Raw genomic sequence first — 143,648 nt, forward strand, 5'->3', positions numbered from 1 at the left:
GGCGCGGGAGGCGGCGGCGGCGGCGGCGGCGGCGGCGGAGGTGGAGGCGTGTGGAGGAGGCCGCCGCCGCCGCGGGGTTCGGACTGAGCTGGGGCGGGCGCGGCTCCGGACCGCGCGCCGCTTTGCCTGCGGCCCCCGCGAGCGCGCCCCGCGCGCCCCCCTGGACCCGCTGGGGTCTTGTGGCCCCGCCCCCGCCCCGCCCCCGGCGCTCTCCGAAGTGCTGACGCTTTGGTCCGGTGGCCCTGGGTCCACTCGGCCTCCCTTCACATCCCACAGACTCTCCAGGCACTGGCAAAGCTTTGCTCTCCCAAAAGCTGGAACTAGAACCAGGGCATCAGGTAAGTGATGGCAAGGTTCTGGTCCTCAAGTCCGTCTTTGGTCCTCCACGGCAGTGGGGGTGGGAAGCAGGGTTGCCGAAGATGGCTGAGAAAGGAAAGCTGGTGGGGGAGTGGGGTCTAAGAGCAGTTAGCTATGGAGCCAGTTGGCCTGGTTCTACAAGTAAAGGTGGTGGAGACTTGCATTGGTGACCTCATAGCTCCAGGGTTTGTCTTTCCCACGTGTGAAATGGAAGATGATCCCTCCATGACTGTGGGGAGGAACTAACATAATAGAAATGCTTGCTCCTGGAAGCTGGGAACACCCACCTGTGCACTAGGATCTAGTCCTCACCTCCCGCAGAACACTCTGAAGGGGCAGCTCTGTCAAGACCCTCTTGATCCCTGGCTACCTCTGATAACCCGAGCCAAGCTTTTGGCTTCTTAGCCCTGTGAAGCCTCTGTATGACAGGACTATCCCAACATTTATTTTTAATTTCCAGGTTCGTCCTGGAAGTTACTATGTAGCCTAGGCGGACAAAGAACTGATGACAACCTTCTTGAGTCTCCTGCTAAACTGGAGGATTAGTGTGAGCTATGCCCAGTTAGTTCTTGTCTTCCCACGGCATTTTCTATATTGCATTCCTTTTGCACCCACACAGTTCTGAACTGGCTTCTCCCACCCTAAGGCCTAGGACCTTCCTCTTGTCCTCAGAGCTGGATTCTTGAAAGCTTTTTGGTTGCTTCTCTTCCTTCCACTCACTTTGGGTCTAGCCGTGCTTTCTTCCTGGTTCTGTATTAGGTTTTCTCACACAACATGGACTATCAAGGCTGGGCCCCCAGCTTTGGTGGCTCAGAGTGCCTCCCTGCCCTTCACGTAAGTTGAACAGGACAAATGCTCTACAGTTTGTGGAGTTCCATTTGCAAATGCTGTCTCATTTCTCTTCCCAGCAAGAAGCTATAGACGCCTACCGTACAGTACTGAATCTCACTGCTTTGGGCCTGAGAACATTCTAGGACCTAAAACCAGAGGCCTTGGTTGCCTCTCCCTTCCCTGTCACTGATACTTTGGTTACTTAAATTTTCTGTTCTGGTTGGGGCCTCTTACACTAGGCCCTGCCCAAACCGTCTGCTATTATGGCACCTCCCTCCCTCCCAGGAGAGTGGCCTTGCCTAATTATCATGGTTAATGTGTGCTTGTCTCAGTGGGCAGCATCCCCAGGAGGACAGAAGTGTGTATGTAGGACAGTTCCCTCTCATAGACCCTCTGCCCAAGAACAAAGGCACCTCAGCTTCTCCAGCCAAGTCAAAGCTACGTGAGAAGCCGAGAGGGAGGCCAGCCTTAGTAGAAAGTAGGCCAGCAGAAGTTTGGAGGCAGAGCCAGGAATGAGATGAGTCCTAGAGTAAAGCTCCCCTTCTGTTTATAGAGCAGACTGTGCCTTTCTTTGGCTTTGCCTGAGCCCTTCTCACACCAGGAACACCCATGTGCATGGCACTCTGGCCAGATGGTACAAGACGAGCCAGTATCCAGACTCAGGCTTGGCTGTAGCTTCCTTACCTGTGTGTAAAGGGCACACATACATTCTTAGCACATCATAAAGACTGGATACAGTACCCTGGATCTCAGTAGGCTGCCCGGTGCTACTGTGAGTGGCACCCAGGAACTGGTCCTGGTACCCTGTGTGGTTTGGGCTGACTGACTTTTGCTTGAATCTCACCAAATTCTAGGGCTAGCACACCAGATATACCAGTTCAACAGCCTCCTCTATCCAAGGGAGACTAAGACTCTTCACTGCAACAGACCCGACATGGCCTGTTCTACCCAGGTTCAGCCACAGGAGCCCAGGTCCCAGATCTCCCACAAGATAGACTACACAACACAGTTTTACTCAGACAGGATCAGACATTTATAAAACAGGTAAGTATTCACAAACTGTAGGAGAAACAACCTTCCCAGCAATGGGGAATGCTGTAAAGTGCTTCTTGCCTGCAACCATCTCTTCCCCATGCTAGGGCCCAGGAGCAGGACATGGGGCACTGTTCTGTGACAGTCCTCAGGGCCACTCAGGCTAGGCAAAAGGAGGCATGAAGTCATCCCAGGGCTCCAAGACACTCTATCCCACAGCTGTGGAATAGTCTGTTCCATTCATTGGAAGGCTGTCCTGGAAATGGGCCAACATGTCAAGGAGGTGGAAGGACAGATGACCTTGCCAACTTGTACCTTGAGGAGAGAGCCATCATCAAAAAAGCAGAGAAGGCCATTGTCCCCATAGCTGAAGATGTTGCAAAATAAATACTGGACCCAGAATAAGCCTTTGCTCCTCTGGGACCAGTTCTCCAGACGCATTCTACTGTCCCTCCAGCAAGAGCCTTTGGCCCTTTCCTCTTGGCCTGGGGCTAGGGACAGGGAGGCCACACCCCATGACTCTGAACATGGCATCACAGGTGCCGTTTCTTCACACAATCGTAGGATGCTTCTAGTCAGGATGATGAACATAAACAGTTGGACTAAAGGCAGCTCTCTGCTGAGAAAACCTGAGGCCATCTCAAAAAGAAGCCTGTCAGATGTGCTAGAGGGGGAGCCTGACCCCAGGGTTATGGTTTACACAAAAAAAGGCCAGGCCAAGGGCATTAACAACTCTGAGGCTAGGAAAGGTCACAGGGGAGGTAGAGAGGAAAAGGCCCAGAGGCCAGCTTAATGTTACATGTGAGAACAAAAATCCAAACAGAAACAAACATAAACACACACACACACACACACACACACACACACACACACACACACACACACACACACACACACACACACACACACACACACACACACACACACACACACACACAGTGGCTCAAATGCAGGCCACGGGGTAGAAGGAAGACTTGCTCAGGTGCCCCCAGATCCTTTCATAACTTCTTTCTCCATATGACCCAACAGTGGGAGGGAGAGTTGGCTCCCCTGGAAAGCAAGGCTTGACTTCTCTATGTCAATCCTTCACTGCTGCTCTGCGAAGATGTTGATGTGCCAGGCATGGTCTCTGACCTCTCGCCAACTGCCAGAGGCAGTGCTCCACCCCTCAGTCTGTCTGAGTCTCCGGAAGCTCAGTCCTGGGAAGCTGACACTGCAGGGCAGGTGCTGACCAGCCCAGGCTGTCCAGCTTGCCTGGCTGGGTATCAGCAGTACTGGCTGGAGCATGTGGTGTCAGGAGTACAGCCAGAGGAACCAGGGGCCCTGCAGCCGTGGGACCTGGGTTTCTTCCACCAGTTCAGACCCTAGCCTGTCCACAGCTTCTAGAAGGTCGAGACTGGACCTTAGCTGCTAGGGAAGGGACAGAAGACTGGGAATCTATTCCCCATGTGGTTTTTTTTAGAAGGTTCTACAAAGACTGATATTATGTCTGAGGCTGACATAAGCAGTACTGGGCACACAACACACTAGTCTGTAGCCTTAGACATCAGGGAAGCCTGTTAATGGCACAGGATTTTATAAGAAGACTGGCCAGGCTGTTTAAGATCAACAGGACACATCTACTCCAGCCTGCTCAGGTTCTAGTGTCAGAAAAGTGGGAACTAAGTCAGCAGGACTCTGACTGCCTCTGAAACTCCATGCTTTAGATGAGAGTCAAAAATGTGGCCCTCTAGCTCCTTGTTAAAAGGAGGGAGGAAGAAGAATCTGGGGAGGCAGAGACCAGAATTCAAGCTAGGGTCTTACCACCTACCCTATTGGGGCTCCCGGGGGCAGATTTGGGCTGACGGTTACTGCTGCGGGTTCTAGTCTTGTGTCTGGAAGTCAAGAAAGAGCCCTGGTAAGAAGGCATGATCTAGGGACTCCTCCAGCACAGGCAACATTCAGGATCATGAGAGTGTAAACAGATGCATGCACACGCAAACGGCACACCACACCTTCCTCTGCACACACACATCGCTCGCTCTGTCTGTTGGTGACTGTCTTCTGTGTCTTCTCTGTGGCCATGGCAGCTCAGGCACCTGGGCTTTGCTCACGGAGCAATGGCTCTCCAGCTGAAAGAGAAAAACATGTGCAAAGGGGGCACTCAGGAGGCTGCTTAGTTGCCAGGCACCAGTTCCTCTGGCTGCTTCCCTGGGGAGTCCCAGACTGGGAGTGGGACAGCCCAATGAACATACTGTTTGGGCCACAGTCCCCAGGGCAGAGTTGTTGCTGGGCAACCATGAGGATGGCTGAATATTGCATCTCTGAACCCAGGGTACGTGCTCCCTGAATACCTTCAACCCAGGGATAAGGACAGCAGAAGACGGGGCTACATGCCATCACTTGACACCTTGAAGAACATTTGTTCATCAATGACAAGAGCACAGCTTCCGAAGGAGGAGAATGGGGGAAAGTAGCTGTGTGAGACCTCGCCTGGTTCTAGTGATTCTACAGAGTGAGGCATGACTGGGTTTAGAACCAGGAGATAGGCAAACTTCCACACTCGGATCACAGAACCCTAGTACAGGGCTATGGGGTGGGGCAGAAAGGGGGATGGGGACATAAGGTGACTCATCTTAAAGATTTAGAACATCTTAGATCTGGGGCAGAGAAATGGCCTCATCAGATACCAGAAGAAAGGGTAAGGGTAGCAACAGGCTGATGGATGACTGCAGGACAGGCAGGCTCTTGTGTCCATAACGAAAGTCTTTGTTTTTGTACCTCAGGTCTTGACTCCCAGCACCTCAGGGTAGGACTCTCTTTAGGTAAAAATGAGATGACTGGGCTCACCTCAAATCCAAAATGGATAAAGAACTTTGACTTGGACAGAAAATGGGAAAAGACTCTACAAGCACAGACACCATGACCTTGAACTCCAGATACTAGAACTAAGGATTTGCTTCTGTGGTGCTTTGCTATGGTGGCCCTTACAGGCCCCAGACAACCTGCTATTCCTCCATTTTCATAAATGAGAAACTGAACTAACACAAGTGTCCATACAAAGAATGAGAAAGGAATTCCAAGGCCTTCAGGATTCAAAACCTGTGGGCTTAAGAAAAAATTAATTTTATGTATATGTTTTACCTGCATGCATGTCTGTGTACCACCTAAGTAACTGGTGCTCCCAGAAACCGGCCAGGATTCCCTGGAACTGGAGTCGCAGATGGTTTTGGGCTGCCACTGGGTGCTGAGAATCAAACCTTGGGACCTTTGCAAGAGCAGCCAGTGCTGCCTGAGGAGAAACTGTCTCCCCAGTGCTGTCTGAGCATTTCCCCAATCCCTGCTGTTTCTAACCAGTAAGGACTCTTTATATTACTCCTCACCAAGACTTTTACAAGATGTAAAAAGGAAGAAAGTCAAAATAGTAGCATAGATGGAAACTTGAATAAAATAAAGTGAAAGACTGTAGAAATGGGGACACTCTTAAAAGTCAGCCGGATGGGCAGTGGTGGGCACACCTCACTCATCCCAGCACTCAAGAGACAGAGGCAGGCAGTCTCTGACCTCAAGGACAGCCTGATCTATAGAGTGAATTCCAGGACAGCCAGGGCTACATAGAGAAACCCTGTCTCAAAAACAAAACAAAACCCAGACAAATTTGGAGAGCCTCTAGGCTCCTAGCACAATAGGGTGCTATTTCAGGTATCTTCTTATACAGTGGAGGCAGCCTCAGACTCCTGAACTAGCTCTTAGGTGTAGGACTAAAGGTGTTCAGAGCTCAAGCAATCCTTTTAAGGCCTCACCCTGAAGCTAAAGCCAACGGCACCAGGAGTGTGATACTCTCTAGATTTTAGATGCTGGACAGAACGCACAGCAGAAGTGGAAGCATGAGGGCAGTTCCTAGGTTCTTGTTCTTTAAACCAAGTATCATTTCAGTCATCTTCCCTTGAAAAAGGCCCTGCGGTGTCTATCATACCTTTTCCTTAGATGGACATACCTTTTTCTATTTTAAATTCATTTTAACTGACACATAAAATTGTACATAATGACATATGTGATTTTTAGAAAAATATTTACCCCGTCTCTCTTCTCTTCATACACAGGATCTCATATAATCCAGGTTGGCCTTGAATTTGCTATTTAACTAAGGATGACCTTGAACTCCTGATCCTCCTTCCTTAGTTTCCCTAGTGCTGGGATTTCAAGCAGGCATCACTATGCTTAACTTACCATGTGCAGTTCTAACACATGTACACGTTATATGTTTCTGAGATCAGTTTAAACACATCTCCACCAACATTTATCATTTATGGAAAGCACTGAGCCACCTTTCTTATGGCTTCAAGTCAGGAGCCGAGACTCAGCTGAGATACCCCTGGATATTCTGCAGCCAGGACCACAGGCCCAGAACGCAGCTCTTTGGGAGGGCTGGGCTGCTCCATCTCCACACCAGATAGGTTGTCAGCAATACACCTGTCGAGTGTCAGGGGAACAATGGGGATTCTGGAAGTCATGATGTAGGCAGGGAAACCTCTGCACTAACAGATCATGGACCAGTGAGGGAAGGGGCTCCTTGGCCATGGCCCTCTGTGCGTGGAGGGCTTCTCTTGAAAGACTGCAGTGCAGTGCTAGCTAGGCAGGGAGGTGAAGCACAAGTGCTGCCCGGTGGTCAGATCACTGGACCAATGAGAGGAGCCAGGGCATAACCGGATGTTGATGGAATCCTGTGTCAGCAGCCCTGGGGGTTACAGCAGCAGCTGACAGGATTGCTATTTGGAAGCTCACTGTTTTCTCTTTTCAGTTTAGTGAACATTGTGGAAACTAAATGTAGAACATTCGGTTGGCGTGGGTTTAAGGCAAGCATGGAAGCTAGAGATGTTTTTCTGGAGTACTGATTTAAAGTGTAATGACTGCTCATGAAACAGCAGGATCTTAGTGCTGTAGAGCAGAGCTAAGAGACTGAACTCGGGGAAGGATTACTCAGACCCTTGGCCTCAAGTCCAAGTCACATGACTAGAGATAGGCAGAAGGGGACACATCTTCCCATCCACACAACTCTGACTGGACCCACAGCCTCCTCTCTATGACCCACCAGTCATGTGATCAAAGTTGGAAGCACATGCAAGGCCTCTCTGAGTCTCCCTCTGCCTGTGTGCTTCTCTCAGTTAGACTTTGCAGATAAAAGTTCTGACTTTCTCCTTGACATCCTAGTATGTGTGCCCCAACAGTAGGACAGGTGACAAGAGCTACAAAGCATTTCACAGACATGAGGGTTAATATTAGTTGTCATCTTGATTGGATTTGGGAGCAAGGGACTTGTCTCCAAGTGGGTCTGTGTGGACATGCTCTAGAAGGACTAACTGAAGGGTAGGGGTCTCCCCAGGGCAGTGCTCATAGCAGTAGCCCAGATATGGAGATCCGAGGGGAAAGCAGGGCTGCTTCTGTCTGACTGAGCTCCTTGCTGCTAAGGGCATCTACTCTGCTGCTGCTGCTGCTGCTGCTGCTGCTGCCATTCTTCGCTGACATCAGAACCCAGCTTCTTTGACCAGTACATATGGAAGACCAGCAGCTCTGCAGGAATCCCTGTCCTTCAGCACCAGCCTGGCAGGAAGTTAACCAAGCAAATTCATTAGCTATCACACTCTGTGCTTAGCACCACAGAGAACATGGCATCTATGGTGGTGGCTCTTCCAGGGACAAGGCAGCACAACCTTGTCTTCCTGCTGGCAATGTCTAGAGGACAAAGCACTGAGTGCCTGCCACCTGGATAAGCACATAAACCAAGACACTGCAGAAGCCCCGCTGAGGGAGGCCCTGAGTGACCAGGACCAGAGAAGACCCAAGCAGTTCCGTGGTGGAAAGCACCTCCAATCTACTGATGCAGGTGTCGGGAACAGCCTGACTGGGAGGATGGCGACCTACACTTCTCCAGTGCTGGCCTAGAAACCTTCCTGCCTCGGGAAGGAGAACAGGGCGGAGGCTGACACTGACATGCTCTCCCTCTCTGTCTGCCTCTTTCCTCTGTGAATGACTGCGGATGCAGAAAGGATGAGCTCCAGTGAGGAGAAGAGACCCTGCAAGCAGAGGCAGAGACAACTGGGCCCTCTGATCCCCCCAAGGCTGGGCTGAGCCCTTTCCTGCCATCTGAAGCTCAGTGTCGCCCTCCTGTGGCCTGCCTACAGAACACAGCCTCCCACCACTGCTTCATAGCCTCACATCAGGACCTCATGTTTTGCTCATGTTAGGAGCCAGAAAGGTCAAGGAAACAAAAAGAACAAAACTACCCCCTCTCCCGCTTCACCCTTGCCATAAATCAAAGGGTTTCAACTTCTAAATTTATTTCTTCCAAAATAAACCCTTTGTCCTTAAAAACATTTTTTTTCTCCTTTTAAGTTTTAGAGGGTAAACTAGACATGGTGGCTCACATCTGAAATTCCAGCACTCAGGAGGATGAGGCAGGAGGATTGCTACAGGTCCAAAATTATCCTCAACTACCCAGTGATGCTCTGTCTTAAACAAATAAACAACCCCCACCCCCAATAAAGGTTTAGAGGAGTGGTTCTCAGCCTGTGGGCTGTGACCCCTTTGGGCACTGCATATTAGACTCTCAGATGCTTACATGATGAGTCACAAGGGGCAACCTTACAGTTCTGAAGTAGCAATGAGATTAACTCTATGGTCCGGGTCACCACGATGTGAGGAGCTGCATTTGAGGGCTGCAGCATTACGAGGTTGAGAACTACTGCTTTAGAGGGTATGGAAGCCAGAATGGTGAGATTTTGAGCTAAGATAGGACCCCCATAAGACTCTGATCTGGTTTGCTGTCTGAACCTCCATCTGGCAAGCGACAGCTTTTTAAACCACAGCCTGCCCCCTCTGCGCGGACTCACTCTCAGGAGTCCTTGCTTGGTGGCTCCTGGGCAGGCATCTCAGTCACTGTCACTCTAGCCCGCTTGCTCAGTTCTTCACCTGGAGGTTCCTCAGCTGCTTCCAGCTTGCGTTTGGGGGAGGCTGGGCCACTGGACAGCGGTCTGGGGCCTGTGGAGAGTGACCCACACAGAAACAAGTCATGGTTACACACCGCAATGGTCTCGTGCTGTGCAGTGACTGCTCTTGGGGAAGGGAGCCCTGCCCCGACCTCCTTTTCAGCGGTGACCTCACTTGGCTGCATGAGGAGGCCTGGCCCAGCCTGCTGGCAGTGGGCCAACTTCTGCTGTGCAGATCCCTGGCTCCGGGCCAGAGACTGATGTGGCACAGAGCAGTCCTCGCTCTGAGGGTAAGGCTTCCCTTTGCAGTCCTGGGAAAACCCCAGGGTTTTGGCAACTTTTATGTTGTGGAGCATCCCAAACTGACCAGCACCCTTGTTCTTTCCTGCCGCTTCTCCTGCCCACGCCCTGAGCCACCTTCCTCCGTCTCCCCATTGTTTACTGTTTCTGTGGCAGGCAGTGGGGTTTTGCCTCGCCCTGCTGACTACCTTCAGTGCAGGAAGGCAGGGCAGCCTGTGCCAAAGCTGCCCTGCTCCCCTCATCCCTGATTCTGATCCTTCTGCTCCTAGAGTGGGCTCTGTTCAAGCCTGCTTTTGGGGCCTTCTTGCTACTTCCTTTCATGGTTCTTATCAAGATGATGCTAAACAGTGCTTAAAGAGGTGCCCTCGGGCTGATCCTAAAGAAGCCCTGTCCCCAGTCCCACATTAAGTACTCAGTGCTACTTCCCTCTAAAATCCTTAGGTGGATGTTCTTATTTGATTGTCTGACTGTGCCTAGGTGGGATATCAACTTCCCCAGGGAAGTGTTCTCTGTGGCCTCAGCCCTGAATGACTAATGTGGTGGTGGCACAGGCCACAGACTGGTCACCTGTGTTGCTGATGCTCCCAGCCTGGCTAGAACCAGGCTCTGCCACAGGGTGACTGAGGTCTTCTACACAGGAAGGGACAGATGCCAACAGACCTGGGGGATTAAGTAAAGGATAGTCAGAACGCACACAAGATTAAGAGGGCTGCAAGTCATGGGAGACAAAGGAGCCAGGAGCGCAGGACCAGGACACAGTCTCCATCTTTTCCAACATCCCACAGTTGCTTCAGCAGCCCAACCTGGCCCAGCCTGCAGTGTCTACCACGGCCTGGGGGCAGCAAACACCTGCACAAGCTTTCAGGTCAAGCCCTCCCTGGTGAGTGACATGCCAGTGGGGGAGGGGTCCTTACAGAGTCCCCGGTATCGTGACAGCTGTTGGTAGATCTGCTTCATCCGCTCAATGTTGAGCCGACTAGTCTCCGCGTGGTTGACGATGGGCCGTGGGTAGTCCACGCCAATGATGCACTTAGCGGCCTTCTGAACCGACTCGGGAGCATTCCAGGGCTCATAGATGTATCGAGAGGGGAAGCCTTTCAGTTTGGGCAGGTATCGCCTGAAACGCACACCAGGTAATGTGTCAGCACACTGTGACTCTTCTTTAAAGGGTCTAGGGTACCCCAGTCCAGGAGGAGGCCACAGTGGTCCAGAGTCAGAGTCTGGTGTGCATCCTTACCGGATGTAGTCCCCACTGGGGTCCGTGCGTCGGCCAAAGCCCACAGGGCAGTAGCAGTGGAAGAACTGTTGGAAGAAAGCACTGCAGGACAGCCACATCCAGCTGCCTGCATTCACGCTGAAATCTGCATCCAGGAGCAACTCATCAAATACCTAGATGGGGGAAAACCAGCCTCCTTGGAAACCCGACGTCTCTGGTTCTTTCCAAATCTGTAATACCCTCAGGGCGCCAAAGCCCTTCTGTCGAGGGCCCAGAGGATGCAGAGGGATCTCCTGGACCCAGGAATCCCACCCCAGCCCCAGCCTACAAGGAGCTGCCCTTGGCTAGGCCTGGTCACAGGGTTCAGGCCAGTTTGCACTCACCCGGACCCCGCTCTCCCAGCTGACCCAGAGGTCCCCGCGGGTGAGGAAGCAGGCCACAGCGTGCCGGGCCAGGTGGTGGATCCAGCCCTCCTGCCTCAGTTGGGTCATGATGGCGTCAATCCAAGGGAAGCCTGTCTTGCCCTCGGCCCACTTGGCCAGGGCTTCGGGGTTGCGGTCCCAGGGGATCTGGATGCAGATGGGGTTCCCCTCCATTCGGTCAAACCTGGGGTTGTTGGTGGCCGCTGTATAGAAGAATTCTCGCCATAGGAGTTGTCCAAATAAGGAGAGGGGGGGTGTGCTGTTCCTCTTCACCTAAGAGGAGGGCACAGTACACAGAGATGAGTGCCTGCCTGGCTCTTAGCACTGTGTCTCCTGCACAGAGCAACCTGGAGTGTCTCCCAAGAGCCGTGGCTCCAAATCCCTGAGGTGCATAGAGGGACAAGACTTCAAAGATTCACAGTGTGCAACATGAAGCCCTGCCCTGGGCAACAGGAATGGCTTAAGAGGTGGGTTGGGGGAATGAGTGGTGCCATGGAACTGTCACGGGAACCAAATTCTTCAAGACTATTCTGAATCCTGTGGCTCTACCTTCTAGAAACCTGATGGGATGTTACACATCGTCAGCAACTAAAAACATGAAATCTGAACAGCTAAACAACTCACTGAACCTAGAGAGGGCGAGTGGTGTCTAGTTAGCACCTTCGCCTACTAATGAGAGCTCACAGTGCTCTGCACGCTACCAGTTGCAAACCCTCTGGTCTACAATGGTGGACTGCCTGTAACACACTGGTACAATGTGAATTCAAGACCCACTCCATGAGATGAGGCCATCCCTGACACTGCCCAGGGGCCACGAACCTATAGGAAAACCAAACACTACCATTCTGTTAAAGGAATGTAGCAATAAAATGACTCCCAGTGACATTCGGATAGTCATAGAGTGTCTTGCTCTGCCATCATTAGAAGTTTCCTTTTGCAGTAGATGGGAACAAATACAGGGACCCACAACTGGACAAAGTCAGAGAGTGAGACACTTCAGAATTCTCAGTCCTAAATAGGAATGTCTCCATCAAATCTCTCCCCTCGGCTCAGGGAGCTCTTTGTAAGAGGAGATGAAAAGATTGTAAGAGTCAGAGGGGATGGAAGACAGCGTAGAAACCAGGCCTGCTAGACAGCAGGACTGAAGTTCAGCGAGCTCACGCAGACTGGCTGCACGCACAGGGCCTGCACAGGTCTACGTCAGAAGAGATCCCAGATCAGAGGAAGTGGACACACACCCCATCCCTAACCCAGAAGCTACTTCCAATTGATAACTGCTCACAAAGGGAAATTCATTTTCTCCAATGGAGTCTTCTCAGGTATACACACTGACTTAGGTGGTGAACACAAGGAAACTCAATGTGCTTTTGGAGGATTTTTTTCTTGGGTGGTGGGGGGGTCTCATAATACTTTGGCTGGGCTCACCCTTCCTTTCACCCTTCCACCCTTCCACCCTTCCTTCCTTCCTTCATTTAAATCTTGCAGCATGCAGGTCTTTTGCATATATATTATAGTCTTGGTTCTGTGCTTTATGGGACTTCCATGTGTGTGAATGTATGTGCTTATATGTGTTTCTTGGGCTTTTTCCTCCTGTTCATTAGTTCTGTCCAGTTCAGGAATTTTTTCTTCCTCTTTTTTTGTAGATGTCTGTATTCTAGTGAGACAGAGAAAGAAAGGCTGTGGGCTTGACTGGGTGGAAAGTAGGGAGAATCTAGAAGGAATTGGGGAATGGAGAGCTGTGATCAGAATATACAGTATTAAAAATATTACAAAGTACTAAGTCTAGATTTTGGTTAAATAATGTATAAACAACAGTCCAAGACATGAGTGGATTAGGTTGGACACTGTACAATGATCTCCCCCTCCCCTGATGACCTAGCCACCAAACCTACCAAGCTACCCTATTCCATGAAGCTGATACTAGCTGGGTTGGGGAAAGCAACACTAAAAACCAAGGCACCATATGACCTAAGGAGCATCTCTGTGGAATGCTCTGACAGAGCCTGTGGGCTGCATGGCCCGGTCCTGTATGCAGCCTTTCCAGGCCAGCTCTGGACTTCCCTTTAAATTCCAGTCCCAGCTCCAGTGAGGGCAGCTGTGCCTTTGCTATGACTGCCTCTTGCCTCAACACTCACTTCCCACCCAGGTCCCAAGCCTTTCCTTATCAGCTGTTAGTGAGGACACCAGCTCTAAAGCCCCCAAGGCCAGCTTTTTGTCTCCAGAACACAGGAGAAGCTGGGTTCATTCACATTGGTGACTCAGTTGTGCCCAGCTGTCACCTCTAGGAAACCAACCATCTTTGGCTTCTCTGAGCTAAGTGTTTCCAGAACTCTCACAACCCAGTCCCAAAGCCAAAGAGAAGGGGCCTTTTCTGGGATGACTGGCACAGTGCATGTTCCCTGCACCTCACCTTTCTGTACAAGTCCCACAGGCGGTAGTAGAAGAGGCGGCAGGAGAGGCAGCCAAAGCGCAGGTAGGGGCTGAGGCCTGTGGGGCTGGCCAGCAAGGAATTGGCATTCATCCGAGGTCTCTCATAGTTGGCAACCCAGGCCTGCAGAAGAGAGGTAACACAAGGTCAGGCCTAGGTGTTGACCTTCATCTATGGTCAAAAAACAAAACCCAAAGAAAGGCCCTAAAGCCAGGCTGGGAGCACCGTGTGCATTCTCCTCTCCTGCCTGACTCTAGGAAGGAGAAATGGCCATGTTCTTGTCTTGACTTCGATGACTATGACTGACTTATTTAGTTCCCCAGCTACTTAGCTATTAAATAAGAGCATTCCCTGTCTCTGGAGAGTAACTGAAGTAGGAAAGAACACTGAGAACACAGAACAAACTCTGTACTAACCTAGGTGGGAAGACATATAACAGTATTCCCAGCTCAGGCACCAGAAGCCCGAGGCTGCCACTGCAACAGGGTCTCCGCATCACTGCTAAACAGCCAGGAACACAGCGAACTCTCAATCCATTTCCAAAGACCAACAGAGGTGCTCACTTCTGGGGCCTCTTGTCTTTCATTATTGGTCTTGTTTTCCTCTTCCACAGTTCTGGCACATTGTTCTGCTTCTCAGAGACATCACTCCGAGGAGGATGCTCACTAGACTATAACAATACTCTGAATATCAACTATGCTAACATCTACAAATAGGGTAACTAGGTTCAAAATACTCCTGTGACTCCCTTGGGGTCAGGGCCCTGGTGGGGGTCTCACTTTAGGCTCCAGGCTCCATGCTACCATTTCTGTCCTTGACGCCTTTCCTTCCTGCCCACCTCCCTATCTGACTTCAGTTGTCCTTCCTGTGGCAAGCAGGCAAGAGCAGTCTATGAAAAACCTTACCCTTCCTCAGCGGTTGGGGATAAGTCCTCAATATTCAGGCACTCAATATCATTGAGAAGCTTTCCCCTCCCCTTCTTCCTCTCTGAATGAACGTGAGGACACAGCCGAGCCAAAGTATGGTAGAGAAGGATTTTATTGTGGATATGAGAGAAAGTTCACCCAGAGGCATCTAGAAGAGTCCAGGCTGAACAGGGCCATGGGAGGAGAAGGGAGGGCAGGGGGAGAGCAAGAGAAGAGGAGAGGACAAGTGGACCAAGAAAGGAGCTGAAGACCAAGAGGCCAAGAGAGAACACAGCCGAAATGGCTAGACTATATTGACTATAGCTGAGGGCAGGGAAGCTCAGCCCTGGAGCTGGCAGGTTTAGGGTGGGGGCAGAGTGAAAAGTGCTGGGAGGAGCCACGGGTATTGAGTAAGTTGTCCCAGGTTTCTTTGGGGCCTGACACTCTCCTCTAACAAGTTCCATGCCAGGAATATGAAATAATGATCTCATTTCTTCTACACTACAAAACAAACAAATGACCAACAAGATGAAGGGCTTGTGATAGCCAGTGGGACTCTCACACTAGGTCCTCTCCTCCACAGCCAACCTGTCTACCCCATCCTCTCACCTCCTCCACTTTCCAGCCATCTGCCTAAGCCTTGCTTGCACTGCACTGACCCCAGGCACTGCTGTCCTTGGATGCTGGGTGCTCTCCCTAGCATCACAGCTGCTCACTCCCCAGGTCTGTCTCCAATCCACAGATCTCTCTGGACCACTCATGTGCTCCACCTGGCCAGCTGCTAGTCGCTCTAAGTCAATGGCTCTCACAACCTGTGGGACAACCTTCACAGGGCTCACATATCAGATATTTACATTATGATTCATAACAGTAGCAAAGTTACAGTTATAGAGAAACAAAATAATTTCACAGTTGGGGGTCAGCACAGCATGGGATTAAAGGGTCACAACAAGGTTGAGGCTGTCTGCCCTAGGTTCTCTGTAAGTTCCATCTCTTCTCCACCCCTCCAGGGTTCCAGCCCCGGGCTCTGTCCCTGCCCCTCGGCCATCTTTCTGCAGGCACTCTTCTAGTGCACAGCTGCAGCCCAGCTGGTTCCCCTGCACGTGGAACTTGCTCAGTTCCGTAAGATGACTCCTGTGCTGACTCTTCCCAGAGAAGGCAACTCTATCCACCTCACTGCCATCACCCTTCCCCTTCACCATGTCCTCAATGTTCCACAAAACATTCTCTGATGTCCTGTCCTTCCACGACTGCTAAGATAAAATCTAGACTGGACTGTGAAGACAGCCTCTTCAGTGCACTGTCTGCACAGGGAATGGGGTGCTTAGGCTGCTCAGAGGACTAAGAAGGACATACAACTCAGAAGCAGGACACCTCTCTCACCTTTCGGACCACAGTTCCTCAAACCAATAGCCGTTTCGAGCCTTGGCAGATGTGGTTCTCTCTGCTTCTCTCCCCTGTACTTTCTCTCGGCTGCTTAAGTGTCACTCAACAGACACTGGGTACTTCTGCCAGCACATCTCCTTGCTCCCCTGACTCCTACTCCTGCGGTTTCCACCTTTATAAAACATTTTCTTCTTTTTCACATGTGTGCAGGTGTGGAGTCCAGGGGAGACACTGGGTGTCCTCCTCTACTGTTTTCTCACTCATTTCCTTGAGCCAAACACCCAGAACTTGGAGCTCATTTGTGTGGTTTTTGGGGGAGGGGTAGGTTGGTGGTTAGACCGCCCGAGCAACCTTCCCTGTAACAAGTTGCAGGTGTGTGAGATCACAACTGGTGTTCTTTTTCCTTTTTTGGCAAAAGCTAATTTTCCATCTACATTAAACCACACAACTGTGTCTGTGGGCGCCAGGATCTGAACTCAGTCCTGCTTGTGAAATAAACAAATACTTCTACCCCTAAGCCGTCTCTCCAGGCCCCTTTTTTTTTTTTTTTTTTTTTAATCTTAAATGAAACGCAGACAGAGACTCACACAAATGTGTAGCTTCATAGATTCTTCAAATTCTGGAAACAGGACCTTGCTAGTCACCCGGTCTGTGCTCAATCTCCTCCCTCCCCTCCGGTGACAACAACCTCAGCTTTTATAGTTATTACTTCCTCCATTTTTGAGATGTTTACATTTTTCTGCTTTTGCAAAGTGTGTTTGGAGCAACTTTATTTTTCCACAACTATTCTTGGATTTCTACATACCTGCTTGTCCCCTCTACTACCCAAATGTGCACCCTCAGCTCTACAGCTGAGTCTTAGCAAAGTTTCTTCTAAGCATATAATATATATTTATACACACACACACACACACACACACACACACACACACACACACACACACACACCCTCTGGCACCTCTTCCTTTTCCTTTTGATTTTTCTGTGGAAGGACACAGGGACTGCACTTGTGTGGTGCCTGCATACTCATGTCCAGTTTGACACACCCCTGTCTTAAGCATTACCTGTAAGTTGGCTGGTACCAGAGACTGGCCTGAACCTGGGTGTGATCCTTTATGAATTCTACAGTAAGGGACATATGAGACTTGACTGTCTCTGAGGTGGCCACAGTCATTACACCTGTGTCATCCTTGAGTCTGCAAATCATGGTCGCTCCAATTCTACTATCCTTTTTTTTTTTTTTTCATTTAATAATCAGAATACTGGAGCTGGAGAGATGGCTCAGCATTAAACAGTCACTTAACTATTCTTTCATCCCACCCAGAATCTCTCTTCTGGATTCTGTAGGCTCCAGGCACACATGTGTTACATATATAGATGTTGGCAAACAGACATATAGAATTAAAATAAGTAAATCTTATTTGAAGACTCAGAATGTCAATACATGCCTAGCAGTGGTGGCAGATGCCTTTAATCCCAGCACTCTGGAGACAGAGGCAGGAGGATCTCTATGAGTTCAAAGCCAGCCTGGTCTACAGAGTGAGTTCCAGGACAGGTAGGAATAAACAGAGAAATCTTGTCTTGCAGGGATGGGGTGGTGGGGTGGGGTGGGGTGGGGTGGGATATCAGTACAGGATCCCAGAGGTAAAGGGCATATAATATAATCTGCCTCCCTTTTTGGTAAGAGCACCAAGTGTTTTAATGGAGCACCTTCTCTACTCTCAGTTCTAGTGGGCAAGGAAGATCCATGCCTACATTCTGACTCTAGAAGTGGGCTCAGATGCCAATGTGGTCATGGAAAACAGTCCATCCCTGGCCACAGTGACCCAGCCAGGGAAGGGCATAGGACTCAAGCCAAGCCAATGAAAACATTTCTTTGGACTTTTACTGACGCTTTTGAAAAAGAGGCATGCCCCTTGCTCTGGTTAGCTATACAGACAGAAGACAGATAGGCTATGCCGACTACTTCACCACTGCTAAGGGAAGCAGAGTCCCTTGAGAGTGGACTTGCAGAGTAGAGCGAAGTCAGGGCATGAGGGTACCTACTGCAACACTTTTGGGGCACTGGGATCTTGCTATGCCCCAAAGCCTTTAGACTTCTGGTTACATTGGTTTGAAAACCTCTCCCTTTCAAAGGGCAACTGAAGTACAACACTTGATTGATAATTAATCCTGATGCTCTCTGCTCCTGCAACCCTGACCTGCTGCTTTCCTAACCCTTAGGCTACCTGTAACTAAACAGAAAGTGCTTCTCCATGTCTGTCCTGACCATCAGTCTTTCTAGCTCCTACAACATTCTGATGATATAAACTGCTGCTCCCTTCAGGTTTGAAGAACCAAAGAAGGTTCATTTCTTCCATCCAAAACCTCTCGTTCAACCCCCAGTGAGTGGAGGATGGGGTGGCATCCAGGGGTGTGTGGAAAATGGGTTCCTGGTTTGGTGATTTGAGGGGCAGTCCCCTACAAATACTGTTAAGGTATCACTGAGAACTGGTGTAGCTCTATCTCCTCATGAGTCCTGCCCCTCCTATCACTGCCTTTGTCACTCCATCCCTACTTCTGACCAAACATCTCTCTCCAGCCTACAAATCATTGGGTGGTGACAGCGTTTTTTTTTTTTTTTCCTTTCATCTGGTGCTAGGATGCAATGATGGTTTTGAGCATGGCTGCAGAACAGTCTACCATCAAGCCTTGTGCAGAGCCCTTGGTGGACACATGAAGCTGTCCCTCATAGCTTTTGATGTGGTCACAGGAAGCTGGTCTCTCACAGCTACTGACTCTCGACCTTATCTTTTATTGGAGGAACTTGTTTTAGCCTCACCTGAGAGAACCATCTGGATGGGAATATTAAGTCTGCTGAGCTGAGGGAGGTTGAGGCTGTCACCATAGCCTCAAATGCTGGCTGGCCCCTCCTGAGGCTGGGAAAGCATTTTCCTTAGCAGGCTACCTTGGGCCCTTGATCTATTACTATTACCTAGCTGCAGGCAAAATACCTTGTCACTTGAGTGGGGACAGAAAAAGCTGTGCTTTTAAGGGACAGACTACAGAGAGACTACAGGGTCAGGGAGTTTGGAAGCAGGAGTCCTCAAGTCTGTGGAATCTGCTCTGATTCTCTGGTCATGAGGGGTCAGGACCACAGACATTGTGGAATAGTGCCTCTGGGCCTTAGCCTCTTTCTCCCTCTTGCTGACTCCCACTGCACAGAAGGTCGGCCATTTGCTCTCTGGGTCAAAGCAAATGGAAAATAAAGTCATGGAGGAAACAAAAAAAAAAAAAAAAAAAAAAAAAAAAGACAGGAGGGGCCATCTGACCCCAATAACTGACCCAATGGGTTTTACCAACTCAACAGTGGTATTGCTTCCTTTGAGACAGTTTCACTCTATAGCCCACTCTGGCCTGGAACTTAAAGCAATCCTTCTGCCTTAGCCCTCTTCAATGCTGGGATTACAGGCATCATCAAGTCTGGTTGGATGACTGTTTAGTAAGCAAAAGCTATCCACAGAAAAAAGTTAATCTGGTGCTAACTGTGTGATCACGTGGAACTGTGCCTCCCTACACTGCTAACCAATGGTGTGACCTCAGGCAGGTTACTCAACCTCTCTAAGCCTAGCTAGGTTTGTGATCTGTCAGATGGGGAGCCTAATACCTGCCTGCTGGACAGATGAAGGGAGGTAATACAATCAGGCACTGAAGCCAGCAGCCAGCACAGGGATAGACTCCTAACTGGGAGCTGCTGTTAGTCTTGCCATTAGGAAGTTTTTAGTTTTCAACCACTCAGAGATAAGAGACTCTAAGGGACATGAATCTGACCTACATCCCCTGCTGGGCACCTACAGTTCAGAAACAGGGCCATACCTTTCGTTCCAAGTGCTTATCCAGGCGGGCCAGAGCTTCTGTCTCTCCTCCTTGCCAAACAGCTGGGCCAAGTCCTTCTGTGGGGAATCCTACAAAGGAACAGTAGGCTGTAGCATTGTAGGTCAGGTCACCTCAGAAACAGCTCAGTAAACACAATTATAAAAATCATAATTTCCACTATTCAGACTGATCTGTTCTTTAAATGGAACCCCAGACCTTGGACTTGGTTCTATGAGGACTGAGAAAACCCTAAAAGTGAAGAAGGCTAGCTTTATTCAGACCAGAAGATGGTCTGAGCAAGAGGAGGGAGGCAGGAAGGTGGACTGGATACCCAAAGACAGGATTAGTTATCCTAGTGAAAAAGCCCACTGACCAGCACGGGACAGTGCCTCTACTGTTGGAGAGAGGGAACTACACAAAGAGGCTCCAGCTAGAAACAGCAGCCTGGCAGGGCACAGGCAGTTCACAGGTCATGGGGGTGGGTGGGTGGATAACAGCAATCTTTTCTGGTTTTTCTTTTCCCTTTTAAGACAAGGTCTCATGTAGTCCAGGCTGGCCTGTTTCTCCTGACTCTGTCTCCCAGTTCAGAGATTACAGGCATGTGCCACTAGGCCAGTATTTTCTAACTTTTGACAAGGAAACAGGAAGGCCACATTCCCCACAGGAAGCAGCTGCCTGTGTGGTGTGCTGCAGGACATACTCACCCAGTTCCTCTAAGGAAGGCACGCCATAGGTGTCATCATGGTTCTCCTGGATCTCAGCTCTGCAGTTCTCCATATGCTGGCTGCTCACAGCCCCCACTGGCTTCTTGGGCAGCTCCATACGGCTGATGAGAGCCTGAAAGCGCTTGTAGGTAAGGGGTGGTTTCTGCCCATTCAGTTCGATGATTCTGGGGAGCCCAAAGCACATCTGAAGTCATTCCTGAGGCCCTTTATTTTGGGGTCCCTGAGCACCCAAAAAAGAGCCCAAGTCTCAAGAAGCTCTGAGGGTCGCTTCTCCTCATCACCTCACTGTCCCACCCCTGAGTAGAAAGGGGGGCGCAGGGGAGGCTGCATCTCCATTTTACCGAGAGGGAAAATGAAGCCCAGAGAGCTGGAACAGGAGCCTCAGGTTATGGAGCAAGGCAGGGTCAGAGCTGGGACTCAATTCCAGGTTCCCTGGTGTCCACGTAGAGCCGCCTAGAGACAGAGACTGACCGTATCTCTCTAATCAGACAAAAAAATCCCCCATGGGCCTCTGGGCACCTATTTGACCACACAGGGCTTCTCTCTACCCCATTTCAAGCCTCTGAGGGATGTAACATACTCCTTTCTTGGAGGACCACTGTCCTGTTAGCCCTGTTCACCAGAGCAGAGAGGGCTAGTGCTCCCTAAGTCAGGATCTGGGGTTATGGTAAACAGCAACAGCATAAAAGTGCTGCAGTGTGCCAAGTACTGTTCACAAACGAGAAGGGAGGGCATGGGGGCCGAAGAGGAGGGCTCACGGCTCCCGCAAGGATAAATGAATGGTTTGTAGCCAGATTCCTGGGCTCTTGCTGGCCGAGAAGGAGCTTATGCAAGGCCTGCCTGTCCGGGTGAGTTCATTTCCCTCCCGGTTTGCTCTCCCTGTGCTGCCCCCATTAGCCCAGATAGGAGCTGGCTGCTGCCTCTGCAGTCCCTTCTCTCTTCTGGCACGTGGCAGGGGAAGGGCTCCACACCAAGCCTCTCCTCTTGAGGACTTGGCTCACGTGCATGGCTGTGTGACCCAGCCTCCTGGCAGCCAGCCCTTGGTTGGGGAGGAGGGCAGGGAGCAGCAGCAGCTACAGAAGGGTGACATCTCCAGTAGGGAAGGGAAAATAGAAGCACAGAGGCTTGCCATTGGGGAAGGAGGCTCTGCTGTAGTTGCCAGCACCCTGCAGGGGTCTCTAGAGCCCTCAAACAGTATCAGAATGCATGGCCCGGAAACCCAGATAGGCAGAGCAGACCCGGGAATCATTCTAGGAGTAGAAACTAGGTCTGAGAGAACAGAGGCCTGCTGGGAGGAGTGACAGATGGGGTCTGCCAAGGTTATGATTCTGTAGTTTGGGAGCACAATGGGGGTGGGGAGCTCAATGAGCCAATGACAGGTCTATGAAGACTTGTGTAGATACAGATCCTCCCTGCTTCCACAACTTGGGCCTATGCAAGCCTCTTTGTTATCTAAACTAGGTAACCTCTTGGTGATTTTTTTTAGCCCCCAACTCTGGCCCATGATTGTCCAGTTTTTAGAAAATACCAAACCTCATGAGCCAGTTAGCCCTCTTGCTGAACTGGTCCAAGTCACTTAGGAGGATCCCAATTCACCAATCCTCAGCAAGGGCAACCTTACCGAGAGCCCCCATGTCTTACCTGTCTAAGTCATAAAGGGTGTGAGAGTTCTCAGTCACCACCTCCACACCCGCCTCCTTGGCCATCTTCATAATGGCTGCATCCCGTTCTTTCCCAAAGGGTTCGGAGTCATATTCAAAGGTCAAGCGGGTCACCCCCCATTCCTGTGTGGAGATAATCTGTTATGCTTGGCTCAAGAAGAGAGACCCCGGCACTCAGCTTCTCTCTGAGAGTGAGCAGGGCTAATCTTGAGCTAGGTTAGAATAGCTACAGAACAAAGAAAGGGCCTTGGACAATAGTTTAAATTGGAAAGCAAAGAGCCCAAGGCTCAGGAAGTGTGGAGCTGGCAGCCAGGAGGGTGAGGCCATGGACCCTGCTGTGGTGGAGTCAAAAGAAAGGCCCTGTGCATTCACTGTGGCCTTGAGGTAGGAGAATGAGGCTATAAATACAATGTTCCAGGGGAGCCCCGAGCCCACAGAGAAGCACTGACTCACAGTCAAAATGGGGTACAGGGGGTGGGGGGGCAGTCTGACACACACACTCCCGCCTGCTCTGCAGCTTTTCCCAGGCCTCCTCAGACTCTACAAACTTGTGGCCTAGTTTTCCTGGCAGACTTGTGCTATGTAAAGTGTCTTAATGGTTTCCACAGCAACACTCCCTAGGCCAGAAGCAAACCGAGCTAATGGCTGTCAGAGCTGGAGAAGGAGGAGCTATTCTGAGTCCAGAGAAAACAAACTGGAGGGGCTGCAGGTTGTGAAAAGGGAATTTTTTTTTTTCTGAGCTTTTAGTCACTTCGGGTAGGAATAACCCAGTCTCCTAGCAACACTAGGAGAAAGTGGACCTGGTGAAAGCTATCTAGACAAGCCATAGAAAGCCCTATAGCATGGAACTAGCAAGAAGGAAACAATCTAACCAGCCTCTGGTCATAGTCCCTTAAAGCTTTGAGCCACTGGTCACTATCCTAACTCAGGCCTGCCCAGGGGAATGAGTCCTTACCAGGGTGAATATCCAGCTCATCTAAGTCTGAATATACTAAATATTTACTTAGCCCTTACGATGCTAAGTGGTTTACAGAGATGACATCACTACATACTCATAGAACCCTGTGAACAAGAAGATTCTCATTAACTGACAGTGCTCAGTCCTTCAGGATGATTCTCCTGTGCCTTGTCCTATTTCTACCACGGTGCTTGTCACAGGCAGTGAAGCTGCCCATTACTGCCTGTTTTGCCCATCATTGTGTGAACTCAGAGTAGAAATCATGCTGGATTGTACAGGTATCACTAGGTATCACTAGGCCTTATCAGTCAGCATGGGGCCTGACAGCTGGTAGAAGCTCAGTAAATACATAATGAGTGATTCAATGAACAACGAATGGATCTTTATTTCTGAGCTATAGACCATTTAGCCTCTGAGCTCCTGGGAGAGAGGAGCAATGTGGAGGGATAGAAAAGACAAAATATTTTCTTTTTTTTTCTACCACTGAGCTAAATCCCTAACCCCGACAAAATATTTTCTATTACCATTGTCTTGGTTTTATTGTGCTGGGGACGGGATCAGGGCCTCATACACATCAGGCAAGTGCTCTACCACTGAGCCATAGCCACAGCCTAACAAATGCATGTACAGGGTTTGCCAGGCAAACACAAAGCTCTATGTCAGAGAGCCCAAGACAACTTCCTGGCCAGGGGTGCATGCTAGCTTCTTTACCTATAAACCTGGGATGGCAGAACCAACCCACCACTCGGGGCTACTAGGGGTGGGTGTTAACATATGGTAGCAGTTGGACTATGACCCAGTCAGCTCTTGGAGAATGCTAATAACTAGTGTTCATAGGTGTGTACAGAATAATGGGGGTTGGGGTGGGAAGACACAATATGAAGCTATTTTCTTTGACATTAGATTTTTCATATAGAACTTGGAGTGCTACTGAGGATGAAGGAGAATGGTCTAGAATGTTCTATGCATGAGAACTTTTGCCTCTGCCTGGGCCTTAAAACATGCATTTTAAAGAGGCAGGAGAAAATGGGCTTGCGTCCAGTATGGCGCCAGAAAAAAGATTTTATTAATTGCTTACTGCAGGGAAACAGGGATGGCTCCCTCAAATGCCTGACTGACTTTTTCCCTAATAAGCAGAGCAAGTTGAGGTGGGCAGCACCCCTTGTTAGACAGGAAACCCCACCCTCAAAGTCTTGGCAGGAACAAGCTCTAATAAACATACTGGCTGGAACCACAGAAGCATAAGGAAGCCAGCGGCAGCAGGGTGGAAGGACTCACCACCCTTCGTGTCTGGGCTGAGTTGGGATCTTTCCAACACAACACTGATTTTACAGTTTTCCCTTAACAGTTTCCACCCTGCTGGCAAATTCACCAGCAGTCTCTGCTTCTGACCTCCCTAGCAGCCATTTTAGTGGCTAGACAGGCACCAGTATTTCCATTTTGCCAGCCAGAATAGCATTTCACTCCATGGGAAGAAGCCAAGCAACAGAAGCTCCCTCTCAGCCCTTCATGCTCACCTTGAAAAGCCTTGGGAACACATCAGCTGGCTGACCCCGGACTACAAACAGACGGGAATTCAGCTTTCTTAAGCTTGTGTCCAGATCTTCTAGAGACTGCAGTAGGAACCTGCGGATTCCACAAAGACCTTGTTATTAACATGGGTAGGGGCTAGGGTAGAGGTGGTAAGCAATCTCAATCTCTCTCTCTCTCTCTCTCTCTCTCTCTCTCTCTCTCTCTCTCTCTCACACACACACACACACACACACACACACACACACACACACAAATTCTTCCTTAACAAAGCCACTATTCATGCCAAACAAGTTGGTATGGTGTGCACAGAGCTGGAGGCCTAGCCTGAGCTCAGCCGAGGAGTGATGGGGTTAGCCTCCTGCTTATTAGCTAGCTGTGTGATATGAGGCAGTAACTTAACCTCTTTAATTGCTTTCTCATCTATGCCATGGAATTAACAGTAGAGCCTATAGACTTGCTAAGATGTTAGTTACCTCATGAAATTGCTAAGAAATCAAATCAGATAATGCAAGGAAAACCTCAGACACAGAGCATAGGCACAGAACTCGCATCCTCACTGTGAGCTGATCTTGGTGCTGTTTTATATGTCTGTTAAATATTAAAGCCACAACCACAGGCTGAGCCATCTCTGAAGGTTCACTTTCCATGCCTCTCTGTGTCCCACAGTCCCTTGGGCAGCAAGCACAGTGTTACTTGTATAGCTATTGATGTAGTTCAAAATCCCAGTGACAAATGGGTACAGAGTGAAATATCCTCTCTTGCCTTCCCAAGGCAACCATGGTCATCAGTTTGACTATGGATTTATTCTAATTCGTAAGTACTTTCATAATTTGACTCCCTCAACACATTTTGAAGGAAACGGAACTATCCCCTTTTTGCAGACAAAAAAATCTGACAAGAGAGGTTAGGGAATTTAGCAAAGCAGATAGCTATTAGGTGACTGAGCTGGCATAGTGGCCCAGGCAGACCAGACTCTAAAAGCCATGTTTTTGTTTTTGTTTTTGTTTTTCTAGTGATCCATTTCTAAACACTTTAGTCAAGGGCTGAGAGTCTCCTGAGCCTGGAACACAAGCCTCGTCCAGACAGTTCTTCCATATGCCTATCTTCCTCCTCAGGACCCCAGCCTGAACAGGCTGAGTTTCTCATGTCATGGTCCCTCTGCAGAACCTGCTGTAGATCCCTGACTACTGGAGGCTTACAGAAGCCTTGAGGGTGCCAACCAGAACTAGGCCCTGCCTACAGCCTCTGACGTACATGAAATGACATAATCCCATGTCCAAAGCTGCAGACCCACATTCCAGCAGGAGCCCAGCCCAGAGCATCACTGAGTTAAAGAACACATAGGCTTACCCAAGGGGTTGAGACAGGAGACTGACAGCCTAAAGGTTGCTTTGTGGCTCCTCAAGTTCCCCTGCAGTGAAATTTCCAATTTAGAAAACCTGACACCCTTTGAAGGCTAAACCTGTTTACATTTGAATTGCAAGCCTGTTTAAATTGGTCTTGGGCGGGGGCACTTTGCTGGCCGCCCCTAACACACATACAAAATAAAAATAAAGACTGAGGGGGCAGATAGCCTCAGCCACCTGAAACAGGAGGCTCCGCCAGGCACAATTCCACACCTCAGGGCAGAGGTCCTTCCCATCAGAAGATCCCAATGTGTCCAGCCATACACAACTCAACATACCTGAGAACTTCGATCTGCAGTTACCAAGGCTGAATGCACAGGAAATATAGATTCTAGAGTATGTTGCAAACTGTTTTCTATACAACTTTATTTTTAGAACTCATTTACTAAAAGGAGAGCTTTCAGCAGCATCTCTATAGCAAAGATGAATACCCTTGTCTTCTCTGGCAGGAAGCAGAAGGAAAAGTCTATAGCTAGAATAAAACAACGGTGCAATTCACAACAGCAACAGCTACATTTACCAAGCACTCTCTGAGCAAGGTTCTATCCCACTTGCTTTGCATATATTATTTATCAGACAACTCTGTCCCTGGATGTCCCCATTTTACAGATGAAGAAACTAGCATCAAAGATTAAGTAATTTCTCCAACATAACATACCTAGTAGCTGGCCAGAACTAGGAGTCTACAGCTCAGTGTTCGCTCTCAGCTACCAGGCTCCTGGGCCTCAGCAGTGAGCACACCCACCGCTCTGAGCAATACACACTTGAGGTAGGTGGTACTGCCTAGGGTTCAGCTCTTAGAGAGTACTTGAGCTTAATTAAAGGCTACCATCTTTTCTGTAGATCTGTGCTTCCCAAAGTGTGGTGAGACTCAGCAGCCCTAGCTGTGCATGACCAGGAACTTTCTAGAACACACATACTTTCTTGGGCTCCATCCTAGACTGCCACAATCAGAATTTGCCCAGGAATTCCCTTGTTCATGAAAACTGAAGAAGAACCACTGTGTCACACACTTCACCTTGACTTCAATATCGGTACACTGTACACTTTTGTTTCAACTTTGCTTCTACTAGGTTCTACTGAGCCCCATCAGACTCAGGCTGTTAAGAAATATTTACCTAGTTGGGTGGCGGTGGCCTTTAATCCCAGCCCTTAGGAGGCAGAGGCAGGCAGATCTCTATGAGTTGGAGGCCAGCATGGTCTACAGAGTGAGTTTCAGGACAGACTACAGTGAAACCCTCTCTCAAGCTCTAACCACCACCATCACCACCACCCCAAAAAAAAGGAAATGCTGAACTTTTTCCACCATCCATCCTCCCCAAGATGAACTCAGAACTGCTTCCCAGGAGGCAATAGGAAGGAGAGAGGGAGAGCCCTCGGTAGTTTCCAGCGCCCAGCCAGCCACAGACAGGGAAGCCACTGACAAGATATCGCCTCTTGTACCTGCCAGGTGATAGCTCTGCAAAGCACCAAGGAACTGGAGCAAGCTGCACCCTGAGAGTGCCCACCCGGCAGGCCGAGGCTGCCTTAACTGGGGAGAACCGGCCTTTCCCTCTGGGCTTTCTTTGAACCCTCCTCTGCACCTGCTCACTGCTCACGCACTGGAAGGCGTGATGCTGGGGCTGATCTTCACCCTTGCTCCAAGTGAAGATCACAGGGCTAAAATACAGAGCACACCCCTTGAAGGAGCAGTCACAGCCCCTACAGGTTCTGTCAGAGCTCCCCCTTTTGAATAGTCCTTCCGCCAGAATCACGTAAGTCCTCTGGGGCCAGAGCAGACAGAACTGGAGAAAACCAAATTGAGATTTCCAAAAAACACAGGGAAAATTATCATCAACAACTCCAGGAAGCGATCTCTTCAGAACAAGTGAGTTCCATATGTCCACTCAGAGAGATCTTCTCTGGGGATAGTAATGACTGTGTTAAGAAACACTTGGTTTATCTGTTAATAGAGTGGAAGGTGAGAGTGGGTGGGTAGGGTAGTGAATTCTTCCTGTCCAGACGTCCTTGACCAAATTCTTCTGCTTCAAGCAAGCTTATCTAACCATAACAATATTATAAGCTGGCAAACTGGTAACAAGATATTAATAGATAGAAATTCACTTCCAAGAAATTAAGAGTTTAAGCCCCACTAAAAGGAATAATCTAATCCCACAGTCTGTAGCAGAGGCTCATATAAATAAAAATGTTTTTTTTTTTCTTTTGCAGGGTGCTTAATTTTAAACAATTTGATCAAAGTTTTTACCCCTGTTGGGCAAATGGAAATGTGCTCTTGGCTTACAGAACAGTGAGGCCTCTTGCTGGAGTTACAGTGTGAATAGCTCAATAGCTCAAGGAACACAAATCTCTCCACTAGCAACTACAGATCCCACCTCCTCTTTGTGGCCTCCCGGTTCCCAGGCCACCCTCTTTGATGGTCCAGCTGTTCAGCTGCGTTCAGCTCCTAAATGACAAGAGTCCCCGTCCTATATCATTGGCTAATTTCTGAGAGAAATGACTAAGAGAGAAGACACATCTACTAAGTCCCTCTGCTCTGGAAGCTCCTGAAAGAGATGCAGCACAGAGCCAGGGACAAAATAATTTCAACAGAGTAGGAGGAGAATCCTGGCTGACATCTAAGCTGTGACAGAGAGAAGGTAATTAAAACTGGATGGAGTCTGACCCATTTTTAAAATCTAGAAGCCATTCACAGCTGCCTTTTGTTTTGGTTTGTGCCTGCAGAACCTCCTTTCTAGATACAGCATATTTGGGAAGGGAAGGACAGAGGAAAATGGCGAAGGATGCTAGGAAAACATCCCTGGGAGCCACAGAGCTAGTGGCGGTCCACAGACTTCCTATTATCACTAAGGCAATGAGTATGACAACCTTATCCGATGCCCACCCACACACACACACACACACACACTTCTTCTTGGTTGCCTTTCTCTTTAACTAACGCTGTGGCTATTTTAATCTGATTCCATCTTCAGGGAGGGAGTCAGTGTGACAGAGGTGACAGATTCAGATCTCCCACTTCTGCCAGATGGCCCCACCCTTCTAGAGAGACAGTTCAGTGTAGGCTGCTGAAGCAGTAGGGGGCAGGGCTGTTAATACTGCAGCCCCATTCCCTTAGACTACTCCCAAGTTCCAGAAGCAGCGCCGGAAGATAACACATACTGCAGTCATGCAGAAGGCAGCTGACAGGAGGGGTGGGGGCACGGGACTCCTCGATTCCAACCCTGTGCACCACATAGCATAGCATTGCTCTCAAACCCTCGGGAGCAAGGACAATGGCCAGGCTGCTGTGGCGTGCCTCCTGCCAGGCTCAGGAGCAGTCACCACATTCGATCTGTTTTGTGTTATTTCACCTTGTTCTCCTAAATGCCAAAGCTAATTAGACTTCCGGTCAATGCACTGAAGCAACACACACCCTGGGTTGCCTGGCTCTCTGTAGTTCATTAGTGCAGTACTCCTGAAGCTTGGCTGAAGTAACACCCCTCCCCCACCAAAAAAAGGCAACCCAGACCAGAGCAATTGGATCAGAAACGGGGGAGGGAGCCCAGGAAGCTTTCAAGGATCCTTAAGTGATTTCAATGTGAGGCAAATAATAAAAACACATCTGTAGTTTTTGCCTCCCTCCCCCCCAACACACACACATGCCCATCTTATTTGGTTCATGGTGTTTAGGCCTCCTCCATTTATTTTTACTTGTCTTCCTCTGCTCAGATGCAGTCTCTGGAGGCTGTGCGTGCATACCTGAGCCCCGATGGTTCAATGCCATGCCCAGCAGCAGCCTACCAGCTCCAACCCCCGAAATCACCTCTTGGCATCTGCATCCCCACATGATTTGAGATGTCTGTCGCCCAAGCATCTGAGCTGCCTTGTCCCTTTTCTGCTTCATTGTCTTGAAAAAGTGCAACTACAAAAGGGTGACCCACAAAACCCCATAAAACCAAGTTCTTAGTATAGTGGAGTTCAATCAACTTTGTGAAGGAAAAAAAAGGCTCTTTTATCTCCACTACCACAAAGGAGTAGGCAGTCATAGACAGCACTCCCCCAATCCCAGTAAAAAAAGAAACATCTTCATGACAACATAACAAATAAGACTGAGATTCTATTGACTTCGTCCACATTGGCACACTGCCAAAAGGAAGGGGAGGGCAAAGTCTGAGGCCTGGTTTAATGTCCACAGTAGAGATGGTCATTCCCTGGTGTTTGTCAAATCTAACCTCCTATCTATGGAAACTGGAGCGAGGCAGAGTAATAGCACAGCCTGAAAACAGTGTGGGCTGGCTCTCCACTGTGTAAATGGGGCAGGCAGGGGCATTTAATAGATGTTCTACTAGGAATACTTGCTCTCCTAGCAGGGCAAACCCCTCTTGGAGAGGAAAGAATGGATGCTGAAAGCCACTGTCTCCTGGGAGCTACTCTGCTCATCTGTGCAACAAGGCCATAAGCAAACATCTCTCTAACAATGCAAACAAACCAAGCTACTGTAGGAGGCATTTAAAGAGTGATGGGTACATGATGTATCAAAACTTTTTTGTTTCTGAATACTGGTTACAGAGAAAATACATCAGCTACCAATTTATTAATCGTGTCACAGAATGCTGGGAAAGGGCTCAACCTCCTGGGAGTTATAAGGGGTTCTTGATATTGTGGTTTTGTTGTTCCTTACCCTTACATCAGCTCCTAAAAGTCTCATCTGTAATGGTCCAATTGTTCTCAAAAAATTATTTCATGATAACAGGAGGAAAGGCTGACGAGTGGTGCAACCCTCTTTGAATATCTTTCTAGCAAAGTTACAATACAGAAGGGATCCTCTCAGATGGGTTAAGGGCACCTCCTAGATAAACCCACCTTCCAGCCTGGAACCGTATGGTGAAAGAGAACCTGCAAGTCGTCCTCTTAACTCTACACACTGCCATGTCATGTATGTCCTTTCCCAATAAATGTTTAAAAAAAAATTAATGAGTTAAGAACACAAAGTGCCACTACCCGATGATGCCCTTGCGGTCTTTTTAATACTGGCTAATGCTAAGCTAGATTCCCTAATCACCACCACCGCTGTCTGTGAAGAAAGGTTATCCGCGATGGGAAAAAGGGGGGTGGGGAGAGTCAAACCCGAGGCTTAGGGAAGCCCTTGGGGGTGGGGTTCGGCGAGGGGCTCCTGCTCTTGAACGCTTTTGTCCCCTCCTACAGCACACCCCTAAAAGCCCAGTCCCATTCTGCCAGGGACTGGCTGCAGGTCAACTTCGCGTTTCTGACGAGAGTCTCGTCAGCATAGAGGGGTCGTGACCTCTGTTCCCCAGGCCGCCCCGGAGTTCAGAGCGGGCCACACAGGGCAAAAATGCTGTGTCAGTAGCTGCAGGCTGGAGTTCCTGGGCCCGGGGGAGTCCGCTCAATGTTACCACCACGCAGGATAGGGTCCCCTTACCTCCATCGGTTGATGCCCACTGACGAGGAGGCCGCGAACCACGGGTCGAGGATGTAGACGCAGCGCACACAGCGCGCCCCGCGCACGGCAGCTAACAGCGCGGGGTTGTCGTGGAGCCGTAGTCCTTTGCGGAACCAGTGCACGGAGGACGCGCCGTCCGCGCCCATCGACTGCGCGGGGACCGTCGCTGCCACCACAGCAGCCGCCGCCATCGCCGCCCGGACTGGGTCTTGGTCTGCTGCTCCGCCCCTGGCCACACCGTCGGTCCCGCCCAGTGCCCGCCCAGCGGCCTATGATGCAGCCTCTCCCTGTCATAGCTCCACCCCAAGGAGCCTGAATCGTCTCTGTGATTGGGTGACACCGGGTGTGTCCCTCCCTCTGTTCCATTGGTCGGCAGCGCCGCCGCAGGCCCCGCCCCCTCACGTTCCCACCATGTGTGGTCCGGGCTTGGTAGCCACCGGTCGGTGACGCAGGATGGCGCTGTGCCCGCCCCGCGTGGGCTGAGTCTGGAGGGACCCCGGATCTCCTACGCATTTCGCGTCTCCTACGCAAATAGGGATTGCGGTGACTCCGGCCGGTGGCTGACAGATCTGTCACCAGGCCCTTTCTTGCAGTACGTTGTACTGTTCATATTCGAGGCTGGCTGAGCGGTGATTGCCTTACACAAACTGTCCTATTTTCTATTTTCATCCCGGTTACGTTCATTCCACAAACACGAATAAAACAGATGCTTGTTAGTCTTATTCTGCAGATGAAGTAAGCTTAGGGCACTCCAGTTTGAATGGCTTGCGCAATACCATGAACCCAGTAAGATTCCGCTCTGAATCTTCCATTTTCAAAGCTTCTGCTTTTAACCCACTTCCTCGAAAAGAATCTTGGCATTTGCATGCAGAAAGGCATAAGGATGAAGGAGAAGCCCTTGTATGCGGCAGAAGTGGGTTTGGGAGAAAGGGTAAAGGTTCCAGAGGATGTGGGTTGACACAGTCATTATGTCCTCAGATGAATTTATTTCTTTTACGTTCTGTTTAGTAGACAGTGCCGTTATTTTGCACAAAACTCTGAACTGGATTTCATGTGGGAATCAGAAATGTGCAGGGTAATATTCTCTTATGTCTCCATTGGAAACCCTTTGATTCTTTGGAGATTCTAGCACAGGGCTTGCCCACGCTGTACATGGGCTAAGATGGGCTAGTTGGGATGGAGGGCTGGCGCTATCAAGCAGAGAACTGTTTCAATTTGTCCTTGTGTTGATCCTATGTGTAGACCCTTCCCCATCTTGGGAATGAGCAATGAAAGAATCTCGAATTTAACCAGCAAGTTAATAGCATTAATTGGCACCACTCTCTGACTACAGAGTCATTACAATCCTCTCATTTCCAGGGCTTTGGACATGCTGTTCCCTCACATAAATCACATGCCCCAGCCCACACCCTTGAACCTCCTGTTTTCCCTTTGACAGCTATCATTTCCAGTTTCCTGGGCCCAAGCTACAGGGGCTCATTTCATTTGGTTCTCCTCCTCCCCTCCTCCCCTCCTCCCTCCTCCTCCCCCCTCCTCCTCCTCCTCCTCCCCTCCTCCCCTCCCTCCCTCCTCCTCTTCCTCCTCCCCTCCCCCTCCTCTTCTTCTTCTATCTCTGGTCTTAGCACACAGTACTGGGATTTCTTAGCTATTGTATGTCAGATCCATCAGATTCTAAGCCCTGGCATGCAGGGGCCTTGGCAACAGTCAGTTACATTTCCCAGGTCTAGCTCAGTACTTGGCACTGAAGGATCACATGAATCAAACATAAGAAGCTCAAACTGGCCAGAGCCTTAATGTCTATCACAGTCTCTGCCTGACTCTCTCCTTTGAGCCTCCTCTGCAAGTACTTGTTGAGTGAACCGATGTTTCCCTTTACTTTTCTTTAAACATTTTTTTTCATTATTTTTAATCTCATGTCTGGGTACAAGTGTGTGCCCATGAAGGCATGTGTCTAATGGACTCCAGCATAGTGTTTCCAGGGGCTGAGAACTACCCACAGGTCAGGTTCTCTGCAAGAAAAGTGCATACACACTGTTAACCTCTGAACCATCTCTCTAGGTCCCCCTTTCTTTTCCTTTGAGGTATTGTACGCCTTTCTCTTTCTTCTGTCTCCTTGGGTCCCCAAAACACTGAGGGTCTGCAAGGAAGAGAACAGGGAGGGTAAGGAGGTGGACCATTCACAAATGACTGTTCAGGGAGTAAATTCTTCTCTTCGCCTCTAAAACTCCCATTGTGCTGTGTCTGTTGTACTGTGAGCTCTCTGCAATCAGGGGCTGCCCTATCTTGTTTATGAAGAGGTTGAACTCAAATTCTGCTTGCTTCTGTGTGACCCTGGACAAGCTGGTCGAGTAGAATGGCAGCAGGCAGGCAGGTGCAGCTCTGGACTAATTGCAAGAACTTACGTCTGATCTACAGGTATGAGACAGAGAAGGCTAACTGACTGAGAATGGCTTTAGCTGAAACATCAAAGCCCAACCCCAGTGACACACTTCCTCCTACAGGGGCCACACCTCCTAATCCTTCCCAGACAGTTCCACCAACTGTGGACCAAGCATTCAAGTAATGGAGTCTATGGGGGCCACTCTCATTCAAACCACCACTAACAAGTAGTTCTTTTAACCTCTTAGTCACTCCAGGCTCCCTTTCTTAGTAGATACAGCAGGGGTGGCAATAGTTTCCTGGGCACAGTGAGAAGCTGTTATTCTGGAGACCAGGCCCTGCATCCAATTTTGCCTTCTTTGCAACTTCCAGGCCTTTTCTTACATATGACCTGTATTCCATAAATGACCCAGTGAATGAGACTTTTAATCATTAAAAAAAAAAAAACTCAAAAATTACAGCAATAATAGAAAACAAAGATAAGCCTAACAACTTAGCCATTTCTCATGGACACTATCCATAAACATCTGAGCCAGAGGGAGGGGCAGTGTGGCCTCAACTGCGTGTGAAGTGTTTCTATCTTGCTGTGTCACCGTGTTTGTTTTGTGTGGCTTGCGTATTCAAGTTGATAAGGATGATTCATCCCACAGAATGGATGCCCAGTACTTGGGTAAATTACCTGGGCAACACTCAAGGGCCAGAATGTCAGTTCTGGCACCTGAAAGGACACTGGAGGACAAAGTCCACTTTGTAATTTTGTGCGTTAAAATGAGTACGGAGATACCGGAGTGAGGGCACACAAACCTGCACATGACTAAAGACGCAGAAATTTGAATTCTATTTCGGTCACCTCGGAGCTCCTGGCCTCCCTCACTAAAAGGGCTGCTCCAGCTCTCACTAAAGGCAGAAAGAGAGGAGGACCCAAGCAGGGACCTGATAACTTTCAAGGATGTGATGGGACATCCAGAAAGTGAATGCTGTCTTCCCTGACGATCTTTAAGACAAATCATTCCTGTTTTGTTTGTTTCCTTTGGTCAAAATCCTCTATAGAGACCATACAGGGAAACTTTTCTGCTTTGGATCTGCCCTTCCAGTAAATATCTGATGATTGGTGAAAAGGTGACGACGCAGAGGGCGGGGACAAACGTGGCGAATTTAAGGCGCTCACGCCCTCTAGTGGTAGAACTTGGGAAGCACGAGTCCAGCAGCCTCCAAGAATACACTCCCCCAAAATAATATTTGTCCTTTCAATTATTCAGTTTGAGGAACTAAGCTTTCTCTTAGTTCGGTTTGCAGCTTTACCATTAACTAATGAATGGTGTATTTATTTACTCGGACGAGCTTTTTAATTTCTCCATGCTCCCTTCTTTGAAAAACAGAGAGAATAGCGGAGCAGACTTAGTGTCACATGCCTTTAATCCAGCTCCCTGGAGGCAGAGGCAAGTGGATCTCTGACTTTGGGGCCAGCCTAGTCTAGAGCAACTTCCAGGACAGCAAGGGCTACACAGAGAAACCCCGTCTCAAAAAAAAAAAAAAAACGAAACAAAACAAAAAAACCCCAAGTACAACAACAACAAAAGGAAAGGAAAGGAAAGGAAAACAGAGACAGGGGAACGACAGGTGCTGTGTAGGACGAGAGCACGGTAACTAGACAAATGGCTCATAATTGAGACTCCAGAAGCAGATAAGAATCAGTGGACACCGTTCTTTGTATGTCAGAGCCTTTGGAACTGCAGTTACAGGCAGTTGTGGGCAGCCATGTGGGTGTTGAGAACTGAGCCTGGGTCCCCTGCATGACCTAGGTAATTTTCCAGCTTCTAATCCTCCTGCCTCCACCTCTCAAATGCTGGAATTACAGATGTGTACCACAGCACCCAGGTTTTTATGTAATGGTGGGAGTAAAAGCCAGGGTTTTGTGCATGACAGGCAAACACTCTACCAACTGAGCTATGCCCCAGGCCCTTCCCATTTTTTGTGTATGAGTTATTGTCAAATATGCACAACACAAATTAACATTTTTAGCCGTGTTACATTGTCCCCCGTAGAAACCCTGTACCCATCAAACAGCAGGCCACCATTCCTTCCTGCCCAACACCTTAGTTACCTCTGCTCTGTTGCCAGTCCCCATCACGTATGTGGAGGCACACTTCTGTCCTTCTGGGTGTGAGTTTTCCCACTTTGCATGTTTCTGAGTCTCAGCCATTGCAGGGCTTTGGGGTCCGACTTGGGTTTTAATAACAAAGACATCTGTATTGTATAAGGCTGCTGGCCTTTCTCCTGGGGCAGTCTCTCAGCAAGCCGCCAACTGCCCGGCTTCTCCACCCTGGCAACCCTCAGCTTGGTTCTCACTGCTCTCCTTTCCTGCGCTGTCCCATGCTGCTTCTATCCAGCTTCTGCTCCCCCTCCCAGCTTCAGCCGCCAGCACTCTCTTGCTCAAATACCACACTTCTTTCTTACACAAGGGAGATATTAACATGGTGGGAGAGACTCCTCCCCAGGGTACCTTGCCTTTCTTTTGGGGCAGATGAGGCCCACAAACACTTACTTACACATCCTGCCAGCCTGGTGCCACTGGCCTAGCAATTAACATTTGAGAATGCAGGGACATACCTTACCATGTGTGTGGGGGTGGGTCACCCCAACATCTCTCCTTTTTAGTCCAAGAAAATAGCTTTATTTCTACCATCAGTAAACTAAAAACAATAAGAACAGATATGAGAACTATCAGTGTGAGACAATGTCCAGTCCATTTGTCCTATGTTGGGGAGTCCAAAGTTCTGTAGAGGGTTTGCGTCAAATGAGCACAAGGAACGGTCCTTTTAAGTTTATATTTAGAAGACAACCAAAGGAAATTTAAGATCTTGAGCTTGTGGCTATGATAATATTATCAGAACTCCATTGATCAATGTTAAAGCTTTGAACTTTTGAAGTCTATCACTAGTCTAATCTTCAAACCCATCAGAAACCTGAGAAGAATACATTTCACCTGTGTCAATAGAACGTGCAGGGTGAGCTGCTTCCAAATCTAACAAAAACGACAGAGACTTACTGGCTACCTGGCCAGTCATCCAAGCTCCTTTGTGTCTGCGGGGCATCCATCTTGTGGTTACCAGGCCAGACAATTTGATGAAGTTTCCTGTGAAGTGGGAGCTTAAGGGGCACTGTCCGTCCCATTTTGTCCACTTCCCCATGTCCTGCTTGCCCACAGTTTGGACAGTGTGCTGTCGGCAGTCGAGGTAAAGAGCAGTTTATAGCCCAGCGCCCAGCTTCGCCACATTTGAAGCAAGTTCCAGGCGGAGGTTCTGTGCCCATCATCTTCGCTGGAGGCGATCAGTGCTGCTGCCAGGAGCTGATGTGTCGCTCTGTCATGGAGAGCCTTTTTATTTTTACTGAAACATCTTAAATGCCATATTCTACAGAACTTTGGAGTGTTTGAGGACCACCTATCTATCTAAAGTACACCTAAATAGACAAATTTGTCTGTTTCTAGTTACTTTGTTTTTGCTTAATTTTGAAAACATATACAGGAAGCTAATAAGGCCTTCCCCCCAGAATAAACTACATTCGTACCTAGCATGACTACAAGTATAATTCCAAATGCATTAAAGGGTTTGATTACTTATAGGTGAATGACTACTAACTTGTACTTCTTTCTTTTCTTTTAAGATTTATTATTTCATACATGTGAGTACACTGTCACTGTCTTCAGACACACCAGAAGAGAGCATCAGATCCCATTACGGATGGCTGTGAGCCACCATACGGTTGCTGAGAATTGAACCCAGGACCTCTAGAAGAACAGCCAGTGCTCTTAACCACTAAGCCATCTCCCTAGCCTTAACTTGCATTTCTTAATTATTCTTAACAGTTTCATATGACTAGCACTTTACTTTGCATTTCTAAGTGAGTTGCACTCGAGTTACATGCCTTAAACAAGAGCTGGATCATGTGCACAGTATGTTGTGAATATAACCTCAAATTTCTATCCTCATGCACAAATCTATACCAGTCTAAAATATTTGAAACTCGTTGCTTTCTTAGTCTAAAAGGAGATACAATAATCCACCCTTCTTTTCCCTTCCCCATTCCCCCCAACCTGTTTCATCCACTGACACTTGTTAGGAGGGAAAGAAGGATGGGGGGGGGGAGAGAGAGAGAGAGAGAGAGAGAGAGAGAGAGAGAGAGATCGAGAGAGAGATCCCTGAATCCAACCTCGTTTTCCTTTGTTTCTTCCCTGACCACAACACTTAACAAACCACAACCAACCCCCTTCAATGACAACGACATCTATAACCCAGCGAACCACCATCCATCCTGGTGAATGAGGGTGCTTTGTTCTTTAGATTGCATCCTGCTGTCCTGGGGTGACGATATCTTTGGGAACCATAAGAAAATTGGGATGCTGGCCAAGTCCTGGGATTTGAACTATATCTTCTGGAAGAGTAGTCCATGCTCTTAACCATTGACTCCTCCCCCAGGGCAGTTTGCCTTTCTTTTTGGGCAAGTGAGGCCCCGACAAACATTCACACATCCTGCCAGCCTGGTGCCACCGACCCAGCAATTATCATCTGAGAATACGGGGACATACCTTACGGCATGTGGTGGGGGGCTACCCCAACACTCAGCCATGTGTTTTCTTCTGTAGATAGATAGACGTAGCCATGTGTCACACAAAGAGGACTGGGACAGCAGCAGACCTCACAGAGTACAGCGATCATCCCAGAAGATAATAATGGAGCTCTAGAAAGGAATGGGGACCCATTAATGGAGCTGAATAGCTCCTGACAGCCAGTGATGCTATGACCTGTGTAACATGGACACAGGCTTCCAAGGCACTTCTGGTGTAAGCAAACCACTGTGCCACAGTTACAAAAGTCTAGGGCATGACATGGCAGGATGAAGGACCATGGTGGTCTCTGTGTTTTCCATACTGTGCTTCGTACAATGGTTTTGGGGGCACACTCTCACCCTCCATACAGAAGGGGTCTTGGCCTCACTCTCCTGGTGTATCAGGAGGCCTTGGTGAGGAAGTGGCTTCAGCTGTGGGTAGGTGATGAGATCACCTAATGGGACAGACTCCTGTCATAAAGTACAGCATGTTCTGTTTCTCCAGCCATCTGCTGACAGGCACAGTGCCGTGTCGAGTTTGGGATTCTGTGTGTAGCACCACTGTACATATTGGCACCCTTCTTCCCATGCAGATCCGTTGAAACATAGCATCTATGTCAAAAAATGCTCCCATGTAAATGTACAAGCCAATGCTTTTATTATAGCCAGAGCTGCACAGCCGCCTCCGCCATCTAATTTTAGAGCATCTCCTCTCTCCTCCCACCTCAGAGGGAGTGAGTGACAGTCTGAGGCAGCCGCCCGTCTATTTCCTGTCTCTAGAGGTTTGCCAATTCTAGGCATTTCACACAAACACAGTCGCACAGCATGTCCGTGCTGTTTCTTAACTCTCTTTCTTTGGTTGGTTTTTGAGACAGGGTCTCATGTAGCCAGAACTGGCACTAAGCTTCCTATGTAGCTCAGGATGACCTTGAATTTCTGGTCCCCCTGCCTCTACTTTCTGAGGGTGACACATGCACATGTGCACAACACCATTTTATGCGATGCTGGGTATAGAACCCGGGGCTTCATACATATGAGGCAAGCATTTTACCAACTGAGCCACATACATAGCCCCCACCTTTATTTATATTTGAAGGCTGATCTATTGCTCCGTGTTCATGTCATGGCCAACTGGCTCAGTGTAGGGACAAGGGTTTCCCAAGGCTCTTGGCAATCTTCAGCAGGCCAGAGTGTTTGGTTTTATTCTTTAAAAACAAAACAAAACAAAACAAAACAACTTATTAGGAGCCTTGCATATGCCAACCACTTACCCAGCACTAAGTGATGAGTCGCACTGGATGTGGCGACTTATACTTGAATCTCAGTGGTCTGGAGGTGGACGGGTCAAGGTCATGCTCAGCTACATAGGAAATGGGAGGCCAGCCTCAGATCCATAAGACCCTGTTCCAAAAAACAAAGCACCAGAGGTCCCAGGAACTGTACAAGCTGTGGGAGCTGTCAGGTGGCAGAACTGAAGTGTGACACCAGGCAGTCTGGCTCCAGAGGTCAAGAAGCAGAGAGAAAGGAGGTTTTCTCTGAGGGCAAGCTGCCAACGGTGTGCCCAGCGTTCCCTTTTAGTCTTTGCTTTGTTGGAATAGACCTGGCTCTAGCTTCTGTCTCCCCTGGATTCACTTGCCCAATCCTGAGCAAGTGCAGGGGAGTAGAAGCTGCCTCCCTGTACAAGCTGCAGGGAGACCCTTAGTCAGACCCCGTGGGCATTTGCCTCTCCTCGGCCAGCACTTGGGGCAGACTCCACCCACTTCTGTGGACCTTTCTGTTGCCTGCCAAAGAAAACACTTCCTCATTTAAGGCCAGCAGAGCCTTCCTATTGTCCCTCCCTCCCTCCTCTCCTTTTGTGGCTTTATTGAGTTATAATTGATAAATAAAAATTTTATAGGTTGAAGGCATATAATGTAATATTCTAATTTGAATATGGTAGGACGTGATTGTTGTAATCCAACTAATTAACCTATTACCTCAGATATATAACCTTTTTATTAGTGGGAAGGACATGTGAGATTTATTCTTAGCAAATTACAAGTATGTAATGTCATATTATTTAATTATAATAGTTATTTCAGAGTCTTTCTTTCTAACCAAATTCCCTCTCTAAGTCTGTTTATCTGCGTTTGACAGTTTGAGCTGAGATCAGAAAGGACAGGAGGCACTAACTGGATGAAGAAAGGAGAAACACTCCACATGGAGGAAGCAGCACTGAGAAGGTCCTGAGGGTGCATGGGAGCACCGAGGATGGATGCGGACTAGCGTGCGTAAGGAAATAAGCGCCAATCAAGCATCCGGGTTCCTCCTGCCCTGTGCTCATCCTGACAGAGTATTTCTCTGTGGGTGAAATGAGCCAATTCGAGCCAAATTACAATATGTTAATGCAGGTTTATTGGGGAACCGCTTAAAGCCAGGGAAGACCCAGGCCAGGGAAGTCATCATAGGGGAGGGTGTCTGCAGAGAGAGAAGGGATGGAGGAGAGAGAAAGAGAGAGAGAATAAAATGTCTGGATTATATACGGGAAAAGGTTCTGGGGGGGAACAACCAGCCTCTGAATTGGAAATTTCACAGTTGGGGGCAGGGGATGCGAGGAAGGGACTGAGGGATGCTGGGAGAACCTAGAGGTCAGGTCTGCTTTGGTATGTAAGGTACGCACTTCAGTTGCTTGTCTTGGGGTCTGAAAGCACCCACATTCATTTTCTGGTGGAGCCACCTCCTTCACAGCAGCAAAACAACCAATCCAACCTTTCCTTCTACAGAGGAGCATCACCAGGAATGCCTGTCCACCATGGTCTCTCCCCTCAACTCGCACTGACCAGAGCTGCGTGCTTGCCATTACTCAGACCAAAATGAGGGCCCACTGATAAGAAACAAACCAAAAATTCACCGTAGGGGCTAGCTGTCAGGAGACACATAGGTGCTCTCTCAGAAAGAAGAGAGAATTGTGGGTAGACTGCAGTGCTGCTACCACCTTCCTTTTCTACCTATTAACATGATTATGAGGTACAAGGGGTTTGGGGAGCAAATCAATAGGCTAGAATTTGCCGTTTCAGCCTCTCTGAAAGGCCCCATCGCAAGCATTCTTCAGGGTAACAGCCAGCCTTGTGTGGTAGTTAGCTCCCAATTCACACCGTTAACACAGAAGCAGGCCAACCAGTCGGTCTCTCAGACTCCCTGTCAAGTAGCAAGACAGTTAAGAAAGCTATGGAACACCACTGCCCTGCCCACACACACACACACACACACACACACACACACACAGAGAGAGAGAGAGAGAGAGAGAGAGAGAGAGAGAGAGAGAGAAAAGAGAAGAGAGAGAGAGGAGAGAGACATAGACAGAGACAGAGAGACACACAAACACAGAGAGAGACACGCACACACACACACATACACACACACAGAGAGAGAGAGACAGAGAGAAAAGTAGAGGCATCCAGAGAGACCCCTAGCTTTCTGGAAGCTTGTCTCTTGTGGTGGTAAAGAAAGAAGGGCTTGTTAAGTAGGACAGACCATGATGGCCTCTGAGTCATAGACCTGCTGGCACCTTTGCCCTGGGGTCCTGTGTGTGCTCAACCTCTCACAGATGTGGCAAGCTTCCAAAGAATTTAAATGCCAAGAAAGCTGCACACAGTGCCCTGAGCTGCAGCCAGCCTGTAAGTTTTCCACACAGCCCATATAGTATCTTATAACTTGAGTTTCCTTTAAAGACCAGGAGACTGAATATAAAGTTACACATTGCAAAATGAGACTTTCTAGCGGTTTAGAAGTTTTAGCCATTGCTTGGAGATGCTGTGTTAATCTACAGGTCTCCAGGGGGAGGATGTGGACAATGGGGTGACATGTGTAAGAGGTAGGTAGGACCTAGGGGGAGGTGATTGGTCACGATGAACTGCACAGTAGGACTAATGCTGGTCTCAGGAGTGGATTAGCTCAATATCTGGCTGTTTCCAGAGTCTTGCTTCTTCCTGCACACCCATGACACCATGGAACACATGACACACTAGGAACACTCTTGCCAGATGTCACTTTTAAATCTTCTAATCATCAGAACAGGGAGCCCATGATCCTCTTGTCTTCATATATTGCCCAGCAGTAGGTACTCTGATACAGCAACACAAAGTGGACTGAGACAAGCCTACAATCTCAAATGATAAAAAAGGACAAGAGCTAGGTAGCTCCAGTCTGGAACTGTCCAGTTCCCTACCATCCCCACTCAGGTAACTGGCTGACCTTGATGGCATTTTCACTAGGATTTCACGACTGTGCCAATTACGTTCATCTCCCCAAGATGGTAGCAGGAGGAGTCTGGGGAGGTGAGGGCAGAGGGTCAGCTCTCTCCCAGTAGGCTAGGCACTGAGCTGGGAGGCTTCCCAGCTGAATCCCTAGGTCGAGGTGGCAGAGGGGACAACTCTGCAGCCACACCTCTCTTCTTCTATGAGCTAAATCACAAGTGCTACATGTGTCACCTCACTCTGCTGTTCCTTGCTTGGGGTCCTTAGTCTCGTTAATAAGGTGATTTTAAAGGTTGGAGAGATGGTGTCTTAGATTGAGTTTTATTGCTGTAAAGAGACAGGTGGCCAAGGCAACTCTTACAAAGGCAAACATTTCATTGGGGCAAGCTTACAGTTTTAGAGGTTTACTCCACTGTCATCATGGTGGAAGCTTGGCAGTGTGAAGGCAGACATGGTGCTGGAGGAGCCAAAAAGTTCTACATCTTGATCTGAAGGCAGCCAGGAGGAAATTGTCTTCTACATTGAGTGGAGCTTGAGCATAGGAAATTAAAAACCCACACCCACAGTGACACACTTTCTCCAACAAGGCCACACCTACTCCAACAAGGCCACACCTCCTAATAGTGCCACTTCTTATGACCAAGCATTCAAACAAATGCATTTATGGGAGCCATATCAAACTACCACAGATGGTTCAGTGGTTAAGAGCACTGGCTGTCGTACCAGGACATAATTCCCAACACTAGCATGGACGTTTATAACTCCAGTTCCAGGGAGTGAAGCACCCTCTTCTGACCTCCACTGGCACTGGACATGCACAGACATACATGCAAGCAAAACACCCATAAAATAAACACACAAATCTTATTTCTTTATAAAGAAAAGCTGGCAGACTCGTGGTGTTACTTGGTTATGGCCCTGTAACAGACTGCACCAGGAGGCAGGAATTTTGGGGAAGAAAAAGATGTCTCATTGAAGGAATAATGATTCCTCCTAGCTCTTTAGCATGGTGTAAGGTGGATCTGCTTTCCTGAGAGTGGGCCTTAGAGACTTACCTGCCCAGTCAGAATGCTAGGTCTCCATCTAGGCTGGAGATTCCATTTTCTTGATCTGAAGAAAATGCTTTTCCTTTAATGGGCTTTTCTGCTACTGTGACCCTGTCCTTGTCCCTTCACTGCCCTTCGGAAGACTCATCCTGCTCTACAAATTAGGCAGGCAAGGTTAGGAGCTATCAAGACATTTGCTTATAGTCACAGCTGAGACAGGGCCAGGGATCTGAGGCTTTGATCATGTGATGGTGTCAGGGGCCAGACCGGACAGTGTGGGTACTGAGGGGTTGTGTGGGGTCCATGATTAATCAGCAGACTTTTTTCTGATAGTGAAAAACTTAATTCTCTGGGGTCTGCAAAGAGGGTGAAAACATGCACATGTACACAACACACACACACACACACACACACACACACACACACACACAAACACACGGTGGATGAAGCAAGGCTTCAACAACTTAGTTTTTCTCCCACAGCTTATCCTTCAAGCAAAATCTCCTATCTCCCCAGCAAAATCCTTCAAGCAATACAAAAGTTATATCGTGCTTCCCTTCCATTTTCCTTCCAGATCATTCCCAAGGATCCATCACATTCATGGCTAAGCAACTTGTTACAACTAACAAAGTGTGAGCAAGCAACATATCTCTCAGTCAGTTCTTTACCAGCAGGCCGCACTTGCGATTACAAGAGAGGAGACAGATGTCCTGCTATTCTAACTTAACGATTCTTTGTCATCGAACACAGTCAGCCCTCTACCCATTCTTATGTCCTTTTCATAGTAAAGAAAATGTAGAGAACTGTAGGTCAGAGATCTTTTACCTTCTTAAGACAACAGAAAAACAAGAATTCACCCAGTCTGCTGCCGCACTGCACTAAGTCCTCAAGGCACACGCCAAAACCCATCAACCAATTTACAGTTATAAACCCAGGAAAACCCCATCTCATAATAAACAGAGCCACGCAGTCTCAACAGTGGGCACTGAGACGCCATTACTGTATTTGCTCATTAACCTGCGTCCTGTAGGCAAAGCTCTCGAGCCCTTAGCAACCGAGCTCACTTTGTTCTTGTCATGTTCTCTTTAATCATTGACTTGTCTCAAGCCTTTTTTTCTCTTCCACAAGTACAACTATGTGCCTGTAACCCGTGAGAGTTCACTGAGCTCCTCTTCTACTCCAGGCAGCCCCCACTACTCTACAAAGAGGGGACACACTTTTCTCTCAGTTCTATCTTTATTACATCTTCTTGGCCAAACATTCTCCCAAATTACAGCCCAAACCATCTCCCAAATCTTCCCTCTCGACTACCCTAACTTCCTAAACCCACTTAAATCAAGTCAGAAATTCTGTAAAATTAGCAATTCATTTAAACAGCTTTATTCTATGAAGGTTCGTCTTCATATCGATCTGCAGGAAAACTGTCCAATGGAGTGGGCTGTCTCCCAAGAGGCAATCACACCAGACTTTAGGCAGTGAGGCTTTCTCCGTGGCCATCCACACCATGCTAGATATAGGAGGAATACAGCAGTGACACACGGGAGAAGGAACCCCAGCAGCAAGAGGTGAGCCAGAGACAAAGTCCCTGGGGCTGTGCCTCTCCGAGGTACATCCATTGCAGCTGTGCAAAGCAGTGAACCATCTCCAGGAAGCTCACCTGCCCACCCCAGTTCCTCCCGCATGGCATCCACCAGTCAGGCACACAGATAGCAGAGTTGTGGTTCTGCTGTGGAACTTCAGTGTCTTCCCGAGGTCATCTATAACTTGGAGCTTTGGTTACCATGGAGGTAGAACATTTAAGGGATAGGGAGAAGTGCGTAAGGAGGAGTCTTTAGGGAGTCAGAGGGCCTCCTTTTCATTTGGCTCTCCAGCTATGAGGTGAGGGACTTGGATTTTGATTCAGATTTTGCTCCATGATGCAGGCAAGATGTGCTGCTCCACCACAGGCCTAAAGCTGGGCCACTAGTCATAGACTGAAAACTCAAAAATTGCCTTGAGTCTTGCTATATAAACCAAGCTATCCTCGAATTCTCACTCTTCTTGGCTCCTCCCCCAGAGTGCTAGGATCATAGGCAGAGGTATCCTGCCTAGCCACCATTTCTCTTCGTAAGTTGATGAACTCAGATATTCTGTGAGATCGTGACAGAACACTGCTCAGACAGATTTGCAACTTGGTCTCAGCTACCTTCAAAATTCAGAAGTACAGAGAGCTAGCCAGGGTGACAACTATTTAGACCAATGGTATTCTTTAAGATTTGGAATTTGGGATCTTTTACAGGGTTCTCTGGTCCTGGGTTTGTCACCCAGATGAGAGTGCATGGGGATGATTTGGTTACAGTTTGCTATGGCAAGGGATTTGGCCACATTTGTACAGTAGCAGAGGAGGGGAGAGGACTGAAGGTACCATCCTTGGACAAGTAGAGCAGGAGGCATTGGCAGCAAGCTGACTAGAGATGTGCAGGCTAGGAGGTTGCAGGTTTCCGCTTGTAAGTGTTGATGGTGGAGGTAGAGCTGGGGGGGCCGGGGGGGGGGGGAGAGGGTCCTAGGTCAACACTGCAAAGGTGGTTGGCTTTCAAGACCTGATGGCTGTCAAGGGTGTGGGTCATGAGGAGCCTCTAATCATTACCATTTGCATGTGTGTGTATCCATGTGTGTGTGTGGGAAGGTTAGGAGCCAACCTTAGAGATCATCCAATAGGGTTGTTGTTGTTGTTGTTGTTGTTGTTGTTGTTTGTTGGGTCTGGCATGCCAATAAGGCTAGGCTGGCTAGCCAGGGATCTACCTACCTCTGCCTCTCCTGTGCTAGGATTACAAGTGTGTGTGCCTCTAAGCATTTTTATTTTTGTTTTATTTTATTTTAAAGTGGTGTCTAATAGAAAAGTGATTGATTAAATAAATAAAAGATGAGGAGATAATTCAGTAATCAGAGTCCTTATGCAAGCATAGGACACAAATTCAATCCTCAGAACCAACACAAAAGCAGCCCAGTGGAAGGCACTTGGATCAGGATCAGGGCACACCAGTCTGCTTTGGGCAGACAGTAACTTGCTCTGTGCCCTCAGAAACTTCCTTTAAGCTTTCTATGTCTTACTTTCCTCAACTGCAGAGCAATGGGTCTGGTCAAGTTCAAGGGCAAAAAGCATCTTTGAAAAAGAAAGATCCAGACTGGAAAAAAAAATCAACCACTTTGGGGTCTCATTTTTCAGCCATCAGAGCCCACTACAGGCAGTATCTCAGGATGGAGTGATGGGCTGCTGCCCCAGCACCCTGTGAGACAAAAGGCCCATTGCATGGCCTGGGTGACATCTGAGCCAGTCATGCCCATCTACCAGGAGACACCCAGATGTGAGGATCAGGTACTCTCGTGGGGTGCTTTGGCCAGTGGGAGCACGCACTATTGCTGGCTACCACATTCTGGTTGCTGACTTTTTGTCAGCGGCTTTTGGAGCCTACAATTCTATGAGGACCCCCAGTTTTCTTCAAATAACCCAGCTCACATCCTAGTGTGTGAGGAATCTATTGATGTATGCTGTCTCCCCACAACTTACAGGCTTAGGATGGCCTGCAATTTCTCTAGATGTGCATTGGGTGGTTCTGCTGGAGGGGTACAAGGTGGCTGCACTCCCTCTGCCGTGACAGGGGGAAGGACTTGGGGCGGGTGACCCCCTCCATGGAACCTTCCTACCCAATGCTCACTGGTGAACACAGGACGCAGAAATTTGCATCTAACAAGACCCAGAAGGCCTCCTTTGCCTGTGGCATCACCCCTGTCCCCCAAGCACACTATATTTTTCTGGTAGGAGTCACTGGTACAGTGAGTGAGCAGGCTAACATAGCTTTAACCTTCTTCTTCTTCTGAAAGAAAAAGCATGCGCTCCAGGCTGAGGGAGCAGCCACTCTTCTGAGCATCGGCTGAATGACAGGCACTGTAGCAGGTAGTCTAGGCACTGCAGGAGGCTCTCCCTCTGAATTTTGCTGCTACTTCTTCCTCACAAGCCTCTCTGAACCTCAGTGTCCTCATCTGTAAGATGGGGGGGCGGTCAGTGATGCCTCCCATCCCACACAACAGGAATGGCTGTGAAGGTGAGGGACAGGTGGACAGCCTCAGTAAACAAAAGTCAGTGGCAGCAGTGGCAGCTGGTACTGATGGAAACTTGAATTCTGGACACCCACTTCCCAGAGTAGGTATTTGGAAAATCCTTGTCCTAAGAGATTCTTTCTAGGACCAGGAAGGAAGGCTGCTTATTGTAGCCGGGTCCCCACAGACTTGGGTTTTAGATCCCCACTGGGCCCTGTGTCTCTCAGTCCATACACACATGCTCTATCTTGCATTGTTTGTTTGTTTTATTAAATCACATACAACTCAGGCCAGCAGGCCCCACCAACTTCATTAGAACCTGTGGGAAGTAGAAATCAAAGGCAAACACAGTTTCCCCATCTTTTCATGAAAGGGACAAAGACATCAAACATTACCCCAAGGACATGGGGGTAAAAAAGGCCAAACAGAAGGGACTAGAACAGTGACAGCTACCCTGAGGTTAGGAGGGTGTGGTGCTGGGGTATCATGGTCCGGTACTTCTGTCCCCAAATTCATGTGGGAGTCCTTATGTTGAAGGCTTTGGGGGTGATTAGGTCATGGGGTGGAGCCCCATGAATGGGGCTAGTACTCCTGTACAAGAGGCCCGAGGGATTTTATCTGTGCCTGTACCACGTGAGGATGTGGACAGAGGGGTTTCCTCTGAAACACTGGGTCTATGTGGGCTTATAAACCAACCTCCACTGTTCTTAGCCACACGGGTGTAGGCTGTCTTGTGACAGGAGCCTGATGGGCTAACTCGGAGAATCAGTGGGCCCTTCCAGCTCCAGCCTCAGAGAACGTAAGTGTCTCTTACCGTCACAAAGGGCTCGGGGGTCCAAGCACATGGGAACAGAGGCTATGAGTGGACCCCACTTCCTGCCTGCAGATGGAGGCATTGGGGTAGGCTGATGGGGAAAAGGGAGTACAGAAAGAGGGGACAGCCATGTAGCTGGGCCAGGTGTTGGAGAACAGGATGGTGACCCCTCTGGACCAAGAGAGGTCAGGCAGGAAAAGCTGGGGTTAGGGGCTGTGGAGGCGTTCATCTCTCTACTTAATGTGTAAAACGCGTGGCTCCCTCTGTTTAAAGCTGCAAATATGGAGTACAAAGGTGAGTGTTCTCTCAGCCACCCTGGGTGCAGTTCCCATGGACAGTTGGCCTGTCATACCCATCCACACAGAAGAGAGAAGAATGGCCATTTCCTCTCTTGCTTGGTTCAGCTCCCAAGGGCCTCCAAAGCTAGTCTGGAGTGTTACTGATGTTAATAGCACCTGACCTATTATGCTACCTGCCCAGGGCCGCAGAGATGTGGGGGGTCACCCAGCTCCCTTCAACTAGTTATAGTAGGGTCACAACCCATCTCCCTTGTGTAGAAGGTAAGACATCACTTCATCAGTCCCGTCCCCAAAGACTGCAGCTGGACCCAACCCCAGAGGCGATATGGAGGTAGTCAGGCCCCAGGAGAAGGCAGGAAGGGTGCCACTCCCAGTAGGGCTTTCCCAAGACAAGAAGATGGGGGCAGATAAGAGATTTGGCAGCTTTCAGACATTACCAGGAAAGAACCTGGCTCCTCTTAGATCGTACTCTGAGGAGGATGTAAACAATGTTGCTCAGGGCCATACCCAGTTGGCTCTGTGGGAAGCCTGCAGTGCTGGGTAGGCCCCACCTGAGCTCAGCCCTGGGTCCCTGAAGGAGCTCACACCCCGATAGCACTCTTCTCACCCTCTTTGGAGCTGGGGTCCTCCTGGGTCTTCTGCATCTCCCAGCCCCTGACCCAGGTGTAGGCAGAGGAGCCACCCAGCACCATCAAGTTGCTTGTCCACCACAGGAAGCTCTTAATCTCTTCGTAGTAGAGCACGGCCAGCACTGTCTGCGCACAGGCCTTGGCTGTGCCCGACACATTATGGGTCAGGGGACTGGTGAATTTGATCTGCAGTCCTGTCACATAGCCAATGGCAAAGCCGAAGAGGCCACCCAGCGTCATCATGATCCAGAAGTGGGCGCTGTTCAGATGAGCGAAGGTCAGGAGAGCATGGAGCTCGCCCAGCACTACCATCAGGGGCAAGAAGAGCACACAGGCGTTGACGTTGTTATAGAAGGTTAGGCGCCAGATACTGTGGTCTACGGCAGGGAGCACCTTCTTGGTGTAGATGGCATTGAGTGAGACACAGAGGCTGGCCAGCACCCCGAAGATGGTGCCCGTCAGGGACAGGGTGCCCTCAGCTCCCTCTTGATCTATTCCCAGCCAGAAACCACCTGCAACAGAGACAGAGGAGTGACAAGGTAAAGAGGGAAGAGGACAGGAGGGAAAGGGGTGGGATTCTGACCTCATCATCAGCATATACAAAGTCTAACCTCTGCACGGGCCAAGGAGGTGGAACCCAGAATGAAAACCAGTCTTCCCCCTCTGTTGGGGGCCAGTCTTGTGTACCGTGCGTTCACCTGCTGATTTTTGTGCCCAGACATCTGGCTACAGTACAGACAACAGGTAAGCTCTTGAGTGTCAAGCATCTTCCGGTCTCAATGTTATGTAAAAACTGTTTCCCATAATCTCCGATTGGTTAATAAAGAGCCAATCAGCCTATGACTGGATGGGAGAGGACAGTAGAGCTGGGATGTCCGATCCCAGAGAGAGCATCTGGGGTAGAGAGAGGAGTAGAAAGGTGTGGAGAGACCACCAGGAGGATTCGCCATGAGGGCACACATGGGGCAGAGCAAGCCAGAGAAAGATTCAGAGGGCAAGTAACAGGGCATTTATCTTGGCATTAACAGCTTAGAGGGTTAGAATGGTTCAGAACCTGCCCTGCATAGTGCCAGCAGCATGCTAATAAAAATACCAGGTTTCTGTGCCTTTTATTTGGGAGTTGTATGGGTTAAAGTGGGCATAGAAATGGCCTGTAGATAAAGGGAGCCAAGAGGGCATAATCCCCATCCCCCCAAATTATACCAATACCCAGTGCAATGAGTAAAATAGCATAAGTGCCTGATGGCCTTGTAAAGTGACCTTGAGCACTAAAAAGGAAACGGGCTCTAAGCCCTGGCTTCTTGCAGTGTGAGCATTAGGTCAGAGCTGCTCATGGCCTGATGCTGCTTATAGTCACTCCAGGACTCTATTCCCTCAGGTCACTCTCCGCTGTAAGAACCTCCATGCCTCCCTAGGTCACAGCTCTGGGCTTCCTGATGTTTACACAATGCTCCTTGCCTGCCCCTGGCTGGCAGACGCTATAGTCTCTTTATTTAGACCCTGCATTCCCACAAGGCAGAGAATTATTGCTGCTGCAGGAAACAGCAGGACCAGCATAGGCATCAGAGCGATCAGGCCTCTGACTGCTCTGTGATTTTGAAGCTGAGCTGCTTGGGAGACCTCTCTGAGTTCCAATTTCCTTCATCTGTAAAAATTGGGACCATGCTCCTGCTCCCATGTTAACCAACCTACTCTCTGTCTTATGACTCCAACGATCTTCCTACAGTGGATATTTCCTCTGTGGTTCCCCACTGCCCTCAGGAAACACTGCACTCACTCAAATGTGTGTTCCTAGCCTGTACTACTTGGGCAGTCTCATTCCAGCAACACTTCTCAGCAAGGCCTAATCAGATTATCCCTCATGCTCCCTGCTCCCTCTCGATACCCACAGCCCTTACCATCTAGTGTAACTATTGTTTCTGCCATCAACATCAACATCTGCCATGCACCAGGAGTGAGGACCCCACCCTACCTTTCTCAAACTTGTACCCTAAAATTTGGTACAGAGCCTGGCAAATACTTGGACACAAGCTAATAGCTGATCAGCGGATGGAGGATGAGTGAATGGAGACTGCTAAGAGAAAGGTACAAGTCTTAGAGAAGCTGGAGAGAGGCAAGGTCGTGCTCCTGCAGACCCAGTTACCTCAGACCTGGGGGCAGGGCCAGCCTGGGCAACATAGCAAGATGCTATCTCAGAACAGGGGCACGAGGCCCTCCAGCACCAAGGGGCACTTGGCTCAGTAGAGCCCACTATGGGTTTCCCTGTGCAGCCAGAGCAACCCATGCCTCCTGTTGGTTACCACTTGAGTTCAGAAGTGACTCCATTCTCCATTCTCAAGGTCCTAGACCCTGCAGGGGCTGTGAGCCCGAGAGGCGTTGCAAAGTACTCTATGTGTAGGAGGCCATGGCTGCCAGAGATGGGCCTCCCTCAAAGGAGGAAGGGAGAGGAGAGGAAACAGATGGGCCAGTATTGGGGGCAGCAGAGAGCTCCACTTTCCAGTGCCACTTGGGCAGGCCGCCATGGCTCTCAGGTGCCTCACTCTCAGCTACTTGTTACTTTGGGGACCCAGGCTCAGGTTCTCCTGCGACTGTGCCTTCCTGCATGTGCGTTCTTCTACTAGGAGGCTCCTCCCCTCTAACGTTGGCAGGGCTGGTGGGCTGAAGCGGGACCCTAGGGTAGCTTGTAGGATGGTGAGGACTGAAGGCGTTCCAGCTCTCCTAGGCTACATATGTGGGGGCAGTGGGAGAGGTGCTGGCAGTGCTGACCTCTCTCCCCGTACCCCTGAATCCAGGAGCTGTCTAACCTGGGGAACATTTCTAGGGAAGATGGTACAGGTTGGCCTGGTCCCTACAACTAGAGCACCAAGCCTGGGCCTCAGAGACACCCAGGGACATCTAAGTAGGCCAAACAAGACAGACTAAAAACCAGAGCAGGTACAAATGAAGGTTGCTTTCCATTCATCCAGGACTCTGAGGGAAAAGATGCCCTGGTCTTTGTAACCCAGCAGCCACTAAATGAATTCAAAGTGGCAAACATGTTCCCTAGCACATGCTGTCCAAGCCAAGAGCCCCTAGCTACATGTGACTACCGGGCCCTGAAAAGATGGTTGCAGAATCAGGATACAGCGACTGAGGCTGAGGAACTGGATGTTTCAAACTTCCTGGGCTTTCATTTAAAAGCACACTTGGCCCGTAGTTCTAGTGCTGGTCTGTATCATGCTAACTCCCAATGGGCAGGAACCAAGCAGACTGGGTTGAAACACAGGCCAGGGAGTGTGGCCAGCATGGGACTGCATCCCAGACTGCCTCTTCTTAGTTGTGGGGCTGTGGCAAGGAGCACAACCTCTCCAGGCTGCAGTTTCGCAGAGATACCGCCACTCAGAGGGCTTGCGGGTACCTAAAGAGGATGGTAGTGTGTGACGATCACTCCAACATTCCTAAAAGTAATTCTTTATGGTCACATCCGAAGAGGCAGTTAGAGCCTCTTAAAGCACACACGCATATTGGACCAGTGAAATGGCTCAGCGGGTAGAGGTACCTGTGCCAGTCGTGATTGCCTGAGATCATCCTTGACTGGTAGAGAAGAACAGTGGTGTGGCAGCCAAGAGTGTGATCTACGGAGGTAGTTGCCCATGTTCAAATCCCAGCTCTGCCAGTGATTAGCTGTGTGATCCCAGATACTTAGCTTCTCTGTACCTCAGGCTTCTCTCTGTAAAACGCAGCTGCATCTCACCTCGTAATGGGGGTCAGTTAGGTTCATATGGATCAAGTGCTTAGATCTGAGTGCCTGGCTGGCTTTGCTGTAAGTGTCTGCTAACATTATTATTTTCACCCTGGCTGGATCCCTAACTCACGGAGACACAGTAAGGAAGTAATTTGTTCTCTACAGATCTCTTCCTATGACTGGTGATGGAGGAGATCTGAGACAGATACAGTGTCATGTGTTTATCTTCAGGACTCCTGCTCCCCCCAACATCCACCCCCCCAACCCCCAGCCCCACTCACCAATGATGATGGCACAGGTGAGCAGGGCATAAAAGGAAGTGGTCTGTTTGAGCAGCAGGTAGGAGAGAAGCACATTGAACACGGTAGTGAGCGAGCGTCCCACGTTGTAGAAGGCCACCCCCACGTACTTGAGGCAGAGGTTATTGAAGGTTATCATGCCGATAAAGACCACGGACAGCGGCAGCACACTTCGGGCTACCTTGAGGTCCAGGTTTAGGGTGGGGAAGTCTACCATGCCAGGGCAGCAGGTGGCCAGAGTGCTGAGGCCCTTGCACAGCAGTGAGGTCACCAGGCATTGGTAGAAGGTGACGAAGATGGGGGTATCCAGCTGCAGGGAGGGGCTGTCCAGCAGGTACTTGTTGAGGAATACCATGGAGATGGAGGTGACCCAGTAGAGAGAAACCACCAGCGCGATCTGCAGAGCCCGTAGCAGAAATGGCTTGTTCTCGCTGTCTGCCTCCTCAGAGACAGCAGAGGCTCCAGTCAGCGCCATGCGCAGGATCCTGGACCGCTTCAGAGGGACCCTGTTCATGGTGGCAGAAGAGCTGGGTCACCTCACTGCCAGAAGCATTCCCTGGACTACAGGGCTTCAAGCTGCTAGGGCCTGTGGCTGCAGGATTCAATTGTCACATGGGGTGACCTATCGGTCCCCTCCTTCTTGGATGAAGTTCTGCTTCCGGATTTGCCGAGGTGCACCGCTCCTCATCTTGTTCTCTCCCGGGGGTGGGGGGTCGGGGGTGGCACTCATGAAGCAAGACCCAGGGAAGGGAGAAGGGGCCTAACTAAGGATGTAGGCCCTGACAGCCATGGCCTGCTTGACAACAGGAGGCATGTGAGTCTCAGGGAGAAAAGAAGCGAGAGAACGGGAGAGGGAAGCATGAGCTGCGGGAGCCCCCGGAAGCACCCGCGGAGCCGAAGGGAGGGCGTGCGGCAGGGATCAGATCACCGAGGCTCCGGGAGGCGTCTCGAGGGACACAGACAGGGGCCTGGCCGGAGCAAGGCCCCGTGGCTGCCACGAACTGAATTCAAGTTCCGGCTCAGCGTCGCCAGTCCCGGGCCACTTACCGACCGGGGGCGGGCCCAGAAGCATTTCCTGACACGCCTACGAGCAGTCTTAAAGGGCCAGCTCACAGGGCCTTTCCCACTTCGCGGCCATCAGGAGCGCGCCGGCAGGTCTGCACCTGTACCCACAAACCTGCCCTCTTCTTCCGGGAATACCCGGAGGTCGGGGGAGAATTTTCAAGTGCTATGGCCTTTCCCATTTTCTGGGAGGTTCTGTCATTCTCCCCTCCACCCACACTGTTCCCCTGGCCTCTTCAGATCCACTAGACTTGGTCAGGTGCATCTTCACCATCTTCCCAGAAAATGGAATACCACCATTCTATTTCTGGAGACCCTCACACCAGCCCTTGGCGCCCGGCTCCCCACCGTTGCACCTCCCCCATCCTACGAGCTCAGGTCACTCGGGAAGACCTTGTTGCAGTCCTCTCCTTTCTTCCTACTTCCATTTTCACCGCTTCCAGACCTAGCCAGGAGGACCTGAAGTCCCGGAGATCCAAGCAGCACTTTCAAAAGCCACGTCACCTCCTCCAGATAAAGTCCATTCTGGATGCCCAGACCAAAGCCTCTGAGCTTCTCAATGCTGTATCCCCTTTCCCGGGCCGCTTACCTACCCCTTCCAGAACGTACCGTCCGTTCACCCGACTGGGCTCTAGTGTCCTGGCTGAGGCAGAGACCTGGTGTTCACCCCCGTCGGTGCCCTCAGGTACACCTGCTGCACCACCCTCCGCTGCACTTGCAACGCTGCCCAAGCCGCGCCCCCGGTACGACTTCCTGCTCGCTGTCCCCAGCGCGCGCCACGTCGGGCTCTGGGCGAGGTGGGGCGATTACCCCGGGAGCCCATCCAGAAGGCCCCTTTGCTTTATCTAAGGCCAACACCATCTCCTGCCTTCCGCCCCTGCCATCCTGGGACTCCTCCATTCTGTTACCGTTGCTGGCACGGTCCCTTGATCAAGATGCATCCTTGGTCCCTTGATCAGGATGCATCCTTGGCCCTACGATCCAAGCTGGTGCTTCCAGAAGGGTGTGGTTGGGAGAAACGCCGAATGCAGCCACTCCCTGATAAGGGTACCCTGGGGACCAGGCTTGAGTGGGGTCTTTTACACCAGGGCATCTGGCAGGACTGACTTTTCTCTTGTTTCTCCCTAGCACCATTGTTGGGCAGGCAAGTTTGCCCTAGGCCGAGCTGGTTTTATTGTGGAAATGGTTCCAGACTTATTGCTTGTGTGGTTGGCTATAAAGATGTCGGGTTTAGAGTATTTCAATTACTGTTTTATTAGTACATTAGTAGGGCCTGGTGGTAAAGGGCTGTAATCCCAATTGAGGTAGGAGGGTCAAAAGTTCAAGGCCTGTCTGGGCTAGAGTAAATTCAAGGCCAGCCTGGGCAACTTAGTGAGATTTGTCTCAAAAAAGTAGGCTTGGACAAGCATACCGAGACACAGATAAAGGGTTGTGTTAGAGTGCTTGCCTGACATGCACAAGGTCCCTGGTACAATTCCCAGCACAGCAAGGGAAAAGGGTGTGGGAATCAGTACTATTTGTTAAAAATAAAATTGAAACACATTTAACTATAGATTTGCTGGTTTTAATGGACAGCTCCACTCTCCACTAGGAAAGGAGTGACACTGGTTGCCCACCTCAGAGTACATGGAGGAGGGAGCACCCCATCTGTGCTTGACCAAGGGCTGCATGTGATGTAGCTAAGCAAAGGTATCAAAAGGTTTTTGAGAACACTGTCTTATCCACAGAATTCTTCCTTAGCAGCAAGTCCTCAGGAGAGGCTTTTAAGGTACTCTGTCAGGCCTGCCGCTGGAAGAGGGAGCCCTCACAGATAACACTGCTCAAGGACTTCTTGTGTTCAGGTCTCACGGAAGTTGGACTCCAGGCGTAATTCATCTGCCATCTTACCAATCTCATTTGGAACATCCAGAAAGGTGTTTGTTACAGGTAGCCTAGAGAATCATGTTGAAATCCCTGTGTGTTAGCCAGGGAGAGACCAAACCAGGAGACTGAGGGGGCTCTTTCACTGCTCATTAGTGTCCTGTCACCGTCCTTTCTCAGGAGCTCACATCCAAGCATGACAACAGGAGATTGAACAATAGGAAGAAATTGCTAACACCCATTTGCCTTTGTGTGTGTGTGTGTGTGTGTGTGTGTGTGTGTGTGTGTGTTTGTGTGTGTTTGTGTGTATAATATCCTGACTCAAGCAAGCTGGCATTGGTCTTCAAGAGAAACTGGTCTGTTTTGGGATTATTCCCTGAAGCTGCAGTTTGATGTGCATTCAGGCCAATTGACACTGTGATTGTTTAATTCTTGGTGAGTGCAAAGTCAGTGAGCTCAACCTGGAAATTAAAGTGTGAAGATAGAGGGCAGGTGGGCCATGGCTATCATGCCAGTGTAGGGAGGTTCAGATAGGAGGATGGTTAGTTTTAAGCCAGCCTGGGTTACATAGTGAGTCTCAGGGCAGCCTGAGCTACATAGTGAGAACCTGTCTTACTATGTTAGGAAGGTGGCTCAGGGGGTAAGGGTGCTTTCTCTGCAAGCGTGAGGGTGTGAGTGTGAATTCTCAGCATGTGCATTACACAACGGGGCAGACTGCCTTTAATCACAGCTTTGGGGGAAGGACACATACCAATGGGCCAACGGATGTCATGCATTAGTTCACGTGTCTTGGCATCCTCTGGATGAACTATCTGTCTGCAAAGCTCCACCTCGGCATGGTCCCCACTGCTTGAGTCAGCTCCCAAGTCAAATTGCCACAAGTCTGGATTCTGCGCATCGTCTCGCATAAACCAGCTTTAAAGTTGGGCATAAGGTATAGGGGTTCTTTATAAGGGTTTTCTAGGCCTGGGGAGAAGTCTGTCTTTTGCTGATACTTTGTCAGCCTCTACACCTTATCTGCTCCAGGAGGATTTGCAGGTTTTTCTGTAAAGGATCAGAGAGCAAACATTTTAAACTCTGGATACGAGATAGTTTCTTTACATGACTCAACATTGATATTTTAGTATTGTAAACAAATGGGCACAGCTGCATTTAATAAAACTTTATTTATAAAAACAGGTAGTAAGCCAGCTTTGGCTTTACAGGTCACAGCTTTCTTCCTATATTACTTTAGTTTTCCTCCTTGCTAATATCACCCATATACACCAGTGGGCTCGTCTGCACTGCTCACTCCTAGGTGACTGTGTGTTATGCTTTTGGACAACAAGTCGGACTGTTGTCTTTATCGCTTCCCCTTCCCCTTTCTGCCTGCAATGCAGAACTGAGGTCTGGAAGGGCAGCGGGTCCCTGTGACTACAAATTGTAGGACAGCTGGAGGAAAGCCAAGGATGACAGATCAGAGCATGGAGAAATCCTGGATCCTCAGAGTTTGCCTAAACTCTCTTCTTCGCTCTGAACTGCCTTCAGTTTATTAGAGATAAACAACTCTATCAGTTAAAGCCACCACGGGGCTGATAGTCTTTGCTTTTCTTTGACGAAACAGAGGCCTCATGGAAACAGTTCTGGGCAGCTCAGTGCTATTAACCCCTCGTGTTGAAGGCTCCAGGAAGGCTTCGGATTGGATGGTCACTGGGCCTGCACTGTACAGTTATCAAAGGGTGAACCAAATCCACAAACTGTGAGTGGGTGGAGGACACCAGGCAGAGCTGGTGGTGTTCAAGGTCAGGCAGGGCAGGAGAGCTGGGATTAGGAGTGCCTGTCAACGGAAGGTGGAGTGCCAGACAAAGGAACACATCTTTCAGGAAAAACTGAGAAAGACACAGAGATGAGAAGGGAGCCAGCCTCTCTTTTAGTCAAATTTATACGACATCATCTTTATTTCCTGGGCTGACCTCTCTTAAGCACTTGGGCCTTCTTGGGTGTTCTGCCTTGTGTCAGTGTATGCTGAAACTATCCATGTATCTACTTCATCTCTAAGCAAGGAGGCCATTTCAGATTAGCAGCTCAACTCTGAGGACCAACAAATGTCATTGCTCTTGGCAAGGGCACATCCCAACACTTAGGGTTTATGGAAGGCTGGAATCTTGCCAGGTGTTTAATCCACATCAGGCCAGTCCTCACAGCACCCTGTGGGGTGGAGCCATCACAGTCTCTTGTCTATAGACTAGAATATTGTAGCCCAGACATGCAAATTGATCTCAAGGGGCCCTGGAGGAGGAGGTTGAACAGTCTGGATTTTAAACCTGGCCATTTTGCCTCCTGAGCAGAAGTCAACTCACCCTTAGTTTTCTGTGGTTTGGATGTCCTTTGTCCCCCAAAGTCTATGCATCTGAGACTTGTTTCCTAGTGTGAAGATAAAAAGGTGGGGCCTCCTTGGAGAGTGGAGCCTGCTGGGACATTCTCGGGTCCTTAGAAGGGGTTAAGGTAGTTTTCAGGGATCCCCGCACCTCAGGCAGCTCCTCAGAGGGCTTTGTGAGAAAAGCTTGAGCCTAGCCCCACCCAGCTCTCTTTCTTCCTGTTCCACACTGGGAACAGAAAGTCTTTTTGCTGTGTGTGCGCTCTTGCGCTCTTGCTGTGGCTACTTTCACGAGGGACAGGTGCCACACCCTTGGGTCGCTAAGCTGGCGGCTGAAGAAACGTGTTAGGTGTATTAATAGCAGACAGTTAGTTGTCTCAGACTGTAGACATGACAGGCCTAGGGAATGCCCTGGTTTGGTGGTTTGACTAGGTGTGGGCCCCATAGACTCTTGTTTGAGTGCTTGACCCACAGGGAGTGGCACTATTAGGAGGAGTGGCCTTGTTGGAGGAAGTGTGTCACTGTGGGACTGGGCTTTGAGGTTTTCTATGTTTAGACTCTGCCCAGTGTAGAATGAGAGCCTCCTCCTGGGTGCCTTTGGGTCAGGGTGTAGAATTCTTGGCTCCTCCAGCACCATGTCTGCCTGCATGCTGCCATGCTTCCTGCTACGATGATAATGGGCTAAACCTCTGAAACTGTAAGCCAGGCCCAGTTAAATATGTAAGAGTTGCCTTGGTCATGGTGTCTCTTCACAGCAATGGAGACCCTAACTAAGACACCTGGCATTGCTGCTTCTTGGTCTACTGAAGGTTGTGCCTGGAACCAAGTTGTCCCAATTCCTAGGATATCTGCCACAGAAGCAACTTGGAGGGCCTACAGCTCATCCACTGTCTGGTCTTTTCCTCTAGCTCCGCCATTCATCGGTTTTATCTCCCACCTCAGCTGTGAGCTCCCTGGTGGTAGAGAGTGTGCTGGGCACAGTGGTGACCAGCAGTTACTGGCACTGACCGCCCTGTGGCCTCAGCATTATATACATACACAGAATAACTCACACTGCCTCACCTTCTGGGGGTGTGGCTCGGTTGGTAGAGTGCTTGCCTAGTATGTGTGAAGCCCCTGGGTTTGATCCCCAACTCGACATGAAACTGGGCACAATGGTATGCATCACTAACCTGAGCATTTGAGAAGTGGAGGCAATTTAAGGTCATCCTCAGCTGTATAGCAAGTTCAGGCCAGCCTGGGCTACACAAGACATTACGAAAAAGAAGATGAAGGAGCAGGAGGAAGAGGAGGAAAGGAAGGTAGGAAGAAAGAAAGACCAACTATATAAAGAGAAATAGATACAGAGAGGTAAAGTAACCTATGACCCTCCAAGGTTTCTGAAGGCTTGTAAAAGACAGGGCTGGGATTTGAACCTGGGCAATCATTCACTAATTAAACTGCTAAGGTTCGTCTCCCTTTCTTAGTGTATTGCACTGAGTACCTCAGGGCATCTCCTTCTTCCTCTTCCCTCCCACTTCTCCTTTTTCCCTCCCTCCCTAGCTCCCTACCCCTGCCTTCCTCTTTTCTTAACCTTCCCTCCCTTCCATCCTTCCTGTACTGGGGATTGAACTCTGGGCCTCACGCATGTTAGGCAGGTGCTCTGCCACTGAACTACATCTATAGCTCACCCCTCCCCCATTTCTTTCCTTTTAAAATTTTGAGACAGGGCTTTTTCTTTTAAATTTCCAATTTTTCTCTTATTGGATATTTTTATTTATATTTCAAATGCTATCCCCTTTTCCAGTTTCCCCTCCAGAAACCCCCTATCTCTCCCTGCTTCTATGAGGATGCTCCCCCCCCACTCCCTCCCACCTCCCTGCCCTGACATTCCCCCTACACTGGAGCATTCAAGCCTTGACAGGACAGAGGGCTTCTCTTCCCATTGATGCCCAACAAGGCCATCCTCTGCTACATATCTAGTTGGAGCCATAGGTCTGTTCGTGTGTACTCTTAGGATGGTAGTTTAGTCCCTGGGAGCTCTGGGGGGTGGTCTTGTTGGTTGATATTGTTGTTCTTATGGGGTTGCAAGCCCCTTCAGCTCCTACAGTCCTTTCTCTAACTCCTCCACTGGGGATCCCATTCTCAGTTCAATGGTTGGCTGTTAGCATCTGCCTCTGTATTTGTCAGGCTCTGGCAGAGCTTCTCGAGACAGGGTTTTATTGTTACCTAGGTTGGCTTTGAACTCACTCTGTAGCATAGATGGTCTTGAACTTGTGATCTTTCTGCCTCAGACTCCTAGTAGCCACAATTATACCTACATCACCAGGCCCAGGCAAAATCATTTTCACATGTTGGAAAACCACTTAGAACATCAAAGCTTCGCAGAACCTTAGGGACTGTTTGTGTTAACCCCTAACCTCCAGACATCACAGAGAAGGGCGTGGGTGCAGGAGTGAATTTCTCCAGAGTGATTTCTACCAAGACAGAACTCAGCTTGTCTAACTGCTCCCGGCACTGCCAACATGGTGACCTTTGCTCTAAGAGCATGAGTCTAAGTTCTAGGAGTCTGTTGTTCTTTGTGACTTACCATGTGGTCTGCACACAGTAGGCCCACAGAAAGTGTGCAGTGAATGAATATGAGACTGACACTAGGGTTATTAGATAGGTTTCAGCCCAAGCAAGGGAGCTTTGGTATCTCTTACAGCCTGTAGCTTGCTCAGCACATCATAGATATACAGGACTGAGTAACCTCTACCCTGGAATCCTCTGCACAGCCATAGAATGAGAGTAGGAAAAGACTTTCTGCAGCTGTTCTGGCTGAATTAAAATGAGCACATCCAGTTCAAAGCAAGCCCTAAACTTCATGACTGGTTGTAGAGGTGTGAATATACCACTACAGGGAATGACACTATTAGGAGGTGTGGCCTTGTTGGGGGAAATGTGTCACTATGGGGGTGGACTTTGAGAGGCCTTCCTCCTAGCTGCCCAGAAACCATTCTTCTCCTGTTTGCCTTCAGAACACGATGTAGAATTCTCAGCACCTCCTCCAGTACCCTGACTGCCTGGAAACTACCATGCTTCCTGCCTTGATGATAATGGACCAAACCTCTGAAACTATAAGCCAGCTCCAATTACATATTGTTGCCTTATAAGAGTGGCCTTGATCATGGTGTCTCTTTTCAGCAGTAAAACCCTAACTAAGTGTTGTCTTTATAAGGTGAAGCATGTTTGGAGGTTGTCTTAGTTAGGGTTTCTATTGATGTGAAGAGAGACTATGACAATGACAACTGTTTATTTTAAATGGTTTTTTGAGACAGGGTTTCTCTGTGTAACAGAGCCTTGGCTGTCCTGGACTCACTTTGTAGACCAGGTTGACCTAAATCTCAGAGAGATCTGCCTGCTTCTACATCCCAAGTACTGAGGCCCGGCTGACCGCGGCAACTCTTATAAGGGAAAACATTTAATTGGGGCTAGCTTACAGTTCAAAGGTTTAGTTCATTACCCCGGTGAGAAGCATGGTGGCAAGCAGGCAGACCTCCTCAGAAGGAGCTGAGAGTTCTACATCTTGATCCACAGCAGCAGAAAGAGACTGTGAGTCACATGGTATAGCTTGAATATAAGAGACCTCAAAGCCCATCCCCACAGTGACACACTTCCTCCAAAGGCCACACCTACTCCAACAAGGCCACACCTCCTGATAGTGCTCTGGGTCAAGCATTCAAATACTTGAGTCTATGGGGGCCATTCAATTCAAACTATCACAGAGACAAAGGCAAGAGGTGATATTCATGCCAGAGGACACACGATCTGCCTGCAAGTTAAACTGCAGGGGCTTAGCAGATGAGCACATATATGCTCTTATACAGGACCTGAGTTGGGTCCCAGCACCTATATCTGAAGGATGGCTTACAGTGGTCTATAATTCCAGCTCCTGGGAAGCTTCTGGTCTATGTGGGCACCTGCACTCACATATATGCCCTTCCTGCCCCCACTTAAAAATAAAAACCTTAAACAAACACCACTTAATAATAAACTGTCTCTATTTCTGTTTCCAATCTTTGGAAACTGCAACAGGTGTCCTGAGACTCATACTCACACCCTAATAATGTCTACGACAGCACTACCCACCAAGGCAATCTGCTGCTGTAACTGGGGTCCTGGGACTGACCTGCCGACTGACTCATCAGAGTGGGCCCTTCCGTCATCCTGGGTTCTGGACCTCCACTGGAGGTTTGTACAAAGTGTTGACAATGGCTTTCTTCCTGTAGCATCTGTGGAAAGAATGGAATCGGCCTCTAGGTTGTAGACATGCCCTCGTCTCTTTCCTTAAGGGTTAACCCAGGGACACAGGAACAACCCCAGGAAGGCAGGTTCACCTTAAGATCATGTGCTTTCCGTTTTCTGAAATCCTGCCCCTGAGTGCAGTGTCCGCTAGAAGTGTCACCATGAAGTTCCACTGGATCTACCCACTGCTCTGACCTGACTTAGAGTCAGACCTGCTCCTTTTTCTTCTGTCTTTTAAATTTTATTTATTTATTTGAAATTATAATGGAATTACACCATTTCCCCCTTCTCTTTTTTCCTTTCAAACCTCTCATCTACCCCTCATTCCTCTCAGATGCTGCCCTGAGCCCAAGTATGCTTTTAAACTCTCTGACACTTTGGGTCTTCTTACTCTGGCCAGAGCATTTCCTGAAGCTGAATGGGAGGACAGAACAGAGTTGTGAGGTGGAGCATGTGGGCGCAGGCTGGCTAATCATGCAGTCAAATGTGTCTCGTGTTCTACAGGAGAATAAAGCTGTCCTGTTCACCACAGGGTCCCTGGCACTTGTCCCACAGCCTGCCATAGGTGCTCCACAGAGGCTTGCTGGCCAAATGGACAAGTGGTGAGGTGAGGAGAATGCTAGGAGCAGCAGCCATCGAACTGGAGCAGAGAAATGGGGTGAGCAGGCTTGCTTATTTGCTTGACAAAGGGTCTCGCTATGTAATCCTGGTCTCTATGTAGACAAGGTTGACCTGAGTTCACAGTGACCCACTGGCCTCTGCTCTTCAGTGTTGGGATTAGAGGTGTGCACCAGCATGCCAGAACAATGCCACCTTTGTAAGAATTCTCTTACGAGAACTCAAGGCACTTCACAGAAACGGTGTCCAGCTTACAGTGCTCTAAAGACCTACTACCCCAAATCCACCACCTCCTATCAGCACCACCCTCAGGATCTGGGGTGTAATTCCAATGGACTCTGGGGACATGAGTCAAATTCAGATCACAGCTCCAGAGCTTCAGCCTTTGGAAGATCCATTGGTTGAATGTCACGGTGGTGTCCTTTGTGAAATATCTGTAACTGGGAAGTCAATAATCTTGTGACCATGAAAGGAACGTATCACATGCACATATACATACATATATATATACATACATACACAATCACATACACAAACTCAAATACATACATGTATACACACTCAGAAACACACACACACACACACACACACACACACACACACACACGCACACACTCTCTTTTTGATATGGGAGCTTTCTATAGCTCAGGCTTGCCCAGAGCTCAGTGTAGTCCAGGCTGTCTTCAAACTTCGATAATCACCCTGTGTGAGCCTCTTGAGGACTAGGATTACAGGTGTACATCATCACACTCAGCCTTGGTTTCCTTTTTTAAAAAATAGGTTTATTGTATGTAACTTACCGATTTTGTGTGCACATACATGGTGGGGGCAGCTCTGAAGAGTGGAGGACAGTTCTCAGGAGGGTGCTAGTCTGCCACTATATGGATCTTGGGGACAGAATTTAGCCAGGATTGATGGCATTCGTCTTTACTTACTGAGCCGTCTTGCTAGCCCTGGTTGGTTTGTTTAGATTGTCTTACTATGTAGCCCAGGTGGCCTCAAACTCACAGGGATTCTCCTGCCTCAGCCTTCGTAGGATAGGAGTGTACTACCATCCCCAACTAGGAGACATGTGAACAATCTAACTACACCAGGAATACAAACTGGTCATTTGAGGGTAATCTTAGTAGCTGGCCATTTGTTTCTAAACATAGAAAAATGTAGAAATCTTTCTCTGTGCTCCATATGAGGCAATTATGGGCACACTCATGCTTATTATGCTGGGGTAAAATGGTCCAATAATTAATGATAACAGAAAGCTGTTATTTTCCATGTGAAAATAATTGTTACCATTCAGCTATTTAGATAAACGGGAGAATGGATAGACAGTTCATGTGAATATTAAAAGCACGTGTTAGCCAGATAACTTTAGGAGGAACATTTCACTGGTTGAGAAGCAACAAATGTTTGTATAAATTTAAATAAGACAATTAGGTGGGATAATTGAGATTCAATTACTTTTTATATTTCTGTCTTTGTTTGACAAAATTCTACTTTAACATTAAACAAAAGAATTTAATTCCATTAGGTTTCTAATCACTCAAAACCATGTTATTTGAGAATTATTCATATTTTATGATATCAACTGAAAGAAAAATGTCTATTTTGCCACCTAAAAGTTTTACTGGAAGAAAAATTCTGATTATTAAAATACAATAGGATTCATTCCTATTAAATCCCAGGCAGCCACAATAAAAGATGTAAGAAAAAAGTCCTAGTTTTGTTTCTGGGAGAAAATACCCCAATAATGAAGCAGGGGAGTTGGGGAGAGGGAGTTTAATCTAGTTCATGATTCCAGGTTCTTCCGTCATTGTGGGGAAGCTGAGACAGGAACTTGAGTTAGCCGGTCACAGCCACCCTCCTGGGCAGAGAGAGAAATGACTGCAGGCATGCTCAGTGCTCAGCGAGCTTTCTCTGCTGTCCCACAGCGGGCAGATCAGGGACCCGCACCGGGAACGATGCTGCCACTCAGGTTACTTTGATCACAGCGACAGGAAAAGAAACCAAGACTGACTTCAGCACAGAGACTCAGTCTGTGGTGTTAAGTCCTACAGCGACGGCTGGAGACTTCAACTACCTCAGTATCTTACTTTCAGTAATGATAGAATATTAATAGAACGAGAAGTCACTGAGAACAAAGAAGACATTGAGACTATGGTAGAATTAGTAACTGTTCTATTCTATATAATAGATATGTAACTAAGTGTGTCTGACTTGTGGAGAAAACTTCGCCCAGCCACTCAAAAACAGACATGTTTCTCACACACATAGTGAACCTTAGGAAGGAACATGTGTTAGGACACGGAGTGTCATAACTTTTCTGTGGGGGTTTTTCTAGCGTTCCTTTTGAAATAACTGCAGGATGTTTCTGTGTCTGCCCTAGCCCATCTTAGCTCCGGAACAAAGACACAGAAACCTGCTATTTTTATTAACAAGCTGCAAGCCATTCTAACCTGCCTAGGCTGCTAGTGCCAGCCACAAGTCTCTGTGCGCCATCGCCATCCGAGCCTTGCTGTGGCTTGCTCTGTCCAGGTGTGTCCTCACGGCTGCTCTCTCATCGAGATCCCAGGGCAAATCCTCCTGGCTCATCCACATGGTCTCTCCTTTTCTCCTCCTTGTGGTCCTTCTCTCCTCCTCTTCTGTCTCTTCCTGGGACCCTGACTGGGATGCTGGTCAGTTGCAAGCCTCCATGCCAGTGCTGGAAATTGAACTCAGTACCGCTAGGAAATAGCTGAAGCATCTCTCCGGCCCTGGGATTGTTGTTCTTACAACAACCCATCCTCAAGGAAATTAAGCAGGGTCTCGTGACAGCATTGCTAATCTATTCTAAGGACAGTGTCACATCTCTAGGGACCAAATCCAGCTTATTCTACCATCTTGTCACTGAAAACCCTGGAAGGCAAACTCAAACAATATTCTACCACAGCATCTAGAATAGGACAATTTATAGGGACAGGAGGTACACAAGCTTTTGCCTAGGAACTAGGCTGGGAGAAATGAGAAACCATCTAAGGGACATAGATAAAGGTCCTTTGCTAGCTGGTGAATTATTTTAAAGTAGCTGATGTTTGCAGATGTCTGACAATATACCAAAAGCCATCAACTCGAATACTCTAAATGGGCGGATGGTGTATGAAGGCTTTTTGCGGGGCTGATGAAAACATTCTCCAACAATTGTAGTGATGGGCTTAGGGCCCTAAGTACACTAAAAATCACCGAACAGTGGATTTTAAGTGGGTAAGCTCTACGGCGTGTGATTTATGTCTTAATAATGCTGTTTTTAAAAGCTACGGAAATTTATAAGTGAGTTAAGCAAGGCTGCAGAATAGACGATCAATACAAAAATCAATTGTATTTTTTTTATAAGGAGAAATAAACAAGTGGGAATTGAGGTTTTTAAAACGCACCACTTAAAATAGCAAACAACAATAAAAGCAACAAAACACCAGGAAGAAAACCCCACCCTGAAATGCTATGGATAACTCTAACAAAACGTGCGCAGAGATCTACTGCTGAACTTGTCCTCTCTGGGTGAGACAAAGACCTAAGTGTGAGATACCCATAGTTAAAGTGGCTGTAAGAGGTGAGGTATTCAATCTCCCCAATTTAGTGCACGGATGATATAACCGACCGCTCTCATGTCTACGTTTGGGATCTTTCTATCTTTTAAGGCGTTGTCGTTTGGCACATTCATAGCTGTTTATCTTCATCTTTACACTGACCCATGGGCACAGGGTTCAGATTTCAGCCTGTGAACTTGGTGTGGGGAGGCACAATCTAATGATACTCCATTATTGCATAGGACACTCCACACCTCGTCTACCCACTCTTCCTCTGAACCCTGACTGCTTCCAGTTTGGAACAACTGAGAATAAAGCTATTGTGAACATTTCTAGAGAGGTTATTTGTCCTCCTGTGGTTGTGTTTTCAGGCCATTCGGGTAAACGCTGATGGTCTGTATGGCAATATCGCGTTTAGTTGTTTCTAAACAACCCTCATTTTGCCCGAGACAGTTCCTTCTGCTTCATGTTCCCATCAGCTTTTGGTGTTCTCAGGTTCTTGGGTTGACCCATTCTAACATGTCCTGGTGTCTTAGTTACTTTTCAATTGTAGTGACAAAACACTGTAACCAAGGTAATTATTAAAGAGAACATTTAATTGGTGGGTTCACAGTTTTGGAGGGTTAGAGCCCATGACCATGGCAGGGAACATGGTGGCAGGGAGTCATGGTGCTAGATAGTAGCTGAGAGCTGAGAGCTTACATCTAATCAACAGGCACAAAGTTGGAGGAGAGAGAGAGAGAGAGAGAGAGAGAGAGAGAGAGAGAGAGAGAGAGAGAGAGACTGATTAACAAATGGTATAGACTTTTGAAACCTCAAAGCCAAACTCCAACAAAGCCACACCTCCCAATCCTTCCCAGACAGTTCCACCAACTGGGATCAAGCATCCAAATATATGGGTATATGGGAGCCATTCTCATTCAAACCACCACACTTGTACTTTCTCTTTGCTATTCAATCCTGCACCTCTTTAATGATGCCAAGTGTTGTTTCTGGCCCAGCAAGACTCCATTCAAATCCATTTTGAGGATAAAGGCTGTGCACCTTGACGGGCATATGAACAGAAGCATTGGTCTGGCACCACCTTGTGGCACAGACTGATAAACAGCTTATCCCTCAAAGTAGAAGGGGATGATATACATCTATCAAGTAAATCAAAGCTAATGGGCATATTACAATCAATCATATCAGGAAAGTGAAGCCTGAGAACTTATCAGACACCAACTAAGGCAAGGGTGTAGCTCCTTCACCTGCATCCCATAAACCCCTAATCCTGCAGTGGTGACACCTTGTAGTGTTTGCATATGCCTGGCCCTAGGGAGTGGTACTGTTAGGTGTGCCCTTGTTGGAGGAAGTGCGTCACGGTGCAGTTGGGCTTTGCGGGTCTCCTCCTATGTTCAGGCTCTACCTGTTGCTTCCTTCTAGCTGCCTGAGGATGCCAGCTTCTCCTGTTGCCTTTGAATCAAGATGCAGAACTCTCTGGGCCAAGCATATTCAAACTACCACACAGCCCCTCAGACCCTGGTGTATTCATTAGCGACTGACAGGCAGGAAACTTCAGAATGTCCCGGGGACTTCCTTTCAGCTACACTGTCCCCTTGGTTGATGCTGCTACCAGCAGGCTTGGCTATCTCCTGGGGACACCCCTATACAGTCGGGCCTCTTTGAAACTCCTTGGACATTCTGAAACGTGTGTGTGTGTGTGTGTGTGTGTGTGTGTGTGTCTGTCTGTCTGTGTGTGTGTGTGTATGCACATTAAATTAGTATTTAGATGGGAATAAATGAAGCTGTGTTTGATTCAGTGGGTTGTCAAGGAAAGTGGGGGCTACTGGGCAAACCCCAGCCAGCAAACCTGACGTGGTCTGTGAATCAATCTATTGTTATTTGATCAATTGTGACAGTTTGGAAAGCCACAGTCTGTGCTTCTGCCTTGGTACAACGAGGATCTATTTCACTGTGCTTATTTTTCACCTGTGTATCAATTTGGGTGTGCTGCTTCAGATCTTGCACCATTTGAAATTGGATGTTTTAGTTTTATTGTGGGGTTCTAATAATTCTTTGTATAATTTGGATGACAGTCTTTTGCCAGAGACATTTTACAAATATTTTTCCTACTTGTTTTTTGTTTTGTTTTGTTTTGACAAGGTCTCACTTTACCCACTCTATAGCTCAGGCTGGCTTTGAACTCGCAGTAATCATCCTGGCTTAGCCTCCTGGGTGCTGGGATCCCAGGTATGAACAATTCTGTCTGGCTTGCTTTTTTTTCTGATTGTCTTAATGGTACCATTTTCAGGGAATACAATTAAAAATTTTAATTGAAATCTGAATTTTTAAATAAAATCCAAATTATCAATCTTTCTTTCTTTCTTTCTTTCTCTCTCTCTCTCTCTCTCTCTCTCTCTCTCTCCCTCCCTCCCTCCCTCCCTCCCTTCCTTCCTTCATTCATTCCTTCCTTCCTTCCTTTCTTTTCCTTCCTCTCTCTCTCTCTCTCTCTCTCTCTCTCTCTCTCTCTCTCTCTCTCTCTCTCCAGTCTCACTATGTAGTTCTGACCTGGAACTTGCTCTGTAGACCAGGCTGGCCTCACTTCACAGAGATCTGTCTGCTTCTGCCTCTCAGGGGCTGAGATTAAAAGCTACCACATCTGGCTCCCAATTTTTTTCTCATGGATCATGGAGAGTTGATGATTTGGTTTTCATGGGCATGGCTTAGGTTTGAATTGACCTGTGAGGGGTTGACAGTTCCTGTGCAAGAGTCGTCCACAACAGGTCAACTTAGGTGCCAGAGGAGCCCGTGAATGTTCTCACAGGAACGCCTTGGTGCATGCGTAAACACACATTGGAGTCACATGGTGTCCAGAAGCAAGCTGACTGCTAGTGCCAACGCAATCTGGATGGACAGTAAGATGCAGTGTCTTGCCTTTAGAGAAAGAGAAGCAAAAGGCTAAAGTTACAGCCTTCTTGGAGTGGGAGTGAGGTGGGGCCTCCCCACACACCCCTGGTGATGACAAAGTTGGCAGGTTTCCTGTTTGTGTCTCTCTATAGTTACCCACTTTGGGCACAACCCAGTACTCTTTTCAATGTTTATAGAAGGGGAAGGAAAATTACTTTCACCCTTAAACTCTTGAACCAAAACTAGAGCAGCTCCGTTACAAATAGAAAATATGGAGACAGTCCTCCAGGGGCCCTTCAGAAGGGGGTGGGTCAGTGCATTGTGGTGTGTTCCTATGATGAAAGGCCATTGGCTGCTGTGATCAGGATGTTTCTGAAGCTGAACACTAATGATAGTCTAATGAGCACACCAGTGAATACGGCAGAAATGCTGCTCCTTCAAACAGAAAGGTGGGTGGAACTCAAAAATAGCTCAGTAGGGCTAGAGAGATGGCCGAATCGTTAGGAGCACTGGCTGCTCTTCCTGAGGACAGAGGGCACAGCACACATGTGCTTTATAGACACAGATACAGGCAAAACATTCATACATGTAAAATACAGGAAGGCCTTTTACTGAGTGAAGGGAAACAAGATACCAAAGAGTGCATGTTTATACAAAGTTCTAGACTAGATAGATATACAACCTGGGTTGACTGGGGTGGCTGAGGCTGATTACCAAAGGAATCAGGGAACCTGCTGGAGTGATAAAATGTCTCCTGTTTCATCATTTTCCATGTCACTCACTGTCTTGGTTGAGCTGTTCTTGCACAGATAAATACAAATTTCAGAGCTTCAATTCTACAGTTATGAACCTGTATGTGGTTAGGTTTCAATAAGGCTGGCATTTAAGAAAGGGGATGGAGAAATAGCTCAGGGGTGAGGACCAATTCCTGTGCTTTCAGAGGACCAGAGTTTAGTTTCCAGCAATTAAGTTGGGTAGCTTAACCAGAACTCTAGCCCAGGGGAATTCAACTCTTATGTCCTCTTACGTCCTCCTTGGGCTTGGGCACCAGCACTCATTGTGTGCATAGCCTCACATACACACATACACTCATTTACACACACACTCGCACACACACTCACTCACACACATACACTCACTGACTCACACATACACACACTCACAGACTCACACACACACTTACACACATATACACACACTCACACACTCATTCATACACACTCACTTATACACACTCACACACACCACACATACACACACACACACACACACACACACACACACACACACACACACAGAGGCAGATTCACACACAGGCAGACTAGTTCAAACAGAATGTCCTTAACATCACTGTGTCTGTTTTAGGTTTTTCTTCCCTATTTCCCGTCTTCTCTAATTTAGCCTGAATTGCTTCCCAGCAGTCACGCATTGCTCTAGCAAAAAGCTGCAAGCTTCTGCACTCTCCATGTATCATCAAAAGGAATCTGGCTGGAAAGGCTTGTTTATAGCCGTCAGTCCAAGGCTTCCTGAGCTGGTGTGCCCTGGGGACAGTCTCCACTTCCCTTGCATTTTGAAAGCAATTTTGTCTGCTTTCTCAGTTGTTTCGCTTTAAAAATTCATTTTCAGTCATCTGTACCCACTCTACCTGTTTATCTATGTTTTCACAAACGCCATCAATATTTATTTGTACTCTCTTAGAAGGAAGGACAAACTGACAGTTCACAGCCTTGACAAACTAACTGAGCAGGCAGGAGAGACAGAAAAGCAGTTAGGCTATTCGATCACAACAGAAACCTAGAGAGAATACTATATAATAATAATGATAATAATAACAACAACAATAAACAACAACCATCAGCACACAAATGCATGCAGAGTGAACTTATAGATTCTGTCAGCAAGTCATGTGACCCTGGAAAGTTCAGGTTCAACTTCTCTTTTGTTGCTGTTTTTGAGACAGTTCTTAGGTAGCCCAGGATAGCTCCCAACTCACTGTGTAGCCAAGGAAAGCTTTGCCTCCATCTCCTGAACTCTGACATTACAGGTATGTCCCACCCTTCTGGGTGAGTTTAACTGCTTCAAGGCACATTTCCAGGCCTGAAGACTGGGAGCTGAGAACAGAAACGCCTTCCTCAGTAGTTATCCCAGGGGTTAAATGGGGTTATATAGTAACGGGCATGCATCAAGTCTTAAGAAACACATTAGATACTATTTTTGCTAGTACTAAATTCTAAAATTTTATTATTAATTGTACTACTATGTTATTCTCACCTCCATACTGTATTACAAGGAACAAAAAAACCAGTGACTTAAAAAATGTACATGTGTACACACACACACACACACACACACACACACACACACACACACACACACACTCAGGTGCCCATAGAAGCTAGAAGAGGCCATCAGATAGATTTCTTGGAGCTGAAATTATAACGGAGGTCTTTTCTGCTCGATTTCTTTGTTCCCAGAATAACGACTCTGAGACTTAATTATTTATAAATAAATGCCATACGCTTTGGCTTGTTCCCTGACTAGCTCATATATAACCCATTTTTTTTAAGTCTATATCTGCCACATGGTTGGTTACCTCTCCTCAGTTTTATGGGTCTGATTTCCACAAAGTTCCAGGTGAATTTCTGGTGCTCAACTCTTTTCCAGATTTCCTATCTCTCTCTGCTGGATGTCCCACCTTCTATTTCCTGCCTCAGCTGATAGGCCATCAGCTTTTTACTGACAGGTGACGCTCCCACATAGTGCACAAGAGCTTCTCGCTACAGAAAGTTATAGGCACCTGTGAGCCACCCGTACGGGTGCTGGGATTTGAACTCTGGTTATCAAGTTAGAGCAACAACATCTCTAACTGGGGGGCCATCCTTACAGACCCTGGGTTCATTTTGCTTTGCTTTTGTTAGCTTTTTTTTTTTTTTAAATCAGTTCCCCATCTGTGCAGAGGAATGGTGGCTTGCTGATGGCTCAGGGGGGGTGATTTTGTGTATGAAATAGCATGACTGGTTGTTGTGCTGAAGATGTTCAGAACTTAACTTTAGGAGAGTTTAGATCTGTTTTTAGGGTAAAGAATCTTGCTTGGAAGGCCTCAATACATGATCCTCCTGCCTCAGCTCCCTGGCTGCTTGAATCATAGGCCTATGCCACCGTACTCGACTCAGTTTTTAGATCTTGGTGTCTGGGCTCTGATTTCAACACTTGGCCACTGAGTAAATAAAGCAATTGTTCAGTGTCTCGTGAGTAAATCCAGGGTTGTACTCACTGACCCATGGAAGAGAATGAGAGGGAAGGCAGGGGCTGGCCTGGGAAACCTCAGGGCTCTTGCGTATACGTGGTTAAAGAGGAGACCCGAAGACAACCTTGCACAGCCAGAGCTGGCATTCGCATCCACCCCTTGGCTGAACAATTGTCCTCAGCACCTTGTGACCATAGCCCCAGGTTGGGGGTACTGGGGGCCCTTCAGAGGTGGTCAATTTCCTCAGAGAAATCCTGTATTTGACTTGTACTAATATGTGAGTATCACCTCAAGCCTAAGCTGGGCAGGAGACTGGGAAGTCTCTAAGCTCTTTGTGGAGTTCTCCTCCTAGCCGGGAAGGACTTCCTAGAGGAAGGTTTTGCCTGTGTTCCGAATATGGGGTGAGTATTTCCAAGCTCTTGGCTCTTACTCAGGGGACTGCAAAGCAGCAGGGAAACGATTCAAAGCAAGTCATGGTACAGATTAGAAAGAAGCAAACCATCAAGATTGACACCTGAGTGTGGGCAATCGGGGGCCACGGCAATTGTTTGGGGTTTCCGTATGTGGGGTGCAAGAGGAGGAGGAGTTCAGCTACTTCCCATAATGCATCTGAATTTGAGCATATGCCTGCTCCATTGTGCATAGGAATAGTCACTCTGTAAATAGGGAGTTGTTCTTAAAAGTTCACATGGGGACATAGTCTTCCTTATTGCACATGCATGCTGTTTTAGTCACTGCTCTATTGTTGTGAGAAGACACCATGAACAAGGCAACATAAAAGGAAGCATTGAGTGCTGGAGAGATGGCTCAGTGGTTAAGAGCACTGACTGCTCTTCCAGAGGTCCTGTGTTCAATTCCCAGCAACCACATGATGGCTCACAACCATCTGTAATGGGGTCTGATGCCTTCTTCTGGTGTGTCTGAGGACAGCTACAGTGTACTCATATAAAATAAAATAAATAAATCTTAAAAAAAGAAGCATTAAATTGGGGTGTTTGCTTACAGTTTTGGAGGATCAGCCCATGAACATCACATCACAGAGCACGGCAGCATACAGGCAGGGTGCTGGAGCAGTACCAAGACCCCACACTGATCCCCAAGCAGCAGGCAGAGGGAGGGCTGACTGGTCTGGTGTGGGTTTTTGAAACCACAAAGCCCACCCCAGTCACACTCCTCCACCTCCAGGGTCTCATCCTCTAACTCTTCTCAAACAGCTCCACCAACTGGGATGCTTGCCTTCCTTAGAGGGCTTGGGGTTGCTGTTGGACTGTGGGGTTCTGGTATCTGAACTTTTCCCTGTTCCCAGGGCAGTCTTGTCTCTCTGCTCCACACTTGTCCCTTCCCCATGAACTCCTTTCTCAACCTAATATGTCCTCCACGTCTGGTGATGAAGGTCTTCAGAAATGCCACTCAGCATGGGAAGGACTCAGACCCTTGCCAGATAATTGTGTGAAACCATACAGATGTGCAAATTTCCCTGAGGAGACACTTCCGTAGGATTTTTAGCTTATTTTGTTTTACATTTTACAGTTTTATTTTGTATGTGTGGACGTTTTGCCTGCCTGGGTGCCTGTACAATGCCTACACAATTGGTACCCTCGGAAGCCAGAGAAGGGTGTGGAATCCCCTGGGTCTGGAGTCACACATTGCTACGAGCCACCATGTGGCTGTGGGGAATTGAACCTGGGTCCTCTACAGTAAGTGCTCTTAACTGATGAACCATCTCTCCAGTCAATAGGGATTTTCAACACTTCCCAGAAGCAGACCGACGCGGTGAGTAATACTTCCTTTTCTCTGTTTTCCCACTGGAAGCACCAGCTCTTCATTACTGGCTCCGTGCTGCTCTCTCTTAGGAGGGCTATTCTTGTGATTCTGGTGACTTTATTCTGGGGAGCAGATAATACCATTCTCCCCATTCTATAGAGGTAGAAACTGAGGTGCAGGGAGGCAGAGTCTCCAGAGGGGCGTGCTCAAGGTTGTATGCAAACAAAACTAGTTGGTTCAGAGATTTGCTTGGCTGCTTGTTCCTTTTCTTCTCTAGGTTGGGAGAGGTGCTCTACCTGCTTCTGGGCTAGGTGAGGGAGCTTTCCGAGAGCAGGATTAGCGAGGTCAGGGAAGGTCAAAGGGACAAGCCACAGGGACTGGATTGAGGAGCCTCTCTTGGCAATGTGGGGATGTAGACACCGTTATACACACTTCAGACTCAGATGACCCCTCTTCCTTTGACCTCCTTCTATCCCCTTCCCCAACATGAACCTCTTCTTCAGTGTGCAGCATCAGCAGTTGTCCTGGCAGGACTAGGCCAGCCAAATGATACTCAGGGGACACAGTGGCAGCCAACTCTCTCTTGACTGGAACTTGCTAAGTTACTCTTCTGTTGCTGAGTGTGCCTCTTTATCCCACCTTCTCTGTTGTTGTTGTTGGTGGTGGTGGTAAGTGTACATACAACCAGGGAGACCCAGTAGGGTGAGACCTTTCTGAAACTGAAATTATATGGCTTTGTGTAAATTCCTTGAGTGAAGTTGATCATAAAGCAATCCTCTCTGTAAAAACAAACAAAACCACCATAACAGCCTCCCAAGTTCCGAGAGTTGGAGGCACTAAGTGGGTTATTTTTTTTTAAAGATTTATTTATTTCATGTATGGGGATACACTGCAGCCATCTTCAGACAGACCAGAAGAGGGCATCGGATCCCATTACAGATGGTTGTGAGCCACCATGTGGGTGCTGGGATTTGAACTCAGGACCTCTGGGAAGAGCAGTCAGTGCTCTTAACCACTGAGCCACCTCTCCAGCCCCCCACTAAGTGGGTTATTAAGTGGGAACTGCAAACCCTTCCATAGGCAAGGTGGCCGGGGTCATTACACAATGGCCTTCTTCCGCGCATGAGCTCTCATTTACGCAGCAGTTTGTAAATTCTGTGGGCGAATGCTGCCACCAGTTTACCGCTGCCCTCTCAGCGCTACGGACACCCAGAATCTCTTATCTGTGTCTTACAACGATGTCATCCGAGCGCTCTATAAGGGAGGGTGCTGAAGTGGTGGCCCGAAAAACCAGCAACTCTGCGAAGAAAGCAAGATGCGACCTGACCCTATACAGACAGCCTGCCTAGCTCGGGAAACCGAGCTACTAATTTCCTGTAGAGCCTCAGTGAAATATTTGGTGACAATGTCGGGAAAAGAAAAAGCAGCCCCAGAGCAGAAAGATACCACGCCAGGGACGGGTTTATGCAGCGCGGTTTTCTGCAAGGGGCAGCTGACCTGTGCTCAGACAGGGTGGAAGGTGGAGGAGCGGGCGCTCAGGTACCTTAGGACAGGCAATTCAACTTTCTATTTTTTTATTTCTTTGTATGCCTCGTGTGTATGAGTGCTTGTAGAGTTCATAAGAGGGTGTCGGGTCCCCTGGAGCTGGAGTTACAGACCGTTGTGAGTAAATGTTGAGGACTGGATTTGGATTTTTGGCAAGAACAGCCAGCGCTCTTAACTGATGGGCTATCTCTTCAGTCCCAGGCCAGACAATTTTATCTTTTTTATGGTGTTGGGACTTAGGGTTTCATCGGTAAAATAGAGTCAGACTGGCTTGGCCCCTACAGGGAACTTTGTAGAGATAGACCCATATTACATCTGCCTCAAGGGGTCTCCTGAAATTAAACTTATTTTTCTCAGGGGCTTGCAATTCAAACTTGGGTGGGATGATCATTGTGAGACAAGGTCCCACCTTCTCCACCACCTTCCACAGAGCTGTTCCTAGGGGCTAGTGGTGGACCCGGTCTAGAGGGGATGAAAAGGTTTCACTTGGGCACCAGAGAAAGCAGGTGTCATGGGCCCAGCGCCACTGGAGGGCAGCACCAGCACAGAGCTAAAGCCACTGCGTCAGAGCCAGAGAGATTGCCTAGGCCTTGGGTTCCACCAGACATCATGCATGTCACCTTACAGGGATGAGGAGGACACACAGGTCTTACTTTCATTAAAAGGGCCATCCAGAAGGAGACTAAGTCAACAGGAAAAACAAATTCCCAAGCAATGTGACAGTTTCAAGTCACACGAAGTATCAGCAGAGAGGGTCAGGGAGGCCTTACTGAGTGTGTGTGTACCTGTGCATGTGTGTGCGTGTTCACATGCACAGATGTATGCTTCTGTGTGTGTACTTGTGTGTGTATATGTGTGTGTGCGCGCGCGTGCATGTGCGTGTATGTGTGCATGTGTGCGTGTGTGCGTGTGCGTGTGTGTGTGTGCGTGTGCGTGCGTGCAGTGTTGAAATGAGAGCTGGATTGGGAGAGCAGCCAGTGATCTGAATATATAGACTATAGATGCTAAGTGGGTTTGCGTAGGAACTGAGGAGGCCTGGCATGAGGAAACAGGAATAGAGAAGCTAAGTAACCTACTTGTGGCCACAGAGTCAGTGACTTAGGGATTGTGTCTGAAACCTGAGAGAGAACTCATTTTTTATAACTTCGGCTTCCCTTGTCTTTAAGCTCTGAACAGGATCGTGACTACAGGGTATCCCGACTCCCCATTTCATACTGTAATTCACTGTAAGATATAAGACAGAGATCACTAGGTGGGAGCTAGAACATGCCCCTCCCCTCTGCAGCCACATTTTCTCACTTTTGAAAAGGCGGGGAGTCCTGACAACCAAGTCCTGGCTCCCTTTCTGAATAGCAATGCACCGGAGTTTCAGGACTACCAGAGTGGGAGCGCCGTCTTGTGGACACTTGTGAAATCACAGGCTCAACTACAAAGGGTCTGGCGGGACTGAGCCTGGAGGCCAGGAGATTGATTCTAGGATGTCACCAGTGAGCATGTATGTGTGTATGAGTGTAAGCTTTGCTTGTTTGTGCATGAAGACATGCATGAATCTGATCATGTATGTTGGTTTCTGTGCACAGGGTTGTTGGTGTCTCTCCCTGCATGCTGCTTTCCCTAGCTTATGGGCACATGTTCATATATGTTGCCATGGGACTGTGCCTGTGACTGTGTGTTCTGAGACATGTCTGTGTGTGCATAAAGGGCACATGTACACGAAGGCGTGCGCTTCAGCAATTGGGATGACAGGCCAATGTGTGGGGTTCCCAATCTCCAGTTCTCTCCTCCCCCTGGAAATTGACTTCCTTTGCTCCTTACCCGCCAAGTTCCCTTTCCCTCTGGCAGCTGACTGCACCACCTCGTTAATGGGTCAAAGTTCACTTAGAAGTCACATTCAGAAACTGATTCTTCTGTCTATACATCCAGATACCTGCAAACTTCTGTCCCCCAAGGGGGTGAACGTTGCTGTGCTGTGGTCACCCAAGGACAGAGACCCGCGAAGTGTCCCCTGAGGGTGCACTTGGTTACTAGGGCATGACGCTGTCCACAGCAAGCTCTGGATCACCTTTCATCCTGCCCTCTGGCCCAATTCACAGGCTGACCATAACTTACTCTTCCTGTCCCTCCCAGCCGAGGACACAGAGGCCCTGGGGACCCAGTGAGACAACAAACTCTCTATTTTCCTAACAACTGAAGGGGGGTGCGTGCTTCTCTCTTTGAAAGAGGATGATAGCAGCACTGATGGCTTCTTAGCTCAGGCTTCGTGCCTTACCATGTATTTGCTTGTATTTACCGTTGTCCCCTCCTCGTGTGCCCATAGGGTCCTTTCCTAAGAACAGTCTTTTCTCCTGGGGAGATCAGCTGCCATCTCCCGGATGTGGGGTGGTGGAGTCCTGCGAGGACCCAAAGCCGCTGGATGGGGCCAGAATTAATTTTGCAATCACCTCGCTGTGGTGGCCTAATTGCCTGATCACTGTAATTGAGTCTTGGGGCTCACATCAGCGATAACACAGAGCTTTTAGGGCAGTTAATGGGAAGTGCAGTGATACTTGCTCCCTGACTAGGGGCTGGCCACACTGTGAGCTCTTTCCTGGAGGCAGGGAGTTGGGGGGCATAGGGTGGATGAAGGGCAACAGCCACGCACCACACATCCCAGCCCTGCGGCAGGTGGGTTGCTATTTTACAGGTGCAAAAGTAGCATTGGAAAGCTGAGAGCCCCAGATGTTGCAGCTGGTCTTTCTGTACCTAGCAGGTCTTTATAGAAATGACTCCCGGGTTCTGCCTGGATCCACCGAAAGAGAACCTGTGCTTTTCCTGGATTTCTCAGCAGATGCTCACGTGCCTTGAGAGCCACTGAGTGCCAGTCTAGGCAGCTCACAAATTTGCTGACTGACAAAGGCCCTGTTGCCTTGATGAGGGTTATGGTGCCTCGTGAGCCTCCCGACCTCTCTCCTGCAGGGAGGGTAGGCACCCTGCATCAGTAGAGGGACATAGTTCAAGGAGGTTTTCTTGAGTAAGATAAAGTTATCCGTGGACAAAGGTCCCTTCAGTCCTCCCTGCCATTCTTGCTGTGGGAGATAGCCGTTCCCTCTGAGCTACCAACGGCTCCACTGTCTGTTCTGCTTCTGTCTACGGGAACTGTCCAGCAGTGACAAGCCAGTCAGGCCTGAAGGAAGGACCAGGTGTGTTTGCCTCTGACTGTCACTTTGAGGAGCATTTGCCCAGTTAGTTGGCCACGGCAGCTTCCTCTGGGGCTTCAGTCCTAAGCTTGTTGATGACCTTAGTCTCTGTGCATCTAACTCTTCCAGCCTCAGGAGCAGAAGTGGAAACTTCTTTGACTTCAACTAGAAAAGTCAAAAAGTCCAGAATCGATTACAGTTTCAGGTGCAGCTTGATCCAGGAGCTCTTTGCTGGTCCCGTACCTTCGTCTATCCATCCCGCCTCCCATATGGAGGCTGGTTCCCCTACTGGAGCACAATGGCTTCCCCATTCAGGTCTAATGGCACATTTTCTTCTGGAAGACAACAGTTAGCAGTAAATATCTATCTTCTTTTTGTCTGACAAAGCCATTGAGAAGGATTCCATCTCTGTCCTGGCACCTGCCTCAGAGGTTGCAATAAGGATCATGTTGGATTTCCTCAGCCAGCTAGGCTGTGAGGAGGGCCTCTCCTTGCCTATAGGGAACGTCTTAGACCAAGTAGTAGTACCACGCCTTGGGTGGAGTGCTACCAGGAACATGCTACTTGGCTGGGATTGAAGTAACACAGGAAGGAATTCTCTTGTATCCTCAAGGGATGGATTCCAGACTCCCACGAATGTCTGAAACCACAGACAATACTGAACTCTATGCACATGACACTCTTCCCTATATACATAGCGATGGTAAGGTTAACTTATAAATTAGACACAGAAAGAGACAACAATGACGAATGATAAACTAAGATTGCTATACCAAGTAAAACAAAGATTATTTAGACATAAGCTCTGGTACACTGTAATGTTTATTAGATAATAAGGACAACTAAGTGCCTCATGGGTGTGGGTACATTGAACAAAACACAAACCCTATAACACACACACACACACACACAATACTATGATAGTCAATCAGATGACAGAGGTAGCTAAGTGACTAAAAGGCAGTGTATACAGTGTGGATATGGTACATAAAACATAGGCCCTGGGGGTTGAAGAGATGGCTCAGCCGTTAAGAGCACTGACTACTACTCTAGAGGTCCTGAGTTCAAATCCCAGAAACCACATGGTGGCTCACAACCATCTGTAATGAGATCTGATGCCCTCTTCTGGTGTGTCTGAAGAGAATGACAGTATACTCATATACATAAAATAAATAAGTCTTTGAAAACCCACAAGTCCTGATTGTGATAGTAAATTTAATAAAAGACATGGCCAAGTACCTAATGGGCAGGGAGTATGCAATCGAACATGCTGGATATAGCATAAGGCCAGTGATACTAATCAATCTCATGACAGAACAGCAATGTAACTAACAGGTAGGTAGTGGATACAGTGTGGATACTCTGAGCAAAGGGTCACTCACATCTTAGGTAGGAGAGATTAGGGCAGGGTAAGATTTCATGTTACTACTTAAGAATCTCAAGATGTTTGAAACCTATGAATTCACTTGATACTTTGAATTGCATTTAGCTACAGATAACCAAGCCTTGGAAAGCAAAGCCACAGGTGAGATGGGCTACTGTAACACAGTCCCAAGTGCTGCAGACAACCGAGGTACGTTCCTTCACAGTCTGGAAGCCAGAAGTGTGGTATCCAGGAGAAGGTTTTCTTCCATTGCAGTTTCTTAGTAGGAACCCAGCCAGCACTTCTCCATAACATCTGCTGGTTGTCGGGGATGCTCAGTGTTTCTTGGCTTGCAGATCTCTGCCACCATTGTCACGGGGGTCTCTGAGCCTGTGCCTGTGTGTTCAGAGGCCTTCTTGCAAAGACATCTGTCACCAGGTTCCACTCTACTGCACTTTGACCACACCTTAATTACACCTGAAAAGACCCTCACCTCTTTTCCAGACCCAGTTACCTGCTGAGGCTGCAGAGAGACCTGAGCCTCAGGGGCGCGCCCCTCAGTCTCATATGAAAGATAACAGCCAGTGCTCGAATGATTGTAAGAATCCCTTCTTTAAAAAAAAAAAAAAGAATCCCTTCTTTGAAAACACACAACAAATATCACAGGATATGTTGATTTTTTTTTTAATTCAAAATAGTTTTGGACCTGGAGGAAAGTCACTGAGGTTGCACAGCGAGTTCCTCAGTAGTGGTTCTTTCTCCATCCTTCCTGCGTTTTCTCTAACATCTCATGTAGTCAGAACACAGTGACCCAAACCAAGGAAACCGTCTGGGTGCGATGCTATTCGTGAATGTGCAGATTTTATTCAGATCTCACCAGCTTTGCTATTAATGGCCCTGTTCCTTTCTGGGATGCAGGCCAGGATTCAGGCAGCAGGCTGTGCTCAGAACTCCTCTGTGCTCTGGCAGGGCTTCAGTTCTGCTCCGTCATGACTGGGACCCTCTGAGAGGGCACTGGTTGTTTCTGTTATGAGAAATTACTATGTGGGTGTGCCGAAATTTTTTTTCAACATCCGGTTGAGATCGTGTGTGTCGGGGTGGTAACAAGCCTTCTGTGAGCTGTGTGGGATCCACCTTATCTTGGAGATGCTGACCATCAGGCTGGGGACGCATCTACTGGGATCTCCCAGGCTTTGACTTATTTATCCCTCTGCAGTGAATATGTCAGAGAGGACGATCTGGTTTGTCCATTGGAAGTTCTGTCCTCAGGAAAATAGGTGTCCCCCGCCATGTGGCCTTTACTCTTCACTCTACTAAGTGCCATTTACCCCCTCCTTCCCTGTTTCCCTCAGTGTGACCAAACACGACTATGATATAACGTCTCAGCAGATATGTGTTCACCACTTTCTTTTGTTACTTCTCTGTTTTTATTTAATATCTGCACGTGTATGTGTTGTTACATGTGGGGTGTGCGTCTGTGCATGCATAGAGGTCATGCCATGTGTCCTGCTCTATAACTCTACCTTTTTATTCCCGTGAGACCAGTCCCACTGAGCCTGGAGCTACGCTAGCTGCCAGCCCCTTCACCCCGCAGTCCCCTTGTCTCTGCCCCTTTACAGCCCTGACTCAACAGGTGCATAGCCACGTCCAGCTTTTCTTTTTTTCTGAGATGGGGGAAGGTTCCCTGGGATGGGGAAGTGTTTCATTATGTAGCCCTGACTGGTCTGGGATTCACTATGTAGACCCACAGAAACCTGCCCACTTCTGCTGGGAGCAAAGGCATGTACCACTGTGACATAGATGCTAAACTCGGGCCCTCAGGCTTACCTGATGAGCCCTCTCCCCAGGTTTCTCGTTGTCTACTTTCCTCCAATAAGAGACAACATTGTATGAATTTTACCGTTACTGTCTTCTTGGAGTTTTTTGCTTTGTTTTGTTTTCTTTTAATCTCTTTTTAGACCAGGTCTCATATATCACAAGCTGATGTAGACTCTTTCTGTAGCTGAGGATGATCTTTAACTCCTGCTTCTCCTATCTTTACCCACAAAGCGCTGGGCTCGAGGGTGTACATCACTGTATCTGCTTGTATGTGTTACTCGGGCAGGAGCAGACCCATGTCTCTGTGCACGCTGTGCTCTACTCACAGGGCCAAGCCCCAGGGTCATGGGAGGGCACTTGAGGCTGTGGGCATCGAAATGGAAAGTCTGAAGTGAGGCGAATGAGGGTTGGATTTTCCTCCAACAACCCAGGCGACAGCGGGCAGTGGTCACCCCCTTCCACCACTAGCTGCTGCTCTTAGTGCTCCCTCTTTATTTTCTTTCTGGCTTCATCTCCTACACTCCCCTGGGTAAGACACTGGAGAATGGGCTATTTTTAATATAATCCACATACAGTCGACTGCATGGAATTCAGTGCATTTCAGGCTTGCGCAACCATTGCCTTATTTGGTTCCAGGGGATGTTTTTACTACGCCCCTCCCAAGAGCCGCCTCCCCATCAGCAGCCATGCCTTCCTGTCCTCTTCTTCAGCAGGTGGGAAGTGCTCTGAGCACTCATTCTGGAAATGCCACAAGTGGAATCGCATGCCCTGGACGAGCTGCTTCTCTCTTGCATGCACCTATTTTTCTTTTCAATCGAAGTGCATCTATATGGTGACACAAATTACCTCACTTCACCTTTTTTGAAGCTACATAATAATCCAGTTGCGGGGCTATTCATCCCTCATGTAACACTTCTTCCTGTAGACACATCTTAATTTCTCACAGACTTTTGCATAGTTCTGGCTCCTACAGGCTCTGGTCTGTAAGTTTAACTTCTGAAGGGACTGCCCCGTGAGCTTCAAAATTACCGAAAGTACAGATTTCTGAGGCTGCAGGAATGGCTCAGTGATTAAGAGCAATGGTGCTCTTTTAAAGGACCTGGGTTCAGCTCCCAGCGCTCACATGGAGGTTCCAACCATCTAACATGAACCCAGTACACAGACATATAGGCAGGTAAAACATTTACACACATAAAAATAATAAATATAGGTTTCTAATCTCTGTCTGCTAAGATCCTGGCTCTACAGGGCTGGAAATACAATCTCAATCTCAATCTCTCTCTCTCTCTCTCTCTCTCTCTCTCTCTCTCTCTCTCTCTGTGTGTGTGTGTGTGTGTGTGTACAAGCCTGGTGAGAAACTGCATTGTGTGTTCATGTGGGTGTCTGCATACGCTCATGTGGAGGTTGAGATTTCGTGTTTCCCTCTTCTTTTTTGAGGCAGGTTCTCTCGTGGAACCTGGAGCCTCTCTGTCCATCTAGACTAGCTGGTCAATGGACTCCAGGGCCCATCTGATCCCTCACCTTGGCCTTACTGACAAGTTGCCACCCCTGGTTGTTGGAGATCTGAACTCAGATCCTCATGCTTGCTTAACAAGTGACTGGCCCATTTCTGCAGCCCTGGAGGCTGTTTCTGAACAGCACCAGGGAACAGTGAGAGAGGCCATGAGCAGGGTTGGGACAGAGACGCAGGAGCCAGGATCTATTCTTACTGTCTGGGAACTGGCTTGCATTCCCATGTTCCCAAAGTCTGACAATACATGTCGGTGCCAGCCCTGGCACCACTAGACACAGAAACATGGTCAGTCCTGCAGCCTGCGAGTTCACACTCCAGCGAGCCTCTGTGAGCTGATGGGATTGGATTGTTGGAGGCTGTGACTGTGGCCAGTGGGTCAGCCAGGGAGCAGTGACATTCTGTTTGTCTGAGTGTTTGTCCTTTGTCTTAAATGTTCAGCCAACATGTACAAATAGGGAGATTCTGAGCAGTAATTTGATTTCTGGAATCTTTGGAAGGGCAGCAGATCTGGTGGCCCTGGGCATATGTTATTACATGCCCAGAACAGGTTCCTGTTGGGCTGGGGCTGTACTTGCTCTGTTTGCCCCAGTTCACTCCATCCCCTAGTGTGGGGCAGTGGACCGAGCCACCAGACAGAAAACCTGGTAAGGTTGAGCGGAACCCCAGCAATTCTCATAATTGAGAACGGTAGATGGTTAAATCTACTCCCGACCAGGTTCCTGTCCTGGAACACGTGCACATGACACCACATGGAGAGGACTGTGGTAATCAATCAATCACATACAGGCAATATGGGGTTGGGGATTTAGCTCAGTGGTAGAGGGCTTGCCTAGCAAGCACAAGGCCCTGGGGCCGGTCCCCAGCTCCGAAAAAAAAAAAAAAAGAAAAGAAAAGAAAACAAAACAAACAGACAAACAAACAAACAAACAAACAAAACAAAACCAAAAACATACAGGCAATACCCGAATCCCCTCCACGGTCAGATGAGGCATCTCTAACATCTCAGATCAAGCCAATAGAAGGTATCTGCCTTTAGATGTCTACCCACCCAGAATGTTTATGATTCTATCCACAAGGAATAAGGTACACGAGGTATTTTACCAAAGACCTTCTGAGAGTACCTGATTTATCAAGCTGTAATACCCTAAGGGAAGAGTATTTTCTCCTGAAGCTTTAGTTGCTGGAAGCTGCTTGAGCCTACTGCAGCAACTTCCTGCTCAGCGGTCCCCAACCTTAGCTCCTAGCCACAGACCAGTTTTTACTGCATCCTGCCACCTGCCACGGACTCTGGGGCAGCTGAGGAAGAGGCCCAACATCCAGTCTTGCTCCCCCTCAGGGAGCTGCAAACTCTTTGGCCACTCCCCATAGATCTCCTCAGATAACCCCCAGTATGAAGACCGGTACCCTAGACTCTTCTGCTGTATGAACCAGTGACAGTGTGGTCCTGCCCGCACTGGGTCTGAGGCCATCCCTGCACTGGCTGTGAGACCCAGCACGTGACCGTCTATTCTCATCATCCTCTTCTCCACATGCTTTTTGTCCTCTTTCCCTTAGCCGGGTGCTTCTCACTGAGGGCAACTGTGGGGATGGGAAGCCAGTGTGGACTTCGGAGAGAGGCAGCCTTGGGTTCCTGTGTCAGCTTCTGGCATTTCCTGGTTATGGACTTGAGGTAGTCAGTTGACCCCTGTGGAACAGAGGCCACATACTACCCATCTCTGGGATGTCCTTTGACACAGGCATATTCGTGGCCTAACATTCCCCAGGGTTCAGGGTGGCATGTGACTGGTAATCCTGGGGCTAAGTGGCTTCTCCACACGCTCCACACCCGGAGACAGAACCCATGGCTAGGGATCCAAGGCCTTTTGACCAGAAGGTGAGCGCTCGATGAATTGCATCCACACCCACTCCTCATGTATCTCTGAGTTCAATATTAGCACTTGGGGAGGCTGGACTAGAACAGGACATCCAGCAGTCTGGAGAATATGGGTTTCTAGGGTGCAGGATCGGGAATTACCTACCCCAACAATCTCACCATATTCAATCTCTCCCCTAGGCTAGAAAGAAAGGTGGCTTTTTTTTTTTCATTCCCTTCAAACAGTCACTTCTTTAGTAGTTACTGGATAAGCCTGGCACACAGTAGGTATTCAAGAAATGGCATTGCTTAGTTTTTAAAGTCTTTCCCCTTCTGGTAATGAGCCAACAAGGTCAGGGCCAGGAAGGTTCAGAGGCACACAAAGGACCAAGAGATAAGCAGCCTTGACTAACCAAGGCTTTAACTTAAAATCGCCTCCCAGGTCTTTAGACACATATGCAAATTACATGCAAATCAAAGCTTTATTAGTAATCCTTTTCAGGAAGTCTGACTGGATGCAACCCTGTGGGGATGCTCTAGGAGGAGGTCACTGGATCCCTGGGAGTTTGCAGTCAGCCAGGGAGGACAAGTGCCTGGAATGCTGACGGTTCGGAGGGAGGGATGGGCGGGGCAGGAGATTTGAGAGGAGAGTGGGTACAGGAAGGACCTTAGGGAGCCTTGTAGGAGCGGCCTGTGACGGGCCTGATTACCATCTGCCTCTATCCCCTGGTGGTAGAGCTGATCACTCCTTAGTTGTTACTACAGCTTGGGCAGCAGTACGGGGCCAGCTTGGCTCTGCCCCCAGACAGGCTTGGTTTCCATGTTTGCACTAGTTTCCTGGGCTAACTCCTGAGCCTCAGTTTCCGCCTGTAAAAATGAACCCTGAGGGACTGCGTTTTATGAGGTAGGCTCAGGGCCTGGACTGGGAGTTGAGTCATCTCTGCTGGCCCTGCCCCTTCCCTGCCTGGCTAGAGCCTGGAGAGCCCCTGCTCTTTCTGCTTTCTGAGTAGTAGCAGCCCTTCCTTGTGCCCAGGTGCCATTAAAACACGGGCTGGTGCCACCAGTGGCTAGAGAAGGTGCTGGTGGTGTTTCTTCTTCATTTAGTCAAGGAAATGGAGGCCAGAGAAGTTGGGAGACTTACCTAAGGCCACATAGCCATCTAGAGGCTAAGCTGGAGGCAGAGACCCAAGCATCCGGACTTGGGAGGCGGAAGTCCCACTATCTTCACTGCAGGTCATACAAGTTGAGCACACCCTCGTTTGATCGCTGTGGGGAGTCTTTGGGTCCCCTTTTCTGGGCACATGAAAACATCATCCCTGTGGAGCACAGTGTGTCCTATGGCATTGACTGATGTCCCACAGATCTCCCCCTCTAAGGATATTGGGGGGCAGTTACCGGAAGCACTGCCTGCTGGGGCTTCCTGTCTCTGGCCTGTGCCTCCTCACTTTCCTTTCCTGACCCCCTCAGGTCTCTGTGTCCCCGCTTTCCTGTCCCTTCCCCTTCCCCAGCCTCAGGGCGGCAGTGTTTGGGGGAGATTATGCAGTGTTGACATTGGAATATGAATTAGGCAAGAGCAGCAGCCAAATATTGGAATTAGGGAAAGCGGGAGGCAGGCAGGGATCCAAGAGCGGCCGGGGACATCTGTGTGGCGGCTGCTCCAGATGCCTGACCCCACCGCCCACCTGGAAGCCGCTGGTCCCTGAGCCACAGCAGGCTCTGCCACAGCCAAGCTTGGCAACGAGGCGGCTGCTGCTCTGAGTCCTGCAAAAGCTTCACCGGCTAACTGCGTGCCAGGCCCGGGAGCGAGCAGTCCTCCTGCTGTGAGAGAGGGCAGCTGTGTCTGTCCTTCACTGAGCCATCTGAGAGCCCACTTAAAGGGCTGCCTCCCCTTTCTCCTCTTTGTATTTCTTTACTTTCCTTTTGCCTTGCCCCTTCCCCTTCCCTTCTTCCTAACCCCCTCCCTCTCCTTCCTTTTCCCCTCTGCCATTCTGGAGATGAATCCTGTGTTTTGTGCAGGGCAGGTAAGCATTTCACCATTCAGCTAAATCCCTAGCACGAGACCCTAACCCTGTCCCTATGAATCAGGTCAGTTCTCGCCAAGGTGTGTTGCATGGAACCCACTTTCTGCAGAGAGCTAACAAGCTTTCTGGAAAGGGGGAGATGCTGTGTGTATGTTTGTGTTAAACAGGACCACTGTAGGGATGTCTACTTTCACAACATGCAGGTTTGATCCTCTACAAGGAAGAAGAATGTCTAGGGGTTCCCAAAGCTGGTGTGACAGTAACCTGTTCCTCACTGAGTGTCTCTTTCAGAGCTGGATTTCCTTTGTACTCTCCTGATGGTTTCAGACAGCAGACAGGATGGTACAACCTTCTCTTCTCACCCCAGGTTCTTCCTTTTGTAGGGAAATACGATGTGTGATGTGCCGTGTGGCCCTTCTCTACCTGTGTTCCAGGCCTCTGGACCCACAGCACTGTGACAGCTAGATGACATGTTCAACATCAGCTCACAGGACAGGGAGATACTAGATTCCAGGGCTCCAGCTCTTGGGTTCAGGATCTAGGCCTGTCCCAGTACTGCCTGGGTAGCTGATATTATATAAGGCACCAGAAAGGCAGGTGCCAGAGTGTCTTGGATGAGCTCTCGAGGGCACCACCCACCTCCAGCCACCTCTCTCAGTGTCTGGCCTGTTCGGTCCCCAGTTTCTGTGCTTGGAGTGCTTGCCCTAAGTAAGCTGGGGGTTCTGAGAGTGGTCCTGGCTTTCTGACCATCAGAGGACACCTTCTTCCTCTCTCCCTTCTCTTCTTCCCAAGGGGCTCCAAGCTGCAGCCTCCGCTTTGCCTCCAGCTCAGTTGGGATCACTGCAATCGGGAGGCAGGAAGGTTCGGGTCTTGGAAAAACTGAGCCAAGTCCCACAAAAGGCTCAGAGAAAACTTAAAAGCCTGAGACACTCCCTTGCCCCATCCTGTGAGGGCCTGTATTCCCCTATCTCAGGGCTAAGGAAGTCTCTCCAGTTCTAACAGAATATAAGTCTATGAATTCATCATTGGTACCTGCTGCCCTGTCCTCCTTATGCCTTCCGTAACCTGGCGTCTCCAGCTTGTCTTTCCTATAGGATTCCAGCTACTTACCAAGGCACATCCCTGCCCTGGTGCTCTCCCACGCAAGGCCACTCAGAGGGACCTCTTAGTCTTCACCCGTTCATGCCTTTCTCCTCCACATCAAGCCCGGCACCATCTCTACCACTCAGGACCCCAAGTTTCCCAGCCTCTGCCCCTGCTGTGCTTCTAGCCTTTCTGCTTTCTCCTTGGGGTAAGCAATGCAAGCTTAGGGCCTCACCTCCTGCTGCTCCTTAGAGGCCCTGGCCCACACTTCTCTGCTGAATTTGTCTACATCAGATTAAACTAGCTAAAGCCACTGTCTCACCCCTAGATCTCCTCTGTGTCCATTAGCCTACTACCTCTCGAGATTTTAAATTCTAATGCAAACACACTCTTTGATCTGTCCGGACAGCTCAGCAGTAACCATGCGCATGTCCACCCTTGGCTCTATTGGCCAATGGCATGGTTCCTGGGAGGCTGCCACCATCTGGCCTTTCTCTACCCACATACAGCTGTTCAAGTAATACACTCAGTTACTCTGATGTTTATTTACCTGTTCTCCACTCTCCGTCTCTCTCCATCCCCCTCCCCACTCTCTCTCTCTCCCCCTCTCCCCCTCTCCCTCTCCCTCCCCCCCCATGTTGGGGGGACATATGTGCACCTGTGCATAGGCTCAAGCTCCCAAGTACACTTGTGTGGAGGCCTGAAGAGGAGCTGGGTGTCCCACTCTGTAATTCTCTGCCTTACCCTGCCTTTGAGTGTCTCATTGAATCTAGACCGGCATCTGGAAAGCCAGCAATCCTCCTGCCTCTGCTCCCTCACCCAGCCACACCCAACCTTTTCACTTGGGTGCTGGGAATTTGAATCCAGACCCTCATGCTTGCCACAGAGATGGCCAGCAGGCCCGGCATGCAAGTTCTTCCTCATTCTTTACTGCTGTAAATAGTGCAGCCTTGACCTCCAGCCCCTTGGAACACTGCTGCAGGCAGAGTCTGCAGTGGGAATGCCATGCTCACGACCAGATGGTCCTCAGAAAACACTAGGCTCTTTCCACCCCACCTCACAGCAGTCTTGTCCAATGTGAGAACATGACAGAAGTTTTACCTCTTATGGTGCTCTGGGAACACAGTAGGCTCAATAAAATGTTTGCTTAGTATGTGTATGACTTGCTAATTCTGGCTATTTTCTCAGAAAAGCAGAATATCCCCTGCCCCGAAAAGCCGAAAAGTCTGAAGTCAGCTCTAAGACTGGACACCTTGACAAAAGATGTTTCTTATGTCCTTTTGGTGCTCTCTGGGCCATGAAGAACCCTGACAGCCTGGACACTTTGTTAAGTTGGGGTGTGATTGTGTGATGGTGTGATGATGTGATGGTGTGTGTGTGTGTGTGTGTGTGTGTGTGTGTGTGTGTGTGTGTGTGTTTTGTCTTCAAAACTGGCCTTGAGGATCCAGGTTGCTATGGCAACCCTGGAGCAAGGCCTTCCCTTCCTTCCATCTTGGGAGCCCTTGTTGCTATAACGACCAACTGTATGGAGAGGAGGAGACCCACGCAGAGGAGGGAGGGCCATGCTCCTGCCAAGCCCCCAGGAGTCACTGCTCCCTGGTAACCAGCAGGTGAAGAAAGGTCAGGGTTCAGGGGGAGCTGGGGTGTGTCCATGATGTAGAGGGTGATATAGGTAAGCATTCTTCCTCAGCTTCCGGTGGTAGAGCAGGATCTGGCCTGGCCTCTGGTGATGCACAGCTTGAATGAAGCAAAGCTCTGTACCAAGAGCACTGTGGCTCTATGATAAGTGCCCCATAGCCTCAGGCATTTGACTACTTGGTCCCCAGTTGGTGGCCCTGTTTGGGGGAATTTTAGGAGGTGCCTCCTTGCTGGAATAAACATGTCACTGGGGGGTGGGCTTTGAGAGTTTAAAGACTTGAAACGTTTCAAGCCTTTTCTCTCTGCTACTTGTGGTTCACCATGTGAGCCCTTGGCTTCCTGCTTCTGTGGTTGTGCCTGCCGCTTGTTGCCTTACTGTCCTGAGACGAGGGATTTGTACGCCTTTGGAACTGCAAGCCCAATAAACTCCTTCTTCTACAAGCATCCCTTTGTCACAGTGTTTTATCACGGCAATAGACAAGCAATTTAGGCCAGGCATGGGGACACATGCCTTTAATCCAAGCACTCAGGAGGCAGAGGCAGGTGTATCTGTGACAAGGCCAGCCTGGTCTACAAAGCAAGTCCAGGACAGGGCAGAGAAAACAGCAGCAGCAGCAGCAGCAACAACAACAACAACAACAACAACAAGAAGGAAAGAAAAGAAAGGTAACTGTTGCACTACATAAATGCCAGCAGGCTTTCCCTTACCTGCTTGCCCCACCTTGGTGAACCTCCTTTCTTGCTTGTTGTCTGCACCAGAGACTTGAGGTTCAGAGTAGGCTCCTCCTCCTCCCCTCAGGCTTATAAACCTGCCAGTCACAGTCCTGCTTATTCCTCCTCCAGTCTTTCTCCTGGGTGTCCCTTTGCATCCCAGACATCTGTTGGGTTTGCCTGGGCCATCTCTCACTTCGAGAACACTGTCATTTCCCTCTGGGGCTGGTGCTCCTTCCAGGTACTCCCTGCCCCTAGCACATCTGCCATGGCTGCAGACAGGTGACTCTGGTCACTGACTGCCTCCTTAAGCTCCAAACTGGCTTTAGGATCTAGGCTTCCATCTGGGAAAAACTGTAAGCAGTTTGCTCATTTCTGCTTTGCCTGTGTCCACCCAGTTCCTTCTGCCCAGGTATGACTCCCTGGCCTCAGCAACTAGGTCCCTTCCTGTCCTTGTGAGCTTCCAAGATGGCAGAAGACAGGGGTTTCCACTTGGTTCTCCTCCAAACTATGTAGGGGACACCATAGGATCAGGGACCATCTGATATCATCTTTGATGGAACTCGTAGCTCTGTCTACCCCTGAATCTCAAGCAGGTGGGGGAAGCTACTAGATGGAAGCTACTGGATGATTCTGGGGCCCAGCAGGGAGGATAGAACTCAGACCTTTGCTCGTGTGGTGGGGAGGCTCCAAAGAGAGCTGAGCACCAAAGAAGTCTATGCAAGTTAGGGGTCAGAGGGCCTGGGAGCCACAGGCAGAGGACTCAAGACAGGGTCCAAAGGAGGAGGCCATTAATTAAGAGTCTGAGCAAAGAACACATTCCTGCCTCCTCTCCATGCAGGCAAGGGACTGTCCTCTTTGTTCTTAGGAGTGGCAAGAGGCTCTGGTCTCTCTGGGTGCCTGGTAGGGAGAAGGGAATGTGTGGTAAGTCCAGTTATAGTTAGTAGATTAAGGCTGCAAATACACAGTGTGACTGTCAGCCCTGATCAACTCTCGGGAACATGGGCAGGGGATGTGTGGGGTGGTGTGTGAGGGGTGGTGTGTGTGGGGTGGTGTGTGAGGGGCGGTGTGTGGAGCAGTGGTCAGGGCAAGAGGGGAAAGGAGACAAAAGCATATGAAATCAACGTGTCCATCCAAGAGGTCCAGCACTCAGCTAGCAGAAGTTCCAGAAATAGAGAGGAGAACATGGAATTGTCAAAGAAACAATGCAAGAAAACTTGCCAGAATCAAAGAACAGGGGTTCCCAGTGGTAAGGTCACTGAGTATCCAACTCAAGGAAAAGAACAGACATACCCAAGGTCACCTCTGTGACACTTAAGCAGCAGGTCAAGAGTTCTTCTGTAGTCTGCCGGGGGGGGGGGAATGGAATGGGGCTGGATGGGGTAAAAGAGTCACTTACTCATGTGCAAATTTTAATGGAGCATGAAAACCTCTAAAACAATAAAAAGATCTAAAGATAATAAAATAGAATGAGCAACTATGAATAAAGTAGAAAATTTACCCAAAGATAAGATTTATCAGGGCTGGGACTGGGCAGGTGGGCCGAGTGGTTAGACCCTGCCTTTATTTAGAGTGAAGATTTGGGGCTCAGGAAGTCGCTCAGTAAAGCACTTGCACAGCAAGTACAAGGACCCGACTGGCTCTGAGCACCTCCTAAAAAGCTGGGTGTAGTGACCGATGCTTGTAATCCCAGCACCTGGGAGGTGGCAAGGCTTTGTGTCTTGATGGCCAGTCCCTCGGGCTAGCTGATGAGCAGCAGACCTCCAAGGCAGTGGCTGGCATTCTCCTATGAAGCCTTGAGAATGACATCTGAAGTTGTCCTCTGGTTTCCCTTACACACACACACACACACACTCTCACTCTCATGTGCACCTGCCCACATCCAAACAGGCATGTGCAAGCACGCACAGTTATAAAAGGGCTCGAGAGACAGATTGGTGGGTAAGAGCATTTGCTGAGCAGGTACAAGGACAATTCCAGGACTGTGACTGGTGGACACAGGGAGAGCATAGGGACTTGCTGGCTGCCAGCCTAGCTCTAGGTTCTGTGAGAGACCCTGTCTCAAAGCAATAAAGTGGAGAGCAATAGACCCGATATCTTCTGCGGACTCCTCATATGTACTGGAGCCCTACACTCGTACATATAGCACACACACACACACACACACACACACACACACACATATATATATATATATATATATACCATACTTATACACACATACATTCACACACGTGATATATAATATATATCCACATATATAATAATATATAATATGTGATATATAATATATCCACACATACACACACATTTAAATAGATACACATGCAGACAGGGAGATAAGAGATTCCCTAAATAATGGCTCAGGGAGACCAAGGGGACAGTAGGGCCTTTGCCCAGGGCAGCAGGAAGCCAGAGGATCTAAGGGCCAGGGAATTTGTCCCTAAGAATATAAATGGGCTTGGCAAATTATGGGACATTTGGTCACATGGAAAATTATAGTGAGTGCTTGACAGGATGTTGTTGATTGCCTAAATAAAATAAAATAAAATAAACAACCCCAAGCTGATGGACAGCAGTAATAACTGACAAGGATAGCAAAAAAGGACTTGGCCTGCAAACAACCGTATTTTAGGCTGTGATAAGAGTGAAAGATACAGTAAGCGTTTAGAAAATCTAGGGGTGGGTGGGAGTGAGGGTGGGGGTGGGGGAACGGGCTGGAGAGATGGCTCAGGGGCTCAGAGGTCCTGAGTTCAATTCCCAGCAACCGCATGGGGGCTCACACCCGCCTGTAATGAGATCTGGTGCTCTCTTCTGGCCTGCAGGTGTACATGCAGGCAGAACGCTGTAAACGTAATAAATAAAATCTTTTAAAAGAGAGGCAGTCATCTGGGGGAGCCTGCCGGGAGAGGAGGTATGTGTTGGGGAGGAGGCCCATCTCAGGGCTAAGAGGAAGACATGGGAGGGCTTTCAGAGCACAGGCGTCTGTCTTTCAGAGTGGGATGAACCTGCTGAAGCATAAGATGAAGGAAGCCGGGCAGGTGGCGCCTGCCTGCCTGCTATTTCCAGCCCTCGAGCCCACTGCCTCCCTGGAGTCAATCAGCTGCAACTAGGAAATGCTTGAGAGAGAAGAATGTAAGCATTGAACATGGGCAGGCTTAAAAAAACCTTATTATCCTTTAAAAAATACAATATAGGGATTATTTGCATGGCATTTACATTGTATTACATATAATAAGTAATTCTGAGATGATTTCAAGCAGGAGAGGTGGAAGGTTATATGCAAATATGACACTGTGTCTTTGAAGGTCGTGGGCTCCTCAGATTTGGAACTTGCAGGGACCTCGGAGCTCATGGCAGGGAACCGAGGATGGTATCCCGGCTATCCAAATAGATTTCAGGTAATACTTGGGTAAAAACCAAACTCATTTCTGGAAAGTAGATTGGGGGCCAGCAAGATGGCTTAGTGGGTAAGGGCACTTGCCGCTAAGCCTGACTATGCAAGTTCAATTCCCAGGACGCACATGGGGAGAGGAGAGAACCGATTCCCACAGTTATCGACTGACTTTCACATGTGCACTGTGGTACACATGCCCACACAAGCAAACAGATCAATGGGGTCAGGGGAGGGTGGGGTGTAGTTAGAGCTCATGTTCTGTCCTCTGTGAATGGGAGTCTTCCCGGGAACCCAAACCATCTGTGAGCTACAAAGAAGCCATGTCCCCAACAGGAACACAGAGCAAACCCTCTGTCAGTCACTGAAGCCATGTCCCCGACAAGGACACAGAGACATGCATCTCAAATAACTGTGCAATGAGCAAATACAGTTGGTTAAATTTAAAAGTATTAAAAAAAAAGCAAGAACTTAGCTGGCTATGGTGGTGAATGCCTGCAATTCCAGCACGTGGGAAATGGAGGCAGGAAGATTAAGAGTTCAAGGTTAGCCTTAGCAAGTGAGTTTGAGGCTAGCCTATGCTACATGAGATCCTTTCTATAAAAAAAAAAAAAGATAGAACACTCTTAAATTGTCCAAACAGGTAAAAGCAGGACAACACAATGAGATACTTGTCCTTTATAGACTGTGACAGGCAGTAATGACGTTTTTGAGTTGAAGGTTGGTGGTCTTGTTTTCGGTCACAGGCTGTGGAGACAGGGTAGAAGTTAGAGGTGGGCTCAGCTGTCTGTGCAGTGAGAAAAGTAAACACAAAAACTACTGCCCGCCCATGTTGACCTCGGGACCGTAAGTGGGCAGCCACAGGCGTGGCATTCTGCAGGTACTGTGAAACACGGGACATTCCAGTAGACTGTAGGATACTCAGAAACAGCTGCTCTCTTCTGCTCCATGCCACCTTCTGACTTCCTGTCCTTTGCTTCCCGTCCAGGGACCTTCGGGGAAGCCAGGGCCTCTTCCTGACATGGCTCTGCACACTTGTCTGTGTGTGGGCCTGGGATCTGCATCTGCCCATTTTCCTCTTCTATTGAAACTGGCCCCCCACCCCCATAATAGATCCTGATTACAGGCTCCTCCCAATTCCTCCCCACCACCTTTCCCATCTAGACCCACTCCCTTTCTGTCTCTCAGTAGAAAACAAAAGGGCTTGTATGGGATAATAATAATAAAACAAAAGAAAACATAATAAAACAAAACTAACACATCGAAAAACACACGGAAGAAGACAAGCCCAAAGGAAAGGTTCAAGAAGCAGATAAAGACGCAGAGACCCACTTATTTGCACACTGAGGAATCGCATAAAAACACTAAGCTGGGAATGATTTTGTGTACGCAAAGGACACTCTCCCTGCCTCCTCTTCTGCAGGGTTCACTGAGCTCTGAGGGGAGGGGTTTGACAGACATCCCATTTAGGGCTGAATATTTCAGGGTTTCTCACTCTCTGTACTATGTCTGCCTGTGCGTCTCTGATGGTGGCCGAATGAGGAACTGATCCAGGAGCATAGCCGAATACCATTAGGAGTAATTTTATTGCTACTTTTCTTTGGTTTTGTTTTGAGACAGGGTTTTCAGCCCTGGCTGTTCTGAAACTCACTTTGTAGATCAGGCTGGCCTCGATCTTACAGAGATCCACCTGCTCCTGCATACCAAATGCTGGGATTAAAGGTCAGCACCATCACTGCTTAGCTGCTTCTCCCCCTCCTCCCCCCTTCCTCTCCTCCCCCTCCCCTCTCCCTCCTTCTTCTCCTTCTCTTTCTTCTTCTCTCCTCCTCCCTCCCCTCCTTCCCCCTCCTCCCCCTTCTCCTCCCCCTCCTTCCCCCCTCTTCCCCCCCTCCTCCTTCTCCTTCTCCTCCTTCTCCTCCAGTAGTGCTTAGTTTTACCCTAGGACCCTTAGTCTCAGGTTCTTGATCATCCAAATATGGGTTCCTTGTTGTAGAGTGGGGCCTTAAATCTAATCAGACATCAGGTGGCTACTCCTATAAGCTTGGTGTCACATTGCCCTGGTGTATCTTGAAAGCACCCTTGTAGAGCAGAGGTTTTGTGGCTGAGTTGGTGTTTACATTTTGGTAGCATGCGGAGTGAGCACCTTCCTGTAACAAAGCTGCCAGCATGTAGGGGTGAAGGTTCTTTGTGGGTGCCAGCTTGAATTCTCCATGTTTAGTGAGTAGTGAAGGTGTTGTCTTCCACAGTGGGGCCTTGCTGTCAGTTTGTGGAGAGCAACCTGTAGTCTTGACAACAGCCTGGGTTGTTTGGAGGTTCTCATGGGAGCCCTTGGATGTAACCCTCCCAGTACTGGAAGCTTCATTAGGTGACAGAAGATGGCTAGAGGGGGTGTTTCCCGTTATATGTAAGCTTTCTGTTGTTTCTGTTGTTATTCACATCTCCCTAATAGAGGAAAACATTTTACAAACCTTCTGCTGCATTAGGTTTTAATGCCACCCCTCAAATGGTCCCTAATTTTAGCTGCCTCCTTATATGGCCTTCTGAATCCCCACTTCTCACTCGATCTTCTCACTCCAGTCCCTCCAACCATCCACCCATAGCTCTCTAGTCTACTTCCCCTTCCCAGGGAGACCTACCTACTCTCCTACCCCACCGTGCCCTCTACCCAGCCTCTGTGGTTTTCTGTTTAGATCCGTGCCTCAGTTTGAAATTGGGTTGTTTATTTTCTTGATATCTAGCCTTTTGAGTTCCTTATGTACTTTGGACACTCACCCTCTAATGGCTTTGTAGTTGGGAGACATCTTTTCCTATTCTTTAGGTTGTTGTTTGTCCTAACGATGGCGTCCCTTTCTCTTCTATCAGGTTCAGCGTACCTGGTAATGTAGAGGTCTTTGATCCAGTTGGAGCTGACTTTTGAGGGTGGTAAGTATGGGTCTATTTGGATTCCTCTACATGCAGCCACCCAGTCTGACCAGGCCCACTTGTAAAAATTGCTATCTTTTCTCCAGTGTTTATTTCTGACTTCTTTATTTAAAAAAAAAATCAGGTTCCCCTAGGTGTATGAATTTATACCTGTTTTTTCAACTTGATTTTGTTGACCGTTATGTCTGATTTTGCACCAATACCATGCTGTTTTTATTACTTTAGTTCTGCAGTGCAGTTTTGAGGTTGGGACTGGTGACCTCCAGCAATTCTTTTATCATTCAGGATTGTTTTAGCTGTCCTGTTTTTGGTTTTTTTTTAAATTTTTTTCATTGTATGTGTGTGTATTTCCATATGAAGATATAAACTGTCCTTTCAAGACCTGGAAAGAATTGTGTTGTAATTTGGATGGGGATTGCATTGGGTCTGTGAATGGCCTTTAGTAGACTGTCCATTTTTACTGTTAGTCCTATCACTCTCTGAGCATGGGAGGTCTTTCCATCTTCTGATATCTTCTTCAATTTCTTTAATTAATGTCTTAAATATTTTATCATACAGATCTTTCACTTGCTTGGCTGAAGTTACCCCAAGATATTTGAGGCCATTGTGAAAGGTGCTATTCTCTGATCTCTTTCTCAGTCCATCTACCATTTGTATATGGGAGGGCTAGTGATTTTTGTGGTGCAATTTTGTATCCTGCTACTTTGCTGAAGGTGTTTATCTCCTGTAGGAGTTTTCTGGTAGAATTTTTAGGGTTTCTTACATACACTATTATATCATCTGCAAATAAGGATAATTTGACTTCTTTTCCTTTGTATCTCTTTGATCTCCTTCAGTTGTCTTATGAAGACTTCAAGTACTATATTGAATGGGTATGGAGAGAGTAGACAACCTTGTCTTGTTCCTGGTTTTAGTTTTGAGTTTTGTCTGCTTTGAGTTTTGCCACACCTAAGTTGACGTGGGCTACAGGCTTGCTGTAAATGGCCTTTATTATGTAGAGTTATGTATGTGCCTTGTGTCCCTAGTCTCTTAAGGACTTTTACCATGAGGGGTGTTGAATCTTGTCAAAGGCCTTTTGTGCATCTAATGAGTTGGTCTTGTAGTTTTTGTCTTTCAGTTTGTTTTCATGGTGGATTATACTTACTGATTTATGTATGTTGAACCATCCTTGAGTCTCTGGAATGAAGCCTACTTGATCATGGTGCATAATCTTTTTGATGTATTCTTGAATTCAGTTTGCAAGTATCTTATTGGGAATTTTTGCATCCATGTTCATAAGGGAAATTGGTCTGCAATTATTTCTTTGTTGGGTCTTTGTGTGATTTGTTTCTCAGGATAACTGTGGCTTTGCAAAACAAGTTAGGCAATGCTCTGTTTTTATTCTGTGCAATAATTTAAGGAGTATTGGCATTAATTCTTTGAAAGTCTGGTAGAATTCTGTGTTTAAGCCATCTGGCCTTGGGCTTGTTTTGGTTGAGACTTTTAATGATCACTTCTATTTCATTAGGGTTATAGGCCTCTTTAAATTGCTTATTTGCTCTTGATTTAACTTTGGGAAGCCATATTCATTGAGAAAATAATCAGTTTCTTTTAGATTTTCCAATTTAGTAGAGTGTGGGTTTTTGAAGTATGTCTTTATGATTCTCTGGCTTCCTAATTTTGTTAATTTGAATATTTTCTTTCTGCCTTTTAGTTCATCTGGACAAGGTTTTACAATCTTATTTTCTCAAAGAACCAAGTCTTCATTTTGTTGTCTCTTTGTATCGTTCTTCTTGTTTATATTTTATTGATTTCAACCTTGCGTTCAGTTCTTTCTTGCCACCTGCTCCTTTTAGGTGTAATTTCTTCTTTTTGTTTTAGAGATTTCAGGTGTGCTGATAGGCACTAGCATAAAATATCTTCAATTTTTAAATGTAGGCACTTAACACTATGAATTTGCCCCTTAGAAACACCATCACTGGGTCCCATAAGTTTGGGTCTGTTATGCATTCATTTTCATTTGATTCTAAAAAGTCTTTCTTTCTTGATTATTTTTGTTCAGTAGGGGTCATCTTCCTTGAGTTTGTAAACTTTCTGTTGTTTCTGTTGTTATCCAGTGTTAACCCATGGTGGTCAGAATATAGGGTATTATTTCAATTTCCATGAATCTATTGAGACTTGCTTTTTGTCCAAGTAGGTAGTCAGTTTTGGAGAAAGTTCCATGAAGGGCTGGGAGGAAGGTGTAATCATTTATGTTTGGATGAAATGTTCTGTAAATGTGTTAGGTCCATTTGGTTTATACTACCACTTAGTTTTAGCATTTCTCTGTTTAGTGTTTGCCTGGATAACCTGACTATGGGTGAGAGTGGGATATTAAAGTCTCTCACTATCACTGTGTGAGGGTCAGTATGTGACTTAGGCTGTAGTAGTGTTTCTTTTAGAAACTTGGGTGTCCTTGTGTTTGGTGTATTGATGTTAAGGATTGCAATGCTCTATTGGTGTTTTTTTTTTTTTTGCCTTTGATGACTATGAAGTGTCCTTTCTTATCTCTTCTGATTAGTTTTAGTTTAAGATCTATTTTGTTGGCTATTAAAATGTCTACCAGCTTGCTTCTTAGGTCTATTCGCTTGGCATATCTTTCGCTGTCTTTTTAGTCTCAGGTAGTGTCTATCCTTGTTGTTGAGGTGTGGTTTTTGGATGCAGCGGAAAGGTGGATCCTGTTTTCACAGTCATTGTTAGTGTGTGTCTTTCTATTGGGGGAACTGAGACCACTGATATTGAGATATATCAATGAACAGTATTTATTGATTTCTGTTATTTTGGTGTATATGTGTGTGTGTGTGTGTTGTAGATAGATATTACTTAAGTTTGGTATTACCATGGAATACCTGATTTTTTCCACTCACTGTGATTGAAAATTTTGCTGGGTATCTTAGTCTGGGCTGGCATCTGTGGTCCTTTGGGGTCTGCAGCATATCTGTCCAGGCCCTTCTGGCTTTTAGAATTTCCATCGAGAAGTTAGGTTTTTTTATATATAGATCTGCCTTTGTATGTTACTTGGTATTTTTCCCTTGTAGCTTTTAATTTTCTATTTTCTTTTTTTGTTTTGTATATTTGGTGTTTTGATTATTATGTGCCAAGGGGACTTTCTTTTCTGGTCAAGTCAATTTGGTATTCTGCATGCTTCATGTACCTTAATAGGGACCTCCTTCTTTAGGATAGGAAAATTTTCTTCTATGCTTTTGTTGAAAATATTCTGTGCCTTTGACCTGGGTTTCTTCTCTTTCCTCTATTCCTGTTATTTTTAGATTTGGTCTTTTCATAGTGCCCCATATTTCCTGGATGCTTTGTGCTAGGGTTTTTTTTTAGATTTAACGTTTTCTTTGACCAAGGTATCCATTTCTTCCATCATATCTTCAATGCCTGAGATTCTCTTGTCCATCTTTTGTATTCTATTTGTGAGGCTTGCCTCTGAAGTTCCTGAATTTTTTATTTCCAGGTTTCCCTCAGTTTAGGTTTTCTTTATTGATTCTATTTCTACTTTCAGGTCTTGAACAGTTTTATTCATTTTCTTCCAGGGTTTGTGTTTTCATAGATTTCTTTAAGGGATTTATTCATTTCCTCCCTAAGGACCTCTATCATATCCCAAAGGCTACTTTTCAGGCCTGTCTTGTGCTTTAGCCATACTGGAATACCCGGGACCTACTGTGGTAAGGTTGCTGGGCTGTAAGGGAGACACATCGCCTTGGCTGTTTTTGATTGTCTTTTTTGCTGGCGTCCAGGCTAATCTAGGTTGAGAAGTTTGTAATTCTAAGTTCTGGCGTCTGGTCTTATGTTTTATTTTTCTTAGGTGGGTGTCTTGTTTCTTGGAATCTGGTGCCCTTTCTGGCTCTGAGAATAGTCTCGTGTCTATGTTACTGCCTGGTAGGGAATTCTTATGGGATCCTGCTAGGTGTGGCCATTGGGGGTTCCAGGTAACATGAGTTTCTAGGTATTGGGAGCTGACACTTAAGAATGGAGATGGGCTAGGAGGGGTGGTGCTGAGGGCATCTGCAGGATGGAGGCAAGCAGGGTGTTCTACCAGGATCTGCGTTGTCCCCAGGGCTGTGATGAGTCTAGGGGATTGGGTTTTGAGGAGAGAAGGAAGAGGTGAAGTTCTGCAGTTTGGTTCCCTGCTTTCCTGTCTGGAGTGTCCCTATTCTTCTCATGGGATGCCTGCTAGAGTTGGTGTTGGAGAGCAGGGTGTCACTCCTTCTCTGTCACAGAGCTGGGGGAAGAGACTTGGAGGGGAAGCAAGAGAGGTGGTGATTTCCAATTAGCCTACCTGCTTCCCGGGTAGCTGCTTGGTTCCCAGGGATGCTGCACATTTTCAAGGCCCCTGTGAGCAGCTGTATCGGTGCCGGGAAGGGTTTAGTGGCCTTGCTTGGTTTCCACACACATGTTATTTAGGTGGGAACAGATTGAACTTGAGGGTTTCAGGATTTTCACACGACCTTTAAATACTCCAGATTTGCAGTTTCCGTCTTTCTTTAATTCAAAACTGGATGGTCTTGGAAAGAAAACATTGAATTGGATGCTATTACCCTGCAAATCTGCCTCTTCCCTCCCTCTGCCCTGGCCCTCCCTGCCTCCCCAGCCATCATTTCACCCACTCACTACCCAGCAGGCAGGCTTCATCTGGCCTCCATCCACACTTCTCTGTGGGAACTGCTTGCTTAGAATTCACCAGCCCCCCAGAGGCCTCAACTGGGGGCCTCGTGCTGTTTCCTTCTTCAAGCCCAATTTAAATCTCCTTGAATGTCCCCCTACCTTGGCTTTGGGTCACAAAGGAGCCCTACTTTATTGATACTATAAAACGAAACAAACCAAATTGCTGGCTGCGGAGATGGCTGAGTGGGTGAAGTGCTTACCATGCATGTTAGCTTACAGGCAATTCTACTAGGTGCTTCCCAGGGACCTAGCAAGGGCTTTCTTCATCAACTGTGGCCATCACCAGGTGTGGGCTGCCTAGCGCTCTCTCTCTCTCTCTCTCTCTCTCTCTCTCTCTCTCTCTCTCCCTCTCTCTCTCTCTCTTCCCCCCTCTCTTTGTTTCCCTCCCAGTCCCTCTCCCCCTTCTCTGTGCCCCAGCCTCTTCTCTGCCCTCATGGCTCTGCTCCCTATCTGTCTGTCTTGTCTACTCCTCTACTTCTGCCCTTTCTCCAGGTCCTCACTCCTCTCCCTTCCCCCAGTAAACCTTCTTACACCAAACTGTTCATGGCCTAATTACCCAGTGGCATATTTTGGTATTGGCCCACCGGGTACCCCCTCAACACATGATATTTCATAACAGTGCAATCATGAGGACGTGAGTTGATTCTCCAGATCGTACAGAAAAATCCTGTCCTGGTGGTAATGCACTTTGTGACCCTAGTACTGAAGAGGCAGAGACAGAACGATCCTGGGGCTCATTGAACAACCAGCCTAGACTAATCAGGTAGGCAGGACTCAGAGAGAGAGACCCTGTCTCAAAGAATAAGGTAGACAGCTCCTGAGGAACAAATGAATGTGCACATGCATTCTCTCAGGCACACAGATACACACATGCACACATACAGAGACACACATGCATACACGTACATGTGTACACAAAACAAAACAAATTCCTTCACTATCTTCACTGTTTATTCTGATTTTTTTAGCTTATTACTTTTGTTTTGAAAGAAATTTACTTTTATTGATTGATTGATTGATTGATTGTGTATGTATGGGAACCAGAATCCAGGAGGGGGTGAGGGAGGCAAAGTCACCAACCTGGAAAACTGACTCTGGAGACCAGCATTGAGTACAGAGTTCTGGGGTAGCCAAACATCCCATTGTCACTATGGGGAGTTCCAGGTTGCCAGTCCCCAAATGGACTTCCGTGCAGATGGGGGAAGTAGTCATCTCTCTGTTCGAGGCCCAATCTGAGGCTCACTAGTTTGCTAGGATCCTCTACCTTGTGTCACTTGGTATTCCAGCAGACATGGACACTCATACTACAGGGTGGTGTGGAAGACTTCCTCAGTGCCCTCCAGGCCCCACCCAGGGGCTGCAGCACCCACATGTATGTAGCTTAAGTATGGGCACACAAATGACACGGAGTGCTTGAAGTCAGGACAACTTGCAAGAGTCAGCTCTCTCTCGGTTTTGTGTAGCCCTGGCTGTTCTAGAGCTCACTGTCTACCGGGCTGACCTCAAACTCAGAGCCCCGCCTGCCACTGCCCCTTGGGTGCTGGGATTAAAGGTGTGCACCACTACAGCTTCAGGTCTCACGTTCTGTGACGAGTCCTGGGAACCAAATTCAGGTCCCTGGACTTGGCGTCTAGTGCCCTCATCTACCTCTGATCCCTGGTGGTCCTTCCTTTGATCTCAAAGGACTTTCTGTGGCCCTGTAAGACCACCCGTGTGGACTGTTCCCTTGCTGAATTCCCATCTCTAAATCCATCTCCCTTAAATTCCCCTCCAAGGGGAAACTCCATGTCCCCTGGAATTATCTTAAACCTCTAGGGGATGGTTTCCCTGAGATGTTTTGACTTCACCTCACCTCTAAGATAACCATCTGTCCCGTCTTATGGCTCTGTCAGGGCAACTGAAGCTCGGGCATTCCCTGTTCCCTCCTCCGTTACCATCTCCCCACTAAAGTTCAGCTTCACTAGAACCACCCCACGCCCACTGATCTCATCAGTGGCCTCTGTCCCCAGGCATGTGGCCACTCCCTTGTTGTTCTTGGAATGTCTGGGAGGGCACATTGTCACTATCACATTTTTTTTTTTCCAAAAAAAGAGAGTCTTGGTATTAACTAGAGCCTGCTGCAGCAGCACACGTCTGTGATCCCAGCACTTGGGAGCGAAGTAGAATAAGGTAGGAAGGACCAATTACTGCTCTTCATTTGGTTTATTGATTCACTTAGGGCACTGCTTGTACTGCTCACGTCCAAGCATGGCGTCACTGGCCACCTGGAACAGAATAACCTGGAGGAACGGCCGAAACAATGGGTTGAGGCCCTTAACCTGACCACAAAAAGCTTACTCCAGAGAGATTCCTGCAACAGGAGGTGGAGAGGCAGGAGGATCACAAGTTCAAGGTTAGATTTAGTTACATAGGAAGCTTGAGGTCAGCTTGGGTTACACCAGAACTGGTCTTACAAAAACAAGACAAAACCAAAAATAACAACGAAGAGACTTCATGTTAACCAGTTAGATTCTCCTGAGAACCCAAAATGGCACAGGATATTGTCCTCCAAAGCAATGTTGTGGATAGTCTCATCACTGACCTCTGGAGGACATATCCATCTGTCTCCTTGAGTTTCCAGACCTCCCCTCAGAGTGCTGGATCCACCCTTCAGGGAGAGGTATGGTGGGGAGAGCCTGGAGTTAGAGTTAGAGAGTCCAGGTTAGAGTAGGTCTAAGACAGAGGCCGTTTCATGCCTCCCTGATGTCTCATGTGAACTCGGCCACACTGCCTTGCTCAATCTCACCATGAACACTCTCACAGGGGCAGGGAGGAACGCACGTGGCATCACCAGCACCCGTCTCCTCTCCCCCTGTCCTCTACTGTGGCTATCTCTGTCCTCATGGTCTGTCTGTTCTCCAAGGTGGGGGGTGTCTTAGCTATTTTTGAGCCATGGGTATTCCATGGTCTGATGAAGCTTCTAAACACTCTCCTTCAAACAAACAGACAAACAAAAAGCAGAAAAGATTTTAAAACAATAACAAAATATTTAGGATTGTGGAGGAAGGCAGTTGGAAGCCTTTATTAAAATATTAGAAAACTACATTTATAGTATTGGATATTCATTTATATCACCACAGTCAAAAATCCACCTTAAGTTCAAAGCACTGATAATCCTAGATGGTATTTCGAGACATCTGCAATGTTACCTGTAATAGAAGAATGTATGCTGTATTTTTATTCTGTAGTTTGAAGCTGGCATTTATCATGGTGTTATTGTCTGAAACACTGAAACTGGATGAGCCCTATAGGCCCGAGGCCTCACTCAGCTGGTGATGCCATTGCGGGAGGCTCTGGGAACTTTAGTTGGAGGAAGTGGGTCGCTGGGGGGCCTGCCATATTCCCAGGGAAACCGAGGTTCCCTTTATGAAATCGTAGTCTCACTGACAAAAGAATTTACAACAGACCTGTAAGGAAGGTCAAGGACAATTTTATTAGAGAAATAAAGCAAGTTATTGAGAGAAAAACAGCAGGGCAGGAAATATTTTTGTACTTTGGGCCTCTAGGAGAAGGGAGGTGAAGAAGAGGGAGACAGCAGTGCTGCTTGGGTTAGGCCATGGGTGGGGTTTGGGATCAGCAATATCAGGCAAGCCTACTTTGATTAGCATCCAGAAGAAAAGGAGAAAAGGTAACATGGAAAAGCCGGTGGGCTCTGTAGTGCCACGGGACAGAATCGATGAGAGCCTCTCCCAGGATGGGAGTTTTGGAGAGTAAGTGTCATCTCCTTAGCATGGCTTCCAGTGAACCAACGTTCCTGGGTTTGGGGTTGGGTGGATGTGGGGGGCAAAGATGCCTGATCACATGACTGACAGGCACAGTTGCATTAACTTCTTAAAGGAGGAGACCCAGGGATAGAACTTATACTCTATTCTTTTAGACAGGGGAAAGCACCTTTATCTTAATGGGCCCCAACAAAACCTGAACACCTCCACCTTTTTTTTCTTCTTTTTTTTGGAGCTGGGGATCCCAAACCTAAGGCCTTGCGCTTGCTAGGCAAGCGCTCTACCACTGAGCTAAATCCCCAACCCCCACCTCCACCTTTAAAACAGTCTTTAAGTGGCAGTTGTGTGTTTGTGCTGTGCACAGATGTGCCATGGGACAAATGAGTTAGAGAACAACTTTCAGGAGTGGTCTCTCCCCTTTCATATGTGAGACCCAGGGATTGAACTCAGATCTTCAGGATTGGCAGCGGGTGCCTTTACCCACTGAGCCATTGCTGCAGTTCACCTCCACCTTAAACAAGGTAATATAAATCCTAAGGAGGTGGGGAGCTGATGTTTACCTTCTCAGGGTTATCTAGGAAACAGGAGGTGGGGTCTGAAAGAACCTATATCAGTACAAGACACCCCGAGAGCAAGTTCTTAGCACAAAGGAGATTTATTTCTGCCAGAGGGACAGAGGGCAGGGGTAGGAGTCAAAGACAGGAGACAGAGGACAAGGGAGAAGGAGAAGGGAATAGAGATGGGGAAGGGATGTTTGCCCCAACGGACAAAGGGCTGGATAGAGGAGAGACAGACTGCTCATAGCACAATAGCATTTTATAAAGGAACAGGGGGAACCTGTGTTAGGATGAGGTTTAATTGGGCATGTTAATTAGAGTAGTCAAAAGAAGGATTTTGATTGCTGGACTTCAGTACTGATAGCTGGACCTTGGTAGTCAGCCTCAGAGGGAATGGACCTGGGTGGCTAGCCTTAGGGATTTAATCTAACGGTTTTTAGAATGGCAGAGGGAATGGGGTGGGAGTTGGGGGGAAAGCCTGCCTGAGCCATGCCTGCCATACTTGGGCTCTAGAATTCCAACAGGAAGACACGTCAATCTGTGTTTTTCTTCTACACTCTGTAGACACCTGTTGACTGTGTTTCTAGGGTGTGAATCACTTGGGGTTGGGGATGTGGCTCAGTGGGTCTAGAACTTCCTATGTAAGCAACAGGATTTTAGTTTGGTCCCCAACATTCATGGAAAAGCTGCTGTGGTTGCATGTGCCCGTCATTTAGTGCTGGGGAGGTGAGGATGGGGGAATCCTCGGGCTATCGGGCTACCTAGTTTAGTGGTGAGCTCCCGTTTTAGTGAGAAACCCTGTCTCAAAGGAATAAGTTACAGTCTATAGAAAACGACACCTGACAGTTTACCTCCAACACACACACACACACACACACAACTAACTCTACACGTGTACTCCCACATATGCTCACCCAGGTATACACACATGAACACACATGCACATGATCACACAAACAAACACGTATTCATGCACACATTCAATGCATGTCCTTATATTAGTTATTAATATGTGAAAAACCAAACTCCTAAACCAGTAACTTTGAAGAACCATCTGCTATTTCTTATGGGTCTATGGATGGTCCTTCTGATCTGGGTCAGATCCAGGTTCTTGTGGTCCCTGGCAGATTGGCCAGTGTCTGGCTGATCTAGGTCAGCCTTGGCTAGGACAATGTGTCTCTCCAGTGTATGGTTTTCAAACTGTGTTTGCCTCAAGTTGATTGCTGTCTTACCAGCCAAAGTAAGTCACTGTGTCCGGCCCAAAGCCAGTGTTGGAGGACACTACCCAAGGGCAAGGACATAGTGAAGCAAAAAAAAAAAAAAAAAAAAAAAAAAAAAAAAAGTGGCCACTAATGTAACCAATCTGTCATCTTCGTAATTAAAGGATCAGCTTCAAATCCTTGGTGAAGTAAGACAGACCTAAATCAATAGATAAATACATAAATAACGTTTGAGTGTGAGGTAGCCATTTATAAATTCATCTAGTGGTGGGGCCTCTCATGTGGCTACAGCTAAAGCATTTGAAAAATGCTGTCTGTAGAGGCTGGCTGGTTACTCTCCCATTACTTTTTCTTTAGCTGGACTGCAAGCCCATTGGGCTGTCCTTTCCCGTTTGATGCACCATCAGTTCAGCTTCCCACACCATTTTTCACAGAGATGTTTTTCCTTCCCCCTGAGGACAGAGGAAGCAGCCTAAAACACGCTTTCACTGGTACTTGACTGAGTTGCTAGATGCATCAGACATCCTGTCAGCAGCTCAGGGTCATAGCTCAGCTTCCCTGAACCAACCAACACTCTCCCCTTAGCTTCACACACGTCAGTTAGAGGTAGCGGGCGGCAGCATGGAGTGCAGAACACGGTCAGAGCCTGAGCTGCAAATGACGGCCGATGGTGGACAAGCCCTGGACACCATGGAATTTCCCCTGCCTGTAAAATGGAAGGATCCAGTCTTATCAGCTTGCGTGAGGATTAGACGTACCGTACCGTCATGCTTACATATTTTTCTTCCCTCTCTCTTCCCGTTCTACTAACCTTGAAAAATAATTTTTAAATTCTGTGTATAGGTGTGAATTTGGGCATGTGTGGGTGTGGGTAGAGTCCAGGAGAGGGCATCAAATCCCCGGGAGGTGCCTGACACAAATGCTGGAAACCAAACTCCAGTTCTGTGGAGAAGATAAGGCCCTAGCCTCTGGCCATCTCTCCAGCCCGCTCCTACCCCACCTGTGGGCAGGGCCTCGAGCATCCCAGACTGGCCTTGAACCTTATGCAGCTGATGACCTTGAACCCCAACCTCTCTACGTTTGCTTCTTGAGTTATGAGGTTGTAACCCCGTGGTATGAGGGTCTAACACCTGGCCTGTGAGATTCCGGGAACCAAACCCAAGGCTTCACACATGCTGTGTAGGCAGGCCCTCTACCAAGAGAGCCACATCCCTAACCTTCTTCTTAATTTATTTAAAAAGAATTTGGGGAGCAATAGGAAGGGGAAAGGCATGGAACAAGTGATCTGATCAGGAAAATGAAAGAAGAGAGCGAGACTCTCTAGGGAGGGGAAGGAGGTGAATTCAGAAGGAGGGAGGTAGGCAAAGCAAGAACAACAACTCTGAAAAAGCCCCAAGGAATACTACCAACTCTTCACCTAAAGGAAAACCTACAGCACACATACTTCCATGTATATATAGAGGCATATATACATGTCTATATACATATACATGTAGATCACATATACATCACATACACGTACATGTGCATATACATAGTTCTAATGAAATTTTCTCATTTTGGCTGACAGTGCTCTCTCCAGGGGCTACCTAATGAAAACCTCAGTACCAGCTATTCGAAGCATTCTTTTGAGTTGTTGGCCACGGCTGTCCAGGAGACACTCAAAACATACAGTGTCTCTAAATGCCCAGTACTATTTTCCACAGACTTAAAAAGTTTAATGCCTTTACCAGTAATAGGAATATGGTTCTCTGTCAGGTGCTCCTTTGAAAAGGACCTCCAAGCCCTGATGTCTAATGGCTCACAATTGCTAGCTCCAAGGGATTTGACATCCTCTTCTAGCTTCTATGGGACTTCAGACAACACATGGCATGCATGAATGTACTAATGCAAATCCACAGTATGAGATGGGTTTGGGAGACACTTGTTATGACACTGTTTTGAGAGTTTGAGGTCCCAGAAACTCATGCAAATGAGCACATATAATTCCATGTATATATCAGGGTAAATGGTATATATCCATGAAAATGAGGGTGGCCTTGGTGGGTGCTAAGCCTAGCTCTATCAGTGAGCTCTGGTTTGATCGAAAGACCTTGAAGGTATGAGAGTGATCAAGGCTGGTTCCTGACACCAGCCTTGAGCTTCTACATGTACATTACACATTTGCTCACTTATGTTCAAAAACATATACACTCTTATGAAGGCCACACACACACATGAAAAATGGGGGAAAATGTCTGTGAGGAGCTACATAACTTCTCTGACTCTGGTAAATGTGTCACAATATATGTGCATATATCAACACATTTCACTGTATTGCGTAGTTTGTCAATGGCACCTCAGTAAAGCTGGGAAGAAGGACCTGGGCATGAGGAGGGTCTTGCCTATGTTGGAGTCTCTCATACTTCTGGATATTAGTTCTTGTCTCTCATTGATGTTGTTCTTCCACGACTTATGGACGCTACTGGATGAAACCCTGCCTGTGGGGGTCGATTTCCCTTCCAGAAACTGCAATCTTTAGCCTTCCTGGAAGTCTCTGAACCTTCTAGAACTCCGTTTTAGGCTTGTGACTCTCAGTTGGCATCTGCTCTGTTTTAATGTGCTATCTTATATTTTAAGGTGTTTCTGTTTTTAATTCATAAACTTACCTGAATTCTCAGTTGGAAAATGGAGGGTCCTCTAACGAGTTGGAGCAGGACAAACAGGTTTTGCCTTTTTCCCTTTTCTCTTTGCTAAAAACCATTAGATTACACTCCCGAAGCCAGACCCCAAGGTCCTTTCCCTTATTCGGCCACTGACTCATTCCTGAGACAAAACCTAAATCCAACGATCCAAATTCATTATTGATAACAATGTCCAATCAGGATTTACCAACTCACCCTTGCACAAACTCCTGTTTCTTCTTAAAAACCCACTCTTGCAGAAACCAGCCCCTGCTGCTGCTTGCTGTCTGCCTTTTCTAGAGGCAGTTCCCACCCCCCAACAACTTACCCTTTGTGCTGAGAATTTGGTGTCTGGATGTGTCTTGTACCAACTTGGAGGGGCCCACCTCTCCCGTGTACTGCCAGCTTGATGACTTGAAGTTCAATTCATAGAATCTAGGTTTCTTGGGGGTTCTGTGGCCAGCCAGCATCTCCTAGTTGCTGAGCTCCAGGCTAGTGAGAGACTCTGTCTTTTTTTTTTTTTTTTTTTTTTTTAATTAAAAGTAGATGGGGTTGGAGAGATGGTTCTGTAGTTAAGAGTACTCGCTGCTCTTGCAAAGGACCCAGGTTTGGCTCCTATCTGCGCTCCAGTCCCAGAGCATCTGACATCCTCTTCTGGGCCTCCTGGTTCACATACATACATTCAGGCACTCTGGAGTATATATAAAAATATATCTTAACAAAAGAGGTGGATAGTAACTGAAGAATGGCACCTAAGGTTACTCTCTTTCACATGCATGTATATATACATTTGTATATGCATGCATGTGCAAACGCACACACTCAATGCATGCATGCTCAATACCACCCTTATCTGAATTTACACAGAACATGTGGCTTGAATGCTTGACTTTTGGCTTATGTATGTTTATATTTTTAGTAACCTTGTATCCTAAAAATGATAGTTCAAATCCACTCAATGAGACTGAAATCCCCTTGGGTGCTTTTGAGCAAAGCTCTATCTGTCCATTTTTCTCCTAAGGTTCAAGCGTTGACTGTCTTCCCCCTGTTCCCAGAGGTGCTCCCACTGCCTGGGGTGGCAATAGAAGAGATATTAAGATGGCAGGAGTGGTTCTTTCCAGATGTTGAGCTTCAGGCTCAAGGTGCTCTTTTAACTGGGGCAGCAGGCTTTCTGGAAATAGCCAAGACTTGTGTACCTCGACACTCCCTGATCCATCGCCTACATTTGCGGCTGACTCATTCCCTCCCTTGTAGGTTCTTTCACAGTGACTTTAATTACATCATGGGCTCATTGTTTTCTGCCTTGATTTATTCTCTTTCTGTGATTCTTGTTTCCAGCGACATTGAGCTGGCTCACCTCTGAGGGCTTGTGTGAAATGTTCATGACTCTGGAACTAGGATCCAAGATCATACTGTGTTCCTTCAGCTAGTGTGTGCAGATACCCCGGGTGCTTGTGAAATAAGTATGAAGAAAGAACATTCATGACTTTGCTTATCATCTCAGCTACCTTATGAAGTAGATAGGGCCATGCACAAAAGAACGCAGGAGCAGAGCTTCTGAGAGAGGCCTGGAATTGCCTAGGTCGAGGAGATGCATGCACCTGGCCCTGTCACCACACCTCACCCTGGCTTTCAACATCCCCTGGCTTTGGCTTTGGCCTTGGCAATATAGCTTTCTCTGGTCAAAGGATTAATGACAAAGGTATGTAAGCAGGAGCTCAAATGACAATGTAATGTTTGCTTTCTCTTGAGCGCCCTGGCTGTTGTTATGAGTACACACTTGGGCTGGGTTGATGAAGGATGACAACCATGTGGCACATCTCCAGTGACAGACACAGGGGATCTGGGGCCCAGATAAAAATCAAGGACTATCCACAGTAGCTGATACCTTTCACATCAGCTCAAGGTGAAATCCAAGGCCAGCCTGGCCTCCAGCTCATCATGCATTAACATGCCGTTTCCCTGAATTCCCTGTTGCAGCCTCCTGAGCAGGCCAGGCCTTGAAAAATTCATGTTGCTTCCATTTAAGGGCTTGGAAAAACCAGGCAAATCCAAGACTTTCCCTCTGAGTGTGTGGTTCAGCTGCATGATGGGCATTGAACTGGAAGAGGGCATTTGCTTTAGCCCTAGGCATGGGCTCTCTCTGATCAAGGTTTTCCCAGCACTGCTAGGTGCAGTGGATGACCCCCGCCCCCATCATGGGTGCATGCTATTTTGAAGGATCAATCAGAATGAGTATTTCTCTGGAGGATTAGCCTGCTACTTGGCCTTGAGGACTTCCCATAGGGAACTCCTTTCTCGTCCTTTGAGGCCATTGTCTCCCTGAAAAATGTGGTCAGGTAAGTTCTTGGTAATTATCTCAAGGTGTGTGTGTGTGTGTGTGTGTGTGTGTGTGTGTGTGTGTGTGTGTGGTGCGCGCGCGCACATGTGTGTGTCTGTGGTCTGTGTAGGATATAACCAGCTCAAAGCTGAATTAAGAACAATTAACTTTGTAAATTCCAAGATACTATTTGGAAGACTGAAAACAAAAACCACACACAGAGAATTCCTTTATAAATGGAATTTATTTGGGATCTATTTTTACGAAATTAATCTTTCCCTCTCTCCTCTTCTGCTCTGGGCAGCTCACTTCTCCACCTTTTTTGGGGGTGGGGTAGGGTGACTGCAGTTAAGTGCACCAGGCTCCACCTTTCACTGTCCCCAAGGCTTTCAGTGAGCCACATGACAGTTGTGGTGGCAGCTGCTCCTCTCTAAAGTGGCATCTATATGCAAGGAGCTTCTAGCAGTGTAAAATATTATCCTGTGCAGTTTCACGGGTCAGCTCAACTTCACTGGGCAGTTCTGTGTCTGTTGTGTGGCTATGCCAGGCAGTGGCTGGGGTCTGGAGTCATCTGAAGGCTTTGGGGGCTGGCTGTCCAAGACAGTCCTGTCTTTGGATGATGTGGCTGGCAGCTGATGGTGTCACCCAGGGTATCTAGGCATAGCTTCTCCCATGGCCTGGGTTTCTCATCACGTGACACTTGGGTTCTGAGATGAACGGGCCAAGATACCCAGGAGGAAGCTGCAGAGTGCCATGTCTTAGACTGAGAGCTCAAGGACCTCACTCTCTCCAAATGATAAGATTCTTTCTGATGCTCGTTTTATGATTTCACAGCACGGCTCCTATGTCCTCTGCTACTGAGTCAGTTACAAGTTTATGAGTCTGAGCAGAGAGCCAGCTGGGCCCAGGCCCTGGGGAGGCTGTGTCCCATGCTAAAGATACAAGTGCATGATGGATGCTCCATCCTAATTAGCTGGGAGGGAGCTCAGGGCTGGAGAGGAGCTGGCATCTTATCAGCGCCTGCTGTGCCGGCTGTGCCCACCAAGCTTCTCCTCTCTCCACCCTGCTGTTTCCTCTCATCACCTGATCACAGTGGGGCCTGGTAGGGAGAAAGAGAAAACACAGTTCCTGCCTTGTATCTACAAGAGAAGTTAAGTCGGGGGTGGGGGGTGAGAGAAGGGAGACCAGGTGTCCATCTTGATGGGCCATTCAAGGGATGGAGGTGGCTCCAAGGAGCTTAAGGACAATGGGAGGAGGGGTCTCGTGGGGATGTGGAGGGCATTACAGGAGAGAGCAGCAAGAAAGAAGCCTGAGTTGCCTGGTGGTCTGGAAAGCAACTACCCGGGAGACTGCAGTGGGAGTGGAGTGGGATGGCAGGAGATGTAGGCATGGTCCAGGCACTTCCTTGGCTTTGACAAGGACAGAGCAGCCCGGAAAGGCAGAGACTTGCCTGAATCCAGGGTTCCCTGGTTTCTCGGTCTCAGCTCTTTTCCAACAGCTATCATCTTAATGCACTTGCTGTCTGGGCGTTCCAGTTCCCTCTCCTGTTTCCTCGAGGCTCCCAGCAGACTAAAGGTGTTGCCTTTCTGCAACGTTACTGGTAAGGACTCCAATTAAACCATCTTATGCCGGATCAGAAAGCAGCCTCAGGCAACTGTCCCTGTCAGCCTTTGGTCTGTGTTTTTGTCCCCATATTTGGGGAAATGAGGCAGGAGCAGTGATCAAGTAGACCATGAAGCAATAGGGAAGCAGCATCCATCCCCTTCTTCATGCAGTCAGTGGATGCCATCTTCCTCAGAGCTGCTCACCGTCCTTGCCCAGCTACTCCCTCTGCCTGAGCTGCTTCCATTCTGTGAGACTTCACTCAAGGGAGAGAGCGGGACTGCAGGCCTTTTCCTGACTTGCCCCACAAAGGCAAGTTGCCTCTGCTCTGAGCTTGCTTTCTGCCTTTCTCAGGATGAGATCTCCCCTCTTTTGCCTTGCCCTGTACCTTGGAAAGCTGACCTTGTAGAAAAATCAAGAGGTTCCCTACTGGTTGGCTCCAGTGTGGTTTGGCCACTGAGAGGCACTGGTAGGGGGCAAGAGGGAAGGAGGCAGGGGAGGGAGGGAAGGAAAGGGGCGGGGTTGGGATGCTCTTTGCCTTTTGGCTCCTGCCCACAGCTCTTCTACCCACCCCTGGCCTTCCTCTCCTGGCCCAGCAGCACTCCTGTAGCCTTTGGTGCTTTCCGCAGTCTCCAGCTTTCCTGGCACCACCTTGGCATTCTCCATCCTGCACAGCTCTGTAAGTAGTCCACTGAGCATCTTCAGTCATGTTAGAATAGAGGCCTGCTCCCTGCTGAGACATTGGTGACTGGGTGCCTGGGTGTCTGCCAAGGCTGAAATTTTACATTCTGGGGCAGGGGGCAGTTGCGAAGAACTGGCCACTTCTTAGGATCTGAGGCCAGGCTATCCTAGACAGAGGGTCCAAGGGCAAGGATCTCAGCTCCTTAGCGGTTTTCCCCTCCTCTCAAGTTTTGTGCCCTTAACTAAGGTCCCTAGTTGTCTTAACTTCTTTCCTGTTGCTCAGGTTTCCTTAAAAGGCTCATTTTGGCTCACAGAGTCTCTCATGGTGAAGTCACATGGCAGGAGCTTGAGGCAGCTGGTCACAATCCACCCACAGTCAAGAAATGGAATGATTCGTCTTAGCTCACATCCTTTTAATATAGTCTTGGACACAGGGAATGTCGCCACCCATAATGGGCAGGTCTTCCCATGTTAATGAACTCAATTAAGAGACTTCTACAAGGCATGCCAAGAGGCCCGTTGCCTAGGTGATTCTAGATGTCAGGACGATAACCTTAGTTTTGTGATAAGGTATACATATACACAGGCTGCAGAAAGATGTTTGTCCCTTCTGAAGAACACAAGGTGACATTTTAGAAGCAGAGTCCTTAATTTGTAATTCTGAGTTTTGTTATTTCTAAAATACCATTTACTGTAGTACTATTCTAACAGCTTCCTGACCATTTCCAGCCTCCATTCTCCATGCAAATTCATAGTCTCAGATCTGACCCTGCCACTCTTGTCCAAAAACCCTGCTTAGTTCTGTTTGGCCAACCTCAACGTTGGAGTCTGTCTTTCATCTCTGCACCCCTAGCCACCAATGCTGTATGTGGTATCGGTTCACTTTATAGCACTATAAGAAAGTCCTTGGTGCTGGATAACTTTTTGAGCAGCTCACAGTTCTGAAGGTTCAAGGGCCTGGTGCCAGCATCAGGCTGGGTCTGGTGAAGGCTTCGTGGTAGATGACATCTCATTGGCAAGAATGTATTGAGGGGACCATAGGACAAGGTAGAATGATACCGCAGCCAGACTGTTTTCTAACAACCCTCTCACAAGAACCACTTCAGGGTTACATGAGAACTACCTCATCCTTGGAGCACTTGTAGCAGAGTTCATTCCGTTTTGGATTCTGGATCAGTGCTTCTTTTAAAGTGAGCTATAACTGAGTTCCAGGGGAGGCTTCTCGGTAGTGTCGGGGAGACGGCAGGACACATGCCCTTGTAATAGTTCTGATTCAAGAAAAGTCTCGTTGGGTCTGACTCGTGGCTTTCTCAGTCGGTCCCAATAAGAAATGGGGACATCTAGAAAGAAAACATGGCTCCCAGGGAGGACTCCTGCAGATGTGGCATCAATAAAGTCCCAAAGCTCACCTGATTCTTCTCTTCTTCCCCAGCATCCACTTCAACAAATCCTTCAAACTCACTCAAAACATCTGACCTGAACTTTTCTCTAGGGATACCAGGAAGCACCCTTTTAATCTCAGCCATCCCAAAGATGTTATCTACATGGAGTATCAATCAATCAATCACTGTCCCCTGGGGTTGTGCAGTTCCTGCGTCTCTCCATCCTCACCGGGGCTACCTTTCTATGGCCACCTACCTGTTTCTTACCTCTACAACTGCTGCTGAGAGCCGGGCTCACAGAAACGGGAGAAGATGCTCCCGGAGGCGACTGTGGAACGGGCTGTCCTCCCATATGGAACTCAGGGTAGAGGGGAGGAGTCATTCCTAAGCAGGTGGGATAGGCCGATGCTCTATCTGCTCCAAAAGCTTAAAGTCTGGGGGCATTTGGGGGTGGCAGGAGGAAACGAGTGAACTGGTCGGTCGGGAGTGCTAATGAGGCGTGTGTTTTTCAGCTGTACACAGTTGTTCCACACATGGGAAGCAGGAGGCCGGAAGCCTCTGGGCGAAGCCGGGAAAGCTTTTCAGGCTGGGAGCCTGAGTCCCTCCAGCCACCAGCTTCGGTGGGAACAGCAGCGGCTCCGACTGGCTTCTCCTTCAGCTCTGCATTCTGGTTGGTTGTCTCTGCCCATCAGCGGCCAGCTCCAGGCCTGGTCCCACCCCATCTGCCGCACTGTCACCCGGGATTGGCTGAGCTCCGCAAGGCTAGGCTGCCTTGCCTCTCGCCATCAGATTCTTCATTAAACAAATGAATCACAATCCTAATTAATTTGAGCAACAGAATTTATGTAACTACTCCCAGCAGGATGTCTGCTCTCAGTCGGTAGCGAGATTAATTCCTCTCTCTGGGAAATTCCAGCCGCGCTGGTCAATAAAACCTTAATGATGACAGAAATTTCCCATCTGTCTCTGCCCTGAGCAGGTAACCCCTGCTACCTAGACAAGAGAGAGGACAAGGACGGTGAGATACTGTCATCCTGACAGTCCTGACCCACCTAGGACACACACTAGGCGCCAACTAAGGACAAGACTGCCCAAACCAGGCTTGTCCTGAATTACCTACACCCCAAAGGAGGTGTTTAACTTCTATTTGTGGAATGAATAAAAAGTATGTGTTGCTCGGTGTGTTGCTTAGAAAAATGGCCCCAAGGGCCAGTGATGTGACTCAGCTAGTTGCTTTCTGCTAAGTCTCACATCCTGAGTTGGATACCCGGGACCCACATGGTAGGAGGAACGAATAAACTCCTTCCAGGTTTATTCTGACTTCTGCCCATGCAATCACAGCATACACGCTATCTCCCGCCCCCAATGACTTTAAAATTAAAATGGCCTTAGATTCAGAATTGCAAACACTCCTCTGCTTCCCCCTCCCTTTCCTTTCCACACCTAATTTTGCCTTTTTATTTTGACTCTTCTGGCCTGCAGATTGGGCCTAGATGTTCACCTTCCTGCCCTTGAACTATTCATCCCTCTCTGAAACAGGCCTTTTGCTCTCCACACCAGGAGAGTATCTAAGTGAAAAATGGTTTGGAATTAGTTTTCATTTCGACTCCCCCTACTTATCTGATACCAACCTTCACCTCCTATGCAAAGTACATGGACTTCTTTGGGCAGACAAAGTACTGTGAAAATGTGTCAGGGGGTGTCTGACTCATTTAATTATTAACGGGCGGTGTTTTAGGCAACGGTGCGCAAGACAACTGGTTTCTAGGTTGCAATAAACAGACAGGCACAGCATCCTTTTAGTGAGACTACAGGGAGGGAGGGGCTTGTTGAGGGCTCCGGGCTGGTTCTCAGCCAAGGGCTGTTACAGAAAGAGCAAGTCAGTCTCTACCCTGCTCTTTGCTTTGTTACTTTTAGAAGAGTTGCTGCCGCCGTGCCCCCTGCCACCACACCATCTCCAGAGGGTGGCCCCACGGTGCCACCCACTCAAGTTGTGATCGTTGAGCCTCCAAAGCTGTGAGCTAAACAAGCATTTTCCTATAAAGCTGCTTTCTTTAGGCATTTTACTGTGGTAACCATAGTAACCAGAGATGGAGGCATACAACCCTCTTAAGCCTCTCGGGTCCATGCTCATTGTAGTGCAAGAAAAGATTCAGTGGAGAAGTGGAGGAAATTGGATGCTACATTTTAAAGCAAGGTAGCACTTTAGACACGAATTCTCTTTGTATATATATATATATATAAAATTAAAAAGAAAAAAATTTTTATATTACGTTTTTGTTTAATGTGTGTGCTCTTGTCATGGTGCAGGAGTGGAGGTCAGGACAACTTGGAATAGAGCCAGCTTTCCTCCTTCCAGCAAAGCCTCTCAGCATCCCCTCACCCATCCCCATTCCTTCATGTCAGTCCCAGTACCTAGAAACACTTTCTACCTGGGACCCTGGCACCCACCCGCCAGCGACTCAAGTAGGAGAATCACACTCTCCTTCCTACCCTTCTTTCTTACCCACAGCCTAGTAATAGCTCGCTTACCAGTGACCCTCCTCCCACTTTCACGTCATTCACTGGAGACTCCTCCCACTTCACTGGAGACTCCTCCCACTCTTGCTTCAGACCCAGGAATTCCCCAGCCCCGGCATGCCTGTCTCTCCAGATAACTCTTTGCTTTACTGAGGCCTACTCTTAGGATCCTCTCTTCCCACCACATCTCCAACTCACTGTGTACCTCCAGATGTGGACAGCATCCCTTTAGCTCTTCCGGAAGCCCCTCTCAGACTTCTTAGTCCACCTCTACTCCTCTCTGCCACCGGCCCCAAGCTGCATAAGCACTCCCTACCAGGCAACTTACAGCCACCACACTCTCCCAGGACCCCCTGAGGCGCCAGTGGTAACCAAAGAATAGAATACCCACTCAACCAAGACTAGACCAGGCATCAACACCTAGAATCGCCTCAATCATCCCTAGCCCAGAGGCCTAGACACCGATGGAAAAACACAAACACCAACAGGACGGTTTGGCTCCACCAGAAGCCAGCAACTCTACCGCAGCAGGCCCTGAGGAATGCGATGTAGCTGAAGCTCAAGACAAGGACTTCACAACAGCTATTATGCATACGTTCAAGGACCTTAGAAAAAGTACAAATGAATCCCTTAAGTCTGTGAAAACAAGACAGTTAAATGAAATAACGGAGCAATGAAAACAATGACATGAAAATATAATTTAACTAAGAGATGGAATCACTGAGAAAAAGTAAGACTGAGGTAAAGCTAGAAATAAAACGTTTAGAAAATAAAACAAAAACCTCAGCGGTAGCCCTTAGCAACAAGAGGTGGAAGAGAGAATCTCATGTGTTGAAGACAAGACAGAAGAAATGATAGAGGAAATGTTAAAAAAAAATTCTAGGCACAAAACATCCAGGAATCTGGGACACTATAAGAAGACCAAGTCTATGAATAATAGAAATAAAGGAGAAGAAACTCAGGTCAAAGGCACAGAAAATATTTTCAACAAAATCATAGAAGAAAATTCCTCAATCCAGAGAAGGAGGTGCCTATCCAAGCTCAAGAAGCTACAGAACACCAAACAGGATCAGCAAGGAAATTCCTCATGGCAGACATACGATAATCAAGATACTAAATGTATAGAAAAAGAAAGAATATGTAAAAAGCTGCAAGGGAAAAAGACAAAGCAATATGTAAAGGCAGACCTATTAGAATAACACCAGACTTCTCAATGGAGACTCTAAAATCCAGAAAGGCCTGGACAGATTTTTAACACTCTAGACTATGTATGCCAGCCTGAAATTTATAAACAGAAAAACTGTCAATCGCAATAGATGCAGAAAGAAAAACATTTCATTATAAAACTAAATTTAAGCAGTATTTACCCACAAATGCAGCTCTACAGAAGGTGATAGAAGAAAAACTAGAATCTGAAGAGGTTCACTACATGCAAGAAAACACAAGGAATAAATAACTTCATACCCTTCGAATTGAAAGAGCATGGTGGGGGAACCCACTCCATAACAACAAGTAATGGGGATCAATACACTGCTCACTGATAGCAATGGTCCCAGTTCCCCTACCAGAACAAAAAATTACACGTTAACAAAATGAAAACAAGATCCATCTTTTGCTGCCTCCAAGAAACACACTTGACAGTCAAGGATAGATACTGTCTCTGGGTAAAAGGATGGAAAACAATACTCCAAGCAAATGAACCCAGCAAGCAAACTAGTGCAACCATTTTAATATCTGACAAAATAGACCTCAAACCAAAACTAATCAGAAGAGATAGGGAAGGACACTACATACTCAGAGGGAAAACCCACCAAGAGGATATTGCAATTCTAAACATTAACACACCAAACATAAGGTCATCTGAGGCCATAAAAGAAACACCACTCCAGCGAAAAGCATATATTGACTCTCACACAGTGATAACAGGTGACTTCCCTTGTTAATATACAGGTCATCCAAACAAAAACTAAACAGATGTAACCATTCATGCCTTTCTATGTCTGCCCCAGTTCTGAATAATAATATGGAGGCTCATTTATGAATTGATGCCTGGGCCTTAAGCTATTCTCCAACTAGCTTGTAACTATCAAGTTTATAGGAATCTTAGTTCTGCCACATGGCTGGGTGCCTCTCCTCAGTTTTGGAAATCTGACTTCTCCCATGTCTGACTCTTTCCCAGACTTCCCTCCTCTCTGCCGTATGTCCCCCATTCTCTCCTGCCTTGCAATAGCCCATGCAGCTCTTTACTGACTACACAGTGCACAAGAGATTATCCCACACATGGAAATGCTGAGTCAAATGTCTCATATCGAATGGACATAGCACATATTTACAAAACATTTCACCCAAACACAGAAGAGTATACCTTTTCAGAAGTCCATGGGACGTTCTCCCAAACTGACCTCATACTTGAACATAAAGCAAGTCTCAACAGGTACGAGAAAATTGAAATACCCTGCATCATATCTGATTAAAGCTGGATATCAACTTTCAAACTAATGCAAACTCAACAATTCACTACATGAAAATGAGTCAGGACTGAAATTAAGGATTTCAAAAAACTGTTTAGAACTGAAGGCAAATGAAAACATAACATTTCCAAACCTATGGGACACAGTAAAGGAGGTTGTAAGAGGCAGGTTCATAGCACTAAATGCCTACATTAAAAAAAAATGGAGAGATCTCATATTAGCACGGCTAAAAGCTCTAGCACCACAAAAAAAAAATCCAAAAAGGAGTGGATTGCAAGAAATAAAACAAAAAAATGAGATGGAGTTGGTTCTTTGAGAAAATCAGGTTGATAAACTCCTAGACAAATAAAAGACACAGAGAGAAGATCCAAGTTAATATAACTAGAGATGAGGAGGGGGCATCACAACAGACATGGAATCTAGAGAATCATAGGGCATGCTTTGAAGCTCTGCACTTCGCTAAACTAGAAAACATAAAATGGATGAATTTCTTGATATATGTGAACAAAAGTTAAATCAAGATCAGATCTTAAATTTAAAGAGACCCACAACACCTAGTAAAATAGTAGTAGTAATTGAAAGTTTCCTAACCAAAATAAAGCCCAAGGCCAGATGGATTCAGCACAGAATTCTAACAGATCTTCAAAGGGGAATGCCAGTACTCCTCAAATTGTGGCATAAAATAGAAAGAGAAGGAACATTGCCTAATTTTTTCATGAGACCATAATACTCTGCTGTTCTAACCATAAAAAGATCCAACAAAAATAAAAATACAGACCGACTTCCCTTATGAACACAGATGCAAAAGTTCTCAATAAAACACTTGCAAACTGAATTCAAGAACACACAAAAAGATCATTCGCTATGATCAAGTAGGCTTTATTGCAGAGCTGTAGGGATGGTTCAACATATGTAATCAACAAATGTAATCCACCATATAAACCGAAAGGCAAAATCACATGATCATCTCATTAGATATCCAGAAAGGGCCTTTCACAAAATCCAACACCACTGGATGATAAAAGTTCTGGAGAGACTAGGCATACAGATACACATTTCTTCATAATAAAGTTGATTTACCACAAGGCCATAGTCAGCATCAACCTAAAGAGCAGAAACTCAAAGCATTTCCACTGAAATCGTGAACAAGGATTTGCATTCTCTCTGCATCTAGTATACAATACAGACTTGAAGTCTTAGGGCAATAAGACAAACCAAGATCAAAAGGATACAAAGGAAAAGAAGTCAAAGTATCTTTATCTGCACATATTTTATATAAACATGACCCTAAAAATCCCTTCAGCGAAGTCCTACAGGGACACAAAACACACAAAAATCAATAGCTCTCCTATACTCAAATGAGAAATTTAAAAATTAGGAAAACAATACCATTTGCAATAGCCTCAAAAGCATTGTGATGACTGCAGCAAAGCAAGCGAAGGACTTGTATAATAAAAACTAAGACACTGAACAAATTGAAGATCCTATCAGAAGATGGAAGGACGTCCCTTGCTCATGGGTCAATCAGTAGAATATAGTGACAATGGGCATCCTCCCAAAGGTAATCTACAGATTCAGTGCAATCCCTTAAAAAATTCCAAACACAATCCACAAATCTCGAAAGGACAATTTTCAGCTTCATATGGAAAACCACAAACCACGCACCACACATACACAATCGTGAGAGCCAAAACAATCACGAACAACAAAAGCTACTGGAGAGAGGTCTCAGCATCCCTGGACTCCCATTGTGCCACAGAGCTGTAGTAATAAACACAGCATGTAACGAAATTAATAAAACAGACACATTGATCAATGGAAATGAATTAAAGACTCAGACATAAGTCCACACACCTATAGACACTTGATTTTTGACAAAGAAGTCAGAAATACACACTGAACAAAAAGAATTTTCAACAAATCGTGCTGGTGAAACTGGATGGCTGTGTGTAGAAGAATCCAGATGGATCCATGCTTATCAGCTGCACAAACTAAACTTCAAATGATTTAAGAACCTCAACAGGAGGCCGGATATCCTGAATCTGAAAGAGAAAATAGGGAATAGCCTTGAACTAATAAAGGAAAAGACTTTCTGGACAGAATGATGGTAGGACAGACACTAAGATCATTTATTAAATGTTCATTCAACTGCAAAGCTTCAGTACGGCAAAGGAAAACCGTTATTTGGACAAACTGACAGCCTATAGAATGGGAAAAGATCTTTTATCAATTATGTGTCTGATAGAGGACTAATATTTAAAACATTAAAGCTGGACATCAAGAAATGTATAATCTAATTAAAAAGTGGATTGTGGAATTAAATAGAGATTCTCAAAAGACAAAACACAAATGACTGAGAAACACTTTAAAGTATTCAATATTCTTATTAAGGAAATGTGAATCAAAACTACTTTGAGATTTTATCTCATACCAGCAAAGGGATGCCCAATATCAATAAAACAAATGAACTCATGCTGGATGTGGAGTAAGGGGAATACCCCTCCCTGGCTGGTGGAGGTACAAGACGCAAACTTGTATGGCTACTGTGGAAATCGGCATGGCATTTCCTCAGGAAGATGGAACTTCATCTACTTCAAGATTCAGCTAAACCACTCTTGGTCATAACCCAAAGGACTCTACATGCAATCACACAGATACTTGATCATCCATGTTTATTGCTACTTTATAATATTCTAACCAGAAGTTGGAAACAGTCTACATGTCCATCAACATGATGAGTGAATATTGAAAATTTGGTATATTTACACAATGGAATATTAATTACTCAGATGTTAAACCCCCCCCCCCAAAAAAAACCCAACAACCATGAAATGTTCAGGTATTTGGAGTCAGAAAAAATCTCAAGTGAGATAACTCAGAATCAAAAAGGAAAGGATGGTATGGAATGTCTTATATGTGGATGTTTGCTTGGGAGCTCTTGATAGGCAAGCTACTATCTGTATAATAACAGAGGTTAAGATTAAGGTACCAGGTGGAAGGGAAGGAATTCTCAAGATAAGGTAAATAGAATATATAGTTATGAAGAGATGGGGGGATGGCAAGACTGGAATGGAGGATTACAGAAGGGGAGGGAAGAGACAGGTAGGGAGGGGAATACAGGGAGGGGTAGGTAACACTAAAATCCATTTGAGGGATCATAGGGAAACAAGCTATAGTAGAAGCTTCTTAAAATATATGCATATGTGAAAGAAATTAAGTGTAATCACCAAATGATGTGGGAGACCAAAACCCAATTGGATCTCTCGACACCAAGTAAAACTTCCAATGCCAGAAATGGGCCACATCTAATTGAATTGTTGGCCAAAGGCGCCCCATGGAAACCCCCAGACAACTCAGGCTATTTCAGGCTCTCCACAAACTTATGGTAAGTCCCTACGGCTGATGCTGACACCTACCTATCTCAACGAACATAGAGAAGTCAAATCCTAACTAGAGCCTTCACCCTACTGACTAGTGTTTCTGGTACTAGAAGGCACTCTGCACGCCACCCGAGGAGAAAGCTAAACAACCCAGGTACAAAATCTTTCATCTATAATGGTGACCTTTCATATACTGGCACGATTGTGGCACAGGAGTTGTGAGAGCAACCAACCACTCTCTGCTTAGATCTAATGTTATTTCGTTAGATGGAACCCATGCCTGACACTGCTTGGGCGGTCAAGAGCCTGAGACTAGACAGCTCAAATCCTTCTTCTGAGGGCTATGGGAGGTATGAGAAAGAGGAGGAGGTAAAAGAGTCTGAGAGCCAGAGAGGATGGGAGACAAAGACACGGTCTTACAGGCCCAGCAAGACTGACACTGTGGCAGCATACACACCACTTACACAGGTCCATGTCAGATGGGATCCAAGCACTGACAGGGGAACTGGACATGAACCCTCATCCTTAACTCAGAAACTATCTCCAGTTAAAACCACTACAAAGGAAAAAGTAGTTTTCTCCAATGGAGTTTCACTGGGGACACAAACCACACCCATTCCCAGCAGTAGAGAGGCAATACAAAACAAACTGGTTAATTTTGGGGAGATGGTGTGTCAACATTTTGAGCATTTAAAAAAATCTTGTTTCTTGTTATTATGGTTTCTAATTTTGATTTTTTAATGGGTTTTGTACGTGTGTATCTGTGTGTGTGTGTGTGTGTGTGTGTGTGTGTGTGTGTGATGGGTGTGCCTTTTCGTTTCTCTACTTGCTTTGTTTTATTCTGGCTTGCTTTAAAAAAAATTAGCCTGTTCATTTTTGAAAGAGAGAGAGAGAGAGAGAGAGAGAGAGAGAGAGAGAGAGAGAGAGAGAGAGAGAGAGAGAGAGACAATGTCGTTGAATGAGTGGGGAGGTGAGGATGATCTGGGAGGAGAGGGAAACTGACCAGAACATACTGTATAAAAAATACCTGTAAATGCAGCCAGAACAGTCAGAGAAACACTTCCTTGAACATAATTGTGTTTTTTTAATATATATTTTGACAGTTTCACACATATATACACAATGTGCCTCGATCATCTCAGCCCCCAGCTCATTCTTCCCGCCCCCTGCCCTCCATCGCCCCTCCCACCTGCCTTCTGTGTGTATGTAAGCTTTGTACCCCAGGAAGGACGTTAGTACTACCTCCTACATTGTTTATTGATCTTGCTTGATCTGCAGGGACTACGGGGTTTGGTTTTTACCTCTTGGGTTGAAAACTTTACGTTTTCATTTATCTTACAATCTTTCCTTTTGGCCTATATTTTTTGAAGTATATCTTTGACCAACATTCTGTAAAATTTGAAGTTTATATTTTTATTGTTTAATTTCTAAGTAGTTATTAGGGGGACAAGAGCTAAACAAGCCACTTTTCTTTAGGGATGTGGTTGCTGGTAGGTAGCCAAAACCTTAGTGTATGGCTCAGACACAGGAGAAATTGGAACCAGTGGCGTATTAATTTTAAATAGAAACCATGAATTCAGGAATAAAATGGTTGGAGATCCTGGGAGGGTGTTGTGAACAGGAGGGAGTAGAGGTAAATATTATCCAATATACATGTATAAACTCTGCAAAGAATAACATTGTTATAAAACAAAGATAAGAGTTCCCTCATCACTGGGAAAGAGTAAGGATCACTGAGGTTCGATGGCCAGTCATTCTCACCTAATCTGTGAGCTCTAGGTTCACTGAGAGACCCTGTCTCAAAACAAAACCCCACAAAAAGGCAGTGAAACGATGAATACACCTAGATTAACCCTTAGCTTCTAAGTGCACGAGTACACATCTATATACACGACCTCCTCCCCAAGAGAAAAGTCAGGTCTAGTCACAGAGAAAGACACAGGAGACAGTGTGTGAAATAAGGAGATGGGGCAGTGAGAGCTGACCATGATTCGAGGCTGGGCAACTCCTGGGTAGGCGCGGAAACACCAAGAGGTACTTGACGGTTGAGGCAGACTATACACACCACAGTCGATGCACTAGGAGTAGGGGTGGAGGGCCAAGGCAAGTGGCACTCTATAAATTTGAGAGGACTCTTACCTACAGAGCAAGGAGTAAGATTAGGTCTGAAAAAACAAACAAACAAACAAACAAACAAACAAACAAAACCAAAACCAAACACTCCCCCGCTCAATCCTGAATTTGATAGAAAGCAACGATACAGCGTTTTCAGTCTCTTATGCGTTCAGTTTTAGTTCCTTAATCTAAGTCGGGGAGGATGCTCGTGCCAAATGTTCTGCCTTTTTTGAGTTCACACTTAAAAGTGAGTGATCCCCACACCCCTGCACAACTCTAGGGTAGAAGAACTCCCTCCTTTATTCCCCATGAGCGTCCTCTTGACCCTGCATCCCAGTATGGCTTCTTCAGGAGGAGAATTAACGAGCAATTAACGAGCCTGTGGTTAAGTGGGGTGATCTGCTTGGGAGTCATGTCTTCTAAAATAACAGGACAAGGGGGCTGAGAAGTGTGGGGAAGCGGCCCTCGGTGTTCGAAAAAGCATCAGAACTCCAGGTTGAGGAAGAGGCTGCAGGAGGGTCACACAGTGAGGGAACCATTGTGAAGGGTATGGGTAGAGTCTAGTCAGGCCATCCCTTCTAATATTATTATAGTGTATAACGATTCTCCCCCACCCCCACCCCTCATCAAGTCCCTAGGCTGCATGTAAATCTACCTGATTGTACTATTCCTGTCCTCCTGCCCAAGCCTCATAAGTCCCAACGCTGGTGGAAACAACTGCTCCAAAATACTGGCCTGGTGGTCCCAGTATTATTTCTGGTGAGGGTACTGCTGCCCTCATTGGCCCAGCTGAAGTGATTGACGTGTGAATAGCTCAATGAACTATGACTCTTAGAAGCACCCACCCCACCCTCGACCCTGTGGCAGTTATAGACTGATGCTCTCATCGCGAGACTTCAGAGTAACGAGGTCTTTGGGAAGAATCTCTCCAACCGTTTTTCGTTTTTGTTTTTTTTTCTTTCCAAAACTCAAAGCCAAGTATCTTTAGTAAAAGGTGGAGGATATTTTAGTCTCCCCCCAAACGAACACACGGTAGCTTAAAAGTACAAATGAACTCTCATAAGGGATTACAGGATGTCATATTGAATGAGCTACCTAAGATATTGGTAGGTCAAATGAAGATGTAGATAGTTGGTGACCTGGGAGTGGGGACAGGGGACTTAACAGCCCTCACAAGGCTGGAGTTGAAGGTGGGTTCATTACAGCTTTATAGACAGTAATTCTTGGGGTCTGATAGGTCTGGGGCTGGAGGGAGACATGATAGCCTCACTCCTGGGAGTTTGAGCACCTCGGTGATCAAGCGCCAAACTGATACACCAAGCAGGCTAGATAACGTTGGGGTGTGCCTGACCATACATGGCCTCTTTATATGAGAATCTTGGAAGAACAGGCTTAGGGAGGAAAGAGGAGTCATGGACCATGACACGGCTGGACAAAGATGGAGTGCCCCTGGTTCCTGAAATGTCTAGCCAAGAGGATGAGACTTTCGAAAGAGTAGTGCTGAGTACCACACCTTTATTTTTAGAAGATGGAACTAGAGATGAAGGGAGAGAGGAGACAAAGAGGGGAGTGGTGGAAAGTATTAGAAAGGAAGGATTGGCTACAATAGGAGTTGAGAGCTGCGCTTTCCAGAAGCCCTGTGGGGAAAACCCGTGCTTGGCACTTAGCTGTCACTCAGTAAGTGCTAGCTATTATCAATCCTCTGGGAGGGGCAGTGGAGGGTCTACCTGTGTCCTGTGGTTTGGATAAAAAAAAAAAGTGGAACTGAGTGGAGACTTTAAAAGAGAGAGCCAGGAAAACAGGCTGTTACAGTTGCCTTTTTTGTCTCTCCCTGGGTTTGTTAGAGTTGCAGAGGCCAAGTCCCATTAGGGAATGGGAGGGAAAGCTGGAGCTAAGGAGTAAGGCATGTGCTGCGGCTGGTAGCCCAGTGACTGAGCAGCGCCATGAGGGGTGGGGTGCAGTGACAACTCTTTCACATAGGGCCTGCGAGCAGTGAGGACAAAGAAGTGGAAGCTGGAGAATGGGACAGAGTCTGGGCAGGAGCAGGCGGAGCCATGTCAGCCTATAATAGTGGTTGTGGTTGCTGCGGGTGGGCAGGAGCCCACCTACTCATTTCTTCTAGTCAAAAGAACTAGGGTAGAGAATGTTTACTGGGAGATGTCTCACATATCACTCTCTAAAGTGACAACTTACTCAGGGATCACTGATTGTTATGGTCTGACAGGAAAAATCCCCCAAACCCAACCCTGCAAAGAGAACCAGAGACAAATGGATTTCCAAATCTGTTTGACAGGAATGCTCCGAATACAGAGGGAATAGTGCAGTCCATCCACTGAGGTTTAATGAGGTTCCCATGCTGCGTCTATTTCTCTTGGCCTTTCCTACACCCACTGTTTTGTGTTTCCTTTTATCAAGCCATTGAATCTGAGGCATCTGTTAGGGTAGGGGATGCAGGGTGGGCCACTTGAGGCAGCTAAGAGAAATCATATGATGTTGATTTTGAAAGAAAAAGAAGTTGAACTTCAAAAGTAAGGGCCGAGGGAACCAGAAAGGCATTTTTTTTTGCAACGAAGTGAAAATTGAAAAGCCACTTGGGTTAGTCTACCCAAGCTAAGGAACTCTGGTCTATGATATAGGGAGAAAGCATGTGGGAGAGGGAGACACCAAACAGGCAAGGAGAAAGAGATGGGAGGAGAGAGGGGGGAAGGGACAGAGGCATGACAGAGACCTGTGGCAGCAGGGCCTAAGGACAGAGACTAGAAAGAAACGGCTCTGAAACTAGCCAGTGCGTGTATTTGCTAAGCTTTCCAAGTCTTCTTTATTCTCATTTCCGCTGACTGTGGTTCTAAGCCATTTTTGCAGAGAAGAGATCTATAAAGTTCCGTCTTCGTGTTTCTAGGGAGTGTTGCATTTGTTAATTTCGTTTTCCATTCTCCACGAACCTTCTTCAAAATTTCTCTGATGCTCCAGAGCAAAGTCTGAGAGGTTGTGTGCTCACGGGGTTTAGACGAAGGGAAGAAGAGGCGGAAAGCCGTGGAGAGGAGGGAGGAAAGGAGAGCTTCTGAAAGGCCAGAGCTAAGAAGTCAGCTTCTGGAAGCTGCTCTCCTTTTTCATCTCCATGGATGAAGCGCTGACCAGGGGCTTGGGATGACAGCGGGGGGAGGAGACTGGGAAGGTGTGGCAGGGTGGTGGCTTCCCACTTGAGAAAGCAGTAATGGGAAGTGTTGTCTTTGAGGGCGTTGGCCTCACTGTGGAAAGTATGGTGGCCGTGAAGGTGGGAGAGGGTGAGCTGGAGACGGGTCCTCCATGAAGCCTGGTTTAGGATAACACTGAATTGCTGATTTTACTCGTAGCAGGTGACTAGCATTTCTCCCCATCCAACAAAAGGTCGGGAAAGTGGGAGCTACTGAACATGAACAGGGCCCGGAAGCCAAGTGTTGCTAGAATGAGTAGATTTGCACCTCATCCCACCAAGAGGGAACACGAACAGGTCAGAGAAATGCTCAGGCAGAGACAGAGCTGGGGAAGACACAACAGACCGTGGGAGACATGAGCAAGATGGTCGGCAAACTGATTCTTGAAGTCAACCCAGATGTCCCCCCCCCCACGCCACCCCTGCTCTTTTGATATCCCATATCTGGAAAGCAGTGATAAGCATCCGATAGCCAGCCGTTAGATCTTTAGAAACCAAGAAAGAGTGAGGGAGGGGCACAGAGGAAACTTTATTCTGAAGGGAGAAGTCCCATCTGTGGTAGAAGATCAAGTGGCACTTGAGTCCCTTGTTGTCCTCTGTCTCTTTTAGGCCATGTCCTATGAGAATCCATGTCACCCTTCTCAATCCCCCATGGTTGGCATCTTCATCTCTCTCAGAGCGCGGGAGTGGAAACTGTGTTGTGTGTTGTGTGTGTATATATGTATTACCTGTTGGGCATGTAAAGGCAAGAGAGCTAATGGTGGGAGGATTGCTTGAGCCAAGGCAAGGTCAAATACAGAGAAAGACAGGACCTTTGCAGAGGTGACCCTGTCTTCTGCATCTTGTCATAATCTCTGGTTCCACTCAATAGAAGGCCACTCAGCCATTCCATAAAGAATTCAGAGCCCTCTGCTCCGGTCACCTGACTTCCTGATTTTGCTCAACTGATGACTGATGACCGATGATTCTTCTTGCCAGTTGAAGAGGAGCAAAAGCAACTCAGACAGAGCACTAAGTCCTAGACAAGGCAGGGCACTCTTGGGAGACAGTCCCTAAAAATTGCCCACTTCTTTTCCACATTGGCAACTGTGGGGCAATGAAGGCCGAATCAGACACAAAGGTGGAAGAACAGGCCTGTGCAACTGTGACCTGGCCTCTGAGGAGGCAGGGAGAGGAGTTAACTGCTTCAGTTTGAAATGGTCTGGTTGAGAGAGGGGAGCTGAGGAGAGTATTATGGTAATGACATAAGGCAAGGCTGAGGAGCTGCCTGTGTGGCCCGGCTCTCCCTGGAGCCATGTGGAAGAGGACCCTCCGGGAGTAATTGACACTTTGGTGCTATTTAAGATTCAGGAGTGATGTTTTGGGTAAATTGTTTTCTTAATTTTCAAGGAATGAATGACATTGTCTTAAGTAAGACTTAAACCAACTCCCCATTCTCAGATGGCTCTTGGCCCTTCCCTGGCTCAGGGTTCCTCCGGCAAAGCATCTTATTGTGAGAATTGGAGAAGTCCCACTGGGGCAGAGCGGGGGGGGGGTGGGGGGGGGGCACGGGCAGGGGGGCGCGGGGCAGGGGGCGATGGTGTAAAGCTGTATGCTAGCTAGCATTCACAGCTGCCATGGGATGAGAGCGCATTCCCGATTAACCACAGCAGCTCAGGACAAGGCGAGAGTTACTCAAACAGCATCTTTATTTAAAAAAAAAAAAGAAAACAAAACAACCAACAAAACAAAAAACATGTGCAAGACAGGAGCGTACAGGTTTTTGTTTCACTGACAGTCTTTGCCCCATCAGCAGTGTGCTGGGGCCATTCCGGTCTTGTGCTAAATGGATTCCTCCTTCACCCTGGGGCATCTCCTTCCTCCTGGTGAGGAAAGAAGCAGGCAGTCTATCCCCAACCTGTTGTTAAGTTCCTCCTCTCTGTCCATCTCACCTCCTGATTTCTCTGTCCTTGGACAGACTTTTCTGTCTTGGCCACACACATTCTACTGTAGGCCTCTTCACTGGGTTGACTGAGGGAACTCGAGCCCTCCCCTGTATGCCAGCTATTTAGGGATATGAAGAGGCATTAAAGTTGTAGAACAGTGAGCACGTTATCAGCAAAGGAAGGAGCCCTGCCCAAGGCTTGTTAGACATCTTTTTTGAAGGGTCATAAAGAGTCTTCCCCTCCCCGATCCCTGTCTTCATGGTTACAGAATCCAGTCTTCACAGTTTTCCAAAATTAATGTTGAATATTGTGAAAGAGCCTGGTGTGGAACAGGTTCAGTTCTTTACAGAGCCCCAAAGCTCAAGGCCTGTGCTCTCTCCACCGTCAACCTAAACACAAGTGCTGTTTAGGCAGAGAATGAATTTAGGCTTCCGCTGAAGTGTTAGCCCGGTGGGCTAGGAGGAAGAGCGGGGGGGCTTCGTGGTCTGAGGTGGACGGGGTATCTCTGGGGACCCTTGGCAGCCTTGCAGCACATGGCTCTTGGCTTTTGGGTGTTGATTAGTGAAGTAGGTGAAGATTATATGTGGTAGAGCTCAAGTTCTATGTGATTCTAGGGTGAGCTGTCTGGGGATGGGGGTCAGTCAGCCTGAGGGAGACTTCAGAGACAGACAGAGGGCCCTAAGTCAGTTGGGTGATGTGTTTCAAAGAGAGTGAAGAAGAGGAAGGCTGGAGAAGGATGTACCTATCTCCTAAAGTGTCTTGTTTGTGCCAAGCTGGTGGCAGGAACTGTAGGGTCAGTGTTGCAGTACGGGGGTGACTGGCAGGCTGAGGAGGTTTCTCTTGGAGCCAGTGAGAATTGTGGGGTGAGAGTTGAGGAGGTGGGTTGGAGTCATTTTCTAAAGCAGTGCACTGAGTTCCTCACACCCATACCTTCTTAGGGTGAACGAGTGAGAAAACCTGCTGCCTGCCGGATTCCCGGGAAGGCCAGAGCCAGGAGGCTCCCCATGCTTTTCATTCCTGGCTTTTCCTAGTTCTCCAGAGTTCTCAGCATTTCCCTCCTTCCCCACTGTCCCTCTGACAATCGGGCAAAGGAATGATGGTAATGGTGAAGAGAAGGATGCTTTGTAGAGGAGGAAGAAAAAATCAAGACAATGTTGAGTCGAATCGCAGATGAAAGCCTTGCTGGAGCAGAGTGGGCTGGAGTCTAAAGGCAGGTGGCTCAGGATCCAGCAGGTCTTTTGAGCTGGTCAGGAGAGTGGTTGAAGGATCCTTGTACAAATGCCAGCCAGGACACTTTCTGGCATGGCTCTGAGTGGTATCTGTGGTCTCGCTGTGGCCAGTGGGCAGGGAGGCACCTGGAGGGTAGGTCAATGCAATGGTAGGAAGTACCAGGGATTGTCTGATTGACAATCCGTAGGGCCTGGCATGGCCACCATCAGGGCCCTTCAGAATTCCCAGTGTCATTTCCATATCCTGGGCTCTCCCAAGAACTCCTGGGGTGGGGGGTGGGGGGTGGGGGTGGGGGGGAGGGATGGAGTCATGTCCATCCGTAGGAAGAGACAGTAAGTGTGAGGGAGAGGTTTGTGTAAGAAAAGGTGACATCCTTCCCTCTTTACAATGTTCTTGTGTGCCATTAGTCACAGTATGGTAATCTCCAGTACTTAGAGCATTCCATTAAAAATATACTATTGATACTTTATGTCAGACAACCCTCCTGAGCTTGCAGAGAGTCCTTACCTTCACAGAAGCAGGCCTGATCAGTTGGGTACCTTAGTGGTGGTTTCTGAGTCACTTAGGGAATATGGAGAGCTCAGTGGGGCATGAAGAGGGAGATGTCATGCCAGATGCCTTCTTTTCCTCTTCTTGGTGTGCTGTATAACGGAGGAACACTGATCCCACCCTGGGTGATCCAGGAGAGAGAAGGGTAACACAAGGCCGAGGGCTGGGGTAAGAGGACGGCTGAGATGACTAGGAAGACAGGAAGCAGTCAGACCCACTTAAATACCACAAGAGGCACAGTGTGGGTTTAGGACAGGAAATCAAGTGACAGGAAGTGAGAGCCCGATAGACAGTTCTGTCCCTCTGCACCACTTAAAACTCATTCTTTATATGTGGCATCTTCACTGGGCCCTGGATGTGGATCTAGATAGGACCTGTTGGGAATCGTGCCATAGCTGGTGGAACAGGTACCCTAATCACAAGGGGGTTGAGGCAGCCAGTGGGCAGAATACAGTATGTTCTGGCTCTCCACTCTTGGAGCAGGTCAGCATGACCAAACTCCTCTTCAAGCTCCTCCTCACTGTCATTGCTACCCAGCTCTGCTTTTATCTTTGTAGTTATCTCTCCAGATGGCTCATGTCAAAAGAACCGGGGAGTCTGGCAAAATAATGGCAAGGCGGTAGCAAAAGGGTGGGGAGTGGGTGCTTGTTCTTGATGGCAAAGAGCTTTAGGGTATGAATCGTCTGATTTTACTTAAGATATGCACTAGTAGAAGACAAGAACTCTGCCAGAGGGTGGCTGGAAGAATGGTTAGTCTTATTCACTGGCAGGCAAAATGCAAGGTTACTTTTTAGGGTGTGTTGGGTTAGTTATGGGAGGTCATGAGTGAGGATGTTTTTGGAAGACTGGGTGACTGGTGGGGCAGAGTCATTTCTCTGTAGATTGCCTATGCAGTTTTTAGGCACTGGGGATGCCCTCGGAAACGAAAAGGAGAAGCAGGTTCTGCTGGTGAAAGGTCGGAGTTCATGTTTCCTTCCTCTAAAGCCCACTCTAGGGCTGGTGCTTGAGGGCACCCTTCCTCTATTTCCTGTTTTCATTATTCATACTTTTCAGTGATCATTGTCTCTCTAATGGGGAACAAAATTGGATGAGCAGAAGGAGACAAAGACTGACCCTGTTGATAAGTCTTTCTGTTTTATCCAGCTACCTCTCCAAAGAGCTTCTTCTGATGCAAAATTGGAGCCTTTCAACAGTTCAAAGTGACAACAGAAAAGGGAGCTGCACACAGCTGCCCTTTCCAAGTTTGTCTGCTCCTCGACTATGGGGCTCAGACTTGTGTGCACAAAGAGGACCAGAAGGTAGCGAGACCTTTGTGAGTCGGGGATAGGTGGAAGGCAATTTCTTCCTTGACTGCCTAGAGCAGACTCTGCCAATTAGCACATAGTAAGAGCTCAATAAATAGGGAGTCATTATATAGAACGAAATTATTTGTTGAATTTCCATGTGGGTAAATACACAAAGCTGGTTTCACTAGAGGGAGGAAGAACCATAAATGGAGAGTGTTGAGAGGAGATGGTCCTCAGAGGAGGAGCAGAATGAGGCCTCTACAGAGTGAGGATGGGGTGGATGTGGAAAAGGAACCAGGTAAAACAAAATGGAAGAGGGACAGGCGACAAGCACTGAAAGACCAAGGCAGCCTAGGACAATGGCTGTGACTTCTCAGAACCCATGCATACTTCTTCCTCAGAAAGTTCTTAAGTCTTAAGTCTTTCCTGTGAGTCGTGGATCTGGCAAGGAAGAGTCCCCACCTCCTCCTGCCAGCATACAGTATGGTCAGAGGTCACCATTGCCAGAACTTAGGATGAGGGGGATGAGGAAGAGGAAGAGGGGAGGGGTAGGAGGAGGAGGAGAGGGAAGAGGAAGAGGATGAATCTCCACATGATGTGGGAGCTGTAGTGTCTCAAGGAAGATGGCCTCTGTCTAGGAGGAGATCAGAATAACAGTACAACTGTGAAAGAGTTCTGACTCAAATATAAGCCAGAGGTGCTTGTGAGTTCCAGTGAGATTCAACAACGGCAGAATCTCTTCTCGACTGACCGTTTTGCAGGGAGCAGATAGGCCACATGCTGCGTGTTAATGTGTGTGCATGCAAGCCTCCATCCCCAACCCAATCCTTACAGTTACTGTGTGTCAACCAGAGGAATGACGAGCTCATGGCTGTGACATAGCCTCCATGACAGCTGGAGAAAGGAGAGCTGGTGGCCAATAAGTTCTTGATCTGAGCTCCAGAGAGCAGTGTACAATGAGGCTCCCCACTCTTTGAAGCTTCAGTGTTGGAGGTCCTTCAAAGGTCTGCTCTCCTCGAAAACTGTTGAAGTTTGCTTTTCAAATTTTGGGAGACCAGCTTTTCCTTTCTTTTAGGCTAGGAACATTACACATCTAAATGTGGTGTCCAGTCACTTCCATTTCACAAAACGTTTTAACTCTGCCAAAACAGAAAAGGATAAAACCTCAAAAAGTGATTCTTGTGAGTCAGACTGTCAAAATGGGAGAGGCAGTCCTAGATCTCAGGACATACAACACTTTCAGATTTCATTTTGGGGCCTAAAGGACTCCTTCCATCTTGCTGCCTTGCCTCTGCTTTGACAACAGCAGTGGCTTTTACCTTGTCACCTGGTGGGCGGGAAAGATGCTAGGGGTGGCCACCAGCATTCTGGTTATGCCAGACTAATAAGTCCCAGGTTCCCACCCATGTCCTAGAGTCAAATGCCTATTACTAGTTTAAAAAAAATCACATATATATCTTCCACTTGTCTCCCTCCCCCTCGTTTAATGAATGACTAAATCCTACTCATCCTTCAAAACCCAGCTCGAGTGCCTCAGCCTCATGTCCACTTTGAGACTCTCATATCTTCCTAGAAGGAAGGAACTTCAGATGAGACCTGCCACTCTGAGTGGTGTACTGATGTGGTGACTTCTCTGCTAAACTGAGAGCTCTTTGGGGGTCAGGGTTTATGTGTGTGCTCCCCACCCAGTGCCTGATATGCAGGAAATTATGTAAAGTCTCTCATCGGGAGCTGATGCACAAGGTGTTTTGTCAAATTGCTTTAAAGTTAGTGACCAAGCATGGCCTCGGGTTTGCTGGCAACGTGCAAGAGACAGTGATCCAGGTTGGCGTCTGTTTGATGTCTGTGAGCTGGGGAGCCTTACTTAGCCATGGGGGTTGGCCCTAAGGACCTGATTATAGACAGACACTGGGGTGCAGAGTGAGGCTCCAGTTCTAGAAATAGAGGACAGAATGAAGAGCTAATCAGCTCCCACACACTTGAGCATGACTTCACCCTTCGCAATCTGTCCTTATGGAAATGACTGTTGGCAACAATGCCCAGGGCTCAGGCTGGAGCTCATATGTTTCCTGTGCCACAGCAGACCCCTCCCCTCCCCCACACCCCCAGCAGAGCTGACTTGGTCCAGTTGTGCTGGACAGTTCTTAGAATTGGTAAGAAAACTGGCTGGCTGCTCTCTGAGCTATCTGTCTAGGGGAATTTTCATACTACCTCATGGCAGGGAGCGGATCATTGAGGGCAGGTAGCATTTGTCATTGAAAGTTCTTGATGTTCTTGGTGTCTTTTGTTGAACTGAAGCCTATCTTCTTTATAACTAGTCTTTTGGGGTTCTAGTTCAGTCTTCAGTACCCCATTGAAATCAAAATCTCCCCTTCACAAAGCAAGCCAGGCGCTCCTTTAAGTACCTCTCATTGGCTCTTCCAGCTACCTACCACCCCACCCTTTCCCACTGTGTGTGTTGGAATCTTCCCACTACTGTTTGCCCTTCTTTGGGCTTGCAATAAATCATTGATGTCCCTGACAGTACGGAGAGTTAAATCACCCATTTCCTGGAAATTTAGTTAACACAGTCCTAGGAAGCTGTAGACAGAGAAAAAGTCAGTCATCTGGTATTTCCCTTTTTTTTAGAAATCTGCCCTGTTATGGAGCAAGGCTGCCCATTTCATACCCAGGGAGAGTGATCAAGGAGCAGGATGGGTGGGCGTTTCCTTAGTAAATCTCAGGCCTGCCTGATGCTTCACAGTCTTTTCAGATGCGTTCTGAGTCATGATCCTGACCAGGTGATATGAACTGTAGTTCTTTATTTTCTGCCATTATGTACAAGGAAGGGCGCTACCTTTATGCTTTGTTTTCCACCATTTAAACAGGACATGGAGTGACATGGGGCCTGATGGAATATGGCCGGGGCGAATCACACAGCCACGGTCATCTATTGTCCCACCACCCTGCACACACTCCCATTGGACATGAGTGTTGTTATGAGAGGCGCATCACATCAACAGAATTTCCCCATGGCTTCTGGTTCTTAGTCATCCAATCAAAACAGGTGACTTGAGTGTGGGATGACACTGTGATGGGGTAACCACCTGGACAGATGTCTCAACACCTGTCTTGTTGTTGGTAAAACCTCCTGGGAAAGCCACTACTTTCTCTTTTCTGATTCTGTGTTTACCGAGCAATATTGTATTCTGCTGTCTTCATCAAATTGTTTGGCCAAGAAGAATGGGCCCTGTGGAGGTGGCTGAGGCTAAACCGATTGCCAACTGAAAAGGAATTTGCCAATGAGCTATAAGATCAGTTCCTGAGGAACTAGGTAAACTGGAACCTCGTCCTTGGAGCATGCTTGAGGAAATGGACAAACCAGTGTTGCTGGTGCACTCTTGGGATGTAATGACTTAGGGTTAATGTGGGACAGAAATCACTGGTAGAGTTTACGGTAAAGATAGAGGAGGGATAATACTGGAGTAGGGAGAAAAAAGTCTATTGTCTACTGGAGTCTTTTAACAATTATTCATTTCCCCTTCCAAGATTCCTAGCAGAAGTTATGAAAGGATCAATCTACTAGCTTACGTGCCCTTGTTAGATGCTCTATGAAAGCAATGAGGCATTGTAGTGAAGGCTGCAGTTGGTTTGTAAAGACCAGTGGGAGTGCTTTCCCATCATGATGTTCCTTACTGGGTCATCTGAGCAGAGGCAACATTGGGGAGTTTACTTTTGAACTCCATCTTCAGTCATTCTTGTAGTTCCAGCTTCTGCCCAGGTCCCAGGGGTGGTCAGGCCTAGGTCCTAAGGAGCATCTGTCTCATCAGACAACATGACATAGGATCAGGAACTGGCTTATGGTTCCTGCTTCAGAGGTGGGGTGGGGGTGGGGAATGAAGTAGGGAGGAAGGGAAAAAAGAGGGAGGGGGAGAGGTGGGAGAGGGGGAAAAGAGATCTTTCTGTTCCACTTTTGATACTTTCCTAGTGTCTTCCTGGAGAGCACAGTCTAGTCCCTCTTTTGTTTTGAGGACATTAGACAATGTCCTTTCCTAGATTCGTCTTACCCTGGCTTCTCCCTCTACCTTGAAACAGGAAGATGGTCTTAATAGGTTTCCCCACCCCTGCTCCCCTAAAGCAGGAACTCCTTTTAGGTGGCTGCCCCTTTCTCCCAAGATGACAGCAGCAAGGCCAAAGATTTGAAAGCCTAAGGCTACCAGGTAGAAATCCGAGAGAGGGGCAGAAATAATAGAAAGTCTTGACACAAAAGCAATCTCTTAAAAAAAAGTTTAAACTTCCCTGGTACAAGCATGTTCCTAAATAAAATCGTCTTCCTTCTGGCCCCACTCTTTACTGTTCTATTCCTTGATGCAGTAAATCCCCAGTACCCCCAACTCTTCCCTAATTCTCTACGAACTATCGCTTCTTTCTGGCAAATATATTCAATATGGCGGCAGGCAGGAGGCTGCTGTGCACACCTGCTCCTCACTTCCCTTGTTTGTGGTCTGAGAATCGTTTTTCTCACTTCTCTCTTGGTGGGATGCTACTTTCAGAATCTGAGTTCAGAACATCTCTAGATGTGCATATCAGTTTGTTCTTAATGGATGTCTCCTTGCTAGTGGCAGAGTTGGTGTGTGAGGTTGGGTGTTTTCTAAAGGTGTTTTAGTCTCTTGATGTGGGGATGGTGTGGCTTCTGCAAGGCTTAGGAGCAGGAACTTGGAGAAAGGCAGAAACAAAAAAGGATGAATAAATGGTCTTTAAGTGGTATTGGAAATATACCCACATTACACTGTTCCCTCTTCCTCATCACTACTATGAAGATAATCGACCATGCTTATCTCCATTCAGTCCCAGTGAGCCTCAGTACTTCTCCTTTCTATGCCTCTGTTGCTGCAAGCTGTTCATCTACTTGTTCTTAATAGCATTTGACTGAGCCCTTGTGTTGAGGGACACCAATGTGTAATGTCATATGTGATTCATTACATCCTCCTCTCTTTCCTCTCAATATTCAGGGTAGTTTACATGGGGCTGTTAAATGTCACTGGACAAATGATAGCTCCTTGTAAGACTTGGAGACTCTCGGAGGCTGACTAGGATACACATTCAATAAGCCGGTAGGTAGGCTGGATCATGTACAATAAAGATCTGCTGATCTCCACATCGATGGCTAGTTTTATACATTTTTTTCCTGGTGTCTTTAGCTTTTATCATTGAAGCGGTTTGTTCCACTCCTCGGCGGAACGTTAAGACCTTGGTTCAAATGTTGCTGTTTCAAAAAGGCAAACAAGCAAACTGTTCCACAGTGCCATGGTTCTAAGGCTGCCCAGGTCTGGGGGCAATCTTAATATTTGACAACTGTCCTTCTTCTCTGACAGAAGTGTAGGCTCCAAGAAAGCACACACACTGACTTTCATGACTCATGGTATCCTGGGCACCTAGTATGAGTGCTGTACACAGTAAGTGCTCAAGCAATTGCTTGACGGATGCATTAAACTTGCCAAGTGAATGCCAAATGTATGGGAAACAAGGGTAGAAAGAATGCCTTGGGAGAGGTCTTACTGTCTTATTTCAGATCTTATGGTAACAGGCTGTCCTGGTTTTTCTCAGTGAAGTGTTAGAGGAACCATCATACTTACTTCTCTGTCAGTATTAACTCACATTCTATTAATGAAGAGGCTAGGCATGTCAAACTCAGACTCACGAACTGGAACACGCTAAGCGTGAAGCGGCTCCCTTAGACGGCTCCCTTCGGTTACGACGTTTCTAGTGATGCTCATGTTCACCACATCACGGCCCAAATGGGGCAGCCGAAAAGCAGGAGATTAAGCAGCTTTCAGAATTGCTTCTGAGTCTAGCTTGATGGGAGGTGATAACACACAAAACAAACCTTGGAATCAGTGTCCTTGGCATTGACTTAAGGGGCACAGACCTTGGCAGTACCTGGTGTGGACAGTGAGTGTCACCGATCAGAGTGTGCACTCGGCAACGGCTGCTGTTCTTCGCTCTTGAAGGTGGCTCTGGAGCTCAACTCTCCCATTAGAGGTGATTTCTGTCTTACTTTGGGCCAGACACCTCTGAGAGCTCCTTTGAGAACAAGAGTACGCCCATCAGTTTTGGAGACTCAACTTACAGTGTACTTACTATGTTCTGTCTTTGTGTGTTCCTGACACAAAAGGCATTTTCAAAGAGAAATTGTGAAGAGCTTCCATCTCCACTGAAGAGTTGAAGTTTTATTTCTTTAGAAAGCATCCTGTAGGTGTTAAGCTATGGCTTCACATCTGTTAGCCTCATGCAAAGACCCCAGGCTTGAGTGCAAATCTACCTCACATTTGTGTATCTGGTAGCATCACCGGAACCAATGGGCCCGCAGAAGAGCAGACGCTGAAAGCCCTGAGGCGTTCACTGAGGCAGGTCCCCCTTCAGCTGCTGAGGATGTCTAGGGAAAGGTCCCTCTTTAGGGGGTCCTTGGGGACAGGAAAGCTGGAAGGGACATAAGACTGAGTCTGAAGGGCTCGAGTCCTATGTCTCAGCGTTAGGGTTCTTGCCTAGGATATGTGAGGCTCTGGGTACCATCCCCACCCCCACCACAAGAAAACCCAAGACGCCTTGAGTCTGAAGAGCACAAATGAAACTCTTGTAGATTAGATGTGTACGTCTTGCACTCAGGAGAGCTGGCTCACAGTCTGCAAGGAAACAAAGACAATGAACAACTGTTGTCAGCTTCAAGGCAATATCTAGAAAGTTCAGCAAATGACAAAAATGACCCAGGAGACACAGGAGTTTCTTTGGATGTGGGGTGGCAGGGATAAGAAACTGGAAGACATTTGGGTAAGGAAGCATTTTGTCATGCCCAGTTGGGTAGGTAGGTGGACTGCTGTTGAGAGGCCCTGCCTGGACCCAGCTCTGTATCAACAGGAGAGGATGGTGTCTAGGCAGCAAGATGAAGAAGCTTGGCTGGCGAGGAAGACAGACTGTCCACTGAGTGGTTCCTTGTCTTTTCTTTCTTGTAGACTGGGAGCTCGCTCCTAGGCAGCAGGGCCTACGTCTAATCTAGAGGAACTTCGACTGCTCTCTTTAGTCATAATCTTACTGCCCTTTCTGAGAGGTGGGGGAGGGGTGGGGGTGAAGAAGGAATGGAGTAGCTCTGAAAACATGGGGGTTTAAGGACAGATTAAGGCTTTGTCTCTGGACTTGAACATTTCAACAGGGGGCACTCGACAGCTGGAAGAAGGAGGGAGGAAGAGGAGGAGAAGGAGGAGGAGGAGGAGGAGAGAGAGAGGGAGAGAAAGAGAGAGAGATATTGATTTTCCTTTTGTTTGAGATGAGTTGTATGGTTTGTTTGACATGGGTCAAAACCTTAGCAACTGGCCTTCATTTAATGCTGAACTGGCTACAGAAATCAGTGTGGCCACTAGGTTCTGCAGATAGAGTGAATTGCGCAGGCTCAGGAGGCTTTGACTAAGCTGGTGTGGGTGCTAGCTTGAGGGGCCTTTGTGCCAACAATCTCGGAAAGCATCGGTGCAGACACTTTTCCTTGGTCTCTTCCACAGGATGCAGAATGGCACTGGCTTCCATTCAGCATCTTCATCCGTTCAGCAGGGAGTCTTCTCTCTGTCAAGGTGGTTTTGGCTCTAACCTCTTGAAAGACTTCTGAGTGCACAGTCTCCACGGCTTGCACAGTCGCTGGTGTGGGTGCATGGGAGAAAGAGTTGTTTATAGCTTCATTGTTGCTCACTCGAACTCTGCTGGTTCAAGGTTCAAACCTGCATCTTCAGATGACACCCTGATTACCTCTTCACGCTGTTCTCTTTCAGTCGTCTGCTGACCTCAGGCAACCGTTGCAGCCTCTCTACTCTCGGACAGCTGCTCCTTGCATGATGACACTTTGTGTTTGTTGGGCTGGTTCTTTGGAATCATGTCACTCTGGTTAAACACATCAG

General features: G+C 47.7%; 2 protein-coding genes across 5 annotated transcripts; both read right to left on the minus strand.

Annotated features, from left to right (window-relative positions):
• Positions 1 to 3,090: 3,090 nt before the first annotated feature.
• Positions 3,091 to 31,615, minus strand: Cry2 (cryptochrome circadian regulator 2). Its single transcript, XM_032903745.1, has 12 exons — positions 31,397 to 31,615; positions 24,559 to 24,667; positions 22,064 to 22,206; positions 20,402 to 20,586; positions 19,698 to 19,786; positions 13,534 to 13,674; positions 11,085 to 11,396; positions 10,723 to 10,874; positions 10,400 to 10,602; positions 10,053 to 10,145; positions 9,090 to 9,237; positions 3,091 to 4,331 (listed from the first exon to the last, which is right to left on the minus strand). The coding sequence occupies exons 1-11, from the start codon at positions 31,606 to 31,608 to the stop codon at positions 9,092 to 9,094; spliced, it is 1,785 nt and encodes a 594-aa protein (XP_032759636.1). The 5' UTR covers positions 31,609 to 31,615; the 3' UTR covers positions 3,091 to 4,331; positions 9,090 to 9,091.
• Positions 31,616 to 48,006: 16,391 nt separating this feature from the next.
• Positions 48,007 to 55,725, minus strand: Slc35c1 (solute carrier family 35 member C1). Of its 4 annotated transcripts, none has more exons than XM_032903748.1 (3): positions 55,199 to 55,725; positions 53,510 to 54,033; positions 48,007 to 50,016 (listed from the first exon to the last, which is right to left on the minus strand). In XM_032903748.1, the coding sequence occupies exons 2-3, from the start codon at positions 54,000 to 54,002 to the stop codon at positions 49,457 to 49,459; spliced, it is 1,053 nt and encodes a 350-aa protein (XP_032759639.1). In that variant the 5' UTR covers positions 54,003 to 54,033; positions 55,199 to 55,725; the 3' UTR covers positions 48,007 to 49,456. The 4 variants fall into 4 exon arrangements, with proteins under 4 accessions (XP_032759639.1, XP_032759640.1, XP_032759641.1 ...); XM_032903749.1 differs by having other exon boundaries at positions 55,183 to 55,725; XM_032903750.1 differs by having other exon boundaries at positions 55,179 to 55,725.
• Positions 55,726 to 143,648: the final 87,923 nt, after the last annotated feature.

The sequence above is a fragment of the Rattus rattus genome, chromosome 5 (genome assembly GCF_011064425.1).
Source record: "Rattus rattus isolate New Zealand chromosome 5, Rrattus_CSIRO_v1, whole genome shotgun sequence".
Lineage (NCBI taxonomy): Eukaryota > Metazoa > Chordata > Mammalia > Rodentia > Muridae > Rattus > Rattus rattus.

Bases quoted from the DNA above. Each gene is read 5' to 3' on its own strand.
- Cry2 (XM_032903745.1), bottom strand. From the start codon at position 31,608: ATGGCGGCGGCTGCTGTGGTGGCAGCGACGGTCCCCGCGCAGTCGATG. The intron at 22,207-24,558 runs GTGAGCATGAAG...ATCTCCACACAG, and splicing joins TGTTCCCAAGGCTTTTCAAG to GAATGGGGGGTGACCCGCTT. The intron at 20,587-22,063 runs GTAAGACATGGG...TGGGCTCCCCAG, and splicing joins ACCCTTTATGACTTAGACAG to AATCATCGAACTGAATGGGC.
- Slc35c1 (XM_032903746.1), bottom strand. From the start codon at position 54,041: ATGAACAGGGTCCCTCTGAAGCGGTCCAGGATCCTGCGCATGGCGCTG. The intron at 50,017-53,509 runs GTGAGTGGGGCT...TCTCTGTTGCAG, and splicing joins CACCTGTGCCATCATCATTG to GTGGTTTCTGGCTGGGAATA.